The sequence below is a fragment of the Theropithecus gelada genome, chromosome 2 (genome assembly GCF_003255815.1).
Source record: "Theropithecus gelada isolate Dixy chromosome 2, Tgel_1.0, whole genome shotgun sequence".
Lineage (NCBI taxonomy): Eukaryota > Metazoa > Chordata > Mammalia > Primates > Cercopithecidae > Theropithecus > Theropithecus gelada.
In genome coordinates, this window is record NC_037669.1 from 193,707,297 (window position 1) to 193,832,539 (window position 125,243).

The 125,243-nt window shown below is 46.7% G+C and overlaps 2 protein-coding genes and 1 long non-coding RNA gene across 3 annotated transcripts; all 3 read right to left on the reverse strand.

The window, feature by feature from the left end:
- Positions 1 to 12,246: 12,246 nt before the first annotated feature.
- On the reverse strand, positions 12,247 to 22,657 carry MUC20 (mucin 20, cell surface associated). Its single transcript, XM_025377644.1, has 4 exons — positions 22,582 to 22,657; positions 18,506 to 19,762; positions 16,015 to 16,106; positions 12,247 to 12,645 (listed from the first exon to the last, which is right to left on the reverse strand). The coding sequence occupies exons 1-4, from the start codon at positions 22,655 to 22,657 to the stop codon at positions 12,577 to 12,579; spliced, it is 1,494 nt and encodes a 497-aa protein (XP_025233429.1). The 3' UTR covers positions 12,247 to 12,576.
- A 15,162-nt stretch (positions 22,658 to 37,819) lies between these two features.
- LOC112619579 lies at positions 37,820 to 40,645 on the reverse strand. The gene is made up of 2 exons (XR_003118253.1): positions 40,069 to 40,645; positions 37,820 to 38,127 (listed from the first exon to the last, which is right to left on the reverse strand). It is a non-coding gene; the product is annotated as an uncharacterized LOC112619579 (long non-coding RNA).
- Positions 40,646 to 58,906: 18,261 nt separating this feature from the next.
- RUBCN (RUN and cysteine rich domain containing beclin 1 interacting protein) lies at positions 58,907 to 111,188 on the reverse strand. Its single transcript, XM_025374937.1, has 22 exons — positions 110,920 to 111,188; positions 95,990 to 96,143; positions 87,942 to 88,025; positions 87,390 to 87,549; positions 86,381 to 86,487; positions 84,546 to 84,702; positions 83,084 to 83,617; positions 81,662 to 81,706; positions 78,872 to 78,967; positions 77,792 to 77,904; positions 76,568 to 76,775; positions 75,583 to 75,684; positions 73,067 to 73,141; positions 65,379 to 65,439; positions 64,474 to 64,606; positions 63,716 to 63,861; positions 63,085 to 63,149; positions 62,390 to 62,628; positions 61,639 to 61,700; positions 61,047 to 61,200; positions 59,694 to 59,787; positions 58,907 to 59,468 (listed from the first exon to the last, which is right to left on the reverse strand). Exons 1-22 carry the CDS (start codon positions 110,982 to 110,984, stop codon positions 59,290 to 59,292), a joined length of 3,033 nt encoding a protein of 1,010 aa, XP_025230722.1. The 5' UTR covers positions 110,985 to 111,188; the 3' UTR covers positions 58,907 to 59,289.
- Between the last annotated feature and the right edge of the window lie 14,055 nt (positions 111,189 to 125,243).

A 125,243-nucleotide genomic window follows, 5' to 3' on the forward strand; every position in this document is an offset into this window, starting at 1 on the left:
ATCCCAGCTACTCAGGAGGCTGAGGCAGGAGAATCTCTTGAACCCAGGAGGTAGAGGTTGCAGTGAGCTGAGATCATGTCACTGCACTCCAGCCTGGGTGACAGAGCAAGACTCTGTCTCAAATATATATATATATACACATATATATATATAAAAATACATATGATCTTTGTATTAGGGTTCCCTAGAGGGACAGGACTGATAGGATAGATGTATATATAAAGGGGAGTTTATGAAGGAGTATCGACTCACACGATCACAAGGTGAGGTCCACAATAGGCCGTCTGCAAGCTGAGAAGCAGGGAAGCTAGTCTGAATCCCAAGATCTCAAAAGTAGGGAAGCCGACAGTGCAGCCTTAAGTCTGTGGCCAAAGGCCCGAGAGCCCCTGGCAAACCACTGGTGTAAGTCCAAGAGTCCAAAAGCTGAAGAACTTGAAGTCCGATGTTCGAGGGCAGGAAGCATCTAGCACGGGGGAAAGATGAAGGCTGGAAGACTCAGCCAGTGTAATCCTTCCGTGTTCCTCTGCCTGCTTTATTCTAGCTACACTGGCAGCTGATTAGATTGTGTCTACCCAGATTGAGAGTGGGTCTGCCTCTCCCAGTCCACTGGTTCAAATATTAGTCTCCGTTGCCAACACCCTCACAGAGATACACCCAGGAACAATACTTTGTGTCCTTCAGTCCAATCAGGTTGACACTCAATATTAACCATCACAGTCTTTGATCTGAGCGACTCCAAACTGTCTACGTTATATGGAGAATGACTTCTTCCAATAGGTGAAGTCACTCTCCTATGTACAAAGCTGTAGCTTTACCCTCATATGCCCCAAAGTGGAATGTAATGAAGTCTCCATGCAAAACCATAGTCACAGCATTCATTTATCAAGAAGTAAGCACACAGCACACATGACTTCGCTGGTGGATTTTACCAAATATTTAAGGGGAAATAATACCTATTTTCTGCAATCTTTTCTGGAAGACAGAAGCAGGAGGAATACTTCCTAAGTCATTTGTCAGTGTCACCCTAATGCCAAAACCAGACAAAAACATTACAAGACGACTGACTATAGACCAATATCTCTCACATAGATGCAAAAATTACCAACAAAATATTAGCAAATTGAGTTCAACAATACGTAAAAAGAATTATAGGCTATCACCAACAGGGATTTATCCCAGGTATGCAAGACTGGTTCAATATTCAAAAATCAGCTAATGTAATCTGTTACATCAACAAGCTAGAGAAGAAAAATATTCAAAAATCAGCTAATGCAATCCATTACGTCAACAGGCTCGAGATGAAAAATCACGTGATCATATCAGTGGATGTAGGAAAGGCATTCGACAAAATCCAACTCTGCTCATTATTTAAAAAAAAGAAAAAAACTCTCAGTAAATTAGAACTAGGAACTTCCTCAACTTGATAAAGGATATCTACAAAAACTGAGCTGGGCCCGGTGGCTCATGCCTATAATCCCAGCACTTTGGGAGGCTGAGGCGGGCGAATCACAAGATTAGGAATTTGAGACCAGCCTGGCCAATATGGTGAAACCCTGTCTCTATTAAAAATACAAAGAGTAGCCAGGCGTGGTGGTCAGCACCTGTAGTCCCAGCTACTCGGGAGGCTGAGGCAGGAGAATTGCTTGAACCCGAGAGGCGGAGGTTGCAGTGAGCTGAGAACGCACCACTGCATTCCAGCCTGGGCGACAGAGTGAGACTCTGTCTAAATAAATAAATAAATAAAATAATATCTACAAAAACCAACTGCTAACATCATCCTTAATGGTGAGAAACTAGATGCTTTCCCCTAAGATGAGGAAGAAGGCCAGGATGTCCCCTCCCACCAATTTTCAACATCATACTGGAGGTCTTGGCCAATGCAACAAGACACAAAAGGGAAATAAAAGGTATACAGAATAAAAAGGAAGAAATAAAACTGTTTTTGTTCACAGATGACACAATCATCTATGTAAAAAAATCTAAGAGTTGACAAAAGGAAAAAACCCCAGAACAAAGAAGCAATTTCAGCCAAGTTTCATGATATAAGGTTAGTGTCCCAGCATCAATGGCTTTCATGTGTGCCAGCAAAGAACAATTGGAATTTAGAATTAAAAACATTTGAGCAAGACAGGAAGCAAAAAAAAGAAAAACTAATAATAAAATTAAATACACATTACCATTTATGTTAGCATCCCCCAAAATGAAATACTGAGGTATAAATGTAACAAAATATGTACAAGATCTATATGAGAAAAACTATAAAACTCTGACGAAAGATATCAAAGAACTTCATAAATGGGATGACATTCTATGTTTATGGACAGGAAGATTCAAATTTATTTTATTTTATTTTTGAGACGGTGTCTCCCTCTGTCACCCAGGCTGGAGTGCAATGGCGCCATCTCAGCTCACTGCAACCTCAGCCTCCCAGGTAGCTGGGATTACAGGTACACATCACCATGCCTAGCTAGTTTTTTTGTATTTTTAGTAGAGACAGGGTTTCAACATTTTGGCCAGGCTGATCTCAAACTCCTGACCTCAGGTGATCCACTTGCCTTGGCCTCCCAAAGTGCTGGGATTATAGGTGTGAGCCACTGCGCCAGGCCAGAAGACTCAATATTATTAAGATAGCAGTTCTCAATATTATCAAGATAGCAGCAGATCAAGATAGCCAACTTGATCTACAGATTCTACATAATAACACAATCTTAATCAAAATCCCAGGAAGTTATTTGTAGAGATTGATAAACTGGCTCTAAAGTTTATGTGGAGAGGCAAAAGATCCAAAATAGCCAACTCAGTATTGATGGAGAACAGTCGGAGGACTGATATCACCTGACTTCAAGGCTTACTCTAAAGCTATAGTCATGAAAACTGCATGATACTGGCAAAAGAATAGACAAATAGATTGATGGAACAGAACAGAGAGCCCAGAATATTAAAAGTAATATTTCTAATAGACCTGTATAAATGTGTCAACTGATCTTTGACAAAGGAGCAGAGGCTATGCAATGGAGCAGAGATAGTGTTTTCAACAAACGATACTGGGACAACTGGACATTCACACACAAAAGAAATAAATATATTTATATATAGACATAGACTTTATACCTTTCATAAAAACTCAGAATGAATCATAAACCTCAATAAAATGAAAATGAAAAACTGAAAGACCCAAGAAGATAACATAGGAGAAAATCTAAATGACCTTGGAGATGGTGATGACTTTTTAGATACGATACCAAGGGCATGATCCATGAAGGAAATAATTGATGAGCTGAACTTCATTAACATTAAAAACTACCTCTCTGTGAAAGACAATGGCAAGAGAATGAAAATATTTGCAGAAGTCCCATCTGATTAAAGACTGTTATCTAAAAATACACAAAGAGCCAGGTGCACTGGCTCAGACCTGAAATCCCAGCACTTTGGGAGGCTGAGGTAGGCGGATCACTTGAGGTCAGGCGTTTGAGAACAGCCTGGCCAACATGGGGAAACCCTGTCTCTATTAAAAACACAAAAATTAGCTGGGTGTGGTGGTGCATGCCTGTAATCCCAGCTACTCAGAAGGCCGAGGCAGGAGAATCACTTGAATCCGGGAGGCGGAGATTGCAGTGAACTGAGATTGCACCCCTGCACGTCAGCCTAGGCAAAAGAGTGAGATTCTGTCTCAAAAAATAATAATATTTAATTAATTAAATATACAAATAACTCTTACAACTCAACAATAAGAAAATGAACAACCCAATTTTTTAAATGGGTAAAAAAACTGAACATACATATCACCAAAGAAGGTATTCACATGGCACATAAGCATCTAAAAAGGCGTTCAACATCATGTCATTAGGGAACTGCAAACATCGCACAACCAATACACACCTGTTAGAATGACCACAATTGCCAGGCATTGTGGCTCACACCTGTACTCCCAGCACTTTGGGAGACTGAAGCAGGAGGATGACTTGAGCCCAGGAGTTTGAGACCAGTCTGGGCAACAAAGCAAGATCCCATCTCTACAAAATATTAAAAAATTATATGAGCATGGTAGCAGGTGACTGTGGTCCCAGCTACTCCGGAGGCTGAGGTGGGAGGATTGCTTGAGCCCAGGAGGTTGAGGCTGCAGTGAGGCATGATCCAGCCTGTACCCCAGCCTGAGCAACACAGTGAGACCCTGTCTCAAAAGAAAAAGAAAAAGAAAAAGAAAAAAAGAATGACCGAAATCCACAGCACTGAAAACTTCAAATGCTGTTCAGGATGTGGAGCAACAGGAACCCTCCTTCATTGCTGGTGGGAAGGCAACATGGTACAACCACTTTGGAAGACAATTCAGTAGTTTATTTTTTTATTTTTCTTGAGACGGAGTTTCACTCTGTCACCCAGGCTGGAGTGCAGTGGCGTGATCTTGGCTCACTGCAAGCTCCGCCTCCTAGGTTCACGCGATTCTCCTGCCTCAGTCTCCCGAGTAGCTGGAACTACAGGTGCCCGCAATTTGGCAGTTTCTTACCAAACCAAACCATACTCTTACTATGCAGTCCAGCAATCACACTCCTTGGTATTTACCCAAAGGGATGGAAAATGTTTTTGTCCACATGAAAACCTGCACATGGAGATTTATAGTAGCTTTATTCATAATTTATAGCAGCTTTATTCATAATTGCCAAAACTTGGAAGCAATCAAGATGTCCTTCAGCAGGTGAATGGGTAAATAATCTATGGTACATTCAGATGATGGAATATTATTCAGTGCTAAAATGAAATGAACTATACAGCTATGAAAATACATACAGAAAACTTAAATGCATATACTATGTGAAAGAAGACAATCTGAAAAGGCTACTTACCTCATGATTGCAATTATATGATATTCTGGAAAAGGTAAAATTATGGAGACAGTAAAAAGATCAGTGGTTGCCAGGCGTTAGGGATGAATAAGTGAAGCACAGAGGATTTTTAGGGCACTGAAACTATTTATTTTTCTGTATGATGCTACAATGGCAGAAACATTTATTTTATTTTATTTTTTGAGATGGAGTCTCGCTCTGTCGCCTAGGATGGAGTGCAGTGGTGTGATCTCGACTCACTGCAACCTCTGCCTCCCAGGCTGAAGCGATTCTCCTGCCTCAGCTTTCCAACTAGCTCCTCAGTCTTCCAAGTAGCTGAGACTACAGGTGTGCGTCACCACACCCAGCTAATTTTTGTATTTTTAGTAGAGATGGGGTTTCACCATGTTGGCCAGGCTGGTCTTGAACTCCTGACCCCAAGAGATCCACCTGCCTCAGCCTCCCAAACTGCTGGGATTACAGGCATGAACACCGTGCCTGACCAGCCGATACATTGTTGAATAGAGAATGAATGTCCAACGCCAAAAATGAACTGTAAACTCTGGACTTTGATGAGGATATGCTGATGTGGACGCATGGACTGTCACACATGTGCCCCCCTGCAGGGTGTTGATGGTGGGGGAAGCTGGGCGTATGGATATGTGTGTGTGGCAGGGAGTATATGGGAACTTTCTGTATTTTCCACTTAGGAAAATTCTGCTGTGAACCTCAAACTGCTCTAAAAGGTAAATTTTATTATTTAAAAGATGATTTTAAAATTAATATATTTAAATTTTTAAAAGAATTAAGCACACATTGTACTGAGGGGGTGGCTAGGGAGTCAACCGTCCGTCAGTTGCGAGGAAGGGGGAGGCCAGCAGGCAGGAAGGAACTGATGAGACAGCCCTCACCTGGCCGCCAGAATCCCAATTCCGTGAGGACTTCCTCATGTGACTCAGAGTCGGAGCCAGCAGAAGGCCCAAAAGCTACGACTCACCCGAAACCCACCAGGGACTATTGGCAAAGGATTCACCGGCCATGGAAGACGTGGGAGCGCTGTGGGGAGCGAGTGTCATCAACTGTGGAGATTGGGAAACCGGAAAGAGCAAAAGCAAAGTGGTGAGTGGGGAGCAGAGCTGCCCCAAACCGAAGGTCCGTCCTCCCCCGTCCACTTCCGACACTGAGCAATGGAGGGAGCGGGAAGACAGAGTCTGTGTGTGATGGACAGCTCCTCCCGAGGCAGAGGAGAGGCCTGATGCCTGGGGGAAGGCTGAGAGCTTGATACGCTGAAGGAGACCCGCAGATTGGAGGGAAGAGAGGAAGTGGGGACCCTGGTGGGAGGCGATGCATTAAAAGTAGGGCTGTCTGGGCCAGGTGCGGTGGCTCACGCCTATAATCCCAGCACTTTGGGAGGCCGAGGCAGGCGGATCACCAGAGATCAGGAGTTCAAGACCAGCCTGACCAACATGGTGAAACCCTGTCTCTATCAAAAATATAAAAAATTAGCTGGGCCTGATGGCACACACCTGTAATCCCAGCTACTTGGGAGGCTGAGACAGGAGACTCCCTTGAACCTGGGAGGCCATGGTTGCAATGAGCCGAGTTGGCACCACTGCACTCCAGCCTGGGAGACAGAGCGAGACTCAGTCTCAAATAAAATAAAAACAAAAGTAATAAAAGTAGGGCTGTCCGATTCAGCAAATGAAAATGTAGGAAGCTCAGCTTAAATTTCAGATTAACCACAAATAATTGTTTTAGTTTAAAGATATCCCATGAACTATTTGGAACATTCTTGTATATTTTTAAGTGTTCATCGTTTATCTGAGGTTCTCATTTAACTGGACATCCTGTGTTTTCTTGGTGAGCCCAGTCAAAACCACTGAAGCCCTGACTGCATGGGAGGAAGAGGCGTCCCAGGAAAAGAGAGGGCACCTGGGGACACCCTTCTCTAGCTGCCCCTTCATGAGTGGGACAGTTAGAAGGACAAGGACACAACCATCCATTTTCGTCAGCTCATTCCCTGGCTCCAAGTGGTCTGAATTCTGTCGCTTTGGCCCCTGGAATAAAAGAACTGACTCACCCTTCCCCGGGGTGCCAGGTGTGAGTTTGCTTGGAAGAAATAAGGGTGCAGACCCCCGTCCCCTGCTGGTGGCAGGCAGCCGGGACACCTTCAGTGGGCTCGGGAGTGGCAAAGGGAGCTATCTAGGGCAAAGCTTGGCTAAAGACACAGACTCCCTTGCCCATTCTTCCCTGCTTCAAAGGAGCCTTCCAGAAACTCCCCGCAGGCCTGAAGTAAATGGCTTAATGACTAAGATAATAAGTAACAGGTAACTGGCATGATACACACCTTTACGCATTTATTGGCACCAGAAAGTGACATGCTGTCCACTCATTAAAGTGTAGGGCACACCCATGGAATTTGTTTCCATTCAAATGCTTTGCATAATTTGGTGGCCAATTCCCCTCACAAGGGATGAAGGCAGGACTGGCTATGGCAGAAGCTTCAGATGAGGTCTCTGGTCAGAAAAGTTCCACCTCACATTGTCTTCATCATTGCTGTCTTCATCACTTCTGTGCTGTCTCAGAGCTCACGCCAAGTCACAGGTGACTTTAGACAGGCCATCTTGTTTAGGTCCACGCTTAAATTTGTCTTTATAAAACATGTGACATTTTTACCTCATATACACGCACCTTTAGAATCTTAAATAGCTGGAGAGTTTTCTCCAGGCACTTCTGGCTCCTGTTGGTTTGGTAACGTTACTCCTGCTAACTTTGGTCATCTCCAGTAATATAGGTGTGCGCACGTACATACACACATACGCGCACACACATATACACACACACACACATTCTCTCTCTTTCTTCTTTATTGTCCCCCCCACCACCACATGCAATCATAATGATACATTTTAGTTCCCAAATGCTTCTAATTTGTTTTGTTGTTGTTGTTTTGAGACAGGGGCTCGCTCTGTTGCCAGGCTGGAGTGCAGTGACGCAATCTCAGCTCACGGCAACCTCCACTTCCTGGGTTCAAGCGATTCTCCTGCCTCAGCCTCCTGAGTAGTTGGGATTACAGCCACATGCCACCACGCCCAGCTAGTTTGTGTATTTTTAGTAGAGACAGGATTTCACCATGTTGCCTAAGTTGGTCTCAAACTTCTGGCCTCAAATGATCCACCCACCTTGGCCTCTCAAAGTGCTGGGATTACAGGCGTGAGCCAGCGCACCCAGCCTCTGATTTGTGTATCCCATATTTTACAGATTTTTTAAACTAGTCAAATTTTACACTTTTTTTACTTCCAAAAATAATAACCAGCATTATATGTACATAAATGTCATGTACATATATGTGTGTACATGTGTCCTCCTCATATGTAGTAATTAATATTACATGAGCCCCTGTATTAGGTATCACCAATTTGAGGAAGTACAAAGCAAGAGAAGAACAACTATTTAAGAATTGGGTTTATATAACAGTGGTGTTATTGTCATTTTTGTCAACTGCTCTCCATTCATGCCTAATTGTAGTGCAGCTTCAGAACAATTATATCATTAAATTTACATTTTTTGTGACTTCAATACCGAATGCCATTTTCTTAACTTTCAGAGCCCACTGAAAGTTTCAGGGCCATCTGCTTATGTGGCCCACCATTGTCCCAGTCACTCTGCAAACGCATCAGTGCCCTCAGGTGGAGGGCTCCATGCTAGCTTCTGTGATGACAGAGGTGAATACTACTGACTGCTTGTCCTAGAGCACCTACAATGTAACAAACTTGTAAATAAAATAAGCACATTATTGTACAGCATGTTAAGTGTTATAACAGAAACACAAGTAAAGAGACCAGAAAATCAGCACCTCTGTAGGGAATCTGACGAAGTCATGGAGAGGTGCCACCTGAACTGGGCTTTGAGGAATGAATAGGAGTTTTCCAGGCAAAGGGACGAGGGGAAGAATCATGATGTGCAGACACTCCAGATGGAAGCAGGTGTGCCTGGGGTTAGCGAGCTGCTCTCTGTGCAAGGAGCACAGGATATGGAAGATGGGGCCGCGACCTGGAGCTAAGGTAGTTGGCTGAGGCCGTATCATGAAGACCCTTGCATACCGAGGTGGGGATTTCATCCCGGAGGTAGGAATAGGAGTAGCTTTGATTTGGGAGAGGAAGGCTCTGGAGATGGTATAAAAGGTTAGAGTTAAAAAAAATTTTTTTTAGTTCCATTTTTAGAAAATAAGAGAAGATAAAATAATATTTCATGAACTTTTTTCCATCTTAATAAATACATGTTTCAACAACGCTTCTGTAGCTTACAAAAAATAACACTATAGTGTTTAAGCAAACTGTTACATGGGGAGATTTTAGGTTATTTGTGTTTCATTTTGTCTTTTTCATCTAAATTGATGAAAACGATTTCATCTATTGTTATAAAAATTAGGCACAGATTCTTAATTACTTCCTTAAGATAAATCAGTCACGAAACTGCTGAGTTAAAGTAGGTACATTTTTCAGGCTTTAAATAAATCAGTTAAATTGTCCTCCAGAAAGGCTGTACCAATTTCTTTCCTCCTAGGAGTGTTTGAGAACGCCCGTTTGCCCAGCACCCAGTACGGATCAGTACAGACATACAATAAGCAATTTCTCACTGTATTAATGGACCTGTTTTTGTTAGTGAAATCACACATTCTTTTTCACTGGGCGGGGGAGGCGGTGGCGGGAGGAGAGGACATTTGTATTTCTTCTTTTGTGAATTACCTGTTGCCCTTTATCCATTTTTCCACTGGTGTGTTTGCCTTTTTTTTTTTTTTTTTCTTACTCTGTAAGAGTTCTCTATATTTAAGTGCATCCCGTTGTTGCTATATGCGGTATAAATAAGTTCTTTCAATTTATTATTTCTGTACATGTCTAACTTCAATCCCTGGGAGAAGACACAGGTTTGAATCCTTCACGGCACGTAGCTCAGTCTATCTTCTGAGGCAGGTGCTCAACATATTTGCCAAGATGAGCGAATTATTTTTGTCCAAGCTACCTTATGAAACTCATTCTGCCCCACTCCAGAAATGGAAGGGATCTGTCAAACACTCACACTCCCCTTGCTCACAGCAATGTCAACGTTGTCTCCTTGTTTCCTTCATTCATCTAACGAATGTTTACTGAGCCCCCGGCATGTGCCAGGTACTGTTCTTGGCACTAGGGAAACCGTAAAGGGCAAAATCTTTCATTCTAGTTGGGGGACACAGGTAATAAAGAAAACAAATAAAATACGTATGATGTTCAATTGTGATCAGCACTGTAAAGTACATCAAAGTACAGAAGGGGAGACTGAATTTGTAAGCAGCATGGTCACGGCAGACCTCGCTGAGAAGGGACGTAAAGGTGGAGGTAGAGGGTTAGCCAAGTGGATATGCAGAGGAGGAGGCTCCTGAGCAGACTGAGCAACGCACAGAAAGGTCCCAAGGCAAGAGCAGGCCCAGTGCATTCAAGGGACAAGAAAGACGTGTGGCTGTGGTGCAGTGAGCAAATTAAGGAGGCAGGGAGGGGCGCAGGTCCTGTATGGCTTTGCAGCCGTTGTCAGAACTCTGCTTTTCTTCTGAGTGAAATGGGAGGATTGGAGCAAAGAAGTGGTGTGGTCTGCCTTCTGTTGTAAAAAGACAGCCCTGGCTGACACATTGGAACTAGACTGGGGTGGGGGCAGAGCTGGAAACAGGAAGACCCGTAGTAGTGCAGGTGAGAGATGACGGCATCATGGACCATCTTGGTGGTAGCACTGGAGATGCTGAGGAGGGGCCAGATTCTGGGCACAGTTTGATGGCAGTAGAGCCAGCAGAATTTCCTGGTGCAACATGTGAGAGAGAGGAATAAAGAACAGTGCCGAGGATTTCGGCTTGAGCAACTGAAGGATGCGATTGACATTAACTGAGATGGGGAAGATGCAGGTGGGGCAGGTCCAGACAAAGAGATCAGAACTTCGATTTTAGAAAAACACTAATAATAATAGCTGTATCTGTATATAAGGCTGGGCACAGGGGCTCATGCCTGTAATCCCAGCACTTTGTGAGTCGGAGACAGGAGGATTGCTTGAGCTCAGGAGATCGAGACCAACCTGGTCAACATGGTAAAGCCCCTTCTTTACAAAAAAAGTACAAAAATTAGCCAGGTGTGGTGGCACATCTGTGGTCCCAGCTCCTCAGGAGGCTAAGACGGGAGGATCACTGGAGCCTGGGAGGTTGAGGCTGCAGTGAGCCATGGTCGCACCACTGCACTGCAGTTTGAGTGAGAGTGAGACCCTGTCTCTATTTTAAAAAATAAATCGTTGTATCTAAGAGGTGGGATTATAGGACATGTTTTCTTTCTCCTCTTCCCACTTCTTACTTTGCTTGGTCTTTGGAATTTTTCAAAATTTTGAAATCATAAACAAGTTTTACTTTTATTTTAAATTTATTTATTTATTTATATATTTATTTATGAGACAGAGTCTTGCCCTTTCACCCAGGCTGGAGTGTAGCGGCGGGATCTTGGGTCACTGCAACCTCTGCTTCTCAGGTTCAAGCAATTCTCCCGCCTCAGCCTCCCGAGTAGCTAGGATTACAGGCACCTGCCACCACACCCAGCTAATTTCTGTGTTTTTTGTAGAGACAGGGTTTCACCATGCTGGCCAGGCTGGTCTCAAACTCCTGACCTCGTGATCTGCCTGCCTCGGCCTCCCAAAGTGCTGGGATTACAGGCACAAGCCGCTGCACCCAGCCACTTTCATTTTATTTATTTTTATTCATTTACTTTTTGGAGACAGGGTCTCACCTCGCCACCCAGGTTGGAGTGCAGAGGTGTGATCTCAGCTGACGGCAACTTCCGTCTCCCGGGTTCAAGTGATCCTCCCACCTCAGCCTCACGAGTACCTGGGAATACAGGTGTCCACAATCACACCCAGCTAACTTCTGTATTTTTCGTAGAGACAGGCCTTGCCATGTTGTTCAGGCCAGTCTCAAACCCCTGAGCTCAAGTGATCCACCCACTCCAGCCTCCCAAAGTGCTGGTATTACAGGCAGGAGCCAGTGTGCCTGGCCAAGTTTTACTTTTCTAATAAAAAACCATATTAATTTTTTAAAAATAATAGCATGTAAGTTATAACATATAAGAAGAATAATTGAGGCTTGTGTCCAGAACTTGACATTTAAATTTAGGTCAATTCCACATTCTCTGCAATCCCACCGCAGGCCAGACGCTCTGCTAGTTCAGGGGATACTGAGATGAACAAAGGTGGCCCCTGCCCTGCCATAGAGCACTGTTCAACAGGCTCCAGGCCCGTCTCAGTAAATGCTATCATCAAAGTGCAAACCAAGACCTGGGGGAGTGGAAGGAGGAGGTGCAGTGAGAATATTCACAATCCCTCTACCGTAAAAACGGCGAAAGCATACAGATCAATAGACAACCTCTGGACCACGCTGAGTGAATTTTAATGCAGGATGGAAGCACACAGATGGCTGATCAGGTCTCTCTTTACTGAAACAGAACATGTGCCAAGGTGAGTCCAAGGACACCTCTGGGAACAGGTGAAGCCCCTCCCCGCATATACGCTCCGGTGGCCGTGAGCGAGGTCCTGTTGCCACATCTAGGGTCAGGGGCTTGGACCGGCTGCCCTTCACGGGAAACTTCTTGGTACCTCTCAGCACAGTAATGCAGCTGCAGTCTGTTGGTGGGGGCCCAGGCCATGGGCAGCACCTTCTTTTGGCGTACGGGACAGGCCTGGCTGCAGCTGATGTCTGTTAGCCTCTCCTGATGCGCAGTAAGGAGACCTGGAAGTGAGGCGCGTGGGCGTGGAGTCCCTGGCGGAGCTGGAGAACAAGGGAGCCAGGTGGTCCTTTCAGCCCCTCTGACCCATGAGCTCGCCATAGGCAGAGGACAGGAAGAGACAGTGGGGCAGAGTGCATGTGGAGGACGGCAACCCTTCCTGGGCCCCTTACATGCTGGACACAGGCTGGTGCTTCACACACATTATGTCATCTAAACCTCACAGAAACCTTCTAAAGCAGGTGTTATGATCCTCATTTTATAAGGGATCAAAGTCGCATAGAATAACTTATCCAAGACCACACAGTTGGGAACTAGAATTCACACCCAGATCTAGCTGGTTCCGAAGCTCATTGTCTAATTCCTGAGCCCAAACCGTGGGCTGTCCCTGGACAAGAACTGATGCCCAACCCTACAGGGCCTGGTGCCCGCGCCTCCGCTGCCCGACCTGCTCCTGATCACCCAGTTTCTTTCCGATTCCTGAAAACATTTCCGGTTTGGGAGCGCAGACCTGAGATTCAAAACTAGCTTCCTGGCTCGATGCGGTGGCTCACGCCAATAATCCCAGTGCTTTGGGAAGCTGAGGCGGGTGGGTCATCTGATGTCAGGAGTTCAAGACCAACCTGACCAACATGGAGAAACCCTGTCTCTACTAAAAATACAAAAATCAGCCGGGAGTGGTGGCGGGCACCTGTAATCCCAGGTACTCAGGAGACTGAGGCAGGAGAATTGCTTGAACCTGGGAGGCGGAGGTTGCAGTGAGCCGAGATTGCGCCATTGCACTCCATTGCACTCTGGACAACAGAGCGAGAATCTGTCTCAAGAAAAAGAAGAGAAAGAGAAAGAGAGAAAGACAAAAAGAAAAAGAAAAAAATAAAACTGGCTTTCCAGCCAGGCGCAATGACTCATGCCTGTAATCCCAGCACTTTGGGAGGCTGAGGTGGGTGGATCACAAGGTCAAGAGTTCGAGACTAGCCTGGCCAAGATGGTGAAACCTGAAACCCCGTCTCTACTAAACATGTAAAAATTAGCCGGTTTGCTGGCGCGGGCTTGTAATCCCAGCTACTCGGGAGGCGGAGGCAGGAGAATGTCTTGAACCTGGGAGGTGGAGGTTGCAGTGAGCCGAGATCGCACCACTGCACTCCAGCCTGGGCGACAGAGCGAGACACAGTCTCAGAAAACAAAACAAAACAAAACAAACAACTGGCTTCCCTCTTCCACAAGGATTCACAATCGCTACTTTGATTGTCACGTGCCGGGGGCATTTGTCATTTGTTTGGCCATCGGGGGTCGAATCTCCTTGCTATGTTTAGGGAACTCCTTGGGAGTCTTGATGGGCCTCGCTGCCACTAAGAGAACTCCAAGGATGCAGATATCCCTTCTTCCCATCCCCTGGCACCTGGCTGTGGACTCACGGGAGCACAAGGGCTAAGCTCAGCCTATCAAATGTTCCTACTCAGGACTTTGGCTCTGGAGCAAAAAGTCCAGCGAGACAAAAAGGCAGCGAGAACCCGTGTGAACGTGTGCGCAGGCCGCATGACGCCCGTCGGCTGTGGCAGCGTCCAGTAGTGACTTACCAGCAAGAGGGACCGTGTCCCAGACAGCGTGGTCCCACTGTTTGGCCCCCAGAGCCCCCGCACTCCCCTGGGGGTCCTCCTGCCTATGTTCCGAGCCTGCTGTCCTGGCATTGCTTTGATTCTATACACTCTGGGACCTGCCAACAAATCCCCTTTTTACTTATGACAGACAGAGGTTTTCTTTCGCCTGCAACAAAGGATCCCATTCTCCACGGACGTATCTTGCTTCCCTCTGCAAAGGGCAATCACTTCACCTGTCCAGCCCGGCTATGAACTCTACACCTGGCATAAGACCCCCAGCCAGCATCTCTGCCAGGTTTACCCTTGCAAGGGATGACAATAAGCCTGAGCCACTTTTAAGTGGTACGGCCCCCATTGACTATGAGAGGTGCTAAATGCAAGCTTCGGGTACTGACAAGGGCACTGCCAAAGAGGCAATCCACGTTAGACTGTGTACTGGGCCTGTTTTCACTCCACGTTAGACTGTGTACCGGGCCTGTTTTCACTGGTCACGTTTGTCAGCAGAGCTTAGATACTTCCCGTCATGCCCCATCTGCTACCGTGTACCGCACAGCAGGAGAACCACCCGCCCCTCAGCGAGGCCAGGCCCATGAAATCTGCACGGAGCTGACCCAGCCTAACCTTCCAACAGGCCACAGCATCCGCATCCCCGAGAGCCCCTGCCCCGGGATTTCACCATCGGAAGTTCTGTCCAGTGGGCTTCAGGAGAATTTTCCCAACTTGTACAAATGCCTCCCAATCTTGGTCCTCATCTAGGGTGTACATCTCTGGGGTTTTTCTGCCTAGCCTCCCTGTTTTCTCACGGCTCGTCCTTCCTCTATGGGATCCTGATTGGGTTGTCAGTCGTGATGGCCCTTGCAGGCCATGGAGACCTGCCCTTCCCCGGATGACATGAAAATTTGGGGAGAGGGGCCCAGGCATGGTGGCTCACGCCTGTAATCCCAGCACTTTGGGAGTCCGAGACGGGCGGATCACAAGGTCAGGAGATTGAGACCATCCTGGCTAACACGGTGAAACCCCGTCTCTACTAAAAAAATACAAAAAAATTAGCCAGGCGTGGTGGCGGCGCCTGTAGTCCCAGCTACTCGGGGAGGCTGAGGCAGGAGAATGGCGTGAACCCGGGAGGTGGAGCTTGCAGTGAGCCGAGGTCACACCACTGCACTCCAGCCTGGGCAACAGAGCGAGACTTCATCTCAAGAAAAAAAAAGAGAGAGAGAAGAAAAGAAAAGTTGGGGAGAGGGAAGTGCCTTGTGAATCTATGGCTAACAAAGCTGCCTTTTCATACATATAAAGAAAGACTCTGGAGAATGAAGGGAGTAGAGCTAAGACGGGGAGAGAAAGAGAAAATCCCCGTGATCGCGTTTGAGTTGCTGGATCCAGCCATACTGAAGCTGAGGAGATGCTTCTAGGTTTCTCAGACCTTGCCTTTTTTTTTTTTTTTTTCATAAACTGCTCTGACTTGGGTTTCTGCCACTTACAACCAAGAGTCCTGCCTACGCTCCCATCAATATCACTGACCTTCTCCTCAGGGGCCAGGGCCAAGCTTCCAAGGACCAGAAGAAATTGGGGGTTGGGCAGTCATGGGGTTGGGCAGTCATGTGTTTACACTGCAGAGAAGGAAACGAAGAACTCGGAGAAGGCAGGCAGAAGCAAAGCCAGGCAGAGATCCTCCGATTCAGCTCCCAATTCTCTGTAAGAAACGAGACTCCCTTCCAAGTGCGGTAGCTGCTCTTCCGTGTCCTGCGGGTCTTCCCGGCAGCCCCTGCAAACCTCACGCCTTCCTCTACTCCCCTGGCCCAGAAAGTGTCCACTCACCTGCTGCATCAGCCTCTCTGCCACTCTGGGGTCACTGAGGTCTTCCGGGGAGGCCACACTCAGCCGCAGGAGGAGGAAACCTACATTTTCACCTGCAAATGGAGAACAGTAAGATGAAAATCAGGGCCGGGGGCGGTGGCTCACGCCTGTAATCCCAGCACTTTGGGAGGCCGAGGCGGGTGGATCACCTGAGGTCAGGAGTTCGAGACCAGCCTGGCCAGTATAGTAGAAACCCTGTCTCTACTAAAACTACAAAACTCAGCTGGGCGTGGCGGCTCACGCCTGTCATTCCAGCTACTCAGGAGGCTGAAGTGGGAGGATCACCTGAGCCCTGGAGGTGGAGGTTGCAGTGAGTCAAGATCACGCCACTGCACTCCAGACTGGGTGACAGAGTGAGACTCCGTCTCAAAAAAAAAAAAAAAGGTCCTGTTTACTGCAGCGCTGTTTGTCTTAATGAAATACTAGAAACAACCTAAGAGTCCATCCATGCAGAACTGGCTAAACAAGTGATGGTAAAACAAAACAGAACGAGGAAAGAATAGCTTTCTGAAGGACAGGGAAGCAGGGAGGAGCTGATCAAGGGGGTGACATTTCAGTTATGCAAGATGAGTGAGTTCCAGCGACCTGCTGTACCGCACCGTGGGTAACAACACTGTATCGCAGCATCTCAGAGCACAGATCTCATGGTAAGTGTTCAAACCACAATAAACACAATTTTATTCACTGGTCAGTAAAACTAAGGCAATAAGCTTGGGCGCGGTGGCTCACCCCTGTAATCCCAGCACTTTGGGAGCCCGAGGCGGGCGGATCGCCTGAGGTCAGGAGTTCAAGACCAGCCTGGCCAATATGGTGAAACCCCATCTCTACTAAAAATACAAAAATTAGTTGGTATGGTGGCACACGCCTGTAATCCCAGCTACTCAGGAGGCTGAGGCAGGAGAATCGCTTGAACCCGGGAGGCAGAGATTACGGTGAGCCGAGATTGCACCATTGCTCTCCAGCCTGGGCAACAAGAGCAAAACTCTGTCTCAAAAAAAGAAAAGAAAAGAAAAGAAACAATCCCACAGGTTACACGTGTGAAGAGAACTGGCTGGGGGTACAGCCGGGGAGGAAGACATTTTATGATGTACCTTTTTATGCTAATCAGCCAATAATAAACAGCCAGGGCAGTTTAGCTACCATCTTTAACCCTGTCAGATGCGGTCGTGTTACCCACCTCCTAAGGCTGTTTTGAAGGCTAAATAGAGGAGATAACATACACGAAGCTGGTGGCACTGCCTGGCATCACACTGCCTGGCATCAGAGAGAACGTTCAGCGGGGGCCAACGCTTACTGGGTATGAAACATGTTTATATCACCCCTTTCTACAATACAAAAGATATTCAATAATATCCTTATTTATTGAGTGGCTGTGATTAATGTTTGTATTCCCACCTCCCCCAGAAAGGTGGGAGCAAGCTGTGGATACACAGAGATGAGGCCCAAGGGCAGAGTGACAGCAAGTGGAGGTGGAGGCTACAGGCTGGCCAGAAGCTGGACTGACCAAGCAGCCTCTGACAATGAACTCTCCCCTGAGAAGTCCCTGTTTGTTGCCTCAGAGATGTAGCTTTAAACTCCCAAGCCTTTGCTGTATTTATTTGTTTGTTTGTTTATTTTTGAGATGGAGTTTCACTCTCGTCACCCAGGCTGGAGTGCAGTGGCGCGATCTCGGCTCACTTCAACCTCCACCTCCTGGGTTCAAGTGATTCTCCTGCCTCAGCCTCCCGAGTAGCTGGTATTACAGGCGTGCGCCACCACGCCCGGTTCATTTTCAAATTTTTAGTAGAGACGGGGTTTCACTATGTTGGCCAGGCTGGTCTTAAACTCCTAACCTCAGGTGATTTACCCTCCTCGGCCTCCCAAAGTGCTGGCGTTACAGGCGTGAGCCACCGCTCCCGGCCTGTACCTGTATTCATTTATTTTAGGTCACTATCTATGGCATAAATCCCAGGAAATGCATCCAGCGTGCCCCACTTTCACGGGGTCCCAGCCCGTCAGAGAACAGCAGCTTGGGCCTGATGCCTGCACGCTGCTCCTCTGTGTGGCTATGGCTGGAATAGAAGCTTCCAGAGCTGCTCAACAGTGAACTTCATAGAAGGTCAGAGCTGGACAGGACTTCGGTGCCCATCCCAACCCTCTCCAACTACAGGTGGGGAAACTGAGGCCCAGAGAGGGAGAGGGACTTGCCCAAGGTCACTCGGGTTGTTAGAGGCAGAGCTGAGACCGAAAACCATTTCTCCAGACTTCCATCTCCACCTCTTTCCATACACAACCCTCCATCTGCCTTTTCCTGATTTCGCCAAGAACCACTAGAAGATCACGAAGCGGCAACATCAGGGGCAGGCTCCAAATAGGCTCCAGATCCTTCCTTCCTCTCCACTCCTCAAGCGTGGAGACGCCTTGTAAACTCCGCATCCCAAATCCCCAAAGATCACCAGCAGGAGCCACTTACCTGCACTCACGTCTGTGGTCGGCCTCGTCCGAGCAGTGGTGGGCGTGGCTGTTGGGGGCTTCATCCGGGTCTTCGCTGAGGCTGTGGTCTTGGCTAAGGTGCTGTTCGTCCCTCGGCTGCTGTTGGCTGTAGTCGGAGGGACAGAAGGAAGATGGTCCCTGCTGGTGGGGAAGGGCCCCTTGGTTGTGACGTCTGCAGTCGGTGTCTCTGAAGGGGTGAAGTTCTTGATAATGGCTTCTGAGGGGCTGTAGGAGGAAGCACAGCCCCCAGCAAAGGAAGCTGTTTTGCCCACTGTTGACCCGGCCTCTGTGGGGACGAGAGCTGCTCCTGAGACTTTGACGTAACTTGGTGTCTCCACAGAGAGGGCTGAGGTTTCTTCCAGGGGATTCCCGCTACCTGTGGCCAGAGTTCCACTGAGGGTCGTGGCCCTGGGTGCTGTCACTTCTCTTTCTGTGGCGCTGTTGGTGGGGAGTGGGGTCCCAACCGTGGCATCAGGTGCGGTTGACTCTGTGGTGCCAGCTGTGGACAGGGTCTCGGCAGAGGCTGTGGCCTCGGGGCTGTGTGGTTTTGCATCAGTGGAGTCAGGCAGAGCTGGTGGATTGGAGGTGGGCGAGGCCTTCATCCCTTCCGTGGGGATGTGATCCGTGTCTGAGGCCCCAGGGATGCTGGAAGTCCTTGTTTCTGTTTCTGTGATGCTGCAATGGATAACCTCGATGTGGGTGACGGTCACCAGGGCTTCAGCGAGGAGAGCGACGTCAGATCCCGGGGACCATGAGGGGGTGACGGCTGGATGGGGGCCGTCGGAAGAGGTGCTGCTGTCTGAGGCCAGGCCCTTAGCTTCTGTGGAGGTGTGAGCCGATGTCGATATGTCCGTTGTGCGTGTCTTTGCCTCTTCAGAGCTATCATCGGTGCGAAGGGTGTCAAAGACGGCTTCCTTGGGATCACTGCCTGTGACGGTCTCAGCTGTGGTCATTCCAGGTCCCTCGGGGCGGCCAGTGGCGGCGGATGTCTCCGCAGAGGTGGCGATCAGCACCGTGCGGTCGGGAGGTGTTTCGGTGGAAGTCCTGGTCTCTGCTTCTGGAATGGGGCCGGCTGGGGTTGAGGACCTACAGGAGGTCTCGGCACTCAGAGTTCGAGTTTCCAGAGCGGCGTGGCCTGGTGCTGGAGTCAGAGCGGCGTGGCCTGGTGCTGGAGTCAGAGCGGGCACTTCTGTGTCGTCCACTGTCATCGCAGCGTCTGCTCTGCGGCTGCTGGGGCCTGTGTTGGTTAAGATTGACTTGGTGAGCCTGGGTTCCAGTGGACTTCACGCAAGCGATTTCGTTTACACCCTGGGCACTTCTGGGAGGAGGGTGGGGAGGGGAAGTGCTGTTACCTCCTTTTTCATCTACATAAGCGAACAAGAAGGAGGCAGTCCTGGGAAGCCCAGGCCCATGTGGCAGCCACAGAGCTGGGGTTGCCATGACTGGCGTCCTCTGAAGCCCTGACAACTCACTAGGGGCCAGCAAGCCCCCGGGATCTGCTGGCTCTCGGCCTGCCTCTTTAACAGGGGATGAGTGGGGCCAGCGTCCACCTTCCAGGGTGAGCCAAGAAGGCAGAGCAGCATCCAGGACCCGCAGAGCTTTCTGAACCTGTGTCCCCTTCCCCGGCCACTTTTCTCATCCAACACATACCTCCCCACGGAAGTCAAAACCCTTCAAAGATGAGAAAGGCCTTTTGGGGTGGCTGGGTGGACTGAGGGGAGGAACCTCCAGAGACAGGGTGGGCAGTGCTGCTGCCAAAGCAAGGGGGCCGGCAGAGTCCTTGGGGCTCCGGCAAGGGAAACAGGGCGCCCCACCCTGCCAAGGCCCCTCCTGAATGAGGCTGAGAACTGCAGGGTTGGAGCCCGGGAACCACAGAAACTGTGGCCAGGCATTTTCCACAGGACACAGGGAGCCAGCTCAGGCAAAACCTAGCCTTTCAGAGAGCGGCTGCTGGCACTTCTGCCTAGAGCAGAGGCCTGTTCCCTTGACTGGCCCTGAGGTGGGAGGAACGGGGGCCCCGAGGGAGGCCACGGTAGGATATTTTCCCCAGAGACAGGATCTTGCTTTGTTGCCCAGGCAGGTCTTGAATTCCTGGGCTCAAGTGATCCTCCTGCCCCAGCCTCTTGAGTAGTTTACTGCAAGATCTTTTCTGGCCTGAGAAAGGGGGGGTGCCTCTCCTGTCTACAGGGAGATCGGGCTCTCCTGGGAGTGGGCCACGGAGCCTCTTGGAGAGGGTTTCTAGATTTAGCAAATAAAAATATAGGGTACTCAGTTAAATTTGAACTTGCATTTCAGATAAATGCAAGTTTATCTGAATAACTTTTTAGCATATTTCTCATCCAATATTGGCTACATACTTACACTAAAAAAAAAAAAAAAAAAATTGTTACATGAAATTCAAATGTAACTGGATGCCCTGTGTTTTATATAGTAATCCCAGTCGTGGAAGGAAAAGGATCAAATACAAACCCCCTCATTTCTCTGAGCCTTCTTGGTCCAGCCCACACAGCTGGAAGCCCAAAGGTGGCACTCTTGGAGTCTGACCTCCCCTGGCACATTTTCCAGCTTTTCCAGGAGCGCCGGGGTGTCACTTTTGCTGTGAAACCTCCTCATGCTCCCCAAGCCCACAGCCTTTTGGGTCCGGGGGGTCTTCTCAAATACAGCAAAGCCCGGCCCAGCCCCTCGGGAGCTCTGGAACACTGCGGCTCTCCTGGTACCATCTTCCAATCTGGTGGAGAGGAAAGCAGGTGGACTGGGGACCCTGAGTTGCAGAACCTGCTCTCTGCCCTGTGACCCTGGCCAAGTCTCTCAGCTCCAAGCCTGCATTTCCGCATCTGTGAGGTGGAGCTAACGGGACACGTGCACACCAGGCCACGGTGAGCACAGGCAGGAGGCCGCGGCGTGCAGTGCTCAGGCCTGTGTGGAGGCAGATCCTGGCTCCGAGGAGGAGTCACTGGATCCCCAGAAGCACAGTGGCCTCATCCTTAAAGCAGTGGAGGTCGGGGGTGGTCAGAACAGGGCCCATCTTGTAGGGCCATTGTGAGGGTTAAAAATATAATGTATGATAATGATGCATCAAAGTAGGTTCCTCAGTCCTAACAAACGTGCCACTCTGGTGGGGGATGTTGATGATGGGGGAGGCTGTAAGTGGTGGGGATGGGAACTCGATACTCTCTGCTCAAGTTTTTTTTTTAAAACAGTTTCACTCTGTTGCCCAGGCTGGAGTGCAGTGGTGCGATCTTGGCTCACTGCAACCTCCACTTCCCAGGTTCAAGCAATTCTCCTGCCTCAGCCTCCTGAGTAGCTGGGAATACAGGCAGCTGCTACCACATCCCGCTAATTTTGTATTTTTAGTAGAGACGGGGTTTTTCCATGTTGGTCAGGCTGGTCTCAAACTCCTGACCTCAGGTGATCCACCCGCCTTGGCCTCCCAAAATGCTGGGATTACAGGTGTGAGCTGTGATTATAGGCCTCTCCACTCAAGGTTTAGAGCAAACCTAGAACTGCTCTAAAATAAAATAAAATAAAATAAAATAAAACAAATCCCCCCCTTTTTTAATGTATGTGATGAGTTTGGCACAGCTTCTATTAAGGACAGGTCAGGGTTCCTTCCCGTCTTTCACAAAAGCCCCGCCTCTCAGCATCCACCCTTCCCAAGCAGTTTGTGGTAGTCGGACTTTTCACTCGGAATCTGTATTTTGAAGGAAATCCATGCCAGGTAATAAACTTGGAGGAGTCCGAATCTTGTTGAGCCACATTCTTCAGCTTTCTGCACAATGATCACCAGCTGGCACCTCCCTGCACCCACCTCCCCGCCCCACTCACTCTCCACGTTCATAAAGGCAGACTCTCAGCCACCTCTCACCATGGCAGCGCCAGGCAGGCTTACACTCACACACCGCCATCCGCACACTCTTTATCATCAACGATGGCACTTCACAGGTAGCACTGTGGTTCCTTGTCACCAACCCAAGAGAGCCTGCCCTTCCCCACACTGAAATTCACTCCCAGAGCCCCACGAGTGGGGAGGCCCACCAGCCCCTCTGGCCTCCTTACCTGCGGAGATCTCAGACACCGCAACCTCCCAGCAGAAGAAGAAAAGGGGCAGAGCCAGACCCCAGAGAGAGCCCATCCTAGCCGGCCACCGCCGCTGCAGAACTGCTGGCCGTCTCACGGGTACCTTTTCCTGCTTCCTCAAGCCAGGGAGGAGGGGCCGCCTCCTGCCGAGGTGTGTGACTGGCTAGTTGCCAGGATGTGGCCACACAAATGTGCAGGCTGAGGGCTGGCAGGTTGAGGCTGTCAGCAAGCTGACCCCCTGCCTTGCTTGCCCAGTAAACACTCCGCTGAAATTTGATTTGAAGATGTGGAATCACTAGCTTTTTTTTTGTTTGTTTGTTTTTGAGATGGAGTCTCGCCCTGTCGCCCAGGCTGGAGTGCACAGCAGTGAGATCTCAGCTCACCGAAACCTCTTCCTCCTGGGTTCAAGCGATTCTCCTGCCTCAGCCGCCCGAGCAGTAGGGATCACAGGCGCCGCCACCACGCCCAGCTAATTTTCGTATTTATGGTAGAGACGGGGTTTCACCATGCTGGCCAGGCTTGTCTTGAACTCCTGACCTCAGGCGATTCGCCCGCCTTGGCCTCCCAAAGTGCTGGGATGACAGGCCTGAGCCACCGCGCCCGGCCAAATCACTTCCACAGTGACACTGACCCTCAGTCTTGTGCTGGGAAGGCCACAGGAGGTCCCGTTTCACCACCTCCCCTCCCGTGCCTGGAGCTGGGGTTTTGATTCAGACCCCGGCTTCATTCCCAGTCCTGGGCATGATTAACTCTATCTCCGAGGGCACATTTCAGAGCCAGGCTGAACCTTCTCCTCCTGCTCTGTAAATGGATAAACCCTACCTCGATGGGCTGCTGTCGTAAGGATGACATGCGATAGTAAAGCTCTTACACAGTGCCTGCCACACAGTTGATGCTCATCAAAAATATATACATCTTAGGTGCTCAGTAAGTGAGTGGGAACCCTGACATCCGCTCTGATCCTCAAGTGCTGGGGAGAAGAGACAGCTCCCCGGTGTGGGACAAGACTCTGATTTCTAACATCCTTCCATCTTCATCATCCTGTGATTCTGCATCCCAGTCAAGCCAGGAACATTGGCCAGGCTGAAGGCGCAGGGCTGGGAAGAGAGAAAAGGTGAGCGTGCTCATCTGAGTTTCAGGGCCTACGAAGAGAGGACGTGCGAGGGTGATGACTCAGAGAAGCTAGAGATTCAGCCATGAGAAGGGACATGCAGTTACTGAATATATTTCCAAACGCCCAAGAGAAGAATCTTCCTCCCTCCATGTGCCACGGACATGGACAGTTATGGCCGCTGGCCGGTGACCACACAAGGCAGCTTGGGAATTTCCGGGCAGGAGCGCTGATGAAGGCCGCTCTTGAGTAGAAGAAAGCCTGCTGGATCCGCATGAGGGAATCACAACATCTCAGAACTGGAAAGAACTTTAAAACCAGGCTGGGTGCAGCGGCTAACACCTGTAACCCCAGCATTTGAGAGGCCAAGGTGGACAGATCACTTGAGGCCAGGAGTTCAAGGCCAGCCTGGCCAACATGGTGAAACCCCGTCTCTATTAAAAATACTAAAATTAGCCAGGCATGGTAGTGTGGGCCTGTAATCCTTGCTACTTGGAAGGCTGAGGCATGAGAATCTCTTGAACCCAGGATGCAGAGGTAGCAGTGAGCCAAGATTGCTCCACTGCACTCCAACGTGGGCGACAGAGCAAGACTCTGTCTAAAAAAGGAAAAGAAAAAAAAAATTGGAAGGTCCAGGTTCCATTTCCAACTCTCTCCTTAACACTGACCCAGGAGCTGTGTGAACGTACTGTGAGAGCTGTGTGCTCTCTCTGGGCCTCAGTCAACGTGAACTGCAAGGTCCTTTTGGTCCCGTGGTCTGGGGTTCTGCGTTGGGTGTGTGACATTGTCTTGGAGAAATTTACTCTGCTCTGGGCTGTGCTGCTGGGAAGAAGGAGGGAATGGGAGAGAATGGGAGGAGGAAGAGGCTGAGGGAGGTCCATAGGGGACAAAACCCAGCACTTGGGGTGGGGATCTTGGACACCATTGATCTGTAGGCTGAGCCCCTTCCATCCTCCACTCAGCCCCAGCTCTTTGCTTATCAAATGAGACAAGGACCCCCCGGGGGGTGTCAGGTAGAGAGAGGAAGCCAGGGCCACAGCAGGGACTGTATCCTCTTAGACCCCATCTAGTAGCTGCGATCCACTCTGAGGCTCACCCCAAGGGAAGACGGAGAAGAGACTAAGCAAGAATGCAGCTCCTTTCAGCCACCCCAGCCCTCCTCCAGCCCCACCCCTGCAGGGATTGGGGCTTCCTCATTCCAGCAGCAGGTGAGTCCACCCCAGCCTGTTGTAGATGAGGAAGTGAGGAATCCCTGGAAAGGAAGCCTGACTGAAAGCTTCCCTGGGTTTGCTGAATTTTGGATGATTTTCCTCGGTATTTGGGGAAATTTACAAGCCTGGGCAGATGACTGTTAGCCCTGGGGGCCATAACAGGCTTACGCAGAAAGTTCCTGGGACATATTTTCAGCCAAACTCAGCTCTCACCTTGAATGAGCACAGGAGGCCAGTTCCTTAATTTAACACTCATGTATGGAATTCCTTCTATATGCCAGACATTGCTCCAGGCACTTGGAATACATCACTCAGTAAAAGAGATCCTGGCCTTCATGGAACAACTTTCCTAGTGAAGAGAGACAGCAAACTTGAACCCCAAATATCTGAGAGAGGTCTCAGTTAATTTAGAAAGTTTATTTAGCGAAGGTTGAGGACTCGCGTCCACGACACGGCCTCAGAAGGTCCTGGTGACATATGCCAAGGTGGTCAGAGCATAGTTTGGTTTTACACATTTTTGGGAGACATGAGACATCAATCAACATATGTAAGATGAACATTGGTTCAGTCTGGAAAGGTGGGACAACTGGAAACAGGGAGGGGGCCCCCAGGTTATGGGTAGATAAGAGACAAATAGTAACATTCTTTTGAGTTTCTGATTCACCTTTCCAAAGGAGGCAATTAGATATGCATTTATCTCAGTGAACGGAGGGAGGGATGACTTTGCATAGAATGGGAGGCAGGTTTGCCCTAAGCCATTTCCAGCTTGACTTTTCCCTTTAGCTTAGTGATTTTGGGGGCCCAAGATAGTTTCCTTTCACATTTCTACCGCTTTCCTTTTTAAAATTTTTTGAGAAAGCATTTTAGGAGAAAATGAGTCTCTGGTCTCAGGTTTCATCTGGTCTCTCATGGCTAGGATGGTATATTTCTAGATGGGTAGGTCCCAAGTTATTAGGAAAGCTCATTTTTAGCAGGTTGTAAAGTCTCATGTCCTGTGAAGAAAAAATAGGGGGAGGAAGGGAGAAAAACAACAACAGACAAAAGAACAGTCCTGGAAAAATCGATATAGGCCACATTACTCTGAAGTTTATACATCAGTAGGCAGGTATGAAAGTGGCTTATGTATGTAAATAAGGTTGCTGTTATTTTCTTCTGAAGTTTAAGTTGTCTAGCTTCAGTTTGCATGGCTTTAAGAAAGCACTGCTTAGCTTTCAATGACTCAAAATTAGGAAAAATGGGGAAAAAGAAAGGAAAAAATTGAAAACATTATTTTGAAGACTTGTAGCCAAGAAAAATTAGAATTTGGTTCAAACTACAGAAAACAATAAAAATTGAAAAATATTAGGCAAAACTAGAATCTAACAACAGGTGTACTATAGTTTTTAAAACATAATTTTTCTCTCTCCAGCTTCTCATTTTTACTAAAGACAAATCATGGTAGGACTGATTTCCTTTATTATACTTGGCCTGATTATTTGTATACAGTGCAGCAAGAATAATTATTTTTTTACACAGACTTTTAAATTGGCTTTGATGGAACTTTGTTCCATAGAAGGAATCTCAGAAAAGACTTGTTTAAAGCTGAGCCCTGCCATGGATTTGTACGAACAAATACCTATGAGTTGCATGAATTCCTCTCCTCTTGAGGTCCCAAGATAAAACTTGGGGCTCCTGGGCCTGTCAGCAAGTGACATTCTTTACTTACCACAGGTCAGGAACCCTGTTCAGGGACTGTGTAGACAGGACATGCGGCCAGTTTTCCCAAGGGGCTTTTACTGGCTCCATAAAACCAGTTTAATTCCTTAAAGGAAAGCACACCATTCCAGTCAAAGCTGTGGTAGAATAACCAGTCTGTCCAATTATGTCCTGTTACAAATAAAAACAGATTATTATTGTACTTATGCAAATAATTATATTGTGATAAGAATACTCACAAATAGTTTCCAAATTCTGGAGAAATCAGGTAGAGAGAAACAAATATGCCCCAAATTTTGTTCATAGGAGTATAATAACTTGTTAAAAGCTGTCAATAGCTCAAAAGAAAAGTTTCCTTGACTCTGAAAAAACAAAACAAAGGATCAACAACGTTTTAAGCAAAAAGTCAAAAAGATTACTTCAGTCTTCTATAAGTTCAGTCCATGTAGTTAATTCCTGTTCTGCTTGATATTTATGAACACTTCAGATCTCCATGAGTCCTGAAAGTTTTTCTTCTATTCTGATGTCACAATCTCCCAAGTTATCAGAAACCTGCATTCAAGAGTGCCTTTTAGAGTTTTATAGCTGATTATAAAACCACCTTTTTTTTTTTTTTTTCAATAGACAGTCTCACTATCTCACTCAGGCTGGAATGCAGTGGGGTGATCTTGGCTCACTGCAATCTCTGCTACCCGAGTTCAAGTGATTCTCCTGCCTCAGCCTACCAAGTAACTGAGATTATAGGCACCTGCCACCATGCCTAGCTAATCTTGGTAGTTTTAGTAGAAACAGGGTTTAACCATCTTGGCCAGGCTGGTCTTGAACTCCTGAGCTCATGATCCACCACTTCGGCCTCCGAAAGTGCTGGCATTACAGGCGTGAGCCACCATACCCAGCTATAAAACCACCTTCTAAAGAGGACCAAAACAAGACAATTGTCTGTGGGTAACAAAAAGTTTTAGGGGAGCCATAGTCAAAGATACAATTGACAAGGAAATTTGTTGCCTCTGTGGCACAAAATAATGTAATATAACAATTACAATTATTACCGATAATGTACACTAAGTCATAACAGAATTATAGGAGTTTCCCATAATTTTAGAACACATACCAATAACATATTTATACAAATACAGTCCAAAGAAACCAAACACAATTTCATACTTGACAATGCTTTCTGTATAATTTTTATAATAAATAAGCCAAATTATGTCATTTTTGGACTTTAGGAAACCTAGTATCTTAAATGATTAGGACAGAAAAATACATAATTTATAATTTGATTTTGGAAAGTTTGTCAGATATCAAAGGTTTAAAACACTTGATATCACAGGTCGTTGTAAAATAGGTCACTGATTTGACCAAAGTGATAACTCAAGGATTTAAAAAAAAAAGGCAAAAGTCTTCATTGTTTGGGAGAGGAGACTTAATTTGCAAATAATAAGCCCTAATTTAAAACAACAGCAGGAAGCTAATTACATTTTTCAAAATTTTATATAAGCAATGTATAAAATTTTAATATTGACCATAACATATAACTTCCATAAGCCTTTTATAACCTTTATTAAGGAGTCAGTAATGCTTCAAGAAAACCTTGTTGATCTGACACAGGGCCACATGCTGGTCTTGCGTCAGTGTGCCTTTGACAGTAATGGTTAATTTACAGAGAAACTCAATGTACTTCCTCTCTCAAAACTGGCCCTTACAATTTCACATGCCCATGCTAGTCCCTGGGCCCTGAGGAGTTGAATAACTTTAATTTCTGCATCTCAGGAACATAGTTCATTTTGACTGGCATCTTCTACTGGGCCTGAAGATGAGGCTTGAATTCCTGTCAGTGTTTAAGATTTAGCAGAACTTGGTGTCCTTTTTAGACCCAGGACTCAAAGCCCTGTAACTTCATGTCACAAGGACTTTAAAAGAACATACAGCAAGATACATGGATGTAATAACCTTAATTTAAGAAAAATTTTTCAATCTCAGTTTTTTTCTAAGCAAACCAAAATTTAATAATAATGGCAATTAGTTTGATAAACCATGAAATCTGTTAGGCCAGTTACCAAAAGGGAAAATAAAAGACCTTTGGCACTGCACAGAATATTATGATGAAAGAAAACATTTCCTTTAGACCTTTAAGAGAACATTGTTATCATCAGGCCACAACAAACAGAACTTGAGGAAAAAAACTTGTATGAGCTGCAAATGAGTTGAAGGGGAGCGTTACTATTTTGCATCCTTTCAAAAGGGAGAGAAAATAAAAAATGGTGAGATGCAATAAAAGTTGAACTTTGGGTTAAAAAAAAATTAGAGTCTCTTATAATTTATTAAGAGTAAATCAATCCCTTAAGAGAATTTCATTGTTCTAACTAATTATTTAGTGTATAAGTGGTTTTTTTTTTTTTTTTGCATTAAGCCCAATCTCTAGAAAGACCATTATAATTTCCCTTTAATTATAGACAACTTAATCATATAAAAGTTTTTTGGTTTGTTTTTTTTTTTAAAAAAAATCCTCTTATTGTGACTTACACAGACTGTTCATGATATGCTTGGATTTTCTGGTCTATCCTGAACATCTCTTTCTCAAACAACCAGTCATTTTATTTTAGGACTATGTTTACCATACAAAATTCTTTCTCATATAAAATTATGTCTCTTTAAGCTTTCTTACTAAAAAGAAAATCCTCTTTATAACTTTCTTTACATCTCTCTTATTTCCTGGTTCCTTTTACCTTGTTTTATATATAACCTTTAAATAAACCTTGAATTAGACAAATATTGTTCACCTTTTAAAAAAGGATGTACATTTTCTTAGAAAGTTTTTCTACAATTTATTTCTATTAGAAAATACTCAAATAATGGAATATCTATTATTTAATTTAATATAACTTAAGATTCCAAATTATGATGAGTTTGTCTACAAGTATTTGTCCCATTACATTTGCCTAATTATTTTATTTTAATTGTTTACCTAGATTATTTATGAAAACTGCAGTAGTCATCATTTAAAGTTATGGAACTGCCATTGCAAAATCATAACTGAGACAGTGAGAAAGATGTGACCTAATCAACTCCATCTTGCTTCCAACCTCCAAGCTGTCCTTGTTCATTCCTGGCAGAGGCTGAACTAACTTTAGGAGGAACTTAGTTTATAGTCTAGCTTTGAAACAAAGTGGATAACAGTCCTTTCCCAAAACAAACCTTATTCCCTGTGGACTAGACTGCCTAAAGCCACAAGGTTAGAAGTTATGGTAATCTTACTAAATTAATGATGTAGCTGTTTTCCTTAAACCCATATCAATGTCCTGATTATTAAAAATTACATAAGCAAAGATCATCCTGTCTTGGGCTGGGCTTATAGTTTTGTAACCTCTGTGCCATATTTTAACACCTTATATTATTTGGCAGGGATAAGTATAAAATTGCTTGATTAATAAATGAAAACAAAAATGTATGTGGCAGTTTTTAAGATATTTCTAATATTACTTTACCAATAATTTTAAAGCTAGCTTACTTATTAAAGATTTTACTTAAGTTAGGTAAACTTGAAAAAGCATTTGGCTAGTCTTTCTTCCTGATAAAGTATTTGATTCAAGCACTTTTCTTTTCTTTTTTTCTTTTTTGAGAGGGAGTCTCACTTTGTCACCCAGGCTGCAGTGCAGTAGTATGATCTCAGCTCACTGCAACCTTCACCTCCCAGGTTCAAGCAATTCTCCTGTCTCAGCCTCCTGATTAGCTGGGACTACAGGCACATGCCACCACGCCCGGCTAATTTTTGTATTTTTAGTAGAGACAAGGTTTCACCATGTTGGCCAGGCTGGTCTCGAACTCCTGACCTCAGGTGATCTACCCGCCTCAGCCTCCCAAAGTGCTGGGACTATAGGTGTGAGCCACTGCACCCAGCCAAGTGCTTTTATTTTCTTAAGCAAATTAATTAGAGCTCTTTTTTTTTTTTTTTTTGAGGCGGAGTCTCGCTCTGTGGCCCAGGCTGGAGTGCAGTGGCGTGATCTCAGCTCACTGTAAGCTCTGCCTCCTGGGTTCACGCCATTCTCCTGCCTCAGCCTCCTGAATAGCTGGGACTACAGGCGCCCGCCACCATGCCTGGCATTTTTTTGTATTTTTAGTAGAGACGGGGTTTCACCATGTTAGCCAGGATGGTCTCGATCTCCTGACCTTGTGATCCACCCACCTCAGCCTCCCAAAGTGCTGGGATTACAGGCGTGAGCCACCGCGCCCGGCCAATTAGAGCTCTTTTACATATTTTCAGCAGCGAAACATTGTGTACACAACACATAAATACATAGATGTGTTAGGTATGCTGATAGAAGTTCATCTTATAGATTCATAAAGAGCTTTTTTTTTCCATCTTACATCTTCAAATTCTTTTTTACTTTTTTTTTTTTTTTTTTTTTTGAGACAGAGTCTCATTCTGTTGCCCAGGCTGGAGTGCAATGGCTTGATTTCAACTCACTGCAACCTCTGCCTCCTGGCTTCAAGCAATTCTCCTGCCTCAGCCTCCTGAGTAGCTGGGATTACAGGTGCATGCCATCACACCCGGCTAATTTTTTTTGTATTTTTAGAGACGGGGTTTCACCATGTTGGCCAGGATGGTTTTGAACTCCTGACCTCAAGAGATCTTCGCGACTCAGCCTCCCAAAGTGCTAGGATTGGCCACACCTTTGAATTCTTGATAGCCTGTTTTACTTCTCTAAGCAGTTGTCAGCTAAATAGCCTTGAATTTGCATTTTAAAGAAACTCAGGTGAAAATCAAATAGCAAAGTTTACATCATAAGGTATGGAGAGAAAAAGTCTGGTGTGCTAGAAGGAAATTAAAACAGATTTAATTGACAATTAAACATAAAATTATAGAGATTATAAAGGCCTTTTAAATATACATACACACACAAAGATCCTATAGCTTTTACTTCAGAAATTTAGCCATGAAAGCTGGGCACGGTGGGAATCGCAGCACCTTGGGAGGCTGAGGCAGGCAGATCACCTGAGGTCAGGAGTTCGAGACCAGCCTGACCAACATGGAGAAACCCCATCTCTACTAAAAATACAAAAAATTAGCCGGGCATGGTGGTGCATGCCTGTAATCCCAGCTACTCGGGAGGCTGAGGCAAGAGAATCGCTTGAACCAGGGAGACAGAGGTTGCAGTGAGCCAAGATCATGCCATTGCACTACAGCCTGGGCAACAAGAGTGAAACTCTGTCTCAAAAAAAAAAAGAAAGAAAAAGAAAAGAAAAAAGGAAATTTAGCCATGAAATAAATACAAATTCACCAGTCTGCAAACAAAAAAACTGTCAGATCCAAACAGTGTTTTTTATCTTAATAGAAAAATAACAGCAAATTTAAAGCAGGCAGAGAAGAAAATAGAGAAAAAAGAGAACTCAGGAACTCTGTTGTTTGCAGGTCAACCTTAGGGTCTTTTTTTTTTTTTTAATGTAAATGTGCACAAAGACCATGTTACTTCCACTTTACATAAACTCTGGCAAGTAGAGGCACCAGAACCGACGGAGTACTCGGGTTCATGCTGGGAGGAGCAAACGCACTTTCTCTTCGGAGCTGAGAAAACTCAATCTCTCATTTACCTATGAAAACAACAGTTCAGTTCCTCATCCAAATGCTCACAGACAAGCCAAACTGAGATTCATTTTGGGAGAAAAAGCAATAGAGAAGACGTTTTAGAATGCATCTCTGAACTAGAATTAGGATCCTTAAATCACGGCTTCCTAGAAGAGGAAAAAAAACCAGCCAAGACCATTCCCTGCAAACTGCTCAGCCACCGCTTCTTTCTCGTCTGCCATTACACACGCCAAGGTCAAATCCTCTCACAGTGCAAGGTCATCTCTGGTTCCCCCAAAGCCAAAGAGGTCAGGTCATGCCATACCGGAAGACAGAGCTTTAGACCTAAGAAGAATCTGCCTATCACTCTTGAAACTCCACAAAGAAAACAGAGCACTCGGAAAGCAGGGAGTGGCCCCTTTGTACTGAATTCTTTAAAGGGATTAGTCATTAGAAGCCTTCTCTAGGTGTTTTTTGGTACTGTAGATGGCAAGGGGGGAAGGAGGTATAGGGTGGAAGAAAAGTAAGTGAAAGAGCATTTGTTGGTTTTTTTGTTGTTTTTTTTTTTTAAGACAAAGCAAACACAGAAACCAAGTGCATGGTTGTTTGGTTGGTTGGTTGTTGGTTAGTTTAGTTTTTTTTCCTCTTTTGCAGTTGCAAGGAATTTTAGCCAAATTAGAGGGCTTTGTTACCCATAATTTGGAATTATCACTTGGATTTGACCAAGTCAGGTAGAGTTGGTCAAATCTGATGAGAGAAAGTCCAGAACAAACAGCAACAAAAAAAGCCCAATGAAATGACCACTGACTGCCCTAATGGTAAGAAGAAATTCAGACCAGCTGGTTGTTAAGCTTTAACCAAGACAAAACCTCAATGCAGCTACTTACCTAGGGATGGGTCACAGGCTGAAGACTGCTCTCTACCATCCTAGAAGCAGGAAAGAAACTCGAACTTGTCTTCCCTATTGGGAGCAAGCTCAAACTCCATAGAAGAGTTGCCTGCCTTCCATCATCATGCACCCCGGAAATCTTGCCTTCCTTATTGGAAGCAAATAAAACTCCAAAAGAAGGGGAGGGGGAATTGTACAGCAAATAAACTTTAGATTACGACCAAGTTTTGAGAGATCAAGGATTCTCTGGAGTGGGTGCTCCCAGACCTCAGCAATTGTCCTATTGGTTTGAGCCGTAAGGTTAGCTCATGTTGCTACCAAGCACCAATAGATCTGTCAAAGGTCAGGGGCATCTCCACTCAGAATCCCTCCATGGCTGCGAAATGTGAACTCCTCAAATCTGAGACAGGTGTCAGTGAAATTAGAAGGTTTATTTTGCCAAGGCTGAGGACACATGTCCGTGACACAGCCTCAGGAGGTCTGACCAAGGTGGTCAGAGCACAGCTTGGTTCTACACATTGTAGGGAGACAAGAGACATCAATCAGCATATGGAAGATGAACATTGGTTCGGTCTGGAAAAGGCAGGGCAACGCCAAGCAAAGGTGGCACAACTCGAAGCCAGGAGAAAGCCTCCAGGTCACAGGTGGGTGAGAGACAAACGGTTACGTTCTTTGGAGTTTCTGATGAGCCTCTCCAAAGACGGCAATCAGATACGCATCTATCTCAGTGAGCAGGGGGTGATTTTCAATAGAATCGGGGCAGGTTGGCCCTAAGCCGTTCCCAGCTTGACTTTCCCCTTTAGCTTAGTGATTTTGGGGGCCCAAGATTTATTCTTCTTTCACAAAACAATAAATATAATAAATAAGTGAATTATAGAAAGGTGAAAACTATGGGAAAAAAAGACAAACAGGGAGAAAGAATCCTGAGCACTGACGTGGGGAGGGCAGGTGCCAGCTGCAGAACTAATAGCGGGGGCAGGAGGAGACGTTTTTTGGAGCAACTTCGAGTCACTGCTCACATCTCATGCCAATATATTAATCCCAAGTCAAGGGTCAGATGGGGCACCTGGATCTCTCCAGTTGCCCACGTGGCTCTTCCAAGTGTACTTTACTTCCTTTCAATCCTGCTCTAAAACTTTATTTATTTATTTATTTATTTATGAGACAGAGTCTTGCTCTGTCACCCAGGCTGGAGTGCAGTGGCACAATCCCAGTTCACTGCAGTCTCTGCCTCTGGGATTCAAGAGATTCTCCTGCCTCAGCTTCCTGAGCTCTGGGATAACAGGCAGGCACCACCATGCTTGGCTAATTTTTTTTTTTTTTTTTTGTATTTTTAGTAGAGATGGGGTTTCACCATATTAGCCAGGATGGTCCCATACTCGATCCACCTGCCCCAGCCTCCCAAAGTGCTGGGATTATAGGTGTGAGCCTCCATGCCCGGCTCTAGCCAACTTTTGTTTTTTTGAGATGGAGTTTCATTCTTGTTGCCCAGACTGGAGTGCAATGGCACGATCTTGGCTCACTGCAACCTCCACCTCCTGGGTTTGTAGGATATAATAAATTCCTCTTCAAAGGTTTTAGCCTGTAAATTGTTAAGTACAATGAGTTCTGAGATCCTCTCCAAACAGTGTGTCAGTACGTTCAGCTCTTCATTTTAAAGTTTAACTTCCTCGTTTTCTTCATCTCCTTGCCCCTAGTTTCAGTAAACAACCCCCTCCTAGCCTCTATCTCCTGCTCCATCCTGAGTCACCCCTGGTCACCTGCTCTGACCTGAGTCATCCTGAGTCACCAGTTCTGTAACCATCGTTCCCACCGAACTACTCACCCCACCACCCCGACTCGTACCCCTGCTCTCTTTAAAATAGCCAGTCAGAATTAGCTTAGGCTGTGCGGTCCAACCCTAGCCAGTAGGGAAAAGGCAATAGCAGTAGGGGCTACCTGCGTCAGGAATAAGAACCCCTTCCCCTCCCTTGTTCAGGTGCGCTCTCGCCACTGCTCCATCCACGAGTCACACCCTTCTATAGAAGTAAAAATTGCCTTGCTGAGAAAATTAAATTCTTTGAGTGCTAGTTCTTCTTTTTGCACTGAGGAACAAGCATTTGTTTCTAACAGGTTCAAGCAATTCTCCTGCCTCAGTGTCCCGAGAAGCTGGAATTACAGGCATGTGCCACCACGCCTGGCTAATTTTGTGTTTTTAGTAGAGACAGGGTTTCACCATGTTGGTCAGGCTGGTCTTGAACTCCCGACCTCAGGTGATCTGCCTGCCTCGGCCTCCCAAAGTTCTGGGATTACAGGTGTAAGCCACCTTGCCCAGCCTCCAGCCAACTTTTTAATACACTTTCACTCCTGCTCTGAAACCTGCCTTGGTCTCTCACTCTGCTCTATGCTCCTCAGACAAATTCTTTCCTTCCAGAGGCAAGAACTGAGTTGCTGCAGACCCACAGGGACTCACTGCTGCTAACAGTTTTAGAAGAATCTCCCTGGCAGCTGAAAATAGGGTAAAAACAGGGAGTTAAGAGGCTTTGCCCTTGTCCAAGTGAGAGACAGAGGTGGCTCTGACTATGGGGGGAACAAAGACACTGGTAAGAAGTGGTCTGATTCTGGACACATTTTGAAAGTAGAGCTGACACGATGTCTTTCCAAATCAACATGAAGCGTCGAAGAGAGAGAGGAATAAAGAAAAATCAACATGAAGCTGGAGTGCAGCGGTGCCGTCATGGTTCACTGCAGCCTCCGCCTCCTGGGTTCGAGCGATCCTCCCATTTCAGTGTAACCACCATTCTTACCGATCACCATAGATTAGCTCTGCCTGTCTTTGAACTTCATGTAAATGGAATCATGCATATATAGGCTCTTTTGTGTCTGGATTCTCTCTGTTAACACTGTGTCTGTGAGACTCACTCACGCTGTGTGTAGTGTTATACTTCATCCTTTTTGTTGTTGCACAGTATTTCATTGTATAAATATACCACAATTTATTTACCCATTTTCCAATTGCTGGGCATTTGGATTGTTTTGTTTTTCACTATTTTGAATAAAGCTGCTATGAACATTCTTGTATATGTCTTGGGTATACAGACGGTCCCGGTTTACAATGATTTGACTCAAAATTTTTTGACTTTATGATGGGCTTATCAGGGTATTAAATGTGTTTCTGACTTACAGTATTTTTGACTTGCCAAGTGTTTATTGGGACGTAACCCCTTCCTCAGATGAGGAACATCTGTATATATCCAGAATCCTGTGGAGCAACTCGTAACCCATGAGGACTGGGAGCCGACAGACAGATTCATCCCCAGGACAGATGGTTCTCAATACATCTCATAAAGCTTCTTAGAAGATCTTACAGGATCGCACAACCAGTCAGCCACAGCAGGAGCCGACTGGATAACACGGCTTTGCACGGGCTCTCCCTCTGTCCCTGTCTCCCCTCCCCTTTTCCTAACCTTATTCCTTGGGATTATGTTTTGAAATAAATTATTCAGAGAAATGAAGCTAAAGCTGACCAATTAGCCAATAGCTGGGTTCTGTGCCGACAGGGTTTCCGGGCTATAATCATTTACGGAGAAGCCCGTGTTCCCGAGGGGATAATGGCTCTTTCCATTCGGCTACCGCATGGGAGTGGGTGCAGGGCATTAGCAGAAGATAAGGCCAGAAATGGGCACTGGGGCCTGTTGATGACTTTCTGTGCCAAGTGTAGGCATTTAGCCTTTATTCTGTAGGTGATGGGAAGCCAGTGCCAGTGGTGGGTTTGAGCAGGGAACTAGCAATACTCAAGCTCTGCTTGGACAGAGGCCAGTCAGGGAGGAGTTAGGGCAGGGGGACCGGTCGGGGAGGAGTTAGGGCAGGGGGACCGGTCGGGAGGAGTTAGGGCAGGGGGACCAGTTAGGAGGCCGGGACCCAGGACTTCAGCAGCGGGACTAGAAAGGGGATGGGTATGAACGATATTGCAAAGTAAAACTAGAGAGATGGCCGGGCACAGTGGCTCACTCCTGTAATCCCAGCACTTTGGGAGGCCAAGGCAGGCGGATCACGAGGTCAGGAGATCGAGACCAGCCTGGCCAACATGGTGAAACCGTATCTCTACTAAAAATCCAGAAAAAAAAAAGCCAGCTGTGGTGGCGGGTGCCTGTAATCCCAGCGACTCCAGAGGCTGAGGCAGGAGAATCGCTTGAACCAGGGAGTTGGAGGTTGCAGTGAGCAGAGGTCGCGCCACTGCACTCCAGCCTGGGCAGTACAGTGAGACTCCGCCTCAATAACAAATCAAACAAACTAGAGAGACTTGGCACCTTGCAGAGAGAAGCAAAAGATGACCCTGAGGTCTGGAGTCCAGGAAGTCAGGACAGGGAAAGCATTCACAGAAACGGGAAAAGGGCAGGTGTGGGAGGGAATGTGAGAGGTTCATCAGACCCCACAGCCCCTGGCAGCCCCTCCTGGATCTTTGAAATCCTGTGCGCCCCAGGAGACTCCAGGAGGCCCATCTGAGCTCACCAGAGAAAGGTCTGCCGCCTCTCCTTTCATCACTGGGGACAGAAAGCCTGAATATGAGGCCTGGACTACGGGGCTCAGACCAGAATATTTCCAGGCTTAAGGGCAGTAATGTGGAGCCCGGGAAGGAATATTGAGAAAAGAGGGCACATTACTTAGCTAAAGGGGTGCTGGGTTCTTATTTTCTACTTTCGAGAAATGTTTGCTATAGTCATTGTAGCCGTCACAAAACAATGAATAATACCGTGAGCCAAACGTATGTTTCATAATTTGTATGGCTGATCCTATGCACATTTAAATGTGTTTATGACAATTGTAGATTTCAGTTTTGCTCTGGTTAAACCAATGTGGAAGTACACAGGATGGGAGCTGAGAGACAAGCTACCCTGGCCAGCCATGCTGACCTCAGTGGGCCAAGCTGGGGATAGATGACCTCTGCTGCGTGGATCCTGCTGGCTCAGGGTGTGGAAGGGGCCTCAGGAGAGGAGTCAGGGTCTCTTCTTGATTCCCTCACGGCCATGGAGAAGGGAATTCCTGGGAGGCTGGTTTGGAGAAGCCGCTGAACCTAAGTGAGCGGGAAGTGAAGGTCTGTTCCCACCTGTGCCTGTGTTCCCAACTAGCAGCTGCCTCGTGGCGTACACTCACCAGGAGCCACGCCCCTCCCCACCTGATCTCAATAATCCACTCACCAGGAGCCACGTCCCTCCCCACCTGATCTCAATTAATTCATTCACAGGAGCCGCGCCCCTCCCCACCTGATCTCAATAATTCACTCACAGGAGCCGCGTCCCTCCCCACCTGATCTCAATTAATTCATTCGCAGGAGCCGCGCCCCTCCCCACCTGATCTCAATAATTCACTCACCAGGAGCCACGTCCCTCCCCACCTGATCTCAATTAATTCATTCACAGGAGCTGCGTCCCTCCCTACCTGATCTCAATTAATTCACTGACAGGAGCCACGTCCCTCCCCACCTGATCTCAATAATTCATTCACAGGAGCCACGCCCCTCCCTACCTGATCTCAATTAATTCATGGACAGAAGCCACGCCCCTCCCCACCTGATCTCAATAATTCACTCACCGGAGCCACGTCCCTCCCCACCTGATCTCAATTAATTCACTCACAGGACCTAGGTCTCTCCATACCTGGCTTAATTCTTACTATACTTAATTCAATTAATTCTCACTATAGCCCTATCAGACAAGCTCTAGGATACACATGAGGAAATGGAGGCTCAGAAAGACTGAGAAAGTGGCTTGAGGTCACCTAGGTGGTAAGTAGTAGAGCTAGGAGTTGAAGTCAAGTCTGACTCTCTTTCCATCGCACTATCTGCTTTTCTTTCTGCCCAAAGCCACAGTATGCCATGATGCAGCCCAGGGCTCTCCTCCAGTACTGGGTTGAGGGCACTGGACAGATCAGGGCTGAAGCCAAGATGTCATCCAGTGTAATGCCCACATGACCTCCGTGAATACCTACCCTGCCTTAACTCTGTTTATCTTTAGGAAACAGGATACCTGAGGTCCGAACTTCTCCCTGGTGATCAAACCAGCTAAGACTGATGGAATCCAAGATGGTAGCTCACTTGACCTTTAACTTCATTATAATCTAATTTCCATGCTAAATGACAGTCCCGCTAGCACTGTAACAGTCAACAACCACCATGACAATGATTAAAAAAAAAAAACAAAAAACAAATAGGAAGTTGGCACTCTGGTTTTGAAAAGTTCTCCACCCAGACCCAGAAAACACATGATTCCTCCCCTTGCTCTTTTCATTTTTGTTTTTGTAGAGACGGGGAGTATCACTATGTTAACCAGGATGGTCTCGAACTCCTGGTCTCGGCAATCCTCTCATCTTGTTCTGGGTTATGGGAGTGAGCCATTGCTCCTGGCCACTCCTCCCCTTGCTTTTCATGCTCAGCCCCTTCACTAAAGGTGCCCTATATCTGTGACTTCCTGGGTCTCACGAGCAGAAAAGTTGATTTGTGAGCCAAGCTCTCACTTCTCAATTCCATGGCACCAAATAAAGCCTGCACTGCTTGAGGCTCAGTTTGGGTTTTGCATATTGGCTTCATGGCACCAAACAGGGAAAGACCTCATTTTAGGGAAAGTGGCTTTGTCAGTAACAAGGACACGGAAGGAAAGAAGAGAATGGAGGATGACTTAGGGCAGAGGTCAGCAAACTACAGTCTATGGGCCAAATCTGGCCACTGCCTGTTTTTGTGCAACTCATCGGCTAAGAATGTTTTCTACATTTTTAGATGGTAGGAAAAGAACAAAAGAAGGAATAATGTTTTGTGACACATGAAAAGTATATGAGATTCAAATTTCAGTGTCCACAGACCAATCCTGGCTCCTACCCCTACAACAATCATTGCAGTGGAGCTCTGCCCTAGATACAGCCCCTTTCTCCCTTTGGTTCCCTGACTTTGGGGTCTGGAGGCCACAAAGGCAAGGAGCAGGCTGCCATCCACCCCTTCTCAGAGAACCTACAGGGAGCTCACCATGCTCTGCATCCGGTCTAGGTGGCTCCTAGCGGGGCTTGGTGGGTTCTCCTTCCTCAGCACCATCTGCAGCACCACCTTGGTCATCTGAGAAGCTGAGGGAAACACAAGGTGAATGTTCTTGTCCTCATTTCTGCCTCCCACCCCCACTGCTGTTGCTCAACGTCCCCAGTATCTCTCCGCAGACTCCTGTCTGCCCTCAAAAGTCTACATGGTACCAGTCAAGAGACAGCCATACTGCAAGAAGATAGAAAGGTAAGTGGAAACCAACCACCTCATTCTCTGCCCTCATGTCTACCACGGAAGGCTGAACCTCTCCCTGTGGAACCTGGAAAAGTAGCTCAGAGAGGAGTAGCAGGTGGCAAGGAACATCAGGGGAACAAAGCTAGAAGGAACATGTAGGCACCTTTGACCTGAAAGAGACAGGATGCAAGATCTCAGGATTGTCAGGGACCTTAGGAACCATCTAGGTCACATCCCGGCTTTGGCCTGAAGTGCAGGCAAAGGGCTTGGCTCTGCCAACCACAGCATCCAGCTTTGCTGTGGGTGGAACCGGACCTGTGTGTGAGTTACCAGGGTTGCACCTCCTGGGTTCAAGTGATTCTCCTACCTCAGCCTCTGTACTCCTGGGATTACAGGTGCCCGCCACCATGCCCAGCTAATTTTTGTATTTTTAGTAGAGACAGGGGTTTCACCATATTGGCCAGGCTGGTCTTGAACTCCTGGCCTCAGGTGATCTGTCCGCCTCAGCCTCCCAAAGTGTTGGGATTAAAGGTGTGCGGCCATATTTGTTTTAGCTCTGATCAGGTACTGTGGTTATATTTTTAAAATACGGGGAATAAGAGCTTGAGCAAAATGTTGATAACTTTCAAGCTGGCCAACTGGTACCTTGGGTTCATCATCCTATTCTCTCTACTTTTGCATGTGTTTGAATTTTTCCATAATAAATAATTTCGGGTTTTTTGTTTTTGTTTTTGTTTTGAGATGGAGTCTCGCTCTGTCCACCAGGCTGGAGTGCAGTGGCGTGGCCTCGGCTCACTGCAACCTCCGCCTCTCGGGTTCAAGCAATTCTCCTGCCTCAGCCACCTGAGTAGCTGGGATTACAGGTGCCTGCCACCATGCCTGGCTAATTTTTGTATTTTTAGTAGAGACGTGGTTTTGCCATGTTGGTCAGAGCTGGTCTCAAACTCCTGACCTCGTGATCTGCCTGCCTTAGCCTCCCAAAGTGCTGGGATTACAGGCGTGAGCCACCATGCCCGGCCATAGTTTTAAAAAATAAATTAGATCCATTCTGAGAGGTCTTCCTACATCCTCCCAGCTGAGATTAATTTTTTTTTTTTTTTTTTTTTGTTGAGACAGAGTCTCTCTTTGTGCCCAGACTGAAGTGCAGTGGCCAGATCTCAGCTCACTGCAAGCTCCGCCTCCCGGGTTCAGGCCATTCTCCTGCCTCAGCCTCCTGAGTAGCTGGGACTACAGGTGCCCGCCACCTCGCCCGGCTAGGTTTTTGTATTTTTTAGTAGAGACGGGGTTTCACCGTGTTAGCCAGGATGGTCTCGATCTCCTGACCTCGTGATCCACCCATCTTGGCCTCCCAAGTGCTGGGATTACAGGCTTGAGCCACTGCGCCCGGCCGAGATTAATTTCTTATTCTTACCTTAGAAGCTATTGATTTTAACTTCTCTAATGGCATCATTGCCTTCTTCCCTGTCTGCATCACCGTTACGGCTTTGTTTCTGTAAGGGGGGGGTCCGTCTTCCCTGTCTGCTTCTTGAAGGCAGGAAATACATCTGTATTTCTGATAACAATAATGCCAAATAATTTTTATTTAATTGAATAAAGATCTGAATTGAACTTAGGCTTGTACTTGAACCTCCACAGTGTCCATGGGCCAGGAGAGAATTCTAGTTATTAACAGTCCTGACTGGTACCATCAAAAAATGATAGCACGGCTGGGTGTGGTGGCTAATACCTGTAATCCCAGCACTCTGGGAGGCTGAGGTGGGAGGATTGCTTGAGCTCAGGAGTTTGAGACCAGCAAGGCCAACATGGTGAAACCCCATCTCTACAGAAAAAAATACAAAACTTAGGTGTGGTGGTGTGCACCTGTAATCCCAACTACTTAGGAGGCTGAGGCAGGAGAATTGCTTGAACCCAGAAGGTGGAGATTGCAGTGAGCCAAGATTGCACCACTGGACTCCAGCCTGGGTACTAAAGTGAGACTGTCTCAAAAAAAATTAAATTAAAAAAAAAAAAAAGAAAAAATAAGGCCAGGCGCAGTGGCTCACTCCTTTAATCCCAGCACTTTGGGAGGCTGAGGCAGATGGATCACGAGGTCAGGAGATCGAGACCAGCCTGACCAACATGGCGAAACTCCGTCTCTGCTAAAAATATAAAAATCAGCCAGGTGTGGTGGCAAGCACCTATAATTTCAGCTACTCAGAGGCTGAGGCAGGAGAATCACTTGAACCCAGGAGGCGGAGGTTGCAGTGAGCCGAGATTGTGCCATTGCACTCAAGCCTGGGTGAAACTCCGTCCCAAAAAAAAAAAAAAAAAAAAAAAAAAAAGGAAAAAAGAAAAACAATGATAGCACATTAAGGGAAAAGAAGTTCATTCCCACGGTGACCAAGCACCAATTCATTCAGTCACTGGCCATTCATTCATTCATTTTATTCTGTTGAGTGACTCTCCAGCCGGCTGCCGTGGTGGGTCGTGCAGTGTCATTCCACTGCCCCACTCCAACATCCTGCAGGTCCTGAGTCTAGAGCAGAACGTCATCACACTGTGTGGCAAACACTGTGCCACAGGCAGGAGGAGAGAGCCACGGTGTTAGGGCAGGGACAGTAAGTCCATCAGTAGACGGCTTCCTGGTGAGGGGGTATCTCCAGAGACTCCTTTAAGATCATCCCACTGTCTTCAGACCCAGAGGCTAACAGAAGCGCCAAGCTGGGACACCTGAAACAGCCCAAACAGGGCTGCGTGAAGAACCCAAAGCTAATAGTTGGTGCCTTTCCAGAGTAACACTCTTGAAATGTTTTTAAGAGTTTTGTAGACCAGAAGGTGAGGGCTGTTGGGGATGGTGAGGGAGGGGTACACTGGGCAGCCCCTTGCAGTCCTCCACAGCCCCAGGGAACCCAGTTAGATTATTGCCGTCATTCGAGTGATAGAAGATGTTGATCTGTAATAGGGTAATGGCCATACACTTTAGAGGGGGAAAATGTTCACACTTAGGGGATAATGAGAAATCTGCACCCACAGCCCTTGGTGACACTTTTCCTAGGAGCCAAATGTAGAGAGGGAGAGAGAGAGAAGGCGGACAGCCACTGACGTAGGAGGCAGTGGAAGAGGAACAGGCACGGACAGGAAGAGAATTACCTGGGACACACTGGGTTTGAGAGGCCTGCGTGAGACAGTCTCATGAATATGTCCAGTAACGTATTGACCAGGCGAGTCCGTCAGGAGCCTCGGGAAATGAGGTACAGAATTTGGTTGTCATCACTGCGGAGCTGGTGACCTGAGCCATGAGAGGAGCTAAAGTCCCCGGGGAGGATGTAGAACGAGAGGAGAAAATGGGCCAGGACAGACACAAGCAATGCGGACATAAAGGGCTGAACAGAGGAGGGGGCGCTCAGAGGGAGGGCAGAACCAGAGATGTACAGTCCCCAAACCAAGGAAAAGATTGTCGCCGGAAGAGGAGGGTCAGGCTGTTTCAAACTCTGCTAAGAAGCGAAGGACGTGGCGTGTTCAGTAGAGTCCATTGGGGTTACCAGTCAGGACGTCTCAGGGATCCTCTTTGGCAGAAGTAGTTCCCGTGAAGTGGGAGGAGGAAGGTAGGAGCAGAGGCCAAGGGAGCGTGAGGAGCGTTTAGGAGTTGACAGAAAGTGTGTCCACTTTTTTGAGAAGTTCAGCCATGAAGAGGAAGAGACAGGCGGCAGTAGGTGGAGGGGGAGATGAAATTAAGGGAGTGTGGGAGTTTTAAAATGGGAAGCTTGATCCTGTTTTAAACGCTCTGTTTTATGCCCCTACAAGGGCGAGGTGAAACATACAGAATAAAGGCATAACTGATAGAGCCTAGACCCCCACCCAGAAGCGGGTTTCAAGCGGCACCTAATTCAATCCCGAAGGAAAAGAGGAAACACGTGGGTCCAAGGACATGCTGAGCTTTGGTGGCAGGAGTTTGAAGGAGGTCCCGTCTGATGGCTTCTATTTCTCCTGTGAAACGGGAAGCCCTGTCTGCTGGTTGTGATGTGCCGTGACAGAAATGCGGGGAAAAGGGGGCAGGTCTGAAACGGGAGGCCTTAAGAATGGGGAAGTGAGGCCGGGCATGGTGGTTCACGCCTGTAATCCCAGCACTTCGGAAGCCCGAGGCAGGTGGATCACCTGAGGTTGGGAGTTTGAGACCAGCCTGGCCAACATGGTGAAACCCCATCTCTACTAAAAATACAAAACATAGCTGGGCATGGTGGTGTGTGCGCGTAATCCCAGCTACTTGGGAGGCTGAGGCAGGAGAATCGCGCTGAGGCAGGAGAATTAGTTGAACCCAGCAGGTGGAGGTTGCAATGAGCTGAGATCTCACCACTGCACTCCAGCCTGGGTGGCAGAGCGAGACTCCATCTCAAAAAAAAAAAAAAAAAAAAAAAAAAAAGAATGGGAAAGTGAGAGCGTCTGGGGAAGCAGCCAGTTAGGCACGTGGCCTAGTCTGTGCCTCTGCGTTTTCCTCCAGCTGGTCAGTGGTGTGAAAGGTGGGGGGTTCCAGTAGGTCTCACAGGGAGACAAGGCAGGAAGGGGCTGAGAATAGCAAGTGAGAGGTTATTGGTAGGACGGACAATGCAGGAGCTGGATGGACTGGAGGGGCTGAGCGATCGCCACCCAGAGATATTTGGGGTACCCTTCCCCAGTCCCCAGCCCCCGACCCTCCGTGGGAGGCGGGAGCAGCGGGCGGGCCTGCAGGGGGCCAGGTGCCCAAGCAGTGGGATGTGCAGCGGGAGGGGTCTCTGCCCTGGCCCCAGGGCCCCACTGGCCCCTCCGCAGCCTACCGGCCCCGCGGCATCCCAGAGCCGACCCAGGCCCAACTAGAGGAATGGCTGCAGAGCTGGGATCCTAATGACACAGGGCAGTGGTGGAGCATTAAGAGTTCGGTGGTAAACATGCACTGAAATACAGTCATGCTGTGCAGAAGCTCTTTAGTGTAATTAGATCCCTTTTGTCAGTTTTGGCTTTTGTTGCCATTGCTTTTGGTGTTTTAGTCATGAAGTCTTTGCCCATGCCTATGTCCTGAGTGGTATTGCCTAGGTTTTCTTCTAGGGTTTTTCTGGTTTTAGGTCTTAGGTTTAAGTCTGTAATCCATCTTAATTTTTGTATGAGGTGTCAGGAAGGGGTCCAGTTTCAGTTTTCTGCATAAGACTAGCCAGAGTGAACAGGTAACCTACAGAATGGGAGAAAATTTTTACAATCTATCCATCTGACAAAGGGCTAATACCCAGAATTTACAAGGAACTTAAGTAAATTTACAAGAAGAAAACAAACCATCCCATCAGAAAGTGGGCAAAGCATATGAACAGACACTTCTCAAGACATTTATGCAGCCAACAAACATGAAAAAAACCTCATCATCACTGGTCATCAGAGAAACGCAAATCACAACCACAATGAGATACCATCTCACACCAGTTAGAATGGCGATCATTATAAAGTCAGGAAACAACAGGTGCTGGAGAGGATGTGGAGAAATAGGAACACTTTTACACTGTTGGTGGGACTGTAAACTAGTTCAACCATTGTGGAAGACAGTGTGGCGATTCCTCAAGGATCTAGCACTAGAAATACCATTTGACCCAGCAATCCCATTACCAGGTATATGCCCAAAGGATTATAAATCATGCTGCTATAAAGACACATGCACACATACGTTTGTTTGCTTATTTATTTATTTATTTATTTATTTTTGATACAGTCTTGCTCTGTCACCAGGCTGGAGTGCAATGGCATAGTCTCGGCTCACTGCAACCTCCATCTCCCAGGTTCAAGTGATTCTCCTGCCTCAGCCTCCCGAGTAGCTGGAACCACAGGCACACACCACCACGCCTGGCTAATTTTTTGCATTTTACTAGAGACGGGGTTTCACCATGTTGGCCAGGATGGTCTCGATCTCCTGACCTTGTGATCCACCCGCCTCAGCCTCCCAAAGTGCTGGGATTACAGGCGTGAGCCATCGTGCCCATCCCCAAGCACACATATGTTTATTGCAGCACTATTCACAATAGCAAAGATTTGGAACCTACCCAAATGTCCATCAATGATAGACTGGATAAAGAAAATGTGGCACATATACACTATGGAATACTATACAGCCATAAAAAAGGATGAGTTCATGTCCTTTGCAGGGACATGGATGAAGCTGGAAACCATCATTCTCAGCAAACTATCACAGGAATAGAAAACCAAACACTGCATGTTCTCACTCATAAGTGGGAGTTGAACAATGAGAACACATGGACAAGGGAGGGGAACATCACACACCGGGACCTGTCGGGGGTGGGGGCTGGGGCAGGGAGAGCATTAGGAGAAATGCCCAGCGTAGCTGACGGGTTGATGGGTGCAGCAAACACCACGGCACGTACATACCTATGAAACAAACCTGCACGTTCTGCACATGTGTCCCAGAACTTAAAGTATAATAATAATAAATAATAATTCAAATTGAGAGAATGTTGATATCAACTGCTCCCTGAGCCACATGGAAAGCTGTGTCCTCTGCAGGCTGCTGAGACGTGTTTCTGTAAGAGGGGTCCTGAAAGGCTTTCTCCTGCAATAGGGATGGCCCTTGGCAAGGAAGCCACTGTCCTTGGGCACACAGACAGGGCTCCTTCAGCAGGCAGCAGATAGATATGCAATGCAGGCCTTGGTTTTTTGGGATGGTTCCAATGTAGCACTGGATACGTCTGTCCAATTCTGGGGTTTGTTCATAGGAAACCCATGTGCCAGCAAATCTATGTCACATTCTCCAGTATCACCTTTATAAGGAATAAAGTCAATTTATTGTTCTTTAAAAAGAAAGAAAGAAACGTAGTCATGACTGTAGCTTGGCTGTCACTCAGGTGCAGGCTGTCACTCAGGTGCAGGCTGTCACTCAGGTGCAAGCTGTCACTCAACATGCAAGCTGTCACTCAGGTGCAAGTGAATGGTGGATGTGACCGCGTGGCTCCACCCACTGAGCCATAATCGCTGTCACTCAGATGCAAGCTGTCATTCAACATGCAAGCTGTCACTCAACATGCAAGCCGTCACTCAGATACAAGTGAATGGTGGATGTGGCCGCGCAGCTCCACGCACTGATCCATAATCCCCACAAATGTCCAGGGCAGACCCAGCTCTCACCAGGGCAAATGCTCCACAACCCAATACACTTGTTTCTGTTGTGTTGCTGTTTGGAAACTCCCTCTCCTATTTCCCACCTCCCTCTTTTCCGTTCTCGTTCCCTTTTCCCTGCTCCTATTTGTTTCCCTCAGTTCCGCCTAATACCCCGTGGTGTCACCCTAGCCCTTTCCTCTACCCGCTCCAGCCTTACTACCCCCAACATCCCGCACCCTAGGAAACACCACATTCTGCCTCTACCTCCGAGCTCTTTCCCCTGTTCTCACTGCCCTGGGTCAGCCCTTTGCGGGAGCTCCTCTTTCCTCTCTTGATTTATTGTCATCCGGCTAACCTCTAATCCTGTAAGATCTAGCTCGAATCTCTTTCGAGAAGTATTTTCTGAATCCAAGGAGGACCTAAAAGCCATTCTGCTGGCCTCCCAGAGCTGAATCTCCCATCTCACGCTTACCCCTCCCCGGATTATATTAAAATTATAAGTCATTTAAAATCCTTTTGGAACAAGACAGGGTATGAGTAAAAAAGAAATACTCAATAACTGAACATTATTTGTGTACACATACTACTTGATTTCTTTAACAATACATTGCAAGAAATAAAAAGATGGAGACATATGGCTGGGCGCGGTGGCTCACGCCTGTAATCGCAGCACTTGGGAGGCCGAGGCGGGTAGATCACCTGAGGTCGGGAGTTTGAGACCAGCCTGGCCAACATGGTGAAACCCTGTCTCTACTAAAAATACAAAACTTAGCTGGGTGTGGTGGCGGCGCCTGTAGTCCCAGCTTCTCGGGAGGCTGAGGCAGGAGAATCTCTTGAACCCGGGAGGAGGAGGTTGCAGTGAGCCAAGACCGCACCACTGCTCTCCAGCCTGGGTGACAGAGTGAGAGTCCATCTCAAAAAAAAAAAAAAAAAAAAAAAGATGGAGACACACTAACCAGTTACGGTGTACGGAACATTATGGTTTTGTAAGACTGTAAAAAGAGAGGTAATTGGGGCAAGGGGACTAAATACCAGCTGCTATGAAGTGATTACTCTTAGCTTTTTAGGCATGATAATGGTATCATGGTTTGTTAGAGTCCTTATCTTTTAGAGATACATAAATGAGTATCCCCAAAATATGTACAGATATTTTATACCTGAAATGTGTACAGATGAAATAATGAGATGTCTGAGATCTGCTTCAAAATAATCTTGGTGGGTGAGGTGGGTGAGGGTATAAAGGAAACCAAGTGGGCTGTGAGCTGGTCACTACCGGATGAGGAGCATCTGGGGGTTCAGCATACGGCTCTCAATATCTTTATCTATGCTTGCAACTTTCTGTAATTAATAAAACAATTCCCATCTTTAGTCCCTGTGGAAGCTGCAGGGCCCTCCTCGCGGGGCAGGGTTGTAGTGGCTGATCTGGCATTTAAGGCTCCTTATGGTCCAACTTCCCCTCTACCTATCAGGTTGTTCCTTGAGCACCTTCAAAGATCCCCCTCCTCTGTGTGTCCCAGTTGTCTGAACATCATTTCCAATTCCAGCTTTGTGATTGTGTTTCCTGTTGCTCTCCTGATCCCTGTCCCCAGAGGCCCTTCCTGCTTCTGTCCACGGATCTAAATCCCACCCAGCCTGTGGGAATCAGCTCCGGAACCAGAGGCTGCGGGGGCTGCTCCTGATCGCTCAGGCCTCCTTTCCCTGCCCCTTCTCTGTCTTTCTCATTCACTCTGGATAACGCAGTGGTTAAGAGCAGGGTTTGGGTGCCAGGCTGCCTGGATTTGAACCCAAGCTCCATTGCCACTGGCTGTGTCACTTTGATCAAGTTACTTAAACTCTCTGTGCTCAGTTATTTCTGTAGAATGGAAATAATGGGCCCACCTCATAGAATGGTTGGGAGATCAGAACTATACACGTGAAGAATTTAGAGTAGTGCCTGGCACGTGGTAAACACTCCATATCTAATACTTTCATTTATCTAGGTCCTATGTTATAACTAAGTTATAAATTCCTAAAAGGCAGGAACTGCCACCAAGCACTGAGGTGGACACACATGGTTGATGAAAAGAATCCCACACCCCTGACTTGAATCAGAGAAGCAAAGTCAATGTTGGACTGTCCCAGTCACTGCCGCCTCTTTTGTCCTTTCACCAGAGTACTTTGTCTGCCAGCAACAAAAACTGACTACAGCTAATTTAAGCAGAAAAAGGAATACACTGGCCAAGTGTGGTGGCTCACGCCTGTAATCCCAGCACTTTGGGAAGCCGAGGTGAGCACATTGCTTGAGCCAAGGAATTCGAGACCAGCCTGGGCAACATAGTGAAACCCTATGTCTATATTAAAAAATAAAAAGGAGCCGGGGTGGGGATGTGCGTCTGAAGTCCCAGCTGCTTGGGGATCTGAGGTGGGAGGATCACTTGAGCCTGGGGGTTGAGGCTGCAGTGAGCCCACGATGACGCTACTGTGTTCCAGCCTGGGCGGCAGAGCGAGACCCTGTCAACCAAAACAACAACAACGACAACAAAAAAACTTAAAAAGTTGTGAAGGGAAAGCTATAGATTTGAAAGGAAGGCTACAGAACTAGGCTCAGAACAGGATAGGAAACTGGCAGCCCCAGGTCCAGGAGACCCGTAGGGAGAGTCTCATCACCATGCCACACACCCAGAGTCCGGGAGGCCGGAGTGACAGTGTCATCACCATGCCGGACACCCAGGATCCAGGAGGCCGGAGTGACAGTCTCATCACCATGCCACACACCCAGGATCCAGGAGGCCGGAGTGACAGTCTCATCACCATGCCACACACCCAGGATCCAGGAGTGACAGTGTCATCACCATGCCACACACCCAGGATCCAGCAGGCAGTGTCATCACCATGCTGGAACAAGCAAGTGCCAGCCCATCTTTTCGCACATTGTTTTATTTCCTCAAGGTCCAAATTCTAGGGAATGAATTCAGGCAATCCAGCTTGATCCATATGCCAAACCCTTGGCGATAGGTTTTAAAAAAAACAATTGTTGGCCAGACACACTGGCTCATGCCTGTAATCCCAGCACTTTGGGAGGCTGAGGCAGGTGGATCACCTGAGGTCAGGAGTTCGAGACCAGCCTGGCCAACATGGTGAAATCCCTTCTCTACTAGAAATACAAAAATTAGCCAGGTGTGATGGCGTGCACCTGTGGTCCCAGCTACTCAGGAAGGTGAGGCATGAGAATCGCTTGAACCCGGAGGTGGAGGCTGCAGTGAGCCAAGATCGCTCCACTGCACTCCAGCCTGGGTGACAAAGCGAGACTCCGTTTAAAAAAAAAAAAATGTTTCTGATAAAGTGTTTCTGGGGAAAAATGTTATGTAAGGAGTGAAGAGAGGGTTTACTCTGTTCTCCGAGACTCGTGAGTTCACTGGGCACATAGTGGAAAGAATGCAGGCTAGGTAAATATTTCTGTTTGGCCGGTCACCTCCGCCTTTTCAGTTGTAAGACTTTACTTGTACTTGGGTCTGAAGAAGGGTAGCGAGGGCCAGTACACGCTACTGAAGGGGTGACTCTGTTTACAGGTGCTTATGGCGGGAGCTCCAGGCCAGTCTGTTAGTGCTGTTTGTAGTGTTTGGAAGAGAGTCTGGGAACCTTCTGCAAAAGTGTTCAGGTGGCCGTTGCTTGAACCTTCCACTCTAAAACCTGACCTTCAAGAAAGCTTTTCTTAAGTCCTATGAGCCCTCTGCCTCCTACCCTCACTCCTGCCCCAGCCTTCCCAGAGACCCTGATGAGTATGAGCCTACCTTGGAAGCCAGAGTTCCTCCAGGACTAAGGTGATGCTGAGAACCCTACAAAAGATCAAGGACAAAAACCGAGGTCTCGAAGCCTGGATTTTCAGGGTTTGCATACATTCTCAGGTGCCCTCTCCCTGTGTGCTCTCGGGGCAGCGGGGCTGACAGAGGCACCCATTTGTAGCAGAACTGGGGTGAGGCTGAGGGGATTGGAAAGGCAGGAACAACGGATATTTTCTGGGTCAACACGGGTCAGCTTACCTTGTGCAGAAGGACGTCTCAGGGATATTTTAAAGCAGGCTTTGTCTTGACTACCCTTCAATTCAGATATACTTTTGTATATTCCCTCTGTATTTCAAGGAAAAGAATTTTTTCTCAAAACACCTCTAAAATTAACTCTCTAATTTATGGAAAATGAGTCATTTACAGCTAATTTAGTAAGCAGATAAGGGGAAAAAGTACTCCACACTCCCACCATTCTAACAGAACCACACTTATTTTTATGTATTTGTTTTCCTTATGTACTTTTTACAATCATATTTTTGCATAACTGTGATTATGATGTACATATGCTTTTTATAGATGTAAACTTCTTAATCTGGAATAATTTTAGATCTGCAGTAAAGTTGCAAAGATAGTACACGATTTGTCACATAGCCCTCACCCGATTTCAGCTCTCCCTAATGTTAACCCATCTTACATTACTGCAGTACTGGACATTTCCCAAAACTAACGAACCAACATTGGTACGTTACTTTAAACTCCAAATTGTATTCAGATTTTGCCAGCTTTTTCACTAATGTCCTGTCTCCATTTTGGGATCCCACATGGCATTCAGCCATCGTATCTGCTTAGTTTCCTCTCACCTGTGACGGCCTCTCTCTTTCCTTGTTTTCATGACCTTGGCAATTTTGAGTATGGTCAAGTGTTTTGTAGAAAGTTCCTCGAAGTTTGCTCATTTGTTTATGTTGTTTGTTGTTTTTCTCATGATTACACTAAGGTTATGGGTTTCTGAAAGAATGTCAGGGAAGACGTACTCCTTTCATTGTATCAGTAGGTACATGACATCCAATGACATCTTTGAGCTCAGATGTTAACCTTGATTACTTGGTTAAGGTTGTGTTAGCTCTCTCTACTGTAAAGTTGCTATTTTCCTCTTTCTATATCCTTTTATTAAAAAGTGAATCACTAATTCCAGTCTGCCCTCAATGGGAGAAGGAATTAAACTCTACCTCCTGGGAGAAGTTATATATTTTGTTTAGAATTCTTCTGTGAGAATTTATTTATTCAGTCATTTATTTATGTAAGTATGGACTAATAAATATATATTTGACATACATTTTTTCTAACTTTTTCTCACATAACGTTGTGTTACAAGACTTTTTCCCTATGTTACTATCATAATTTATTTTTTTGTTTGAGCCAGAGTCTCGCTCTGTTGCCCAGGATGGAGTGCAGTGGTGCGATCTCGGCTCACTGCAACCTCCGCCTCCCGGGTTCACGCAATTCTCCTGTCTCAACCTCCCGAGTAGCTGGGATTACAGGCACCCGCCACCATGCTCAGCTAGCTTTTGTATTTTTAGTAGAGACAGGGTTTCACCATGTTAGCCAGGATGGTCTCAACCTCTTGACTTCATGATCCACCCGCCTCGGCCTCCCAAAGTGCTGGGATTACAGACATAAGCCACCATGCGTGGCTTACTATCACAATTTTTATAACTGTAATTTTGATGGTTGCATTTATTTTTTATATTTTCCATTAACTGTTTACCCTTATAAATTATGCTCCAGTAAACATCTTTAAACAATATTCTGTGCTTCTCTGTACTCTCAGCTCTGGCATGGTGTCTGGAACACAGAGGCATCTATAGATGTTTGGGATTGACAGATGATTGAATGAGTAAGTAAATGCTGGGCTGCCATTGTGAGTCAGTGGTCCTTGTTTTCCTCTTTAACAGTCTTTTCAATCTTGGAATATGATCATCTAAAATCTAAGTTAAATGTTGGGAACAGAAGTTTGGGAACTTACTGGAAATCAAGTTTTGGCTTCCTGTGAACTACACCAGTTTGTAACAGTGAACAAAGGGCCTTAGAACAAAGTAAAGGTTTTGTATTGCAAGCTATTTTCCTATCTCTAGTTGAAAAACATTTGAACATTTTATCAACTTCAGCAGTCTGTCACATGGCTTTTTCATTCTCCTCTCAGTTTAAATTGTAAATGTGAAGATTTTTAAATATGTAGTGTGTGTTTACAACATATAAATACCATCTTATCTCCTGGTTTAGTCCCTGGCAAGGAAAGAGCTGGCAGTTTAATAATAAAGTGACTGAAGGACATTTGGGATGTGTGTCCTCTGATGATGACTGCTGGACAAACACAACAGGAGCAATTGCAGACAAAGTAGCTGAGGGAGAAGACGGCAGATGAGGACACGCTCACCACTGCAGAGACTTGGTGAGCACTAACAGGGGAGGCAGAGGCAGGTCACAATCCCGCCCCTCATGCCACAGTATGCTGCTTTTTTTTTTTTTTTTTTTTTTGAGGCAGGGTCTTGGCTCACTACAGCCCTCGCCTTCCACGTTCAAGCGATTCTCATGATTCAGCCTCCCGAGTAGCTGGGATTACAAGCACACGCCACCATGCTTGGCTAATTTTTGTATTTTTGTAGAGATGAGGTTTTGTCATGTTAGCCAGGCTGGTCTCGAATTCCCGACCTCAGGTGATCCGCCTGCCTTGGTCTCCCCAAAGTGCTGGATGACAGGCATGGGCCACTACGCTCGGCCCCTCAAAGTGCTGGATGACAGTCGTGAGCCAACGTGCCCGGCCCCTCATCCAACAAGGTGCTTCTCGTCATTCTTGTTCCACTGAAGAGCAGGGAGGAAAATAATGTATGATGAAGAACAGCTGAATTTGTGTGCTAGTGGCAGAAAAGTAATGAGAGATTTATTTTTGGGAAAAACATCAACAGAACTTGATGACAGGGAGTAGGAAGGAGACAATATGTGACGAGCTCAGTGTGCCACTTACAGAGGAAGTTGAAGACAATTTTCAAACCTGGGTGACTAATGGTTAGGTTTTGGGAAATATGATATTTATGCTGGTTTTAGACACACTGGTTGGAGATGACACGGGAAATACGGTATTTATGCTGGTTTTAGACAGGCTGGTTGAAGATGACACGGGAAATACGGTATTTATGCTCATTTTAGACACGCTGGTTGGAGATGACATGGGAAATACGATATTTATGCTGGTTTTAGACACGCTGGTTGGAGATGACACGGGAAATACGGTATTTATGCTGGTTTTAGACACGCTGGTTGGAGATGACACGGGAAAATGATGTTTATGCTGGTTTTAGACATGCTGGTTGGAGATGACATGGGAAATACGGTATTTATGCTGGTTTTAGACACACGGCTTGGAGATGACACAGGAAATACGGCATTTATGCTGGTTTTAGACACGAGGGTTGGAGATGACACAGGAAATACGGTATTTATGCTGGTTTTAGACACGCTGGTTGGAGATGACACGGGAAATATGGTATTTATACTGGTTTTAGACACGGCGGTTGGAGATGACACAGGAAATACGGTATTTATGCTGGTTTTAGACACGCGGCTTGGAGATGACACGGGAAATATGGTATTTATGCTGGTTTTAGACATGCTGGAGATGATAAGGGAAATACGGTATTTATGCTGGGTTTAGACACCTGGTTGGAGATGACACGGGAAAACGATATTTATGCTGGTTTTAGACACACTGGTTGGAGATGACACGGGAAATACGGTATTTATGCTGGTTTTAGACACGCTGGTTGGAGATGACACGGGAAATACGGTATTTATGCTGGTTTTAGACACGCTGGTTGGAGATGACACGGGAAAATGATGTTTATGCTGGTTTTAGACATGCTGGTTGGAGATGACATGGGAAATACGGTATTTATGCTGGTTTTAGACACACGGCTTGGAGATGACACAGGAAATACGGCATTTATGCTGGTTTTAGACACGAGGCTTGGAGATGACACAGGAAATACGGTATTTATGCTGGTTTTAGACACGCTGGTTGGAGATGACACGGGAAATATGGTATTTATACTGGTTTTAGACACGGCGGTTGGAGATGACACAGGAAATACGGTATTTATGCTGGTTTTAGACACGCGGCTTGGAGATGACACGGGAAATATGGTATTTATGCTGGTTTTAGACATGCTGGAGATGATAAGGGAAATACGGTATTTATGCTGGGTTTAGACACCTGGTTGGAGATGACACGGGAAAACGATATTTATGCTGGGTTTAGACACACTGGTTGGAGATGACACGGGAAATACGGTATTTATGCTGGTTTTAGACACGCAGGTTGGAGATGACATGGGAAATATGGTATTTATGCTGGTTTTAGACACGCTGGTTGGAGATGACACGGGAAATACAGTATTTATGCTGGTTTTAGACACGCAGGTTAGAGATGACATGGGAAATACAGTATTTATGCTGGTTTTAGATACGCTGGTTGGAGATGACATGGGAAATACGGTATTTATTCTGGGTTTAGACACGCGGGTTGGAGATGACAAGGGGACATTTAAGGGCAAATGTTCAGAGAGTTGCAGGGTAGAGCTGGAGCTCCAGTGGGCCAAGAGCACGAGAAAGATGCTAGGTAGTCACAGAAGTGGGAACTGAAGCATCTAAGGCAAGTCAGATGTTGCGGAGAGGAAGACACCTCGTTTTAAGTGACAACTACACCAAGGGTATGGGCAGGGGGCACATGTTCCATGCGCCAGAAATCCAGAGAAGTGAAGTGGTTCGCTCGAGAGGTCTCATGGCAAGTTAGTGACGCAGCCACTCCACCCCACTTTCCTTGATGTGTGTGGTCCCATTTGCTTTACGTTGTAAAGGAAACCTTCTCAATGTTCAGATATACCTGCTGTACAGTGGACACAATGCCATTTCTTGACAGTCAAGGAAGGCTAACCAAAGACAGAATTTCATTTCCTTAGTTTATTAAAGATGACAATGAACTGCCAGACTGTGCAAGAACCACGGCAGGTGGAAAGCCAGTTCAGAGCACAGGCTGCACACACAGAACATCTCTACTGAGACTCACGCTTCTTCTATGGTAATTCAACAAGAGCTCTAAATCCTTGGCAGAGAACGTCAAAACAGCCTCATTTAAGTGGAAGATATTTGTCTTCCACTTTTCTGCTATGTCTTGAATCTTGTCTCCACCTGGTAAGCAATCTATGTTTTTTTCTTTCCCTTTACTTAGAGAAAGAACACTACCCTCACCTTTGTTTAGAAGGAATTCTCTTCAGTGCATTCAAAGCTTCTCCCCGCAACAGCAGGGGATTTTCAGATACTGACAAGTTGCAAAGTGCTTCCAAAACATCCCATCCTCTACCCGCTTTCTCCCTCTCGAATAAATAAATAAATGGGTATTTGGACGGTGATGGCAGCAGCGTGTCAGAGTCACTAAAACACGCACGATCTAAAGGGATGGGGTGCAGTTGAGGGAGATGGAGAAAAGTAAGTGACAAGTCAGGAGCCTGTGAGACTGTTGAGTTCGGCTTCAGAAGCTGTCAGCATTTTCATCCTTTGATCCTGTGCTGATGAGAAACAGGCGGGACAAGAGAGCACATCTCCAACGACCTGGAGAGGGAGCTGGATGTGTCACTTTTTTGTTTTCGTTTTGAGACGGAGTCTCGCTCTGTCACCCAGGCTGGAGTACAGTGGTGCGATCTCGGCTCACTGCAACCTCCACCTCCTGGGTTCAAGCGATTCTCCTGCCTCAGCCTCCCAAGTAGCTGGGATTACAGGTGCCCGCCACCATGCCTGGTGAATTTTTGTATTTTTGGAAGAGACGGGGTTTCACCACATTGGCCAGGCTGGTCTCAAACTTCTGACCTCAAGATCTACCCGCCTCGGCCTCCCAAAGTGCTGGGATTACAGGCGTGAGCCACCATGCCTGGCCTGGATGTGTAATTTAAACCAAACCTGGAAGGAGAGCTCACCATTTTTATAAACCCCTGGGTCTGGACCTGGGACTGAACCCCTAGTGAAACCTGAGTTCCGTGAAGCTCCCTGAAGGGCCCGGGCCTTCCAGTCAGCCCTTCAAAACTGCTGGCCTTGGCCTTTAGAGCCTCACTGTGAACAGAAGGGAGAACAGCTCCAGGGTCTTGTAGCCCAGCGTGGCTTTCAGATCCCAACTCTGAGGCAGAGGAACCAAGAGCAGGGGCCGGTTCCCACACGTTCCCTCTCGTGCTGGTGGAGCCGCAGCCCTGGCCATCACCTTAAGGCCTCTCCCACCTCCCTGGGAGATTCCTTCTTACCGCCAGCTCAGGCTCTCATCAGCTTCCACCAACCACAGGCCCCCTTCTGTTCAGCTTCCAGGGACAGCGCCCACGCCCATTGTTCTCCTACCAGCAGGCAACTACAGAAGACGGGCCCACGGGCAGAATTCAGTCCCAGAACAGAAATGCTGCAGGCTTTAGTTCACAGAGCTGCCCGCTCTTGGGGAAGCCACTTTGACCAGTGTTTTCACAGAGGTTAGAAGGTGCATCAACTTGAGGAACATCACAAACACACACATGGTCCCATCCAAGGACTTCGCCGTCAACACACACATTAACAGAGGGAGGCAGTACACTAAAACCAGCACTATCGAAAGGACTTTGCCGTCAACACACACATTAACGGGGGGAAGGCAGTACACTAAAACCAGCACTATCGAAAGGACTTTGCCGTCAACACACACATTAACGGGGGGAAGGCAGTACACTAAAACCAGCACTATCAAATGGGCAACTGAACAGATAAACATCACCAGGCTACACAGAGTTAAGTGCATAATTGGCATAAAGGCTCTTGTTATCCCAAGAACACAGAACATTCACACTCACATCCACAAACTGGCGAGTTCTGTAACAGCACTAATAGCAGGAAGCTTTTCTCCAACTTTGACCACAGAAGCTAAGGCAAGAGCGACTCGGACACCAGGGAAGGACGCAGCTCTGCTGCACAAGGTGGGAGAGAAGGGAGTTGGGTTGTACTTTCACTGGGAACCACAATGACCATCGAACAGATGACAGAGTGGTCAGGGACACACTGAGAAGAGGGTGGGTGGGGTTCCTGTCCTCACCTTAGGATGGCATCAGGGACTTGCCTGAGCTTCAAAGATCATACCTGCACCAAAAAGCCAGGTTAACTAAAAGAGACCTTAACACCTAAGAGGGGCCGACAGCCCCTGTGAGTAAGTGCTCCTTCAGCAAAAGCTGCCGCCTCACGTATGCTTGTGGCATAAGGCTGCAGACGAGCCTGGCCTAAGCATCAGTTCTGTTCTTTGCTTCAAGCTCACCAGGGCAGATGAAGAAAGTCAGCTTCTGGCATCATCTGTACTTCGAATATTCCAAACGGGAAATCCCAGCAACACAGGGACATTCACGGCTGCCTCTCTGAGGTCTCTGAGGAGTCCAGGATAGTCATGATTGTTGTGTGGCCCCCAAAATACCCAAATAAGCGGACAAAATGCCCACGACGTAGTCTCATTCTCTGCTGCTTCTCCTCGGGGCACGGTCTGACCCCAGTCCAGGACAGGGAGAGAGAGAACGCCACCGTTTCAGCAGCAGGAGGAGAGGTGGCTGAGAAAGGCCTGGCTCAGAAGCTCCAGAACAAAAACAAAGGAAAATTGGAAAAGATACTTGACATGCAGGTGAAACCAGGTCTGGTTCTAGAGGAGAAGAAACCAGGTCTGGTTCTAGAGGAGAAGAAACCAGGTCTGGTTCTAGAGGAGAAGGCCACAGACGCTGGAAGAACTGGGTCTTGCTGTCTCTTCCCCTGACAGAGGCACTAGAAGCTTCACTGAAGGACCCACATGTCAGTTCTGATGAAAACACCTGGAGCTTACAAATTACCTGTCACCACAGACTCTGGACCCATCAACCTACCAAAGGCTGACTGCACATGGACGTCAGACAAGTCAGTAAAAAAAAATGATAATTAAAAAAAAGAAGCAGCCCCAGGTGGGGCAAGTCCTTCAAAGAGTGGCTCAGTTCTGCAATATGTGTGGCCCCGGCCCAGACAGGGGCTTCACGTGCTTTCCTCAGGTGACCTCCAGGACGGCGGCTTCCAGGGCCAACGCTTCGGCGGGCTCCTCCTCATAGTCCGACAGGTAAGACTCCAGGCTCTGCCTGGCCAGCGCCTCCCGCCGGGCCTGTAGCCGCTCGCAGCGCGGACAGCTTCCAGACTTGAAGCAGGCTTTATGGTAACACGCTTTACACTCTGCTCAGGTTGGGAAGGTGGGAGAGAGAAGAAAACAATTTGTATTATCTCCAGCTAGAGGTCCGTTGCTGCCACAGCCCCTTCTTGCCACCAAGGTGCGGTGTCCCCTGGGGAGGCCCTGTGAGGTGCTGAGTGGCACCGAACTCTTGCTAACAGGGGTGGCTCTGGGGAATCAAGGAGCCCTGTGTTCAGGCTCACTTGCCCAACGCCTGCACCTGCCCTCACCTTCACAGGTCCGGCACTTATGGAGCTCAAAGGGAAAGATGATGTCATCCTCATTCTGACAGAACTCACAGATGAAGCCCTTGGCTTGGCAGAGCTGGGGAGGAAAAACACAGATGGCAACATGAGGAGTGGCACATCAGGAACTGGCACGGGAGGGTGAACACCAAGGACGGGAGTGGTCTGCAGGGCTCTGCTGCCCACAGGGAGGAGGCCTGGGCTGGACTCAGAAGCATGAAAGCTAAACTAGGGCCAGGGCTGGGCTGGGTTAGACACAGCTTTAGGCAGGAGATCAGACAGGCACTAGCCACAGAAGCTCTGACCCCTGGCGTGGCTCTCCGTAAGAGAGGAAAAGGAGGAAATGGCGCCACAAAGGGCTTCCTAAGCCGACAGTCCCATCTGGGTTGTGATTTATTTCAGAAAACGAACCACAACCAATTAAGATCAAATGTGGAGACAAGGCTGTTCCTCAAATACAGCACCCAGCCTGGAGTCCGCTTATAGTGAAGTATTTCCAGTTCCTTCCAGACACACAGGGTTCCCTACCTATGCCCAGCTCTAATTCTGGGACTGTCACAGGAACATAAACTGGGCATAGTCTAAGACAGGAAGATCGAAAAGTATAATTTCTGCATTTTTTACATGTTGAGTAGATCACAATAACAATGTACGTTTGTGGAACACATAAATATACAAAACGATGTCACACAAATTAGGATAACAAACGAAGGCCGAGGGTAGAAGCTCTCCAGATTCGAATCCAGAGTTCTCCTCTCACATCATGACAATTCCTTTCTTTTTCTTGTGGGGGATGGAGTCTTGCTCTTGTCGCCCAGGCTGGAGTGCAGTGGTGTGATCTTGGCTCACTGCAACCTCTGCCTCCTGGGTTCAAGCGATTCTCCTGCCTCAGCCTTCCGAGTAGCTGGGATTACAGGCCATCATGCCCAGCTAATTTTTGTATTTTAGTAGAGATGGGGTTTCATCATGTTGGTCAGGCTGGTCTTGAACTTCTGACCTCAGGTGACCCACCCACCTCAGCCTCCCAAAGTGCTGAGATGACAGGCCTGAGCCACTGTGCCTGGCCGACAATTCTTTAGTGAAAGTCTACTCAGTCCTGCCCAGAGCTACCCAGGGCCACAGCCAGCACCAGCTCCTCTCCTCACTCGAGGTTCTTTAGATCGGGGTGCTCTGGCTACTCTCCAGGCTAAGGAACAGCAGTCCTTTCCAGTTCCTCTCCCAGTGCTGACTGGCCGCTTCAACTTCCTCGAGCTAAGTGGCCAGAACCCCAGGTCCACCCCACTTCCTATAACCCTAAAAGCAAGGGCTCAGCTGCATGCCACAGTGAGACCTTCTCACCATGCATCTCTCCACATGGGCAGCCCCTGCCCTGGTGAGCTCAGCAAGCCGGGGCCCCAGCTCCCCCTTCCTGGTCGCCGTCAGATCATTCAGTGAGTACAGGTGGAGGTCCTCTGTCAGGTGGCCCGGGACTGTGTCAAAGGAATCCAGAAGCCTACGGGGAGTGACAGGAGGCAGGGGAGGGAATGAAGAGTGCGTGTGCCACGTCGTAGTAGAAGGATCCCTATCCAGAAACTGCAGAAAGTAACAAGGGTGGGCAACGATCGGCCAGCCCAGTGTTCCAGGCCACCCCAGCCGTTCCACACTACTAGGTGTCTGGATGGCAGAAGTGACTATAGACTCCTGCAGAGTGGTCCGCGTGGGATCCAGCCTGCTACGAGCAGCGGCCTGCCCTGGATGGAATGACCACAGATTCCCCCTCCAGAGAGAAGGACACAGATACAGGTACTGCTGTGGCCTCTCGTTTACCACTTTACATTTCTGCAAAATCTCTCTACTCTCCTCCGTTACATAACAAGAGCCGAGTGCTGGGATGTGTCCCTTTCGGAGACAGCAACGTGGCCAGAGGGCTCTGGCTCCACAAAGGACTTACTCCTTGGCCAGTCGACAAGTCTTGAACATGTTCTTCATGTGACACAGCTGGACCCGCAGCAGCTGAAAAGAAAGAGGTGGGGGCAGGAGTGGGAGGGGGATGTGAGAAGAGGAATCCAGTGCGGGAAGCCCAGGGCCTTTAAACCCTGGAGGTCTAGAAGCCTTGCATGCTGCAGCCAGAACAGACTGTCCTATGCTCTAACTCGCTCTAATTCACTCTGACAATTGGCTTCAGAGTGCTCTCTGCTCAGGGAAGGCCCCTCCTCCAGGTCTGTCTGCCGTCACATAGGCAGACTGGGGCAGAGGGGCGCTCTGAAACTCCAGCTTCTCACTAGCTACCCTATTCCTCATTCACTCATGCTTTCAGTGAAGGAAGAAATTCCGCTTTTGCCATCGAGTGCTATCTACAGCTTCATAGCTGCCATTGCCAGGTTTGAGGCTCCAACTAGACAGATACCTGGGAAATGGGAAGAGATTAAGAAAGTACATAGGGAGGGCATGAATGGAGACGGTTACAGCTTTGACACTGCGATGACAAGAAGTGTGGTAATTGTGGGAAGCCCTGTATAACCAGGGGAAGGGACGAGGGAAGGAGATGAGGGGAGGGGACGAGGGACGAGGGGAGGGGACGAGGGACCAGGGGAGGGGACGAGGGACCAGGGGAGGGGACGAGGGACGAGGGGAGGAGATGAGGAGAGGAGACGAGGGGAGGAGAAGGGCAAGACTCTGAGGTGGCCTTTCCAAGGTCTTACCCGGACTTGATTGAGCAGCTTGACCTTCCTATAGAGGGCACTGTTTATGTCCTGCACGTTGAAGAGAGGATCATTCCAGATCTTAATGAGCAGGTCCTTGGAGAAATTGCTGACGTAGTACTTGCCGAAGTCCCACTTGCGCAGAAGCCGGCTGGGGATGACCATCTGTGCATTCTCATGGCAGCACTGGCAGAAGTACTTGCCCAGGTACTCACAGTACCGCAGTCGCTTGATATAATCTGGAAAAACCGGAAAGCCAGAAAGCCAGATGTAACTTTCCCACCTACAAACTGGGAAGGTGGCTCTGCTCTTCCCTTGAAAGGGTGGAAAGGGACGGCCAATGGCCTCTAGCAACCTCTGTCTGAGTTCCCCAGAGCTCGCCGAAATCCAGAGTGGAGCCTGGGGTAATGTCCCACCTTGGAGGCCCTGAGGAAATAAAACCAGCCGCAGTTGGTAAGATCCAGCCTTACCAGCTGGCTGGAACTACCCAACTTTCCACAGTATACAGGCCTGGCCATGCGCTCCCAGAAATCATTTCCCTCCGATCGCCAGCACTCTCGCCTACTACGAACCTTTCTCTCTCCTTCCCTACTTCTGCCACCTCCTGTACCGCCTTTGACACGCCACCTCTCCCTACATGTGGGGGAGGGTACAGAGCCTCTGGAGGCAGCGTGGTGGGAAGGGAAGGCACTCACCAGGGTCAGTCCGGATGCCACATCCTGCACAGCGGTAATTCTGCTTGGCGACGGCAATTTTCCTCCTGAGGAAGGATAAGGACAGGGCATTGGCAGATAGCAGCTGCGTGAGGCCTTGGAGGTGTGAGGGACTGAGCACACACACACAGCTCCAGGTAAGTATGGGAAGAGAGGGGAATTCACCTAGGATTCAGCTGGACAACATTGAACCTACTGGGAGAGCCGACTCCATAAAGGATTTAGGTCTAGGCAGTGACTCTCCCCAGGAATGAACCACACATTCTGTACAAACGTAAGCAATGACACGTGGTAAAGGAAAGAATGACAGGAGAGAAAAGCATCCATCCATCTTAGATAGAGAAGAAAAACCAGCAAGCTCACAAAACTGCTGGGAGGAAGGCAACAGGTTGGGGATGCCAGCAAAACAAAACCCGCCTTGTTTCCAGCCAGCTCTGGGACTCAAGAGTAAGAAACGAAGGACAAAATGGACAACCCTCCTCCTCCGCCTTTAAATGAAGAGAACCGTGTGGGAAGGACAGCTGAAGGCAGAGACAAGTGGGAGAGACGAAAACCCTGACAATCCACAGAGGACGGATCTGTGCTCCCAAGGGCACAGACACTGGCCACTCACGTTGGGGCTGGATGAACATTAAAAATTATCTGAGGCCGGGGGGGCGCCCACTCCAAGTTGCCACGAACACGAATCCGCAGCTTGTAGATGTCAGCATGCTGCCCGTCATCCGGTGAGATGGGCAGTGAGTCAGGGATGGGTAGAAGCTGCAGGAGAAAACACAGTTGGGGAAAGCGCACACGGACGGGTGTGGGACACACAAATGCAGGACCCTTTCGGCCATGACAGAGCATCATGAGTGAAAGACATTTCAGGAACACCACAGGATAAGAGCTTCAGGTAACCTTGGTCCTCAGAACCAACCAGGAGGCACCAAGGTACTAGAAGTGAGGGCTGTGGGTTCCAAGAAGCAAAGAGAAACGGCCTCCCACGGCAGTGGCCCCATGGCTCATGTTGTTCCTGCGCCCATTCCAGGACCCTTGCCGTGCCAGGGTGTTTCATGCCTTAAAGACAAGTGCAGAGCAAAGAATCCAAGCAATTCGCTTTTGCGCAGCGTCTCCGAGCTGGTCAGAAACCAAACGTGACTGAGTCTGGCGAGCAGTCACGTGAATAAGGACGGCGAAGGAGCCGTCATCTCCGCTCTGACAAGGCGAGCAAGCATTCACTGTTCATTTATCACCTGAGCCACTGTAATAAATGGCTTCCATGAGTAAGGCGGGGAACACACAGGCTCATTCCAGACTGGGGACGTGTGACGAAGGAAAACAAGGTCACAAAGGCTCCCGGCCCCTGGGTAGGAAGAAGAGCCAAAGACCTACCTTCTGAGGTGCGTCGTGCTCCGGGACGAGCCACTCCAGCTCTGAGGCAGCTGGAAGCTGCATCCCCTCAAACTGCTTCAGGAGCCCCATGGCCACCGCCTCAGCAGATGTGGAGTGCAGGAAGCCGTGGGAGCTGGAAAGGGGAGAATCAAGGACGGCTGAACACAGGGAAAGGACGGGCAGATGGAGGCTTCCCTTCATGATCTCATCCCCCACACAGCAACTTCTGGGCTGGGAGAATACCCACAGCACCCCGGCCTGCTCATCACCCTCACACAGGAGACAGTGAAAGTCCGCTGGTCTCACAGTCCGAAGATTTCGGTTCAAGCCCCACTTCCTGTCACTACACAGCACTGACACATAGGACAGTGAAAGTCCGCTGGTCTCACAGTCCGAAGACTGTGGTTCAAGCCCCACTTCCTGTCACTACACAGCAGTGCTAATGAAGGACTCTGTCACTTCCTTTCTCTTAACTTCAGCTCCTCTAACAGCAAAATGGAGATCATAATGCCTGCTTACAAAACAAAGTGAGTAAAATTGCTTTGTGGACTAAAAGGCGACCCCTGGTTGGGTCCGTGATGTGGAATCTGTTCAATCTGATTTCATAACCAAAAACCATCATCACTGCTCTCTTTTGAGACCTTCTGGGGCCTCCGGTTATGATGAGAGTCAGCAGAGAAGGAATCCCTCACTTCCAGCTTTGCCTCCACGAGAGCCCGTCCCATTGGGACCAAAGAGCTTCTGCTTTCTTCTCGTGGGCTCGCCGCCATCAGCAAACCCCTCCCTCTGACCTTGCCTCCTCTTACATCTGGATGGCTTTGCCCAGCCATATGCCAAGAACTGGGTTTGTTTCTCTACGTATCCTCAGGTTTTCTTTTTTTTTTCTTTAAAAAAAAAGTACTCACAAGGACTGGGAGGAAACGAAGGATCTGCTGCTTGAGGCTGTGTTCCTTCTGATGTCAGCATCTACATGGAAACCAGAGATAAGGGGAGCGCAATGGAAAGGGGTGGGTGAGGGATCGTGGAATCCACGACGCGGTGCTGCCAGCTAAGCACTCAGGGTAACAGCCAGGTGCCACATTCTACGCAGGATAAAGGAGCAGGTGAAGCTCTACACACAGGTTATAACTTGCCTCTATCCAAGTCAAAACCAGGCTGAATTAGTAACATTATGCACAGCACTGAGAAGGTGAAAAGTGTTACAAACCCAGGCAGAACGACAGACTCAGCTTTGGTGTGAAACGGTGAATGAGGTTCACAGACACAACCCCTCACGTGCACAGACACAAAACAAGGACTCAAATCGCTCCCTCATTCTCCACATCTTAACCTTTCTTGAATGATAAGCTCCCTTAGGCAGTAACTCTGTCTGGCTCTTAGATATATAACATTCAGTGCCTAACACGTAACTTGGATCACAGAGGTTCTCATGAAATACATGTGACATTGGAACTTGGCTTCTAACACTTCACCACTGTTGCCATCACCCCGAATGTTACAAGTGTTTGGAACTTTGCTGCTAACATCTCATCACTGCTGCCATTTTACCCCTGAATGTTGGAGTCTTCTATATCCTTAGAAAAGCTTCATGGAGGAAAAGGAACTTCTCTATAGCTTTGCAACTCTTTGGAGATGCCTGGTTACCAACACATTCTGACAAAGATGGTCAACATGATCTCTGAGGCATAATTATACAGGAAACTGTGGCAGACCTTCCATAGCGTATTTCTGACAAAGGATTTAGAAGAGGATTTCTAATAACGAATGCCTGAACCTCCAGAGACCTCAGAGACCTCGTCTACCCAAATACTTTTGATGGAGGGGAATGCGAAACACAGCAGTTATGTTCAAGCAAGGCAGACACAACCTACCCAAGTCATGAAAACAAGACTGTTCTGAGAAATACTCTCTCTCACGTCCTTCACTGCCCAGTGAAAAGACCTTTCTTTCCTAATTAAGCCTACACAATGACCAATCTACTCTGAGCACTCAGGACATGAATCTTGTATGGCATCACTGTGCACTGGGCCATGAGTAGCTCTACTGTTCCTCACGTTTCCTCTGTATGCAGATTTTTGTCTGGACAACTAGATTATAAAATCACCCTATTAGGAAATAAGATTGTGTCTCCTTCTTCCCTTGGCTCTAAAATACTTAACACAGGGCTCATATACAAGCATATACTCAAATAATATTGCTGACAAACTAATGTCTTCAAAGCTACAAATATGAGTAAGATAACAGAAGTAACAGAAGTTTTCACATGTTCTCTAAGCACAGGACAAGACATCAACACGTTTTTGCTGGTAATTAACACAGCCTACTTAACAACAAAGATGTTCAAGTAGACCGTGTTTTCTGGCTGAATCTGTGCCACCAAAATCCAGATCCCAGTGCACTGCTAGTTGTCTTATTTCTAGCTAGTGCTGGTAGAGAAAAGAAAAACAGTAGAGGCAACAGTAGGCCAGACCTTCACAGACTGTTTGGTTTGTGACATGTATTTGGGTAACACTTACACTGCCTTGGGTTGTACGTTAAGTCTTGCCTTGCGCTAGTAGCCCTCAGAGTGATTGGACATAAAAGTTTTCAGAAAATATTTTCTGAATAAATGATTAATTGGCTAAAAGCAATTAACAGCTATTTCAAATTCCATCCTGTTTGGGAGTCACACAAAATAAGAAAAAAACAAACTTAGCTATCCCTCAGGAAGGAGCTAACCAATTTTCTTATTTTAGTGCCAGGCTATTAAAGAAAATACTACATGCCAGAAAGAACAGACAGTGATAATTCAGTTTCTAAGGAAACCACTGCCTTCATAAAACTATTTAGCAGTTCTTCATCCTCACAAAGAAGAAACTTTTTTTGAGAGAAAAAAATCATTCTCTCTTTAGAAAATACAACTGAGTCACACTGTAACATGCTTCTTCCTCTCTTTGACTAGAGGTAAAGTGAGGTCGGAGGTACATGCAGGGACTTCCCCTTCCCTGCCAATCATGAATACACCAAGAGTGTGGAGGGGCCGCCCAGCTTCGGAGGCCAGGCTCTGAGCCCGGAGTGGAGGGAGAGCAGCACACCCCATCAAAGGGGCCATGACACCCGGCCCCAGCCAAGGACCACGCAGCTCTATGGGTCCTGGGCCCGCGCTGCAGCCTTATCACTCTCTCGTCAGCTCAAGCAGACCACTAAGTTGATGTGGGTGAACCCCTAGTTGAAGATCTGGATAAAAGCAGACCGAGTCTAAGCCAGCGAACTGAGGAGTGAAGAGAGGGGGAGCTACCCATCTGGATGGACTCAACGTGTCCCAAGTGAGAGCACTTACGGAGCAGCTCCGAGACTCTCACCATCCAAGTGCAATTTAACATAATTCTGAAACTTTTTATTGATTTTTTTGGTACAAAAACAAGTATTGTTATTGCAAGAGAATGATTTCAGGTGCTTCTGATGCATAGATGTTAGGTTGAGTAATCGCAATTTTTGCCATTACTTTTGCACCAACTTAATAGAATAAGGCCATTATTTACTGACAGAAAAAAGTTTAAAAATATAAAAATAAATAACAAAAACAATGACAAGTTATAAGGAGAAGAATTTGCTGCGTGTCCAGACACTGGTATTGAATGATCAGAGAAGAGCTGGCTAAAACCTTGGTACCTTAGCAAACTACGCAAATTTTTTTTTTTTTTTCGAGACAGAGTCTCGCTCTGTCGCCCAGGCTGGAGTGCAGTGGTGTGATCTCCACTCACTGCAAACTCCGCCTCCCGGGTTCCCGCCATTCTCCTGCCTCAGCCTCCCGTGTAGCTGGGACTACGGGCGCCGCCACCACGCCTGGCTAATTTTTGTATTTCTAGTAGAGATGGGGTTTCACCGTGTTAGCCAGGATGGTCTCCATCTCCTGATCTCGTGATCCGCCCGTCTCGGCCTCCCAAAGTGCTGGGATTATGGGCGTGAGCCACCGCGCCCGGCCAACTACACAAATTTTAAACAAAATAAGTGAGTCACAAGAAGAGTCAACTTCAGAATGTACTGGCCAGTTTGACGTTGGTTTCCATCCTGCTTTCTTTCTAGAAGATAAGGTCATACCCAACATATCTGGGAGTCCAAATCCAACAAATTTTCTGTAACTGCTGCCTCAAAAGGAAACATTTCAAAATGGAGAACCCAAAGCATTCTTGTTTCATAAAGAGAAAAAATTTAATTTAAAAATGGATGGGGGAGAAGCAACCGATTACCTTCAATTGGATATAATTTTGAAACTTGTCAGAAAATACAGCCATGAACTTTCCTGTTTACCTACTATGCCAGCTCTCAATTTACTGCCTTTCGACTCTAAATCTGCCCTTGTTTTTGCCTGCTCTGCAGTAATGGAGCTGGACACAGAAACATTTCTCCTTTGCCAGCTGACATGATGTGAAGTTTTGCGGTGGAGGGTGCTGGAGGCAGAAGGGGTTTCTCTGGCTGGTTCTGGTTGCTTCTCTAGGCTGACTCCGGGGGAGGCACACCTTGGGCAGCTTTGCAGCAGAGTACCACGAGTGATGCCCTCATAAACAGCCCCCTCAGCACCCACCAGGAGAGCTTCCCTGGAGAGCTTTACAGTGAGTGCCACTGGCCTACCACCTTCCCACGAAGCGCTTTCACCAGTACCCTTGGGTTCTGAGACAGCACCTCTCATGGGCATCCTCCCTCAGCACCCCAGAGAACAGTTTCCCGGTGACAGTTGTTGGCATGCCACCTCCCCATGGAGAGCGTCCCCTGGCACCAGCTCAGGGCAGCTCTGGGCTTCAGGGAACCCCGCACCAGCTCAGGGCAGCTCTGGGCTTCAGGGAACCCCACAATCCAGTGAGCCAGGAGGTCTGGATCTCAGCCTTGGGGATGTAATACTCCTTTACATCTATTCCCACCCCAGATGCTCCATCCCAGCCCCGGGGATAGTGGCTGCTCCTCCACCTGCTCCTCCTGCGCACTCTTTTTTTTTTTTTTTTTGGAGACGAAGTTTCTTTTTTTTTTTTTTGAGACGGAGTCTCGCTCTGTCGCCCAGGCTGGAGTGCAGTGGCCGATCTCAGCTCACTGCAAGCTCTGCCTCCCGGGTTCACGCCATTCTCCTGCCTCAGCCTCCCGAGTAGCTGGGACTACAGGCGCCCACCACCACGCCCGGCTAATTTTTTGTATTTTTTAGTAGAGACGGGGTTTCACCGTGTTAGCCAGGATGGTCTCGATCTCCTGACCTCGTGATCCGCCCGTCTCGGCCTCCCAAAGTGCTGGGATTACAAGCTTGAGCCACTGCGCCCGGCCTGAGACGAAGTTTCACTCTTGTCGCCCAGGCTGGAGTGCAGTGGCATGATCTTGGCTCACTGCAACCTCCACCTCTCAGGTTCAAGCAATTCTCCTGCCTCAGCCTCCAGAGTGGCTGAGATTACAGATGTGCACCACCATGCCCAGCTAATTTTTGTATGTTTAGCAGACATACTAAATGTTTCACCACGTTGACCAGGCTGGTCTCGATCTCCTGACCTCGTGATCTGCCCGCCTCGGCCTCCCAAAGTGCTGGGCTCACAGGTGGGAGCCACCGCGCCCGGTTTCTCCTGTGTACTCTTGAGAGTCTTCTTTACTCCTCATGAGCCAGTTTCCCACTCCATGATTCCCACATTATAGTTAATCATTCTTTTTACTAAACTTTCCCTATTCAAATTACTGTGTAGTTTCTGTCTCCTGATTGGACACTGACTAGATATATCTCCGCAGAACATGAAAACTCTGGAAGAATCTACACACGAAGATAAAGAAACACTGATGCAGCTATAATACAAGAAGGTGGAGATGGGGGAAAAAAATAACAACAACAAAACTCTAAATCCAAAGAAGTTGAAAAGACTGTCTGAGATTGGGAGCTTATGAAAGATATCGAACCCAACTTGGCAGACACCATCAGCAGAAGCAGATGACGTGAAAGAAGACAGACACAAAAGATGACGCATCACATATCAGATAATTCCATTTATACCAAGTGTCCAGAAAAGGCAAATCTACAGAGACAGAAAGACGAGCAGCTGAGTGGGGCTGGAAGTGGGGACAGGAATTCACCGTAAAGTGACCCAAGGGATACTACTGGGGTGATGAAAATGTCCTCAAGTTGGATTACGGTGATGGCTGCACAACTTGGTAAATTTACCAAAAATCGTTGAGTTGTACACTTGAAGTGGGTGAATTTTTTCTTTTTTGAGACAGGGTCTTGCTCTGTCACCCAGGATGAAGTGCAGTGGCATGATCATGGCTCACTGTAGCCTCGACCTCCCCAGACGAAGCAATCCTCCCACCTCAGCCTCCAGAGCTCTGGGGCTACAGGCATGCACCACCACACACAGCTAATTCTGAAATATTTTTTTTTTGTAGAGATGGGATCTCACTATGTTTCTCAGGCTGGTCTCCAACTCCTGGCCTCAAGCAAGCCTCCCAGCATGCTGGGATTACCAACATAAGCAGCCGCTACACTCAGCCTAAAAAGCAGCTTTTTAATTGAAAAACATTTCACGGCCGGGAGTGGTGGCTCACACCTGTAATCCCAGCACTTTGGGAGGCCGAGGCGGGCAGATCATGAGGTCAGAAGATCGAGACCACCATGGCTAACATGGTGAAACCCCGTCTCTACTAAATATACAAAAAATTAGCCGGGTGAGGTGGTGGGCGCCAGTAGTCCCAGCTACTCGGGAGGCTGAGGCAGGAGAATGGCGTGAACCCGGGCGGCGGAGCTTGCAGTGAGCCGAGATTGCGCCACTGCACTCCAGCCTGGGCGACAGAGCGAGACTCTGTCTCAAAAAAAGAAAAAGAAAAAGAAAAAGATTTCACATTCTTAATGTAAAACCTGTCATGTGTATACACATTTTTTAAAGCCCCCAAAATGAGGAAAGAAAGACCGAATCAAGGCCTGCCTGGTGGTGAGAGCAGATTGGACACGCTCTGAGGGAGAAGTGGCTGACAGTCAACATGTGCCCCCAACAAAGGACTGGGACTAAACGCCCCGGAAACCAGTTAGAAAGGGAGTCAGGAGAACTCCTCCTCAGGCAGGGAAGACTCATGTTAGATCAATGAAGAAAGGGAGTCAGGACGACTCCTCCTCAGGCAGGGAGGACTCATGAGAATCAATGACAGTCGTTTAGGAGTAGGAAAAAAAAGCAGCCTAATTACTTTTATTTCTCTAATCTTAAAAACATTAAGTTGATACCATAATATTTGTACATATTGACAGGGCACGTGTGATATTTTATGCATACAACGTGTAATGGTCAAATCAGGGTATTCAGAATATTCACTGATTGAACATTTATCATTTCTTTGTGTTGGGAACACTTCAGATCTCTTCTGACTATTCTGAAATATACAATGTGTCAGCCACAACCACACTACTGTGCTACTGAACATTAGAACTTACTCCTTCTAACTGTGTGGTTGAACCCACTAACCAACCTCTCCTTATGCCCCAACCCACCTCCTCCCCAGCCTCTGTAACTACCACTCTCTTCTCCACCTCCATGAGATCAACTTTTTTAGCTTCCACATGAGTGAGAAAATGGGAGCTCCTGTAATATTTGTCTTTATTGCTCTAAATCTTGATCTAATCTCACATAATTATTTCAAATTCCTAGTGCCCAACAATATTAACAGTTTTAATAAAAAGTTCTGGGCCACGTGTGGTGGCTCACTCCTGTAACCCCAGCATGTTGGGAGGCCGAGGTGGGCAGATCACGAGGTCAGGAGTTTGAGACCAGCCTGGCCAACATGATGAAACCCTGTCTCTACTAAAAATACAAAAATTAGCCGGGCGTGGTGGCAGCTGCCTGTAGTCCCAGCCACTCTGGCGGCTGAGGCAGAAGAATTGCTTGAAAATGGAAGGCGGAGGTTGCAGTGAGCTGAGATGGTGCCATTGTGCTCCAGCCTGGGCAACAAGAGCCAAACTCCGTCTCAAAAAAAATACAAAAAGTTCTGAGTTTTGTTGTTGTTTTTGTGTTTTAAAGTCATTCTGAGCAGAAAACTACTATTTTCTTTCCATTAACCTCACCTACAGGAAACCTACTTGTTTGGATCACAAAACAAGAACAAACATCTACTGCAGTAAATCCTACTTGTACACAAAGTACCCAGAAGAGATGGCTTTCTAAACACTGGCTCTGCAAATTCAAAATTCTAAAGAGACACTAAGCTTCATACCACTCTATCCTACTTCTGCTGCCTGAATGTGTGGCAGGAGCTTAGGATAGGTCTGAACTAAAATTCTTCATCTAACTATTCCTTTCTAAACCGTCCACTACCTCCATCAGTCACAATGGCCACTAAATCTAAATTAATCACCGTAGGGAAGGATCACCAAGGACAAACTTGATGAGGAAGATTGTTGGGGTCACATGAGGATGAATTGGTGAGTATCTGAATTGTTCCCGGCTTGGTGTTCTGGCTTAGCTCCAGTTTCTTCCAACTAGTTCTCCAGCCCCCCGAGTCCTCGTAACCCTCACAGTTATCACGTGATTAAGTATATACGAAAAAGCTGGTGCAACATTCACACACATGCGTCTATGAGCACATCCACGCTTGCAAGGTCGGCTACCTGAGAACATCGAGGCCAGTGACACTGACAGTCCGTTCTTTGATATGTGAGTCAGGTTAGATCCTTCACTACCATCTGTGTAATAATGACGACAAAAGGGGCCCTTTAGTATTCCAGCAGGAAATAAACTAATATTCTACACCATGCGTTCCTGGAATCAAAACTTGCCATTTGCTCCCAGACATGAAATGGCGTTTAGGAACTGACATCCTTGGGTAGGTGCTCACTCTAGCTTGGAGGAGAGTTACTGCTACTTCCTATGCCATGCCCAGCCTCAAGGACCTCCCACGGCAGTGGTTCTCAGCCACGGTGACTCAGGCAATGACGGAGGCATTTCTGATTGTCTCGATACTGGGGAGGGGTCGCCACCAGTTGTTGTGAATCGACTAGAGAATTAGTTGATTGGACATCTCCTCAGGGTCCACAACGGCAGCAACAGTTTCTAACAGGAGTGGCTTTGGGCCTGTCTGTCGAGAGGCTCCTTACAGACTGCACAGCCTCCCGGATCCCTGCTGTGCTGCGGGACACAGATGTGGTTGTCACGTGGACTGATCTGCATTTACCTCACTATTCTCCTCCTGAAATTCCGGCTGCGGATCCTGGGAGCGAGGTCAGACCCTCTTTCTTTTTTTAATTAGGAGATGAAGTCAATCACAGACTGTGGCATAACAGAAAATAGATACTTGGTCTCTGTCTCCAGTTCCTGGAGAGAATTCCTAAAATTCTTGGAATTTCTTGAGTTGTAGTAATATATTTTATTCTTCAAAAGAAGCCCCTTTCAATCATAGCTGAGTTTATGCTAATGAGGAGACTCCTGGCAGGCCCCTAGACAGACAGCTTCGCCAGTGGGGGCTATCAAAAGAACCAACCACGTCATGAGAGGGCTGGAACTTTTACTCCCCCATCAGGTCCAGCGAGGGGAGAGGGACTGAAGACTGAGTTCAATCACCAATGGCTGGTGACTTAATCAATGGTGCCTATATAATGAAACGTCAATAAAAACTTGGAACAATGATGTCCAGGCTTCCTGGTTGGCGAACACATCAATGCACCTGGGAGGGTGGTGCCCCCAGACACCATGGGGACAGGAGGAGTTCCTGTGCTCGTGATCTCTTCCTAGGCCCTACGTACTTCTTCATGTGGCTGCTCGTTTGCATCCTTTACAACAGGCTATAATCCTAAGCTTTCCCAAGTTCTGGGTGTCATTCAAGCAAATTATCCCACCTGGGGAAAAGGGGTCATGGGAACTGTGAATTTGTAGTCAGCCTACAAGCAGAAGGGCAGGTAGCTTGGTGACCTGTGTCTGGCATCTGAAGCAGAAGTAATCTCACAGGACTGTAGCCTGCAGGATCTGTGCTGACTCCAGCGAGTTAGTGTCAGAACCAAATTGTAAGTCACCCAGCTGATGGTGGAGAATTGGAGAGGAGTTGGAGGATCACATACAAACAACCAACCAACCAAACAAACAAAAGGAGTTTTAATGAGTACCTATTGTTGTCATAAATAGAAATCAGAGACATTAAGGAGAACATAGAAGGAAGACTTCCTGAATACCTGGAAAATTTGTGGAAAAACAGAGTTTCTGAACAGGGAACAAACGTGTGGTTCCTCCATCCGGAGGCCTGTGCAGGCGAATGGGTTCTCTAGATTGTGTAAACAGGAAATCAAAGCCTCACACAACACGAGATCTATCTGTCATCACATTATAATGTTATAATGGAGAATTATAGATACAGTTCACCTCTGTCCACGTACACCATGTTGTAACAGAGAATTACAGACACCATTCACTGCAGTAAGGAAACCACTGTTGGTCTCGCCCATGAGGGAGGAGCGTGTGTCCCTGAACTGTTTTTGTGTGTGTGTTTGTTTGCTGATGAACTTGAAGAAATCTATGACTTGCAGGAACGGGACCTTAACCTGATTTAACACAACTGCCTTCCCAGACTGGAACCCCACTGTTCCTCTATGCTGGTACTTCAACAACAACAACAACAACAACAACAACAACAACAACAAGAGTCTGTGCCTGTGCTAAGCAACTGAGCACTGCAAGGGCAGAAATTCAGGCTCACTTTGTAGGCCTGATTTTGTTCATTTTTTGTCCCCCTGCCCCCAATGATTCTGTTTGTCCTTTTCTCTTTTGAACACTTTGAAACAATTTCAGTTGTGTTATGGAACCCAAGAGAATAGGATTCTAATTCCAAGTGGTATGGACCAGCCCTACAAGCTGAAAGGAGGAGTCAGAGTGGGAACCCAAGAGAAAGATACCACTGAGGAGGAAGCATCAGGGTGACACCAGCCAGCAGCCACTCCGCCTGGAACACCTGCTTTCAGTGCTCTTTCCTACTGAAGTTGTAAAGGGGTTTTGTTTTTAGCAGAATGCTGTCCCTTACAACAGCTAGTAACAATCCATAATGAAGATCTTCTACTTAGGAAAAACTTTGCAGCTTATCATTCTAAATGGAAAGAAACAGGAAATAAAAGTTCCCTTGTAACAAAGTGTCACTTCTTACCTTGGATTTCAAATTCATCAACCTCATCAGCAGAGCCAGAGTCAGAGAGATGTGCTGAATCGCGTGAGCTGAACTGGGAGCTGCTGGAGGTGACCCGAAAGCCTGTTATGTTTAAAAACAAAAAGGAATAAACAGGGCAGAAAGAGGTCTTCTTGTCCTTCCAGTGTCACAAGAAAAGGGACCTGGTATGACTTCAACAGAGAGAAATGGAAACTTTCCCTTTAGAAAGTTTCAAGGAAACAGAAGGTACTACTATCTGGAAAGCAAATCCGGGACGAGCGTGCTTAGGTCTCCTGATATCAGAAAACTATTTTGGAAGGGAGCTATTCCTTTATATATATATTTTTAGAGCTAGGGTTTCACCATGTTTGCCAGGAGAGTCTCGAACTCCTGGCCTCAAGTGATCCACCCGCCTCGGCCTCCCAAAGTGCTGGGATTCCAGGCACAAGCCACTCCACCTGGTCTGGAAAGGAGCTATTCCTGATGTAGGAAACGGAGCGACTCTAGGATGAGTATTCCTAGTATGGTTTAAAAAAAAAAAAGTAGGACTATATAGAAATGTCTTTCTGGGCCGGGCGCGGTGGCTCAAGCCTGTAATCCCAGCACTTTGGGAGGCCGAGACGGGCGGATCACGAGGTCAGGAGATTGAGACCATCCTGGCTAACACGGTGAAACCCCGTCTCTACTAAACAATACAAAAAACTAGCCGGGCGAGGTGGCGGCGCCTGTGGTCCCAGCTACTCGGGAGGCTGAGGCAGGAGAATGGCGTAAACCCGGAAGGTGGAGCTTGCAGGGAGCCGAGATCCGGCCACTACACTCCAGCCTGGGCGACAGAGCGAGACTCCGTCTCAAAAAAAGAAAAGTCTTTCTGACAGCAGAGGAACCACTGGTTTGGGTATAACATCCCAAAGGAAGAGCCATAAGGCACCAGGCCTTATGCTGAAGCTGGGAGAATGTGGGAATAGTGTCCACAGGCTCCACTGACTTCCATGCTCAGCCTCCTGGTACACAGGGAGCAGGTTCTTGGTGCGGATTTGCTGGCGCCGAAGGCGGATCTTCTGCTTCAGCTCCTGGATCTCTCTGTCACTGTCTTCCTCTTCCTCCCCCTCCTCCAGGCACCGGCTCATCATGTTGCACTTCATTAGCTCGATGGCAGCGATTAAGGACTCTGAGATGCTGAAGTGGGCATTCTCCTGGGGGAAGGCGAGCAGCAAATAAGCAAAGGGTTACAAGTATTGAATGACATTATAATGTTGGAAAGGGGAGTTTCCAAGATAGGAACTGTCTGTCAAAAACACCCTGGAGAAATGGACATTTCTACTACGAGGAAAGCTGATGGCTGGAAAACCTATTCTAGGTTTTCTTCACTCTCTTACTTTGCCAAGCCTGTCCCTTCCTGTCTCATTTCTACATAAAAATATGATAGAGAAGAGGCCCAGGATTTCAATCAGGTTCCTTCCCAAAATCATACACCTGTACGCAAAATATTAAATGTTATGTCTCAAGATAAGAGTGTTTTGCAGGCTACAAAATGCTACACAGATGTCATTTATTGCTTATCTGAGCCTTAGAACAAAAGATAGAATTTGATTCTGGAAACAGTATTTACCTAAGGTGCCCGGGTCAAGGGAACTGCAATCATGCAGCAAAACCAATGCTGCCAGACGCAGGGGCTCACGCCTGTTAATCCCAGCACTCTGGGAGGCCAAGCCCAGGAGTTCAAGACCAGCCTGGGCAACACAGGGAGACCCCCCATCTCTACAAAAAATTAAAAAAATACCCAGGTGTGGTAGCATGTGCTTGTAGACCCAGCTACTCGGGAGGCTGAGGCGGGAGGATTGCTCGAGCCCAGGAATTTGAGGCTGTAGTGAGCCATGACCATGACACTGCACTCCAGCTTAGGTGACAGAGCAAGACTCTTGTCTCAAAAAAACAAAAACACACACACAAACTTGATGCTTCTCTGCCCAGGCTGGCTTCTAAGATAAAATCGCTAATATCTGGGACTCGATGAGGGGCACATGCTCCCTGCAGAGTTCCTCAGAAACAGAACTTGCTGAGCTTCCTTCTACTGTGAACTTATCTTTACTGTAGTCTGTACCCATGTCACTGCTACATACCCAAAACCTCATCAGAACATATGGCACCACAGACCTTTAGACCCAATCTCCCAACTCATGAGCTCTTCATGAGGCCCTCGATTTCCCACCTTTTCCAGGTCGGCACAGCTGCCGAAGTCTTGCTCAGAGAGGTAGCTGATGAGGGACTGTCCTTCTGATGGTCTTCGGAACATGCCTTCCCCTGAGCACAGGTACCGACCACCTTCTGTGGGAAATGGAATGTGGATGAAACAGTCAAGCTTCTTCAGGAAGTCTTAAGCTTTTACCATTAAAGATGCTCCCAAGTCTTCCCAGGTAACTGGGAATTAGAGGTTGGAAGAAGATATCTACCTTCTAAAAGCACTTCTTGCACTTTGGGAGGCCGAGGCGGGCGGATCACCCTAGGTCAGAAGTTCGAGACCAGCCTGGCCAACGTGGTGAAACCCCATCTCTACTAAAAATACAAAAATTAGCTGGGCGTGATGGCTCACACCTGTAATCCCAGCTACTAGGGAGGCTGAGGCAGGAGAATAGCCTGAACCCAGGAGGCGGAGGTTGCAGTGAGCCAAGATCGTGCCACTGCACTCCAGCCTGGGCAACAAGGGCAAAACTCTGTCTCAAAAAAAAAAAAAAAAGAATTTCTTGTACTCTTAGAATCCCAGAGCACTGAGCCTTTTGGTTGGAAAATGATGGAATAAACAGAGACAATCCTTCTGCCATCTAAAATCAAAGAGAACATGCTCTCCCCCATACCATATAATAAAGAAAAAACAAAATAAAAATGGAAAACTCTGGGCTGGGAGTCAGAAAAGGACACAAATGGCTTCCTCCTCTGCATGATTTGCATGTAGAGTTTGTCTGCTGGTTATTAAGCCCAGATACTCCAAGTCCTCTTTTCAAGGTCCATCTCATCCACTCACAGAGCCATTCCATATGGATCAGCTGACATGCCTGGTGCCAACACCCTGCGGTAAGAGTGGGTAGGACCCCGAAGTCAGAGAGGAGCAAGAGAAGTGGCAGAGCAGTGTGATTTCTAGCACAGAGGTTGAAAATGACTAAAGAGCGACTGAGATGGTAACAGTATGTACCCTCCGCAGAGCTGAGATGAACCCCAAAGCTCAGAGCTTAGCAGGCACAAGGGGCGAGCAGAGAAAAGATAGAGTTTTAGCCCTGGCCTTCATAGTACTCACCATACTCCATGTACAGAGAACTGGGTGTGCTGACTTCACTGCTTTGACCAGAGTAGGGCAAGGGGCCTCTCAACTTCGCCTTATCATTGCAGGATTCTAATGGCGACGACCGCCAACGAGTAAAAACACACATACGAAGTGAGCAATAGATACATTCCCAACTTTGGAGTTTCAACATTTAACTGCACCCCTTCCCAAAGCCCTCCCAAGCAGGAGAGAGGTGGCACAACAATGGAACAGCCCAAGGGCACAGAAACACAGGGAGGGAAGGAGATGGCCGGTCAGTACATTCTAAGTGGAAAAAAAGAAATGTGATCCAGAATGGGGCAACATAAAGGAGAGAAAGAATCAAATCAAAATGGATTCATGAAATTTGCTTCTCTTTCCTTACATCTTTTAACCAAACATTACAGGAATGTTAGCTGATTTCTATCCTCTTGACAAACCAATTTAGAAAAGTCTTTAGACGGTAAAACAAAGACAAGTGCATTGAAACTTTTCTGACATGTTGACATTAGGTTTTAAAGTAACATCAGAAGATTTACATTCACTAAGGAAATAAAATTCAGCAGTGTCCTAAAAAGAAGCATCAAGGCAGTGCTGGAGAAGCCCAGGGAGAGGGCCCCGTAAGCAAGGGGCCTGTTACGGGGCTCAGCCCATCCTTATTGAAGAAGGGAGGGAGGGAAAGCTGGCGAGACAGACAATGCCTGGGACAGGAAGAGCGAGAGCTGGGAGGGGAGAACAGTGGCAGTCAGGGCTCACAGGAATGAGAAACTGATATTCTTCACAAGGAAACACAACATTTCCAGGACCACAGAAGGAAGAACAGGTGGAAAAGCAGGTGGGTGCTTGAAAATGAGCAGGATGCTATGGGAGAATGAATGAATGAGCTGCATCTAACCCATTTCCCCGACAGATGGTGCCAAATTGCCAGCTACTCCTCTCACAAAAAATGCTACTCTGTGAAAGAACCAATTTTGTGTTTTTCTTGGGCCTCAAAGACTTCTGGTAGTCCTGGTCGTGGGGTCTGTTCCTTCCTACTGAACTGAGGACAAACTAGTAGTCACCACGTTGCCTTGGTAAAAAACCATGACTTGGAATTCTCAAACAGCATACAACACAAACTCTACCACGACCTTAACCTCTTCACAACATGTGGCCATTCAGCCTTTTCTTGCTGAGTTCACTTCTTCCTAATGCTGCCATTTAACTAAATCTTTTTTCTTTTCTTTTTTTTTTTTTTATTATTATTATACTTTAAGTTCTAGGGTACATGTGCATAACGTGCAGGTTTGTTACATATGTATACTTGTGCCATGTTGGCGTGCTGCACCCATCAACTTGTCAGCACCCATCAACTTGTCATTTACATCAGGTATAACTCCCAGTGCAATCCCTCCCCTCTCCCCACTCCCCATGATAGGCCCCGGTATGTGATGTTCCCCTTCCCGAGTCCAAGTGATTTCATTGTTCAGTTCCCACCTATGAGTGAGAACATGCCGTGTTTGGTTTTCTGTTCTTGCGACAGTTTGCTGAGAATGATGGTTTCCAGCCGCATCCATGTCCCTACAAAGGACACGAACTCATCCTTTTTTATGGCTGCATAGTATTCCATGGTGTATATGCGCCACATTTTCTTAATCCAGTTTGTCACTGATGGACATTTGGGTTGATTCCAAGTCTTTGCTATTGTGAATAGTGCCGCAATAAACATACGTGTGCATGTGTCTTTATAGCGGCATCATTTAACTAATTCTTACAATTCCCTTCCACTCACTTGATACCTGCCTTCTTACAATTTCTCATCTCCTTAGGAACAACGCTATTCTAAATGATGGTCCTACAGACGTTATTCCTCCTTAACCATCTCTTTTCCAAGCTCACACACCCAATGGCCTCACCCACTTCCAGGAAACCACGGGTTTCAGCCCTCTCTCACTCCTCTGCCCTCTCTCACTCCTCTGCCTTGCAGACCCATTCCAGTGTTCCTCTCCATGAATTATGGTACCCAGGATGGAACACAAGTCTCAGTTTGAACACCACCACGAACACCAAGGAAACACACTGAAATCACTAGAAAAATCCTATGCAATAGCTGGAATGGGGTGCAGGGATTTATACGGAAATGAAAACAGGTGAAAGAAAAAGGAAACAGGGAACTACAGGAGAGGAAAAACACACACACACACAAAAGAAAACAAAAAAGAAAAAAACCAAACATGCAAGTCTATCTGAGACCACAGAAAGGGGTAAAATACATTCTGGTGTTAATTCAAGGAAAATAAAGTAATCCATAGGAAGTATTCAGTTATAAGAAAAATTCTGGGCTGGGTGTGGTGGCTCACGCCTGTAATCCCAGCACTTGGGAGGCCAAGGCAGAAGGATCACTTGAAGCCAGGAGTTCAAGACCAACCTGGGCAACATGGTGAAACCCTGTCTCTACCGGAAAAAAAAAAGTCAAAAAATTTTAAAAAAGAGAAAAAAGTCTGCCACTGATTCATCATGATGCCTCAGACAAATAGCGGCCTCAGTTTCACCTTTGGCCAAAACCGAAATGATAAGTCTTGACTCTGCCTCTCAGAAGCTGTTGAGAAACTGAACGAGACATTTGGAATTGTGTATAGAAAACACATCACATGAAATACTGGTAACATTTTATAGACAGTTCCAAGCATCACAACGAGACCAGACTAGCCAGACTTGATTTGACACCAGACTGAAGAAGGTTCTGAACTAAGAAAGGTGGTCACAGAGCAGAGCAAAGAGGAAGTGGAGGACCAATTCCCAAACCTGCAATGGGATCTTCAACTATAATGGTGATATTCCTGGGACCTCCTGTAGGTAGTCAGACAGGTGCAGAGGAGAGTCCAGACAGAGCAATGAGAACAGAGAGGAGAAAAAAAGTGTCCTAAATTTTACGCAGCAGAAGTGGGGATGGAACTCCCAGGAGGAAACCCCAGTTGTGAAGGGCGGATGGCTCGTCCAAGAAGGTGTGCGTGACCCGTATTTCCTCAGATACTTCTGCACACATTTTCCCTGGCTCCCTTTTCCAAGGCAGGATTCCACTGGAATCCATATGGATTCAAGAATGGGGTGGGAAAGTTTTACATGCTCAAAGGCCAGTGGCTTGGAGTACAGCAGACATCAGGCCTGCAGCAGCAGATGTGAAGTGAGGGTCCAGCCCAAGTCATCTTCACATCTAAGAAAGCTCATGGGAAGACAGGCTTTGATTTGGAGATTCTTCTCCTCGAGATTTCCAACAACTTAAATCACATTCTTGAGGGAAAACAAAGACAAAAGTTGGTAATTCTGAAGGTTTCAGATGAGGGCCTAAGCTCTCACCTTTCCAGAAATCACAAAGAGAAAGCAATGCTATCTCCAGTTGCTAAAGAAAATCCTTTTTTTTTTAGGTCACTGAATTTTTTATATTTTATTTTTATATCTTATTTCTGGGGCTTTTGTGACCCAGAATGGCTTTGAGCACAAAGCTCCATGCTATAGTTTCTCTTATGGAGATCCTGCCACAAACAAAACCCAACCAAAGCCTGCCGGATACCACAAGCCAGGAAAGATGATGGCAAGAAGGCAAAAGCAAGGAGCTCCACGTTTCCCACGTGTAGGCTGCCCCTCCTATCAGATGGTGTTTGGTGAGGTCCCAGTGGCCAGGGCCTGCTCATCTGACTGCCTCTCGGTCTGAATCAGTGATGCGGCCGTTAGCCCCACCCACTCACCTGCTGGATCACATCACCCTACCCTCACTATCGCCTTCGTTTTAATTAGAAACCCCAGTATCTCTCTACCTCTTACATTGGTATTACACCTGGTATTATTACACCCTGGTCAAACTTCTAAGACGTCACAGGAAATGACAGAACTTAATGGGATTATTTTTAAAGCTCACTAATACTTTCCCTGATCCAAGAGATACTTTGAAAAGTCGAACTGTGATGAGTCACGCTATCCTCTGATGTTACTAAACTAGCAAAGAATCCAGGAAAACATTTAATATTAGCAATGTATAAACAAACAAACATAAATAGAGATTCTGAGTCTTGGTATTTCGTTATAAACTTCCTTCGTTACAAAACAAGATGTTACACAGTCAGAAACAGAACGCCTCTCTCTGCCATCTGAGAAGTCCCCATAACACAGCCTCTCTTCACTCTCAGTTCAGGGCTACCTTGCTGACTAGCAGCTGGTGTTCCTCATTACCTGGAGCTCCTCTGGAGGCGATGCTGGTATCCGAATGGGAGCGAATATGGCTCTTCTTTGCCCCACTGGTGACGGTGAGTGTCTGCCCCTCTGAGAAGCTGGACCTGCGGAGGACACTGGACAGCTGGCTCTCCTCACCTCCCTCCTGGTCCCCTAAGGAAGAGGCAGCAGAATCTGGCTTCTGGGAGCTGCTGGAGGAGAACAAATTGGAGCTGCTGCTCTCGGCATTGCTGCTGTGACTCTGACAGCTGGCAGTCCGGCCTCGGGGGTCCAAGTTGCCAATGGCCAGGTACTCAGGCCCCTCACTGGCATCACTTGGGGAATCATTCTGGCTGCTGACCCAGGATGCCTCTATAGGGCTGGTCAGAGTACTGGAGCTCATCTCATTTGGGGTTAAGGGGGAATCCCTGGCTAGTGCAGAGACTGAAACCGGGAGGGCTTGGATGGTTTGATCCTCTGCTGGTGAGACGTGCCCTCTGCTTTCTTGAGGTTTCCGGGGAGGGCCAGAGAGTGAAAAGGAAGTAGATCTTCTCTCTAGAATATAAAAGGAAATGGTAAGGGGAGCAAGGGTGAGGTGGAATCCTGCAGTATGTATGAAGGACTTCTTCACAGCTAAGGTTCAAACTTTCTATTGTTACTAGGTGCCCAGGACATAAGATGTCACCTCAGAAATGGCAAGTCAAATAAAGTATAAAATTATTTAGAAGCAGCTAAGTCAAGTGTATGGGCTCCTGAGACAGTGGCTTTATTGCTTATTAGTATGCATTCCTCATCTGAAAAATGAGCAGTAAGAGGACTGTTTGAAGGCTCAAATGGGATAACACGTACAAACTGAATACAACAGAGCCTAGTACATGATTGGCAATCAATGAATGTTAGCTAGCATTGAAATGCCTTCTTGGTTGGCCGGGCGCGGTGGCTCAAGCCTGTAATCCCAGCACTTTGGGAGGCCGAGACGGGTGGATCACGAGGTCAGAAGATCGAGACCATCCTGGCGAACACGGTGAAACCCCGTCTCTACTAAAAAATACAAAAAACTAGCCGGGCGAGATGGCGGGCGCCTGTAGTCCCAGTTACTTGGGAGGCTGAGGCAGGAGAATGGCGTAAACCCGGGAGGCGGAGCTTGCAGTGAGCTGAGATCCGGCCACTGCACTCCAGCCCGGGCGACAGAGCGAGACTCCGTCTCAAAAAAAAAAAAAAAAAAAAAAAAAAAAAGAAATGCCTTCTTGGCAACGTGGATTAGAAACCCAGGAGAATCTAAAAACATCTCTCCCTTCTGTTACTTCATGATTCTACTGAGTTATTTCAGGCTAGTCACTATATAACTTGTAAAGATGTCCCTTCTTAAGAAAAACTGTACCAACCAAAGGCTCAATTTTCAAAGCCTATGAGCAACCACAAAGTCTTCTTACTTTCCAGGGCTGGGGATGAATGTAATGGCCACTTTTTCCTGTCTCCATACCTGAGCCATTGTTGGGCATGGATTGGTGGAGGCTAGAGAAGGACCCAAAGTAGGAATTCTGAGCATAGCTGGTTGGAGGGGTGTATGTGGAACTGGGCAGAGCTGTCAGGCTCTGGCTCTTTGTCACCAGGAGTGGGCTCTCGTGCTTTCTGGCAAACTAAAAAGCAAAACAAAACCAAAGAATGTGTCAGAGTTAAGGACAGAGGGCCTCAGAGTGGGGGGCAATGCAGTACTGCAGAAATGCTGGAAGAAGCCACCTCTGCAGTAGGCCTGGACTTTAGCCAGACCTGTAGATACAGCAAGGCTACCTTCTACTGTAGTATGTAATTTACAACTGTGAAACCACAGCTTCTGCACTGGAATCCTTCCAAGTATTAAACCAGGAGTGCTTTATTACAGAGGCGGCACAACAGTACGTAAGATTATGTATGTGGAATCAGAAGTCAGACAGACTAGGGTTCCAATCCAGGCCCTGACACTTGTCAGCTATTTGATCTAAACTCTGGACCACGTATCTACTCTGTGCCTCAGCAGCCTCCTTTATAAAATGAGATCAATGCCCACTTCACAGAGTTACGAAGATTCAGTGAGATGATCCATGTATCATACACAGCACCATGCCTGGCACATAGAAAGTATTCAATGGATAGTAACCAACAATCAAAACTAAAAGAATCAGGCCGGGCGCAGTGCTTCACGCCTGGAATCCCAGCACTTTGGGAGGCCGAGGCGAGCGGATCACTTGACGTCAGGAGTTCAAGACCAACCTGGCCAACATGGTGAAACCCTGTCTCTACTAAAAATACAAAAATTAGCCGGGCGTGGTGGCACAGACCTGTAATCCCAGCTACTTGGGAGGCTGAGACAGGAGAAACACTTGAACCCGGGAGGCAGAGGTTGCAGTGAGCTGAGATCATGCCACTGCATTCTAGCCTGGGCGACAAAGTGAGACTCTGTCTCAAAAACCAAACCAAAACAAAACAAAAACAGAAAACAAAATTAAAAGAATCTGGAGAGATAGGGGATCCTCTTCTCTACGAAGTGGGGACTCTGATTCCATTCTAGCTAAGGCACTGACTGGAGTATTAGTCATGGAGTAAGTTAATTTTAGGCAACAGATTTTCTTTGTACTATAAAATTTTCTTTACATCAAAGAAGAAAACATGAAAAAACTGACCCCATATAACATTAAGCTATGCCAGGTCTGACCCTAAACCCTGCCCAATTCAGAACCATCCCTCTTTCCCCAGATCTCTGTCAAGGCGTGGTATCCTCTGTCAAAAGATACCACCGGTTTAACAAAATCGACCTCCCACTCCCCAGCTTAGGTCCACTAAGCACAAGACCTAAGCTCAGACTTTCTACTTCAGTTAAGTACTTAATGGTACCTCCCCTTCTCCAAGCATTTTAAATGAAAGCCGGCCGGGCGCGGTGGCTCATGCCTGGAATCCCAGCACTTTGGGAGGCCGAGGTGGGAGGATCATGAGGTCAGGAGATCGAGACCATCCTGGCCAACATGGTGAAACCCTGTCTCTGCTAAAAATACAAAAAAATGGGTGGGGGGCGGGGGTGGCAGGCGCCTGTAGTCCCAGCTACTTGGGAGGCTGAGGCATGAGAATCGCCTGAACCCAGGAGGTGGAGATTGCAGTGAGCCGAGATCGTGCCACTGCACTCCAGCCTGGGTGACAGAGCAAGACTGCCTCTAAAAAAAAAAAAATGAAAGCCTTTCAGCTCACAAAAATGGCTAAGTAAAAAACCAGTTTGCTGTAGAGGGTTCCATCATGCTGAGGTCCAGGGACCCAGCACAGACACGGATAATCCCTTGTCTCCTTTACCATGGATGCATCTATCTGAGCCAGGAGGCGGGGGTTGTTCTGTTCCACTGCTTCCAGGCACTGGAGCATGGCCGTGACGTGAGCATCACTTAGCAGGAAGGCAGCATCTGGGGAGAGAAAAGCTACCACAGTGATAGAACCCAACAGGGAGGTCTTGAGAGAAGCTCGAGGAAGGAGAAAGGGAGAGGTAAGGATGAACTGGGAGGAGTCACGCCACCGTAGGGTGAAGGGAAATCAGAAACAAAGTAGAGAAGAGGCTAAAGAACGTGGAGTACAGCAAAGTGGCCGGGACAAGAGACTTCAAAGTCAGAAAAATCCAGATTTGAATCCTGGCTCTGAGTGACTTTGGCCAAGTCGCCTAACCTTCTGGAGCCCTGTGGACTAGAAACAGTAGCACCAATGCCCAACTCTCAGGGCTGCAGTGAAGATACTGGACAGCAGTGATGGGCACGCAGGAAACTCCTGGTAAACGGTGGCTATTCTTACTGGTTTGTCTCTGTGTGGCTGTAGGGGATGACCTTAACATAAAGTTGAATTGTGTCTTACTTGGGAGGTAAGAGGTAAGTCTGGATATGTTTCTGAGTAGAATCCCTATGGCATCAAGTGAAAAATAGGAGGCCCTGCCAGGCATGGTGGCTCACGCCTGTAATCCCAGCACTTTGGGAGGCTGAGGCGGGCGAATCACCTGAGGTCGGGAGTTCAAGACCTGCTGACCAACATGGAGAAACCCCGTCTCTACTAAAAATACAAAATGAGCTGGGCGTGGTGGCGCATGCCGGTAATCCCAGCTACTTGGGAGGCTGAGGCAGGAGAATTGCTTGAACCCGGGAGGCGGAGGTTGCAGTGAGCTGAGATTGAGCCACTGCACTCTAGCCTGGGCGACAGAGCGAAACTCTGTCTCAAAGAAAGAAAGAAAAATAGGAGGCCCTGGTACTAGAGCGATAGAGGAATAGCGAGGTGGGTGACAATGAGGAAGCACAGATGACAATCCTAAGTGGCCTCCACCTACCTGTGTAGAATTTTCTGATATACTGTCTATCCCCGAGCAGAGGCCGGAGCTGGGCTGAGAGGCAGTGGTATTGCAGGCTGTGCTGCAGCCACAACTCGGCAACAGCACGTTCACTCACACCATCAGCACTGCTCTGGCCATTCTCGTGCAAGCTGATGAACTGGGAAGCAAAGGGGTATGAGTCAAAACATACATCCTGGTAGATACAGCAAGATTGAGGCCTAATGACCTGAGAACTAAATTGAGACAGTTAAGGGAAACGCTTTGAAAAGCTTCACCCTGGGTCCCATATATGCAGGCTTTTTTTGAAAATAACAAAACTTTTCTATTCCTTCCCCAGAGGAGAAAAAGTGGCCTGGATGAATGGGTTTGCATGGTTTTTTTTTTAAGCAAATAAAGTCGGTCCCTAGAGGGATAATTAATTTCCTTTCCTTGGTTGATAGGCAACTTGACGTATTCCCTCCTTAAGAGTCTAGAAGATTCTTTTGACGGAGCCTCAAAGAGTGAAGACCCACAGCTCTGCCAGCACAGCCGCTCTGCTCTCACTCTTACCTTCTCCACGTGAAGGGCTGAGTGGGGACTGAGCCACCGTATGTCTTTCACGAACTGCCAGTAATCAGTCTGGCGGCGGCACGCCTGTGAAGGGAACACATGCAATGAGCAAATCACTACCATTCTGGACCAGACCCAGTTCTAGGGTTGGCATTCAAAGACAGGAAAAAGAGCACAGCCTTCCCTTGCCTCATCAAAGGTTCTCAGCAGCAATCAAAGGCATACATACAGAGGCCAGGGGTGGTGGCTCAAACCTGTAACTCAGCACTTCAGGAGGACTGCTTGGGTCCAGGTAGACTGGCCCATCTCTACAAACAATTTAAAGCTTACTCCGAGTGGTGGCACATGCCTTAGTGCCAGCTACTCAGGAGGCTGAGGTGGGAGAATCACTTGAGCCTGGGAAGTCAAAGCTGCAGTGAGCCATGATCGTCCCACTGCACTCCTGCCTGGGCAACAGAGTGAGACCCTATCTAAGGAAAAAAAAAAAAGAAAGAAAGAAAAAAGAAATACATACACTTGACATATGTTTACCCTTTTAAAGAATAATTGTTAAAAATGATTTTAATCATTCTTTTGAACAGGTAACATATGTGTATGATATACAAGGTATACAGTAAAAATAATGTTTTCTTTTTCTTTTTTTGAGACAGAGTCACTCTGTCGCCCAGGCTGGAGTGCAGTGGCGTGATTTCAGTTCACTGCAACCTCCACCTCCCAGGTTGAAGGGATCCTCATGCCTCAGCCTCCCAAATAGCTAGAACTACAGGCACACGACACCACGCCTGGCTAATTTTTGTATATTTAGTAGAGATGGGCTGTCTCAACTAAAGACCATGTTGGCCAGGCTGGTCTCAAACCCCGAGCCTCAAGTTATATCACATAACTTCCTGGAGAGCAATTTAGCAATAGCTATCAAAATTCAAAGGCACATGTTCTTTAATCTAAGAATTCTAGGAATTTATCCTACGGTAAAGGGCAAAACGATCTATACACAAGCACTGTTACTAACAGCAAATGACTGGAAACAATCTAAATATCCATTCACCAGGGGACTAGCTAGATAAGTGACAGTACATACAGACAATGGAATATTACAAAATGACAACTGTAAGAAAGAATGAAGAAGCTCTTTATGTAACGATTTCGGATGAATTACAAAATATATTAAGTGAAAAAGGCAAGATACAGAATAGTTACTACAGTATGCTATTATTTATATTTAAAAAGTTGCAGGTACAGCAAAGAAAATAATTGATAATTGCTTTTATAAGCATAAAAATTCTCTGGAAGGGCAGGGCATAGTGGTTCACGCCTGTAATCCCAGCACCCTGGGAGCCAAGGTGGGAGGCTGCCTGAGGGCAGGAGCTTGAGACCAGCCTGGGCAACACAGGGAGACCCTGTCTCTAAAAAAAAATTTTTTAATTAAAAAAAAAAAATTCTCTGTAAGGAAACTAGTAAATGGTAGTTTTTTATGTGATCAGAAGGGAGCAAGACTTTTCACTGTATACAGTTTTATAGTTTTTTATTACCTAGCTGTGTAAAATACAGCGTTCAAAAATTAAATACTTTTAAAGTTATAGAGTGATATATATAGTACAACCTTAATATTTTTAAAAAACCACACAAAACATAGAAAAAAGCAGAAAATACACCTAAATGTTAGAGTGGTTACTATCGCTTAGTGTTGGGATTATGGGTGATATTTACTTTCTTCTAAGGTCTTTTTGGTATTTTCTGAATTTTCAAGAAAGAAAATATATCACCTACATATTCAGGAAAAAACCCACAAAGGTCTTTTTTATTATTATTGATTTTTTTTTAATTGGACCACCTATGTTGCCAAGAACTAGTTTCTTCTTGATGGTGGCAAAAGGGGGAATCCTCTCACTTCTGTTCAGCTGAGCAATCTCAGGGGCTAAACGTCCCACATTTCTAACCAGCAGAAAAAAGCCTATCAAATATGCCTTGCCTTCCGGAAGGACTAAAAAGGTAGCCCAGATGCAGCTGTCAAGAAAACTGAGATCCCTCTAAGAATACGATTGTGACGTTACAGCTTTCCGCTGGCCCTGAGTGGATTTTTAAAAATACAATTCACATTCCATAACGCTTCCTTTTGAAAGCCCAGAGGGGACATGAGCAGCATGAATCACCGTATCAGCCCCTCCTCCTGACAAGGGCACAACACCCAGAATAGCTCGGCGATGACGCCGCAGCCTGAAACCTTTGAAAGCCCTCATCTTTCAGAGGGAGGAAATGAAAGGGAAAACAAGTTATTGACGCAGACTTTACTTCTCAGATCTTTACAAGGCAGAACAGAGCAGCAAGGAAACTGGCACAGATCTTTTGTTTTTGATTCTTCCCACTAGAGCCTGCAGTTGCTAAACGTGTGTGTACATATGACAAATCTGCCTGATTTGTTTTGCTTCTGATTACTAACCCTACTGGGGTTCTCAGGACAGGAGGCATGTAAAAAAGGAGAGAAGAGAAAAGATAAAATAAAAACAAATGAAAAAATTAAAAATACTCCTGCTATTTTGCAGATGATCATATGCTTTGATATTTTCCATTCTGATGACCAGATACTTTCACAGATATTATCACATTCTTTTTTTTTTTTTTGAGACGGAGTTTTGCTCGTTACCCAGGCTGGAGTGCAATGGTACAATCTCAGCTCACTGCAACCTCCACCTCCCAGGTTCAAGCAGTTCTCCTGCTTCAGCCTCCCGAGTAGCTGGGATTATAGGCATGCACCACTACGCCTGGCTAATTTTATATTTTTAGCAGAGATGGGGTTTCACCATGTTGGTCAGGCTGGTCTTGAACTTCTGACCTCAGGTGATCCGCCCGCCTCAGTCTCCCGAAGCGCTAGGATTACAGGTGTGAGCCACTGTGCCTGACCAGATATTATCACTTTTAATAACTGTAACAAGATATGTGAATAGGGTTTTGCATTTATCAAGTAGCTTTCATTTCAGAGTCTCATTGATTTGACTTGCATTTCACTTTCAGGCACAGATGGTGAAACTGTCTTGTAATATGGTTAAGTGATTACTCTAGATGACAGTTTAATATTAGTAACAGGGCCAAGAAAAGAATCCATTTGCTATTAGGACACAAGTACCTGACCCACTGAGTGGCAGTGCCACTAATCTGGTAGCTATTTTGGTCAGAAGCCTGGGAAACTTGCACTGAGTTTCTGTAAAACACGCTGGCATGATTCCCAAGTTTCTGACTTGGAGACTGAGTGGGTCAATGCCGCCAATAAGAAGAAGGTCAATCTCATGAGAGAAAATAAGTTTAGTTTTGGTCATGTTGTGCTCGGGCCTGAAAGACAGCCAGACAGTAATGTACAGGAGGCAGCTAGTGTTCTGGATCTAGAGTTCGGCAGAGATGCCTGAGGTGGGGGTCATCAATGGGTGAGTGATAGTGCAATGCGAGTGGATGAGACTGCTTCAGGAAAATACACAGAGTAAGAGAGAAGGGCATACGGCAGAATTGCATTCAAAAAAATTCCAGACTGGGCGCGGTGGCTCACGCCTGTAATCCCAGCACTTTGGGAGGCTGAGGCAGGCAGATCACGAGGTCAGGAGATAGAGGCCATCCTGGCTAACACGGTGAACCCCTGTCTCTACTAAAAACACAAAAAAATTAGCCGGGTGTGGTGGCGGGCGCCTGTTGTCCCAGCTGCTCAGGAGGCTGAGGCAGGAGAATGGTGTGAACCCGGGAGGTGGAGCTCGCAGTGAGCCCAGATCGCACCACTGCGCGCCAGCCTGGGCGACAGAGCGAGACTCCGTCTCAAAAAAAAAGAGAAAACAAAGACGGAAGAGTTATATAATTTGTCCAGCACCACTCAGTTAATGGCGAAGCTGAGGTTAAAATGTGAGCAGTCTGATTCAAAAATCCATAATTTTAACTACTACATCACTTTATTTTCCATGGACGTGAGTAGTGAGTCCAGAGTAGGTTCTTACTGATCTAGGTTCTTACTGATTCCAAAGACTTTTGTCAGTCTATGATACAGTGTTGCCTCCATAGTCCTAGAATGGTGCTTTTTGTTGTTCTGGGTTTGCTTTTTTTTTTTGAGACAGGGTCTCACTCTAGGCTGGAGTACAGGGGCATAATCAGCTCACTGCAACCTCAACCTCTCAGGCTTAAGCCATTTTCCCACCTCAGCCTCCTGAGTAGCTGAGTCTACAGGCATGCATCACCATGGCTGGCTAATATTTTAAATTTTTTAGAGATGGGGATCTCGCTGTGTTGCCCAGGCTGATCTTGTATTCCTGGTCTCAAAATTCTAGTGCTCTTCCTGCCTCAACTTCCCAAAGTGCTGGAATTACAGCCATGAGCCACCATGCCCAGCCAAGTATACATACTTTAATACCAATTAGTTGATTAGCTCTTTTCCAATGTGATTGCTAGCTGAGAATAAATTCTGATAAAAAAGAAAGATGAGCTTAGAGTTCCAGGTAGTTATACTAGGCCCTGACAGGGGAGGACGTGAGTGAGCACACACAATTATGCATGCATTTGTGAGGTCTGATTTTTTTTAAATAGGAGGATATACCAAACTCCAATGACTCACATGGCAATTTTATCCAGAATCAAAATGTATTTAAAACACTGCAAATGGAATAACTGCCAAAGAGAAAGCAGAAACCTTTAAGTATTATTGGATTCTACTCATTTCAAAACTCAAAGCTGATTAGAGTTTTTGAGGTTATAAAGAAAAAGAAACTCGGCCAGGTGTGGTGGCTCACGCCTGTAATCCCAGCACTTTGGGAAGTCAAGGCAGGTGGATCACCTGAGGTCCGAAGTTCGAGACCAGTCTGAGCAACATGGAGAAACCGCATCTCTACTAAAAATACAAAATTAGCCAGGCGTGCTGGTGCATGACTGTAATCCCAGCTACTCAGGAGGCTGAGGCAGGAGAATCACTTGAACCCGGGAGACAGAGGCTGCGGTGAGCTGAGATCGCGCCACTGCACCACAGCCCGGGCAACAAGAGTGAGACTCCATCTCGAAAAAGAAGAAAAAGAAAAAGAAACTCAACATTAATAAAGTTTATATTTTAAAAATGTAAGCTACAATCAAACTATTATAGTTTGTAGCTTAAATTTTTAAAATATAAACTTTCTTGATATAAAGTAAAACTCAAAGGATATTCTAAATATGACAATATTTTATAAATAGTTCTCAGATTGTCCTAGGATGCTAGGAGGAAAATTAAATGAGTCATTGTGTCCTCCTCGTCCTCCCCGCCCTCCTCGCCCTCCTGCCCCTCCTCGCCCTGCCCGTCCTCCTCGCCCTCCTCATTGTAGTACACTTGGAGAGTTCTTCCTATTCTCTTAACGCTTTACATACCACACCCACCCTAGAGGTAGATAGCTGCTACCTCATTTCACTGGTGAGGAAACTAAGGCACGAAGAGGTTAAGTATTTTGCCCAAGGTTACACAGCTAACATGTGAAGGAGCTGAACACCAAATCCAGGCAGCCTGGCTCTCCCCTGAGCCACATGACCTATTAACGACTCCTGTTGCAGTCACGTGAGTTCACTACTAACTCTTCTTTCCCCTAGTCGCCTTTGTGCTGCAGTCACGTGAGTTCACTACTGACTCTGCTTTTCCCTAGTCGCCTTCGTGCTGCAGTCACGTGAGTTCACTAACTCTTCCCTAGTCGCCTTCGTGCTGCAGTCACGTGAGTTCACTACTGACTCTTCTTTCCCTAGTCGCTTTCGTGCTGCAGTCACGTGAGTTCACTACTGACTCTTCTTTCCCAGTCGCTTTCGTGCTGCAGTCACGTGAGTTCACTACTGACTCTTCTTTCCCAGTTGCCTTCGTGCTGCAGTCACGTGAGTTCACTACTGACTCTTTTCCTAGTCGCTTTTGTGCTGCAGTCACGTGAGTTCACTACTGACTCTTCTTTCCCTAGTCGCTTTCGTGCTGCAGTCACGTGAGTTCACTACTGACTCTTCTTTCCCAGTTGCCTTCGTGTGTGCTAGTTTTTGCAGATATTCTGAGGATAAAGTCTCACTATCCCAACAAGAAAGCACATTAATTCTTTCTTCCTATTATTAACTTGGAGTAGATAGTAATAACAAAGTCTAAATTTCGGGAACACGATGAAAATTCTAATTCAAAAAGAATCACAGGAAGAACTGATTATTTTGTTTCAGGAAAGAGATGTTGGTTCTAATCAGACCAATCTTATCAAGCCTAAGCAATTAATTATCACTGGAACACACGGGCTTCCGGGCAAAAGGATTCCCGTAGGAAAGTACGTTTAATGTAACCGAGCGCGTGGAGTTCCACCTTCTCGTCCTCTCTTCTTCTTTTTTTTTTTTTTGAGACAGGGTCTCACTCTGTTGCCCAGGCTGAAGTGCAGGGGTGCGATCTCGGCTCACTGCAGCCTCCACCTCCCGGGTTCAAGCGATTCTCCTGCCTCGGCCACCTGAGCAGCTGGGATTACAGGCACGAGCCACCACACCCAGCTAATTTTTATAATTTTAGTAGACACAGAGTTTCACCACGTTGGCCAGGCTGGTCTTAAACTGATCTCAAGTGATCTGCCCGACTCGATCTCCCAAAGTGCTGGGATTACAGGTGGCGTGAGCCACTGTGGCTGGCCACCTTCTTGTTCTGTAGAAACATTTCATGCATGAAAGTCAGAAATAAGTCAACATGTTTTTGCCTTGGCTGTTTTTCTTTCTTTACCCTACCCACGTCCGAAAAAACAGCATGGTTTTAAAACCAAACTAAGATTCAGAAGAAAAAGCTTCCTGGCTGTGATGGGCTAAGACTGCTCCTCCAAGATGGCTACGTCCTAATTCCTGGAGCCTGGGAATGTTACTTTCATGACAAAAGGGACTTTGCAGGTGTAATTAAATTAAGGATTTTGAGATGGGGCGATTATACTGGATGATCTATGTGGGCCCAATGTCACTGTAAGAGTCCTTTTAGGAGGGAGGGAGGAATGGTCATAAGGAGAGGAGGGAGGGAGGAACGGTCCATAAGGAGTGGAGGGAGGGAGGAATGGTCCATAAGGACAGGAGGGAGGGAGGAACGGTCCATAAGGAGAGGAGGGAGGGAGGAACGGTCCATAAGGAGAGGAGGGAGGGAGGAATGGTCATAAGGAGAGGAGGGAGGGAGGAATGGTCCATAAGGAGAGAAAGGGATGTGAAAGCAGAGAGGGCTGGGCACGGTGGCTCAGGTCTGTAATCCCAGCACTTTGGGAGGCTAAGGCAGGACCACTTGAGACCAGGAATTCAATACCGGCCTGGGCAACATGGTGAAATCCTGTCTCTACAAAAAATACAAAAAATAGCCGGGTGTGGTGGCGGGTGCCTGTAGCCCTAGCTACTTGGGAGGCTGAGGTGGGAGGACTGCTTGAACCTGGGAGGTCGAGGCTGCAGCGAGTCATGATTGCATCACTGCACTCCAGGCTGGGTGACAGAGCGAGACCCTGTCTCAAAACACAAACAAACAAACAAACGAAGGGGCAGAGAGATCTGAAAGTGCTGTTGGCTCTGAAGATGGAGAAAGTGGTCAAGAGCCAAAGAATGCAGGAAACCTAGAGAAGCTGGAAAAGGCAAGGAAATGGATTCTCCGTGGAGCATCCAGAGGGCGTGCGGCCCTGCAAGGGGGTGGATTCTCCGCGGAGCATCCGGAGGGCGTGCGGCCCTGCAGACACCTTGGTTTCAGCCCCGTGAAACTCATTTCGGACTTTAATCTCAAGAACTGTAAGATGAGAAATCCGTGTTGTGTTAAGCCATTAAGTTTGTAGTTACTTGTTACAGCAACAATAGGAAACTTTTAAGTTGACCTTATCTCTTGCTGCTGATTTGCTGTCCTACCCAGTGATTGATTCGTTCCATTAACATCTATGGCCCATAAGACACGATGTGAAACGTTCTGTATATTAAAAAAACATATTGTCACAGCTGCCTCAGGAGTTCACAGACTAGTAGCCTCCATCTCCTCCCTGCCAATGTGACTGTTTCTTTTCAACAAGTGAGTCGGCCCATCTGGCAAACCCAGGAGTTCTGCGTACCTGGTCACGGATAAGCCCGTGATAGAGGATGCTCTGCATGTCCCTGCAGAGCCGCTCCAAGCCACCATACTTAGACCAGACGTTGGGGCTGTTGGCTGATACCAAACCCTCCACCGTAGTCTTCAAATGACCCAGCAACTGCCAGTGTTCCCTCCTGCAAGGGCATCAGTTACCAATGGTTAGTTACCTTTGTTGTGCCTGATCTGGATCATATCAAAGACAGCCTCAGCCGAGGAGCCCCCGCCCCACATCCTGACATCCTCTCCCTATTAATTTTCATTTGGGCGTAACACTCAACTCTGAGAGAATCAAAGTTGTGAACGATACTAATTATAAAGACAAAAAGCAAAAAGCAAAAACCCTCACATTCAAATGGTATGTTATGCTTTGTAAGGGGATTTTTATCTACTATCTCACACAATCCTCAAGTAAGTAGCATATAACTCTAACTTTACAGGCGTATAACCCATTCACATCCATTTTTATTTTTTGAGACACTTACTCCATCGCCCAGGCTGAAGTGCGGTGGCACGATCACAGCTCACTGCAGCCTCAACCTCCCAGGTTCGGGTGATCCTCCCACCTCAACCTCCCAAGTAGCTGGGAACTACAGATGTGCAACAACACAGCCTGAAGATTTTTAAATTTTTTGTAGAGATGGGGTCTCACTATGTTGCCCAGGGTGGTCTCTAACTCCTGGTCTCAAGGGATCCTCCCACTTCAGCCTCCCAAAGAGCTGGGATTACAGATGTGATCCACCGCACTCAGCCTAAGATCCATTTCTTAACAACGACAGTACCTGCACAATATACAAAAAGATGAAGGCATCCACCAGACATCTTCTGCCAAACAAAAAAGGCCAGAAATGACTTCTTATTTCCTATATTTCCAAGCGCTAACTACAGCATCGTGAAGGACAGAAACTGTAGTACTAAGGTGATCACTAAAATGTCATTTATGGTTATACCGTAAGAAACGGCCATTGCAGAGGCCAATCGACTGCCAACTTTTGCTCAGTGACTCTGCATATCCTATGCCTCTTCCTCAGAACTAACTAGCCTCTGATTTCTTAGTGACAGTCTTCACATGTGCCAACAGGTTACAATCCAGTCTCACGGGCCTGAGAATCAGTCTGACTCATGAAGTGACTCTGCATACCTGTGTTCTGATTCATTCTGTACTGATCTTACAAGGTTAACTGTTAAAGGACATCATGAGGCTGGGCGCAGCGGCTCATGCCTGTAATCCCAGCAATTTGGGAGGCTGAGGTGGGTGGATCACGAGGTCAGGAGTTCGAAACCAGCCTGGCCAACATGGCAAAACCCCATCTCTACCAAAAAATACAAAAATTAGTCGGGTGTGGTGGCACATGCCTGTAATCCCAGCTACGCGGGGGACTGAGACAGGAGAATCGCTTGGACCTGGGAAGCGGAGGTTGCAGTGAGCTGAGATCGCGCCATTGCACTCCAGCCTGGGCAACACGCGTGAGACTCTGTCTCAAAAAAAAGAAAAGAACATCATGATAAATCCAAAAGCAAACATTAAATACTCTATCATCCTAGGGCTTTGATTCCAAAATTATACAAACAGCACTGACATCTTAGAAACTTTGAGCGCTCAGATCTACCTATAATTTCCTCCGAACAAAGCTGAAGAATTTCCCTTCCTCACAATAAAGTGTCCCTGAGGTGCCAAAGCTACAAAAGAATGTGGCTTTTATTTTAAGATATACCAAACAATCTATATTTGGTATCTTCTCCTGTAGAAGAAAACTTTTGTAAAAATTTGATTTACGTAGCTACTGTATTTAGTGTCACCTTTTAAAAAATTTTTGATTGATACATAATTGTACATATTTATAGTATACAATGGATACATTGTGCATTGATCGCAACAAATTAGCATATCCATCATCTTTTTTTTTTTTTTTTTTTTGAGACGAGTCTATGTATGTCCTCACATGTGAAGTGAGATTCTTGGAAGCAGCATATGGTTGGGTCTTATTTGGATGGTTTTTTAAAAAATTCACTGGGTCACTATCTTTCATTTGGAGAATTTAACCCATTTACATTTAAGGTAATTATCAATAAGTCAGGTCTGTTACTTGTTTTCTAGTTTTTTACAGTTTCTTTCTTTCCATTACTTCCGTTGTGGCAGTTGATTTTCTCTAGCAGTGTGCTTTGAGTCCTTGCTTTTCAATTTTGGTGTGTCATAGGTTTTTGCTTTTAGTCAGCATGAGGCTTACAAAACACATTTTGTAGTTATAAAAAGTTATTTTATTTATTTTTAATTTTTTTATTCTTGAGACATAGTCTCACTCTCACCCAGGCTGGACTACAGTAGCATAATCTCGGCTCACTGCAACCTTCACCTCCCAGGTTCACCCAATTCTCATGCCTCAGCCTCCTGAGTTGTTGGAATTAGAGTTACAGGCCCCTGCCACTGCACCCAGCTAATATTTGTATTTTTGGTAGAGATGGGGTTTCACTATGTTGGCCAGGCCAGTCTCAAACTCTTGACCTCAAGTGATCTGCCCACCTCAGGTTCCCAAAGTGCTGGGATTACAGGTGTGAGCCACCATTCCAGGCCCATAAAAAGTTATTTTAAACTGACAGCAACTTAAGTTTGATCATAAAGATAGGAAAAGAAACAAACAAAACCTATACTTTAACTCCATTCCTCCCCAAATCGGGAATTTTTGAAGTCCCATTTTTACATATTTTTATATTGCCTATCTATTTAGTGTCTTCATCTTCTTAGGATCATTTACCCAACAACATAATTATCAATATCAGGGAGTTGAAATACTAAATTCAACTGAAGCTCATACACAATGGTTTGATTAAACCATTATGCCTGAATCTTAGATGCAAGTAAACAGATCACAATGGAGAAATAAAATATCCTTTCCAGGTCAGGCGCAGTGGCTCACGCCTGTAATCCCAGCACTTTACGGGGCTGAGGCGGGCGGATCACCTGAGGTTGGGAGTTTGAGACCAATCTGACCAACGTGGAGAAACCCCGTTCTCTACTAAAAAAATACAAAAATTAGCCAGGCGTGGTGGCATATGCCTGTAATCCCAGCTACTCGGGAGGCTGAGGCAGGAGAATTGCTTGAACTTGGGAGGCAGAGGTTGTGGTGAGCCGAGATCATGCCATTACACTCTAGCCTGGGCAACAAGAGTGAAACTCCGTCTCTCTCTCTCCTTCTCTCTCTCTCTCTCTATATATATATATATCATCTCCCTATTCTTTAACCATGTTTTCAGCAAGTAAGGTCAGTTTTTCCTGTTACTGCTTGGTAATCGTTATTTGAATGGTATCACCCTGTATTCACATGTAATCTTTATATGAACAGAATCAAGACCTTGGAATTGAACTGGTTCAAAGCAGCTCTTGGTAGAGAGCCACTTCCACAAGTATACAGAATGTTCTCCTTTAATCACCATAAATGAAATGCACATCTTTCTAACCCTCTCACCCTATGCCTGGGTGGAACCAGGCCTAGTGGCAAGGGAGAGCATAAGCCATCTCTACGTTAATCATTTTCATCAACTCACAATAAAGCCAATCTCAGAATAAAATCCCAACTACCTTCTTCTGGGAGGATCTTGACCACATTCCTCCTTGAAAGAGGAATAGAAATCGCTTAAGTGACTCAAGTAAGTACATGTAGGAAAAACAGTTTTCCTAAATGCCAACTCAGTCTTACGCTTACCATGTTATAATAAGCAACACTCAAGATTAAAATAAAAAGGTACAAAACTCTGTAAAGTATTACACTATATAATTAATACATAACTAAAACATAATCACTAAAAATACATGATATGTGCATATCTTCTATATGATATATATGAAATACATGATAAATAGTAAATAAGTGAAAGTACTATGCAATTGCAAAGTGAGATTCAAGGTAAGAAATATACATTGGCCTATCTTCAATCCCCAAATACTCTTTTTAGTGGTAAAGGAAACAGCTTCAGCTTACTGACATGCCCCTTCCACAGTGAGCTCTTTATCTGGGACAGGCCCATGGATCACAGCTGAAAGCCAGGTTGTCCCAAGCCAGGTAATGATTTGATCCCCGAAGTGGAGGAAGAAAGGTGTGATACACACGTGATGGAATAGTAGGAAAGAATGAAAACTTTTGACCAAAAAGTTTCTAAAGCTAATTATAGCATATTAAGGTATAAAAAGCAGAATGTAAAATCAGATTTATGATCTCAACATAAAAATATGAAAAGAAATAATATGTTAATAGGGGTTACCTTTGGTAATATGGGGGAATTGTAGAGGAGAGGGGAATTGTTTAGGTCTTTCCTGAGATGAGCAATTAATAAAGGATCAGTAGACTGGGTGTGGTAGCTTATGCCTGTAATCCCAGCACTTTGGGAAGCTAAGGCAGGTGGACTGCTTGAGCTCAGGAGTTCGAGACCAGCCTGGGCAACATGGCAAAATCCTGTCTCGATTAAAAAAAACCTAAAAAATCCCTCCCCACAAAAAAAAAAGGATCAATAATCTGAACAAACAAGAAGCTGGAAAGCCCCATAGAGGATTTTTTTAAATACTCAAGTATCAAGGGCTTCTACGTTGAAACACTGTGGTCAGGCAAGCGTCCCTGGGACTTTGAATGTCAGAAATTACTTCCTGGAAAGAAGTGATGTGTTCTTCCTTCAGGTAGAAAAAAATATAATTAAGTGAAATAATTATTGGTAACACTGAGGTAGCGGGACCCTATCACATTTGTGTTTAATTTTTCTTCTTATCTGGCTATATATTTTGTTTTTAATTATCTAGTATTTAACTTGCAGGCTATGTAGTTGAATATGCTTTTTATATAAATAATATGCTTTAAATAAACAACATGCTTATAGGAAAAACATACTTGACTCTCTCATATAGTCTCTCAGCTCTGGGGCACCTGAGAGAATGTCCCACACATTTCACGGCTGACAGGAGAATCTTTCTTTTTTTTTGTAGAGATGGGAGTCTTACTATGTTGCTGAGACTGGTCTCAAACTCTTGGGCTCAAGCAATCATCTGGCTCGGCCTCCTAAAGTGCTAGGATTACAGACGTGAGTCACTGCACCCGGCCAAAGGAGAATCTTAATACCTGTAGGTGTGCTTTGTAACTTGACACCCATTTATCAAATGAGTAACATCAAATATATCGAATTTCAACAATCAGTAGATTTAACATAAGGATGAAAAATCCCTTATGTCAGAAACCGAACCACCAACAAATTCCTTAGCATGAAGGTGAAGAATTCTCCATCATCGGCCCCAATCTAAATACCAACTTTGCTGCTCGGTACTCCTCAGGTTAGGTACAGGCACCTTAGAACACGCTATTACAAACGTGCCAACCTTGCTCCTACTGCCACGACCTTACTCACGCAGAGCTCTCCACCTGGAACGCCTCTTCGCACCCCATTCAGGGATTCAGGTCCAGCTCTGATTCAACTTTCTCTCAAAACGTTCTAAATAATCTGACCCACTATAGCTCTTATTAGCACTCCAAAAGCATATGATGTCACTATACCATTCCTTCTAAAAATATTTTTTTTTTTTTTTTTTTTTTTTTTTTTTTTTTTTTTTTTTTTTTTTGAGACGGAGTCTCGCTCTGTCTCCCGGGCTGGAGTTGCAGTGGCCGGATCTCAGCTCACTGCAAGCTCCGCCTCCCGGGCTCACGCCATTCTCCTGCCTCAGCCTCCCGAGTAGCTGGGACTACAGGCGCCGCCACCTCACCCGGCTAGTTTTTTGTATTTTTTAGTAGAGACGGGGTTTCACCATGTTCACCAGGATGGTCTCGATCTCCTGACCTCGTGATCCACCCGTCTCGGCCTCCCAAAGTGCTGGGATTACAGGCTTGAGCCACCGCGCCCGGCCTAAAAATATTTTAAGACCGTTATTTAATATTATATAGCTTGTTTCCTGAAGGAAAGGGACTATGTATCTTCTATTTCTTTCGTATTTTATTTTATATATATATATATTTTTTTTTTTTTTTTTTTTTTTTTTGAGATGGAGTCTCGCTCTGTCGCCCAGGCTGGAGTGCAGTGGTACGATCTTGGCCCCCTGCAAGCTCCGCCTCCTGGGTTCCTGCCATTCCCCTGCCTCAGCCTCCCGAGTGGCTGGGACTACAGGTGCCGCCACCACACCTGGCTAATTTTTTGTATTTTTAGTAGAGATGGGGTTTCACCGTGTTAGCCAGGATGGTCTCGATCTCCTGACCTCGTGATCTGCCTACCTCGGCCTCCCAAAGTGCTGGGATTACAGGCGTGAGCCATCGTGCCCAGACTGTTTTATTTTTGAGACAGAGTCTCACTCTGTCACCCAGGCTGGAGTGCAGTGGCGTGATCTCGGCTCACTGCAACCTCCGCCTCCTGGGTTCAAGCAATTCTCCTGCCTCAGCCTCCTGAGTAGCTGGGATTTCAGGCACCCGCCACCACGCCCAGCTAATTTTTGTATTCTTTAGTAGAGACAGGGTTTCACCATGTTGGTCAGGCTGGTCTTGAACTCCTGACCTCATGATCCACTCACCTCAGCCTCCCAAAGTGCTGGGATTACAGATCTTTTGTATTTTAATAAGAAGCAGGAGGAAAATGTCACCCAGTAGAAAGAAAATAGACATCACAGTCATTCAAACTGAATTTGAATTTGAATCTTGGCTGCTCACAAACTAGATGCACATTCTTTTTTTTTTTTTTTTTTTGAAACTGAGTTTTGCTCTGTTGCCCAGGCTGGAGGGCAGTGTTGGTGATCTCAGCTCACTGCAACCTCCGCCTCCCGGGTTCAAACAATTCTCCTGCCTCAGCCTCCCAAGTAGCTGAAATTACAGGTGCCTGACACCACACCCAGCTAATGTTTGTATTTTTAGTAGAGATGGGGTTTCACCATATTGGCCAGGCTGGTCTCGAACTCCTGAGCTCAAGTGATCTGCCCACCTTAGCCTCTCAAAGTGCTGGGATTACAGGCGTGAGCCACCTCACCTGGCCTAGATCCACATTCTTGACCAAGCCATTTAAACTCTTGAAGCTTCAATTCCCTCAGTATACAATGGAGACAAGAATTGCTTCACAGAGGAGGGTGTAACTGACCATCTAGGGGAGGCACTATCATGCAGCACAGAGTAATATTCTCTTTTCTCTGTCATTTTCCCTCTGTGAACTTCCATTGCATAAATCCAATAAATCCAACAACATCAACAAGGGTACCTAGAATAAAGTCTTCTTACCCATTCTGCTTAGAAAGAAAATTCTGCCAAAAATTCCATAGGATTGGACAGTCTGCAACATAATTAAGTTTGGTCACAGTGTCCCACGTCCAAAGAGTATCTCCGCTGCATTTAAACCAAGGCGAAGTCTGTGGGTTAGCACGATTGCAGGGCCCTGCTGATGCTGGTCCTCTCACTGAAGTAGGAAAGCTAGGAAGGGCTTCCTCAAATATTGGATATGACTTTTAACTGCTTGACGGAATGGAAGAAACTTTAAAGGCTTTACTGCAGCACCATAAGGCTGATTTCATGAGCCATATAAGAAAGACAATCTTATGACTTCACCAGGCTCATCTTAGTACTGTCTAGGCAGCAGAATGCTTTACAAACAAGGTAAAGCAGGCACACAACACCACTTTCATAGTAGTGGCACAGAAGGAAAGACAGTGTTTCCGTCTCTTCAGTTTCAGGCAGATGATTTAAAGCTAAAGGACAAGATGGGCACAATGGCACACACCTGTAGTCCCAGCTCCTTAGGAGGCTGAAGCTCCTTAGGAGGCTGAAGCAGGAGGATTACCTGACCTCAAAAGTTCAAGTCTAGCCTGGGCAACAATGTGAGAACCCTTTAAAAAACCGAAACAGCTGTGGGGAGAGGAATACTGAGAAAAGCTTCAGGCTTAGAGTCCTGGCAGTCAGCTGAAACGCCCTTCCCCTCCTGGGTTCTGACAATAGCAGTTTCCCCAAAAGCTTCAAGGGTATGTTCCTGTAATTCTTGTACTAAAAATCGAACTAGCAATTGCTAGTTTGCTTTAAAATCACGTGATCATCCTGCTTTGCTACCAGTTCTATATAAACTGTTAACCCCTAGCATAATCAAAGGGAGACGCGAAAAAAAGAAAACAGGAAATTAAAAAATGTGAAAAAGTGAAAATGAAGAGGAGAAATGGGAAGAAAGTGGCACTTCCAATGACAACAGTTCCACTGGCATCTGCCCAACTGAAGAGGGATGACCACACTCTTAATCTTTTCATTCCTCAGATAAATATTCACTGAACACCAGCTACGTGTCAGGCACTGGGCTAGGCACTGGTGGTTAAAGAGGGGTTATGAGTCCCATCTGTCAGAGAACTCAGGATGTAATAGGGGAATGGGCACTTAGAGAGCCATGCTGTGAAGGGAGACGTGAGATGTGCTCTAATAGAGCGGGATGCCTTCTAAAGAAGCGTCATTTAAGGGGCGACTAGGAGCTCTTCAGGCAAAGAGGGAGGTATTGCAGTGAGGGTAGAAAAGCAAGAATGAGAACGGCGAGAAAGATGTGAGAGTGGGTGAGTGTGCCATGATTTTGTAATTGGAAACTTCATTAAGTACTAACATAAAGGCCGAGCGTGGTGGCTCACGCCTGTAATCCCAGCACTTTGGGAGGCCGAGACGGGCGGATCACGAGGTCAGGAGATCGAGACCATCCTGGCTAATGCGGTGAAACCCCGTCTCTACTAAAAAAATACAAAAAACCAGCCGGGCGAGGTGGCGGGCGCCTGTAGTCCCAGCTACTCGGGAGGCTGAGGCCGGAGAATGGCGTGAACCCGGGAGGCAGAGCTTGCAGTGAGCCGAGATCCGGCCACTGCACTCCAGCCTGGGCGACAGAGCAAGACTCCGTCTCAAAAAAAAAAGATTCAATACCAGGGTGAGGAGTTTTGACATAGAAAATGTTCTATTTTCAATGGGAAAACCACTGAACATTGCTTTTGTTTTGTTCTGTTTTTTGAGACAGTCTCACTCCGTCACCCAGGCTGGAGTGCAGTGGCACCAGCTCGGCTCACTGCAAGCTCTGCCTCCCGGGTTCAAGCGATTCTCCTGCCTCAGCCTTCCCAGTAGCTGGGATTACAGGCATGCACAACCACACCTGGCTAATTTTTTGTATTTTTAGTAGAGACAGCATTTTGCCATGTTGACCAGGCTGGTCTCCAGCTCCTGACCTCGGATGACCCACCCACCTCGGTCTCCCAAAGTGCTGGGATGACAGGCATGAGCCACCAAGCCCAGCCAATCACTGAACATCTCTGAGTAAAATATTACAGTAATTTTGTTTCTGAAAAATTAAAGTAGTAGCAGGGTGGGGCTCTCTGGAATCGGGACTAAATTCAAGTTGGAAGATTAGTTAAGAAGCTACTGAGGTATAATCCCCAAGGAGAGATTATATGGGTCTACAGTGAATAAACTATATCTGCCCAGAATTTGTCCCTTTATTTTGGTAAGAGAACCCTGATTTTCCGCTGAGGAACCACCTCTCTACCACTTACTCGGTCCATGAGGTTCCAAGAGCTCACCCTGCTCTAGGATCCAGGGTTGGGCACATAACTTAGGCCTGACTAAGCAGAATAGCCCATACCCTGACCACAAGAACGGAAACGTAAGTCAGTCCAAAAAGAGTCAGCCCTAGGATTTTTGCTTTGCTGGAGCTACTGGGACTGCATCTTTCTTGTTGCTGGTATTGCTAAGCTTGGAGTTGCTACGATAATCCTGTAGAAGAGTCTACCTGAGAATGAAAACAACACATCAGGAGGCAGAGCCCAGAGACACAGACAAATTCTTGACTTTGAACACCCATATTTGGGCATTTCTGAAGCAACAGTACACCCTAGATTTTTTTGTACTATAAACCATTCTATTTGGAAATGGAGAGAAAAAGAAGGCTTCAAAAGAAAAATTAGGAACAAAATTTTAGACCCCGGTGATTGCTTAGATATGGCAAATGGAGAAGAGGAAAATGTCAAATTTCACTCTGAAATTTCACTCTGGCTTGGTTGAGTGAGTGGAAAATGCTATTAACAGAGATCAGAGGAGGGGAAGGTTTTGGTCAGTGGAATAAGCTTAGTTTAGAGACACTAAAACGGATCTCACTCCTTGATTTCTGACTGTATCTGGATCACAGTGCCAGGAATACTGAGCAGGGCATGTCCCTGAGTTGCAAGCTCAGCAGTAGACTGTAAGGCCAAGGCAGTCTAGGGAGACAGAGCAATGCTAGAAAGATCATTCCTTTAGCAGTTTACCAGTCTAGTAGTTTTCTTGTTTGTTTGTTTGTTTGTTTGTTTTGAGACGGAGTCTCGCTCTGTCGCCCAGGCTGGAGTGCAGTGGCCGGATCTCAGCTCACTGCAAGCTCCACCTCCCGGGTTCAGGCCATTCTCCTGCCTCAGCCTCCCCAGTAGCTGGGCCTACAGGTGCCCGCCACCACGCCTGGCTAATTTTGTGTATTTTAAGTAGAGACGGGGTTTCACCATGTTAGCCAGGATGGTCTCAATCTCCTGACCTCGTGATCCGCCCGCCTTGGCCTCCCGAAGTGCTGGGATTACAGGCGTGAGCCACCGCGCCTGGCGTAGTGTAGTGGTTTTACCAGGCAACCTCAAAATAACTGGCATTTAGGAAACGGGGGGAAAGGGAAGTATCATCCCTGAGCTCCACAGCGTTTTGTTGGAGTGAGAGCTAGACGGAAAACACCAGGGAAGCCCATCACATAAGCACACTACAGGGGGAAGAGGGGGAAGAGGGAAGCTCAGCCAGCACTCTAGGTCCCAGTGTGTTCAACTCAGATAGAGGAGCCACTGAAAGAGGAAGAACAAATGATGCCCTTGCAAACAGTCACTTGTGGGGGAGACACTCGCCTTATTTCAAAAAAAAACTAGCAAGGGGTGGAGTCGACATTTTTCCTACATATCAGGCTCTCAGTTAGGAGCTTTATGCACATTATTGTATTGAATCTTCGAAACTTCTCAGGCAGGAAAGCATTATTCTTCCTACTCAGGCAGGTTAACTTGATCAAGTTAAGCCAAATTAATCCTTGAACTAGGATTCAAGGATGCAGGTCTATCTGATTTTGAAGCTTATTCACATTTCATTATATCAACTACTTAAAGAAAATATACTAAAAAGTTTCATCTTTCATTTTTAAAATGACGCTACCGGCCAGGCACAGTGGCTCATGCTTGTAATCCCAGTGCTCTGGGAGGCCACGGCGGCAAGATCCCTTGAGGCCAGGCGTTCGAGACTAGCCTAGGCAACATGGTGAGACTCCGTCTCTACAAAAAATTTGAAAAAAAAAATTAGCTGGGAGTGGTGGCACATGCCTGTAATCCTGGCTACTGAGGAGGCTGAGGCGGGAAGATCACTGGAACCCAGGAGTTTGAGCCTGCAGTGAGCTATGATTGTACCATTGTACTCCAGCCTGAGTGACACAGCGAGGCCCTATCTTTAAAATAAATGAATAAATAAAAATGATGCTATCTCATCAAGGAGACTGTTTCTGAACTGGGTGTTTCATTGGCCAGAGAGAGGTTATGTTTGCAGTAACTCAGTCACAAAGCCTCGATTAATAGGCACAAGGAATATATTTACCAGCCGTGTATCTGAAGCTAAGGAGGCCATCAGTACCATGAAGCCTCATTAAACAACACATTCTGAATTGACCAGCCACCAACACAGTACGCCTATAACTATGACGTGAGTGACTTTGTGAGGATAACCCCACTACTAAAATTAAGTTTTGATTGAAGTTTTGGTTAAGAGGTAATCATAAAAAGAGTAAAAGACGGGAAAAGATTCTGCAGAGGAGCTATCCTACTGCCCTGGATGACAGGCACAGAATGCTATGAAATTGATTCACTATCTTATGCATTCCTTTGTTACTATTAGCACAGTGAGAGGCAGCATAGTGTAAGTATTAAAAGTACAGACTCGGGCCAGGCACGGTGGCTCATGCTTGTAATCCCAGCACTTTGGGAGGCCGAGGCTGGTAGATCATCTGAGGTCAGCAGTTCGACACCAGCCTGGCCAACATGGCGAAATCCCGTCTCTACTAAAAACACAAAAAATTAGCTAGGCGTCGTGGTGAGCACCTGTAATCCCAGCTACTTGGGAGGCTGAGGCAGGAGAATTGCTTGAACCCGGGAGGCGGAGGTTGTAGTGAACCAGGATGGTGCCACTGCGCCCCAGCCTTGGTGACAGAGCAAGACTCTATCTCAAAAAAAAAAAAAGTATAGACTCTTGGGCCGGCATGGTCATTCACGCCTGTAACCTCAGCACTTTGAGAGGCCGAAGCTGGAGAATCACTTGAGCCCAGGAGTTTGAGATCAGCCTAGGGTAACATAGTGAGACCCTGTCTCTAAGAAAAGGACAAAAAGAAAAAAAAAAGCGCAGACTCTGGTGCCGAACTGCCCAGATTTGAATCCAGTTCTGCCAGGGATTTACTGTACAACCTTGGCAAGTTACTTACCCGTCAATTTCTCAGCTTTCTCATCTGTGCCACAGTGATAACAGTAGTACCTACTGCATACAGTAGTAGTCATAGGATTAAAGAAGTTAATGCAGTATTCATGTCTTAATACCTTAAAACAATACCTGGCATGTGGTAAATAGTGTTTGTTACATACATTAAAAAAGTAACTAACTCAGGCCGGGCGCGGTGAAAAGTAACTAACTCAGGCCGGGCGCGGTGGCTCATGCCTATAATCCCAGCACTTTGAGAGGCCGAGGAGGGTGGATCACAAGGTCAGGAGATCGAGACCATCCTGGCTAACACGGTGAAACCCCGTCTCTACTAAAAATACAAAAAATTAGCCGGGCGTGGTGGCGGCGCCTGTAGTCCCAGCTATGCAGGAGGCTGAGGCAGAAGAATGGCGTGAACCTGGGAGACGGAGCTTGCAGTGAGCCGAGATCGCACCACTACACTCCAGCCTGGGCAACAGAGTGAGACTCCGTCTCAAAAAATAAAAATAAACATAAAAATAACCCAGCCTCCCTCACATGAAGTGGTGCAGGGAAATCAAAACAATCCTAAAACGTGTTTAGAATTTACATGGGACCTCTCGCATGAGGCATTTCACAGACATCTGTAAGAAGAATAAATAGACAAATAGGCAAAACAGAAACTGAAGTATGGAAAAGGGAAGTAAAATGTTCAGTTTCACTTAGTACAAATCATCCTCAGATCTCAGGCAGGAGCCCCAAAGTCCTGTTAGTCCAGGTTTTGTTCAACAGGCCACTTTGCACATAAAAGTAGAGCCACCCTTAAAAAGAGCAAGTCTTCACTCAGGAACGTCTCATAAATCTTCCCTTGTTGGTATTTTCTCAGAGGTAAATATTCTGCTTCTAGTTTTTGGACCCCAGCTGCTCCTGAGACCATCATTATATCTGAAACTGTTTCTAAAGGTCAAGCGAGGTCAGGCCTGGTGGCTCACACCTGTAATTCCAGCACTTCGGGAGGCCGAGGTGGGGGAGAATCGCTTGAGCCCAAGAGTTAGAGACCAGCCTGGGCAATATGGTGACAGCCTGTCTCTACAAAAAAAGTTTTTAAAATTAGCCAGGTGTGGTAGCTGGCACCTATAATCCTAGCTACTTGGGAAGCTGAGATAGCAGAATCGCTATCCAAGAGTTGGAGGCTGCAGTGAGCCTTGTTCACGGCACTGCACTCCAGCCTGGGGGACAGGGCGAGACCCTCTCTCAAAAAATAAAACAATAAATGTCAAGTATGACTCCCTCATGCCACATTCCTGCTCTCGCCTGTCAGCATTCCAGTCTGTTTAAAAGATTAAGACCAGAGTTATTAATGAAGCAAACCCTAAATGTGGAAATCATCTCTGCAGACTCCGATTCATCATTTACTCAAAGCAGTTTGGTGTTTTTTCGGTTTTTTGTTTTCTGAAGACAGGGTCTTCCTCTGTCGCCCAGGCTGGAGTGTGGTGGTGCGACCTCGGCTCAATGCAGCCTCGACTTGTTGGACTCGGGCGATCCTCTCACCTCAGCCTCCCGAGTAGCTGGGACCACAGCTGAGCACCACTACGCCCAGCTAATTTCTGTATTTTTGTGGAGACGGGGGTCTCCCTAGGTTGCCCAGGCTGGTCTCAAACTCCTAGACTCAAGCGACCCGCCGCGGTCTCCCCCAAAGTGCTGGAATCACAGGTGTGAGGCACCGCACCCGGTCCACAGTAGTTTTTCTATTTCATATCCCCCAGTTTCTAGAAGACATGAACTCTGACAACGGCTCCATAGAAATACACGTGAACTTGCTTAGTTTGCACTGTGAGGAAGAAGCGACAGGTCTGAAGACGAAAGGAAATGACACAGAGGTCCTGCCACTCTGACAGCGACTCGCCAATGACCAAGTGCGGAGTTTCGGGTCTCGCGGGCAGCCCCCACCCCCACCGCACCGCCATGACACTCGCTCCCTTCCTCCCCACGCTCACTCCGCCTCAGCTTCTTCCTCAGCCACTCACGACGCTTCACCTCCGCGCCCAGGACTTCTTACCGCGCCCTCCTCTTCACGTTGGCCCCACTTGCAGCCACGGCAAGTTGCAGGCAGGGTGGCGCCCGGCCCTGTCCGCAGACTCCGGCCTGTGAAGCCTCCCTCACCGCGCTGCAGCCCCTCCGGCCTCTTCGCCGTCGCTCTCGGCGGCCACCTCCCCTCCAGCAGTCTCGGCTCTGAGCTTCACCCTCCTCGGCTCCCCCGGCCCTCCGCAAATCCCACCCGCCCGCCTTCGTCCCTTCCCCGCCCCGCCCGCCCCTCCTCTGCGAAAGGCTCCCCAGACAAGTCCTCCGCAGCCGTCGTCCTCAACACTCGTCGCGCCCGGCCCTTCTCTCCGTGGCCCCGCGCCCTCCCAAGCCTCCCGGGGCTCCGGCGCCTGTCGCTGCCCCGACTCCGCGGCCGCTCCCAGCCCACCTGCTCTCCTCAGCCAGGCGCTCCTCGCCGCCTCCGAGCTCCATTCCCGCGCCCTCCGGCCGCATCCGGGGCGGCGAGGCCGCCTCTTCGCCCAAGAGAGGCGCCCCCGCCGCTTCGCCCTTCAGGGCTCCCGGGGGCCCCTGGGGCCGGAGGAGGCACCCGCGGCCGGTGGGCTCCGGGTGATGCGCTACACACGGGCGGCGGCAGCGGCGGCAGAGACAGCCGCCTGGGTTGCGGCTTCTATCCCGGCCACCCCCACTTCCGGCTCCGGGGACTACAGCTCCCGGCAAGCCCTTCGAGACCAGGCCGCGCCCTCCAATCCCAGGCCGCTCCCGCAGGCGGCGCCCTCCAACCCCAGGCCGCTCCCGCAGGCGGCGCCCTCCAACCCCAGGCCCCTCCCGCAGGCGGCGCCCTCCAACCCCAGGCCCCTCCCGCAGGCGGCGCCCTCCAATCCCAGGCCGCGCTCGCAGACCGCGCTCCTCCAACCCCAGGCCGCTCCGGCAGGCGGCGCCCTCCAATCCCAGGCCCCTCCCGCAGGCGGCGCCCTCCAATCCCAGGCGGCGCCCTCCAATCCCAGGCTGCTCCGGCAGGCGGCGCCCTCCAATCCCAGGCCGCTCTGGCAGGCGGCGCCCTCCAATCCCAGGCGGCGCCCTCCAATCCCAGGCTGCTCCGGCAGGCGGCGCCCTCCAATCCCAGGCCGCTCCGGCAGGCGGCGCCCTCCAATCCCAGGCGGCGCCCTCCAATCCCAGGCTGCTCCGGCAGGCGGCGCCCTCCAATCGCAGGCCGCGCTCGTGGACTGCGCGCACCCAGTGGCTGGCGGGGCCGGCTCGCGAGCGGCGGGGGACGGTGGTCTCAGGGATCCGTGCCGGGGCGGGCCCGTATTTACCCGCGTCACATTCATTACACGCTGGGGACCGAACTCAGTCCGAGATGTAGACTAGGCAATAACGCTGCTCTAATCCCGGCACGATTAACCCCACCTAGCCCGCCCTGGCCTAATGTCCGCCGCTGGTGTTTGGAGATCTCGAGCATTTAAATGGAGCGCTCGCAAGTAAGAGCACAGGTTGCTCTGGAATCGTGAAACAGCGGGGGAGAAAGGCTTCTGGGGGCCTCGGGAGAGGGATGTCAGCGCAAAGTTCTGAAGGCTGAGTACGGGTGAGCCAGGAGCGAGAAGAGAAGGCGGAGAGAGCAGCACGGCAGAGGGAAGGAAGGAAGCGCGGTCTGGGGACTGCAGGTGCTGGCAGCCGGAGCTGGGACGGAGTGAGCAGCAGCGTGGGGTGGGCGTTCTGGTGTGGGGAAACCAGGTCGTGAAAGGCCATGTTAAGGAGTTTGGATTGTATCCTGAAAACAATCAGCAAATCAAGCATATGCAAATCAAGAAGTGATTTGATCGAATCCGATGAGAAAACCACTTTTGACAATGTGGACAGGAGATGGGGAAGATATAGCACTGTATTGAGGTAAGGGTGGAAGGCTGGATAGAGGAGACTGGTCGTCCTTAAGAAGTGAAGCGAACCAGTTGAAAGAAACATGTGGGCGTAGGGTTGCCAGATGTTCTGGTTTCTCTTTTTTCTTTTTCAAAGACGGGGTCTCTCTCTGTCGCCCAGGTTGGGGTGCAGTGGCGCAATCATAGCTCCCTGCAGCCTGGAACTCCTGGGCTCAAGCAGGCCTCCTTCCTCAGTCTCCTGAATAGCTGGGACTACAGGTGCGAGCCACCACATCTAGCTATGATATTTTGATTTTTTTGAAAGAAGCTAAGAGCTGCATTTTTAAGCACAACTTCCAAATTTTTAAACGTTGGCAACACATTTTTTAAACTTTCAACTTTGCACAGGCCAAACACAGCTTGTGTGTAGGCTGAAGGTAGCCCTTGAGTTGCTAGTTTGCAAACCCAGGCTTAAACTACAGCAGCGGTTGAAGAGAACAAAGAGGTTCAGATTAGAGCAATGTGAAGGCAATAGAATCAGCACTACTTTATAGAGGACTGACTGTGGCAAGTGAGGGAGAAAGAGGGATCAAGAATAACTCTGTAAAACTAATGACTCTATTAAAATAACATGGCTTTTAGGTATTTTCAAACTTGAGAAGTGTTTTGGCAATTAAAAATGAAATGAAAGAGCCTCTTAAAGCAATTTATGATTTCATTTAGGTTAAAAAATACTCTTTCAAACTTTCTCATTTTCCTACTAAACGATTATACTTTTTAAGAAAGGGGCAATATTACTCATTGGGGTTTCTCTACCTTCTGTGTCTGTCTTCTCTTTTAGAGATGCAGTCTTGCTCTGTCACCCAGGCTGGGGTGCAGTGGCGCTACCACAGCTCAAGGCAGCCTCGACCTCCTGGGCTCAAGCGGATCCTCTCACCTCAGCCTCCCAAGTAGCTGGGACCACAGGCAGTGCCACTATGCCCAGCTAATTCTTTTTTCTTTTAATGTTTGGTAGAGACAGGGTCTCACTATGTTGTCTAAGCTGGTCTCAAATTCCTGGGCTCAAGCAATCCTCCTGCCTCAGTCACCCAAAAAGTACTGGGATTACGGGCATGAAGCACCATACCTGGCCTTACTTCTAGTTCTATAAATGTATGAACTTTATTTTTTGGCATACAGTATAATCCCAAATTAATACTATATGATTTATTTATTTATTTATCTATCTAGTTTTTTGAGACAGAGTTTCACTCTTGTTGCCTAGACTGGAGTGCAATGGTGTGGTCTCGGCTCATGGCAGCCTCCGCCTCCCGGGTTCAAGCGATTTTCCTGCCTCAGCCTCCCAAGTAGCTGGGATTACAGGCATCCGCCACCATGTCCGGCTAATTTTGTATTTTTTAGTAGGGACAGGGTTTCTCCATATTGGACAGGCTGGTCTCAGGTGGTCCACCCGCTTCATCCTCCCAAAGTGCTGGGATTACAGGCGTACTAAAAAATACAAAAAAAATTAGCTGGGCATGGTGGCAGACGCCTGTAATCCCAGCTACTCAGGAGGCTGAGGCAGGAGAATCGCTTGAACCCGGGAGGCAGGGCTTGCAGTGAGCCAAGATCGCGCCACTGCACTCCAGCCCGAGCGATAAGGGCGAGACTTCGTCTGAGAAAGGGGAAAAAAAAAAGGCCAAGCGCGATGGCTCATGCCTGTAATCCCAGCATTTTGGGAGGCCGAGGAGGGTGGATCACGAGGTCAGGAGATCGAGACCAACCTGGCTAACACGGTGAAACCTCATCTCTGCTAAAAATACAAAAAATTAACCGGGTGTGGTGGCGGGCGCCTGTAGTCCCAGCTACTCGGGAGGCTGAGGCAGGAGAATGGTGTGAACTAGGTAGGTGGAGCTTGCCGTGAGCCGAGATTGCACCACTGCATTCCAGCCTGGGCGACAGAGGGAGACTCTGTCTCAAAATAAGTAAATAAATAAATAAAATAAAGGCAATCAGCTCTATCAGGAAATCCTAGGGGCCAGAAGCAGTGGCTCACGCCTGAAATCCCAACACTTTGGGAAGCCCAGGCAGGCAGGTCACTTGACATCAGGAGTTCGAAACCAGCCTGGCCAACATAGTGAAACCCTGTCTCTACTAAAAATACAAAGAAAAAGTAGCCAGGTGTAGTGGCACACACCTGTAATCCTAGCTACTTGGGTGGCTGAGGCATGAGAATCGTTTGAACCTGGGAGGTAGAGGTTGCAGTGAGCCGAGATTGTGCCACTGCATTCCACCCTGGGTGACAGAGTGAGACTCTGTCTTGGGGGGGTGGAATCCTAAAACTAAAATTGTAGCAAAAAGTCTGGAAAACAGACTTTTTCTCATATGTCGAAGTTCGAGTTACATGTACTGGATTTTCTTTAAAGCCATTAATAAACATGACAATAATCTACACCAGCCATGCGTTCACCTATCCCATCCCTCTACTTTCCCTCATAATCGGGAACCCCTTCTTTTTTTTTTTTTTTTTTTGAGATGGAGTCTCCCTCTGTCACTCAGGCTGGAGGGCAGTGGCGCAATCTCGGCTCACTGCAATCTCTGCCTCCCTGGTTCAAGCGATTCTCCTGCCTCAGCCTTCTGAGTAGCTGGGATTATAGGGGGGTGCCACCACGCTCCGCTAATAAACCCCTTCTTTATGATTCCATTGCTTTCTTTGTTATATAATTTCTTTGGATCTATCTATAGTCCTAAAATATGTATATGCCTAACATTTTTATGCTTTAATTTTATAAAAGGGGTATCAAGCTATATTTATTCTTTGGAGCCGTTTTGCTTAATCTTGTAAGACTCATTCATGTTGTATGTCACTAGATCACTGTAGTTCATTGATTTCAACTGCTGTATCTTAGTCCATTGTAAGAATGTACCGCTGTTTTTTCATGCTCTATCCCATTGATAGGCATTAGGGTTTTGCTGTGCTAAACAGTGCTGCTAAGAACATTCTTGTACATATCTGTCTCCTCTTGTATATAAGCAAGAATTTCTCACATACCTAGGAATGGAATTGCTGGGTCATAGGGTTATTGTCATAGGGTTTTTATTTGGAGCAGTGGGTTTAAGGTGCATAGTTGTAAAAATAATTGGTTATTAAATTATAACTAGTTCCAGTCAGTTATTTAAAATAACTAATGAACTAAATGAAAGTGGACTGGTCAGGTGTGGTGGCTCATGCCTATAATCTCAGTATTTTGGGAGGCTGAGGTGGGAGGATCGCTTGACGTCAGAAGTTCGAGACCAGCCTGGTCAACATAGCAAGACCCTGTTGCTATAAAAAAATGTAAAACTGCCGGGCGCAGTGACTCATGCCTGTAATCTCAGCACTTTGGGAGGCCGAGGCGGGTGGATCACTTGAGGTTGGGAGTTCGAGACCAGCCTGACCAACATGGAGAAACCCCGTCTCTACTAAAAATACAAAATTAGCCGGGCATGGTGGTGCATGCCTATAATCCCAGCTACTTGGGAGACTGAGGCAGGAGAATTGCTTGAATCCGGGAGGCGGAGGTTACCGTGAGCCAAGATTGTGCCATTGCACTCCCGCCTGGGCAACAAGAGTGAAACTCCCTCTCAAAATAAATAAATAAATAAAATAGAAAAAAGAAAATGGAGCATGCATGGAAAAAAGAGTATATCATGAACCAAGTATTACGGTTAATCCAATTTCATGCATCTGAGGTCCAAATACAAAAAAATGCCAAATATGCCAAACTAGCATTAGGGTTGGGGTTCTACGTTATCTACATTATCTCAAAAGATAAGCATCATTCTTTACCCTTTTGCTTTTCAGAGTAGAATTTTTTTTTTTTTCTTTTTGAGACCTGTCTCACTCTGTCTCCCAGGCTGGAGTGTGATCACAGCTCCCTGCAGCCTCAACCTCCCAGGCTCAGGTGATCCTCCCACCTCAGCCTCCTGAGTAGCTGGGACTACAGGCATGTGCCACCACACCCAGCTAGTTTTTGTATTTTTAGTAGAGATGGAGTTTTGCCTTGTTGCCCAGGCTGGTCTCAAACTCCTGAGCTCAAGTGATCTGCCTGCCTCGGCCTTCCAAAGTGCTGGGATTACAGGCATGAGTCACTGTGCTAGGCCTCAGAGTAGGATTTTTTAATACAACAGGAGTCCATGAGTTTCTATGGGTAGATAAATACGTAGATACACAAATAATAAATAAATAGAAAAAGGAAGGAAGAAGGGGGAAAGGGAAACCTCATTTCACAGTGGAACATCAACTAATGAATGTAGAAGATGAGAGTTAAAAAAAAATCACCGTTTTGCAACCATTATAGTAATAATTGATTCAGGCAAGAATCATCAATGAATGCTAATGCCATTTGTGAAGTTTACTCTGAAACAGGATAGTTACACAGTCTCAAATCTCCCCACAGATGACTTATTAATTGTAAATTCGGAAAAGGGGGTACCTTTACAATGGAGAAAGCTGGTGAGCATCACACGTGGTCAAAGTTAAGGTCACCAGTAATCAGACAGTATGATACTATGTGCCTGCCCCTGATGTTTGGCATCAGCGAGGACACAGCGTAACTTGTGGTATTGCTGACAAAAATGAACAACCAGAATCTACAGGGCTAACAATGAGACAAAACCAAATTGAGAGACAGTCTATGCAACAACCACCTTCAAGCGTCAAAAATGTAAATATCATAAAGAGCTACGAAAGCCTGAAGAATGTTTTCAGATTAAAGGAGACAAAGAAATGCAGCATGTGAATCTGGACTGGATCTCAGATTTTGGAAAAAAAATTGATATGAAGAAATTTTTGGCCGGGCTCGGTGGCTAACGCTTGTAATCCCAGCACTTTGGGAGGCTGAGGCGGGTGGATCAGCTGAGGTCAGGAGTTCAAGACCAGCCTGGCCAACGTGGTGAAACCTCGTGTCTACTAAAAATACAAAATACAAAAAATTAGCTGGGCGTGGTGGCAGACGCTTGTAGTCCCAGCTACTCGGGAGGCTGAGGCAGGGGAATCACTTTAACCTGGGAGGTGGAGGTTGTAGTGAGCTCAGATTGCGCCACTGCACTCCATCCTGGGCAACAAGGCAAGACTCCGTCTAAAAAAAAAAAAAAAGTAAAAGGAAAAAAAAGAAATTTTTTTAGTATAATTGGCAAAATTTGAACATGAACCATACATTGGATAATAGTACTTCATCAATGTTAAATTTTCTAAACTTGGTAATTTTAGCATGGTTATGTTAAAGAATATCCCTAGAAATATATTGTCTTTTTTTTTTTTTTTTTTGAGACAGAGTCTTGCTGTGTTGCCCAGGCTGGAGTGCGGTAGCACAATCTCAGCTCACTGCAACCTGTGCCTCCTGGGTTCAAGCAATTCTCATGCCTCAGCCTCCTGAATAGCTGGGATTACAGGTGCCCGCCACCACACCCAGCTAGTTTTTGTATTTTTAGTAGAGTGGAGTTTCATCATGTTGGCCAGGCTGGTCTCGAACTCCTGACCTCAAGTGACCTGCCCACCTCAGCCTTCCAAAGTGCTGGGATTACACGTGTGAGCCACTGCACACAGCTCTTAGAAATAGATTCTAAAGAGTCATAATTTCTGCAACTTCCTCTCAAATTGTCTAACAACAAGTAATAATATCTATCTCTCTACAGAGAGAAAGCGAATGTGGCAAAACATTAATAATTGGTGAAGTAGAGGATATATGGGTATTCATTGTGCTATTTTTGCAACTTTTCTCTAGATTTGCAAGTTTAAAAAATAGTCAAGGTTCTGCTTTCATGGAGACCTAAAACAGTAGTCAACGATCTCAGTATGGTTTTGTTTTCTTATGACTGTATCCTGCTAAATATAACAAAAATTTTAGTATTTCACATGGACATTTTTTTATCTTGTAATGATTAATTTTAAAGATAGTTTAAAAGTAATGTATGTTTTCCCCATAGGTAGCATTTCTAAAAGTCTTTTAAGCCAATTTGTCCAACTTTTCAATTCACTGACTTTACCAAATTTACTGATTTACCAAAATTCTTTTTCTATTAGGCATATATAAAGCTTATAGCAGTTCATCTGATGAGATGATTTTAAAAGCTTTTGAAGAATTTTGCCAAGTTTTAATTACTTGGCTTTAATTCTGTCTTTACAGCAACATTTCCATCCCCTCTAAGCATTTAGTAGTGATTCATTTATTCAATTATATAGGAACCGGCCAGGCACGGTGGCTCACGCCTATAATCCCAGCACCTTGGGAGGCCGAGGCGGGCAGATCACTTGAGGTCAGGAGTTCAAGACCAGCCTGGCCAACATGGTGAAATCCTGTCTCTGCTAAAAATTAGCCGGGCGTGGTGGTGCGCACCTATAATCCCAGCTACCTGGGAGACTGAGGCAGGAGAATCCCTTGAACCCGGGAGGCAGAGGTTGCAGTGAGCCGAGATCCCATCACCGCCCTCCAGAGATTGCACCACTGCACTCCAGAGATCCCACCACTGCACTCCAGAGATCCCACCACTGCACACCAGAGCTCCCACCACTGCAACAGCAAGACTGTCTCAAAAAAAAAAAAAAAAAAAAAATATATATATATATATATATATATATATATATATATATAGGAATGCTTTTGCCAGCCATGAACAATGGATAAAAATGTGCCATTTTTAATGTTAAAATGAAAATTTTAAAAATCTTATTTCTAAGCCGAGCGCAGTGGCTCACGCCTGTAATCCCAGCACTTTGGGAGGCCGAGGCAGGCGGATCATTTGAGGTCGAAGTTTGAGGCCAGTCTGGCCAACATGGTGAAACCCCATCTCTACTAAAAATATAAAAATCAGCTGGGTGTGGTGGCCACGCCCGTAATCCCAGCTACTCGGGAGGCTGAGGCGGGAGAATCACTTGAACCTGGGAAGCGGAGGTTACAGTGAGCCGAGATCGTGCCATTGCACTCCAGCCTGGGTGACAAAGTGAGACTCTGTCTCAAAAAAAAAAAAAAAAAAATCTTATTTCTAGACTGAGCAAATCCTTCATACAGTTGACGAATGTTCAGTTTGTCCCTGCCCCAGCTTCCTGCTGAATAAAGCTGCACAGAAGGGACCCTCTGCTGCATGAAGAGTGTCAGCACTTGAGTGGCTGCTGTGTGCAAGACACCGTGCTTTAGTCTCCCCTCGCCTGGGCTCCTCATCCCAGAGCAGAGAACCTGAGGGGCAAAGAGAGAAGAGGCCTGGGAGAAGGAGGAATGCGTGAAGATCCACGACCCTAGAATTCGGGCTCCCTGAGCCTTCCTGGACTGCAAATCCATCCAGTACAAATTGAGGATATCTTTGAAAAACAAACAGTTTTATGTAAATGGGGGGAATTTGGCACTTTACGTAAATTTGTTTAGCTCTGGAAAATGCCACAGTTGGTCATTCGGTGAATCAATCTAGACTCCCTGGTGGTCAAGATTCCTGGCTTCCCCAAGGAGGGCAAGACCTAATAAGCTGAGAGGCCCCACCCCTGAGTCCAGGAAGAATTCGCCTTCAAGTTCCCTTGTCCATCCAGAGCAGGTTCCCCACTTACACAGAACTGATGCTCAGGGCCAGTAGTGCCCCTTTAAACTGGCTAGCTGAGGCGGACGGGCTTCTCCGGAGCTCGAGTTTCTTCAGGGCAGCAGCTGTGCCTGCAGCCCTGTCTGTCGTGTTCTCGGCAGCGTCCCCGGCACCTAGCACGCTGTCTTGCACACAGTAGGAACTCAAACTCAGTTGAATGAACAAATAAATGAACAAATTTTGAGATGAAAAGGCAGAAGACTAGAACAGAAAAAGTTTACAACAAAGGAAAAGGGCAACACAGAAGAGGGACAGAAAGCTACTGCAAAGTGGCAAAGAAACGCTGCTGCAGCAGAAGGCAGTAGCAGATGGGGCAGAATGGAAAAAATTAAACAGAAAAGAGAAGAAAAACTGTAGTGCATATATAAGTAGTTTAAGGGAGCTATTAATTAGCTATTGTTTATTAATAACTAACATTGGCCAGGCATGGTGGCTCACGCCTGTAATCCCAACACTTTGGGAGGCCGAGGCAGGTGGATCACGAGGTCAGGAGTTCAAGACCAGCCTGGCCAACATGGTGAAAGCCCATCTCTACTAACAATACAAAAATTAGCTGGGCGTGGTGGCGGGCGCCTGTAGTCCCAGCTACTTGGGAGGCTGAGGAAGAGAATTGCTTGAATCCAGGAGGCGGAGGTTGCAGTGAGCCAAGATCGTGCCACTGTACTGCAGCCTGTGTGATAGAGCAAGACTCCGTCTAAAAAATAAAAAAAAAAAAACTAATATTAGCTAATAGTTATATCTAATACATATTATCTAGTATCATATAATATAAATTATACCATACTCCTTTAATATACCAGTATAATACATATTAATTACATCAGTATGATTTCTAGATATCCTCTTTTGAAAAGCAAAAGAGTTAACATAAGAAACAGACAAATAAATTATGAGAAAAGGAAATTACATACCAGTGTCACTCATGAAAAAACAAAATTCTTGGCAAAATATTAGCAAGTCAAATCCAACAATATGTAAAAAGGATAATACACCATGACTCAGTAGGTTTATCCCAAAAATGCAATATTTGGAACATCAACATTCAAAAACAAAGAAAATCAACATTCAAAATTTGATAGTCAATGTCATTCACCATATTAATAAATTTTACAAGAAAAACCTTTTGATAATCTCTAGATACAGAAAAAGCATCAGCTAAAACTCGGCATTTATTTGTGATTAACTCTCAGCAAATCAGGAGTAGAAGGGAACTTCCTCAACCTAATAAAGGGCATCTGTAAAAAATTAGCATCATACTTAATGGTGAAAGACTAAACGCTTTCCTTCTGGGGTTGGGAACAAGGCAGAGAGATTCACTTTCACTGCTCCAATTAAACATGATCCTCGGGTCCCCAGTCAGTGCAATAAGGCAAGAAAAAGAAAAGGCATATGGATGAAAAACAATTATGCTATGTGAAATAATCCAGTTAAAAAGTATATACTGTATGATCCCATTTATTAAACATACCAGAAAATGCAAATTAATCTACAGCAACAGAAAACAGATCAGTAGTTGCCTAGATAGTAGGTGGGGGGTAAGGATTACAAAAGTGAGCAAGAAAACTTTAGAAAATAATGAATATATAATGATATTTATTATTCAGATTACGGTAGTGTTTTCATAGGTATGTATCCTGTACACCTGTATAAACTGCATACTGTCAGTGTGTGTATTTTATTATCAAATATATCTCAAAGCTAAGAAAAGGGGGATTTAGGCCGGGCATGGTGGCTCACGCCTGTAATTCCCGGACTTTGAGAGGCTGAGGTGGGCGGATCACGAGGTCAAGAGATTGAGACCATCCTGGCCAACAGGGTGAAACTCTGTCTCTATTAAAAATATAAAAATTAGCTGGGTGTGGTGGCGGGCGCCTGTAGTCCCAGCTACTCAGGAGGCTGAGGCAGGAGAATCGCTTGAACCCGGGAGGCAGAGGTTGCGGTGAGGTGAGATAGCGCCATTGCACTCCAGCCTGGGCAACAAGAGCAAAACTCCATCTCAAAAAAAAAAGGCAAATCAAACTAATAAAAAATTAAGGGGTGAAGTGTGTAAGAGTTGTGCCTACTACCTTTGAAGAACTGTAGATTTCTGTGCACATTATGAAAAAGGAGCCAGAAAGTGTTAACAGAAAACGATGAGGTTAAGCTGGTTGCGGTGGCTCACGCCTGTAATGCCAGCACTGTGGGAGGCCGAGGTGGGTGGATCACCTGAGGTCAGGAGATCGAGACCAGCCTGACCAACATAGTGAAATGCTCTCTCTACTAAAAATACAAAAATTAGCTGGGTGTGGTGCTGTGTACCTGTAATCCCAGCTACAGGGGAGGTTGAGGAAAAGAATTGCTTAAACCCAGGAGGCGGTGGTTGCAGTGAGATCGTGCCACTGCACTCCAGCCTGGGCAACAGAGTGAGATTGTCTCAAAAAAGGAAAGAAAGAAAGAAAAGTTTGAGGTTGAGAAGGTTGCCAGATTTAGCAAATAAAATAAAATATAAGACTCCAGTTGAAACTGAATTTCAGTTAAACAAATGTCAACCTTCAATAATGAGATTCAGAAAATATGACTAAGTATAGAGTTTACTGCAGCACAAAGCTTGAGGATAGCCATCCAGAAACACGATTCCAGAGGACTGGGGTCAGTGCTCCAGAGTGAGGAGGCTAAGATTTCACTTATACAGGCAGAAACAGTTATAACGATTTGATTAGTATAACTTGCTACATTCCAACAAGATTCCGTTAATATTCTGTGAGGGGGTGTCATGTTCGGAGGGCTCTTATCTCTGGCACTCCTCAATCATTCCAGATCACTTCCAGGAAAAAGCAGAAGTTATAGCTGCTTGCTGCTGGACTCGTGCCACGCAGCCACGTCCCTCTCAAGGCTCAGAATAATGTAAAGTTTCAACAGCTTTAAGTTTGAATTATTTTATTTCACACAATGAAATGATTCTCTGTTGTAAATATATCCTAAATATTACATGAAACTTACTGTAGTAAAAAAAAAATAATAATAATCACTGTTTATCTGAAACCTGGGACATAGTTGTACTAAACAATTATCTGTTGTTTATCTGAAATTCAAATTTAGCTGGCCCTGCATTTTATCTGGCAATCCTGGATGTTGTTTTACCTACATTGTGTGAAACGAAGTCTTTCAAAAGGGCAGCTTCTTGGATTCCATGTTTGTTTTGACTTAGGTGAAGCTGTGGAACTGCCGCACACAGACAAAGGCTGAATGCCCTGTCCAGCACAGGGCCTTATTCGCAGTAGGTGCTGAGATATTCTTTGCTCCTCAAGCTGTGTGAAGATAGGGTGTGCATCCGTCTTGCTCACCACTTTTTTTTTGTTTTTTTAATCCCCAGGGCCTATTACAATGCCTGACGCTCAATGAATATGTGATTAAATGAATAGCTACCTCTCCTGCCCCAGAAAATTGCAGGGTTGACCTTTTAGCCCTAGCCCTTGTGGTTGGCTGATGGACTTCTTGGACAGGACCCAGTTCTGATTTCTTGGCTTGTCTTCCTCTTTATTTTTACTGTGTGAGTCTCGGTTGCTATTTTGTTCTGGTTTGTGTATGAAAAGACCTACCATTACCCACAATGCTTCACTCTTGCTTTCTTGCCTTTCCCTCTGGAATCTGGGGATTGCTCCTAGGCCCCAGGACTCTCAGCCCTTGGGGAAACCTGAAAGTCTGAAACACAGCAGCTAGGACTGTTTAATGAAATACTGCAGCATGGCCTTTGCACTGTAGAGACTGGGGATAAGGCTTTGGTTTGGGGGAGAAGATCAGGATAAAAGAGAATTTTTTTTTTTTTAAATTTTAAGACGGGGTCTCACTATGTCGCCCAGGCTGGTCTTGTACTCCTGGGCTCAAGTGATCCACCTACCTCGGCCTCCCAAAGTGCTGGGATTACAAGCGTGAGCCACCGCACCCGGCCGAGAATCTTTATTATATTAGTGGTAGGGAGGATTTTATACATTTGGGATTTTTATCTGTCCTATAAATACCTGAAGTACAAAATGCCTCTAAACTCTTAACTGCATTAATTTTCTTCCATAAAATTAAGAACTTAACCTAAGGATCGTCTCTGTAGTTTACTCCCACAAATGAGCAGAGATTGTAGAAGTTATTTCTAGTGAGAGAAGGTGAATGTGGAAAAAAATGACTTGTGCTTAGAGGATTTTGAAACTGGAAGGAATTTTAGGAATAACTTAGTATACTTTTCATACTATTATTACTTCTTTTTTCTGGTTTTGAAGATGAGTATGAGGTCCAGAGACTCCCAAAATCATACAGTGAATGACTAAAGTAAGTGAAAAAGTTACCACTCAATGAAACTCAGGTCTGGGCCCACAACCCAGTTTCTCTAGTGTTTTTTTTTTTTTTTTGAGATGGAGTCTCGCTCTGTCACCCAGGCTGGAGTGCAATGGCACGATCTCGGCTCACTGCAACCTCTGCCTCCCAGGTTCAAGCGATTCTCCTGCCTCAGGCTCCCAAGTAGCTAGGATTACAGGTGCCCACCACCACGCCTGGCTTATTTTTTATTTTTTAGTAGAGACAGGGTTTCACCATGTTGGTCAGGCTGGCCTTGATCTCCTGACCTGGTGATCCGCCCACCTCGGCCTCCCAAAGTGTTGGGATCACAGGCATGAGCCAGTTTCTCTAGATTTTAGCAGTCCAGACAGGTGAGTAGTAAAATCAAGCACATAATGCTAAGAACATACATGATATTCTCCTTTTTTTTTTTTTTTTTTTTTTGAGACGGAGTCTCGCTCTGTTCCCCTGGCTGGAGTGCAGTGGCGCGATCTTGGCTCACTGCAAGCTCCGCCTCCCGGGTTCCTGCCATTCTCCTGCCTCAGCCTCCCAAGTAGCTGGGACTACAGGCGCCCGCCACTGCGCCCGGCTAATTTTTTTGTATTTTTAGTAGAGACGGGGTTTCACCGTGGTCTCGAACTCCTGACCTTGTGATCCGCCCGCCTCGGCCTCCCAAAGTGCTGGGATTACAGGCGTGAGCCACCGCGCCCGGCCCATGATATTCTCCTTGACATGCCAAATACTGTTCTCGAGTTTCTGAGTCCAAACTTTCCTCCACCATTAAAGTTTCTTGTGCCCCTTGATAGGTGTGTGGTTCACTCTTCCTATATTGTTAAGTCTTTGTCATGAGAAAAAAAGGGACAACTTGACCTTTGAGAATAAGACGTTATTTAGAATATTCCCAAAAGCCTAGTAAAAATGACACATTTCCCCAAGATAAGACTACTAGGCTTACAAAAGAGTCATGGTGCTTTGATTTCAGCTGGAAACATAATCTGTGTGAAGACTC

Coding starts and splice junctions, on each gene's coding strand:
- MUC20 (XM_025377644.1), bottom strand. CDS start 22,657: ATGGGCTCTCTCTGGGGTCTGGCTCTGCCCCTTTTCTTCTTCTGCTGG. Junction 16,107..18,505: donor GACCACAGACGTGAGTGCAG/GTAAGTGGCTCC, acceptor CTCCATTTGCAG/GTGAAAATGTAGGTTTCCTC. Junction 12,646..16,014: donor CAGAGAGGCTGATGCAGCAG/GTGAGTGGACAC, acceptor CTTGTTCTCCAG/CTCCGCCAGGGACTCCACGC.
- RUBCN (XM_025374937.1), bottom strand. CDS start 110,984: ATGCGGCCGGAGGGCGCGGGAATGGAGCTCGGAGGCGGCGAGGAGCGC. Junction 86,488..87,389: donor TATCAGAAAATTCTACACAG/GTAGGTGGAGGC, acceptor TTCTCTCCCCAG/ATGCTGCCTTCCTGCTAAGT. Junction 73,142..75,582: donor TGATGAATTTGAAATCCAAG/GTAAGAAGTGAC, acceptor ATTATTACACAG/ATGGTAGTGAAGGATCTAAC.